Below are 144,179 nucleotides of genomic sequence, written 5' to 3'. Positions count from 1 at the left end.
GACCATGAAACACCTTTTAGGCGTCCCAGTCTTATCGACTGATTGCATCATGCGCCGTCGATTTCCATAGGGGATTCAATCGGTTGTACTTTTCTAGAACGTAACTGTAACCCAAATTAAAAGCATGAAAAAATGTTATACAGCTCATCATATATTTGAAAACTGAATAATACTTGCACACATGTGCTAATACTGGGCCTTCTCCTGCAGCCGAACAACACGCAGGCACAATGAATGGCTCTCCGCTATTGCTGATGCCTTTGTGCTACTGCAGATGTGCAGCATTTGACAGGTATTTTGACATAAAGCATCTTTTTATTTAAGTTAGGATGATGAAAACTTTGGTGATCACGTATTTACATTTGTACAAACAGAATATGAACTCAAGTTTTTATGTACCCCTTACCACTAATTGTTTAATTAATCATTAATAAAATTTTATTTAATCACCTTTTTAATAAACTGGCTACTCGGATACCGCTGAATTAAATATCATTGCAATCTACAGCTATCAAAGAGACAAAAAGCAAACTTCATGGTTCTAGCTTTCCTACAGCAAAAGTTATGAAGCTTCAAAGTTCACCATTCGGTTACTGAGAAAAGATATTATTCTTATTTTATTTTTTGTATCAATTTACACTTTCCTGCACTCACTATGCATCCAGTTTTCAGCAATACAAAAATGATCAATATCAAGTGCACCAAAGCTCAGAAACGCTTTTCAGAAGGATGAAACGAGACCAAAATATTGAAACTGAGAAAATAACAAAAACAAAACAGTATATTCAAGGAGTGCTACAGAAATAAAAGTGGTTTACCTGGCAAGGAAATGCCTTAGATGGCACCAGGAAAGTAGTCTACCCCATTGTTCAATCGAAGCGGCCCCACTGCATGCCCGGCACTTAGTCCTTTCAAGCAGTTTGTTGTTCGCGGAGAAGTCGACGATCCCGTGGGTGGTCGCCGACGGCCGACGGGTAGAGTCCTCGCGCGCAGTTGCGAGTGTCCGCAGCTCGCGCTTGCTTAGCCTCGCTAGTGGAAGTTGCCGATTAAAGCTGGAGATCTTCAGTCTGTTTCTGCTGTTGCGCACGATCGGCGCTAGTTATCCGGCGCTGCGTCGATCGTTGTGCCACAGTGCCTATCACCGACGCCGTCCGAGGCGGCCGCCCAAACAGGTGGAATTCGGCATTTCGACCGATGAATCCCATTCCGCTGCCACGCCGTCCTGCGCTGGGTGCGCTTCTGCTACACCCGAGCGTTCAACGCGCTTTGCCCTAGTTTTTAAATGCGAAGCATTTTAGCGAACCGCAGGCATTTTGGCCGCTTATATCTATCTATCTATCTATCTATCTATCTATCTATCTATCTATCTATCTATCTATCTATCTATCTATCTATCTATCTATCTATCTATCTATCTATCTATCTATCTATCTATCTATCTATCTATCTATCTATCTATCTATCTATCTATCTATCTATCTATCTATCTATCTATCTATCTATCTATCTATCTATCTATCTATCTATCTATCTATCTATCTATCTATCTATCTATCTATCTATCTATCTATCTATCTATCTATCTATCTATCTATCTATCTATCTATCTATCTATCTATCTATCTATCTATCTATCTATCTATCTATCTATCTATCTATCTATCTATCTATCTATCTATCTATCTATCTATCTATCTATCTATCTATCTATCTATCTATCTATCTATCTATCTATCTATCTATCTATCTATCTATCTATCTATCTATCTATCTATCTATCTATCTATCTATCTATCTATCTATCTATCTATCTATCTATCTATCTATCTATCTATCTATCTATCTATCTATCTATCTATCTATCTATCTATCTATCTATCTATCTATCTATCTATCTATCTATCTATCTATCTATCTAATTGGCCGCCTACGTCTGGGCGCTCTCCTGGCCCTAAAATGTTTAGGCATGTGCTTCAGTGGAAATTTCGCGCGCCTTTTTTTTTCTCACCCGAAGGAGCTGGTATAAGCAACACGTGCGTTCCTCCGAAAAAAAAAGTGGTGAGATGGGGCCTTGCGGTTTTGGCTTCGGACATGCATCACATCCCTCTCCCAGAAAGAATGACAAGACCTGAGAGGAGGAACGGAATGTGCCGGCCTCCGTCGTGTTAAGAGGAAGGCGGGGCGTGCAGCGGGGCGCCGGACCCAGCACCTCGCGTTTTCTTTTTTTTTCTTTGTCACAGCGCTGGGGAGGGGAGCAAGCTCCATGCGTAAGTTCCCGCCAAATTGTAGCTCTTTCGAGCGAGGACGCGCTGAAACACTGCACAGCAGTGCACAGAGACGGGCAAGCATTCAGAGGCATTTCGTTTGCCTTGATCCTGGAGGCGGCCGTCTCCCATTGCCGAGGATTTGAAGTGAACTCATAAGTGGCATTTTATTTCCTCGGTGTATCGCATGGTGAGCTTTGTCTAGCGACAAAATCAAATTTTATTTGCACAACTGATGCGTCAATCTGGTCGTCTCTTCTAGCTGGCAGATCAGAAATGTTCAGGCGAACGGCGGTTATATTTGTCCGTGGACCCAAGACTTCGTTGACGGGCAAATATGCCAGATTTTCTTGTTTTTTATTTGTGGCATGTTATTGTAAGACCATGACATATTTTGCCGTTTTCTCTAGGGAACACTGCAACAAGGACTGGTGTGGATAGCGTGCTGCGCTGGTCTCGCCAACTGAAAAGAATTCTGGTAAGATGCAGGCTTGGTTACAAAAGTCTCACGCAATCGCTTTTCACATTGAATTTGGTCGCAGGTGTGCTTGCTGTAAATGCCGACTGCACAATATGTGACTGGCCCGCGGCCGCTTTGAAGGTAAGTTTGTGTTCTCATTAACATATTTATTGTACCATTTGTTTACCAGTGACATTACGAGCCAACAATGAAAACCTCGGTCCATCTGTCTCCACATATTATCTAGTTTGTGCGCTGTGGAGCTTGAAGCACTTCTCGGAATTTCAGCACACTCGCATTTATTGTAAGTGCAGTGTTTTTCTTATTTGTGCAGCGACAAAATTATTTTGTTTAGTTGTGTGAATAGAGTTTCTAGACGCGATATGTCTGTGCAACTGGTCAAGTAGATAATCTACCTTTCTCACAGTATTATTCATTGTTTCTTTCAGTTTTTCCCGACAGAAGAGCAATGCAAGTCTCACATCTCGACGGTAAAACGTCGCACCTGCGCACAGGGCCAAGAGCACGAGAACTGGCCGAAAGAAGGGAGCCGATCCAACAGGAACGCCGTCCGTCTTTATATTTATATAGGTCAGCGTTATCATGCCGCGATCACATGGACTGTACGGTTGCGTTGAACAAGGGCTGATACAAACGCTCCGTGCGAACAATATTGCATGGAAAATTAGTGCATCTATACAATTGCAATATAAAGATCTAAAGAGAGAAAACTTATATTGACGTCTTTCTTTTATTGTGTGTTACGTATTAACACGTTAACAAGCGCAGACCGTTAGAGGCGTTTAATTCCGTCTTACATGTGCACTCTGCCCGTAATTCAGATAGAGTTAAACGCCTCTATAAACTGCCCGTTTACATGAAATACGACACGCACCAACGCACCAGAAAAACAATTGGTGCGTTTTGTTACAACACGCACAAAAAATAAGAAAAAAAAGCAGAGCAATACTGGCGAGAAACGTCCGCAACCGACCTACGGCCGTCGGTAAATCGACGCTTATGTAAGGTCGGGCATTAGTCAATCCGCGAGCGGCATGCACTCGGCCTCGTCGGCCACGGTGGACGGGCCTACATAAGGTGCCGACGCAGGCCCACATGAGGCCAATGTCAATCCCCGAGACCGGCCCTACATCGGGTTCCAAGGTTGGGCCAACGACAGTGCAGTTGGCCAGCGACGTCGGGCCGACATTCTGCCAAGGATGAAATGTTGCTTGGGGAACCCCACACATCTACCTACAAATGACTTTGCATGTAGAAGTTCCCAATGTAAAATAGAAGAACAACGAATTTTGCCCTATGTGTTTCAATTTCAAGCCTGAATTAAAGAACAGCTTCAAGATGCTTTCAAGCACAGGTAAAGGAGCCAATGATAAAAGCTCTGAATTCCATGATCCTGTAACAGTTCTAGAACAGAGATAAGTACAGAAAAAGCAGTAGGACAAGTGCAACACATCTCGTACTTTTCTGAAGATGGCTAAATTTAGGCGTGTTCAGATAGGAAAATGAATTTTTAAAATACTCGTAGTATTTCTGGATCTTGTAAATTTATGTCACACTATAATTTAGACAATATACAGTTCATGCAAATAGAAGTTTGAATTCTTTATTTTACTGCACATTTGCCATGCATAAAGGGCACGCATATATATAATTAGGAAACATTCACCTCACTGGAACTGTTAATACAAAGCTTAAAAGTAATCATTTTCTTTCTCTGTTGTTGCCTCAGCCTAACTGAAATTTTGATTTCCTGAAACACAATATGTTTACTAGCACACACAACTTGCCTAATTCTCATCTACTAGTGCAGAATTCAGGGCTGTATTTGCTTGCTCGGATGCTTTTGCGATTACTGCAGGGGCACCTTTTGAACAATGCACTGTGTAGTGGACCTGATTTTAGCATTATACTATTGGTGCAGTTAATTACTCTTTGCTCTTAAATCTACATGCAGCGTGCAAGTAAGAAAATTAACTTTTAGGAAACGAAAAGTTCAGTTCAGCACAGGAAACAATGCACCAGAAAAATGATGGCACTGAATATGGCGTGCATAAACACGAAACAACAAAGAAGGAATGAAACAGAGGTGAAAAAAATACAAATTTTAATACACGCAATGCAGACAACTTGCAACAAATAACTGACCTTCAGGATTATCTTATTAGTTGAAAAAAAAAGAAAAACTATTTTTGTTGCGCGGCAAGCCGCTCAGCAGCATGACGGAACCAGGTCATCGCGGCCTTCTCCACATCCTTCAAGGTCGCATTCGGGTTTCGGATGTCATTAGTCAACACGCCTGCATGCATAGAAGCAAAATTATCGTTCCTATAAGTTTTGCACACCACGCAAAACTTGGGCCGGTATGACACTCTTCTAGAAATTAAGGCAGCTTCGCATGTGTGGTGCCAAGCCTGAAGGAAGTGCGGAGCTGGGCAGCCTTCTTTGTTTCTCTTCAGTTTTCTCTTTCTTTCCGCCTCTCTTTTTTTACTCCTTTTCCGTCTTGCTGTCTTTTCTTCTCTTCTTATTTTTATTTATTCCTTCCTCTCTCTTTATCTATTTCTTTCTCTTTCTAATTTTCTTTCTACCTTTTCCTGTTCTTTCTCTATTTCTCGCTTGCTTCCTTTTTTTGTATTTTTTTACATGGTTCTGCCTGCATAATGCCAAGCAACGGCAGCATATGACAGCCTGGGCCCCTAATGTGCTCCACACTTAATATCATCATCTAGGCGCTCCAAGAACAAGACGAAGACCTCCTTGGTGCGAGCACGCGCTCATTACGCTACAGATGGCTATGCTATACGTGGTTTTGCCTGCATTATGCCAAGCGATGACAGCATACGGCAGCCCGGGCCCCAAAGGTACTACACCCTTAAAAACCCCTTAAAAGTAAATACCAGGACTAATTGCAGCAAGGTATAAATAGACAATCTAGATATATTGAGTATACTGCTTGACAGAAGATCTAACAAAAAACCAAGTTATATCAAGCTTGCTACACCTGAATCACCGCACATCAGCTTGCAGAGGTGCAGTTCACAGAATTTTTTTCTGTTGGTGCCAAACCGACTGAAGCCCACTGCAGCATTCCAGCTGAGGAGGGACTGCAGTACACATGTTCTTTTCTGTTTCGTCGAATATCCCCCATGTACAGCCATGTGCTTTTTCTGTTAAAAGGAAACAAAAAGATATACAGCCAGATATATACATTGGGATCCAGTTTACTTTGAATCTTTTGCAACCTAAATAATCTTATGGTAATAAAGAAATACAAGCTGGCTTCTAGCTTTAATTAAATTCTTTAGAACTATCATACGCAGCCAGCTATGTAAAAATTCAACAGTACGTCATTCATCAGACTGTCGTAAGTAATATTCACATGAATTTATAAATGCCTTGTCACTTCAGCATGCTGTAGTTACAAGACAGGCAACATTATATATACTGAGCTTAGGCCATGAAGCAGAGAAATTACCGTTTGATCATGAGCTTGGCTGTCTGTCTCGAACTTCTCCTCATACACAAGGACATCCGCCACATTCGAGAAAGGCAGGTCTGGGAGGTCATGAGGATGCGGAGCTGCACTGTGGGCATTACTTAGCAGCTCGTTGAAATATTGCGAATGGGCTTGCTGGGCGTGCTTCATGCTATTTAACACTTGTAATATTCTTTCCATGAAGGCTGAAAAAGAAGTGATGGCATCAGTGTTATGAAAGTTTTCAGTTCAGCACTATGTCTAAGATCAAAAACTACCGCAATGATTCGAACATAGCCAGGCTTAAGGTAACTATAGGTATGTAATGTTCAAAGTGCCTTGCTTTTCCAGGTAGCTATAGGTCAGCTTATACCTTTAAAACCTTTCATTGAATTATATGGCAACACATCGAAAAATACGGTCATGAACATTGCTGAGAGTTACTCGTAGGAGTGCTAACAGAAAAGCATGAGTCTTCTTTGCAATAACAATTGTTAGGGTTTTACGTTACAAACCACGACATGATTATCGTAGCCAAAAATTTTGACCACCTGGAGTTCTTTAACATGCACTGAAATCTACGTACAGCCTTTGCAGTTTTTGCGACACTGGCTTGGTGATAACAGTGTAAGTGAGGATCTACGATTTGATCGATGCTGCAGCAGCACCACGAGCACATATGTTTTATAAGTCACCGCTTGCACACTAGCAACCATTGTTGCTCAAATGATGAAGCATGCTCTCCCCCCCCCCCCCCTAAAGAAGAACGAAGGGATATAATGCGCCACTGACTTATGGTTAGCATGACAGAAAGCTGAGCTAGTTTGTAGGTACTCATATTAAAGAGACAGGGCGTGCGAACACTGACACAAGAGAGAAGCCAAGATGTCAAGGCGTTTGTGGTGTCTTGAGTTCCCTCTTGTGTTCATGTTTGCACGCCTGTCTATTCAACATGACTCATGGTAGTGTGTCACTGTGTCACAACGACAATGGGAAAGTATGTTATGCCAGCACCAACACACAATTTTTTTTTTCGTTTGTGCATAGGGAAGGGTAAAGAATCCTCACAATAATACTATTATCATGAAACCAGAGCAAGGTGAGGCACACTGTGCAGAAGCTATGCAGTTTGTGTTTCTATTTATGCTGGTACATAGCATATATGAAGAAAATAGGACACTGCCCAGATACACGAGCTCAAGAGATGGAGGTGGAGCAATACAGCAGGCTGTTACATTGCTTGAACACAAACCGTATTACTGGTGACAGTCATTGTAAGATGTGTTGTGTTGGTGACAGTCATTGTAAGATCATGAAGCCAGCAACCCAACTAAACTCTAAGCTGACTTAGTGCTAAGAATATCACCTTCCGTTAAGTTACAATAAAGAACAATACTCGTGGAATTAATTTCACTCTTCTGGGCATGCATTATCACATATGTGAATAGTACATATACAGTACAAAGGAAACATTTGCATCAAGTAAACATGAAGCAAGAAAACACATAAACAAGACTGGAATTTTTCCTTTAGTATTAATAGGACCCAAGGACACTGAACAGTATGGACTGTAACCATTAAAGAAGGTGAATGACATACCGAGCACTTGTGGGTCTGTTTGTGACCTTGTAGCCTCGGTCAGATATGGGGTCCTGGACTGTACGGTGAATCTGAACATAATTGACACCACAAGTTAACATCTAGAGTTACACAGACAGGCAGACAGAAATAAAATAGATACAGAGACAGACAGACAGGCTCAAAACACCTGAGGTGGGCAAATAATTCTCAATTTAACGAGTAAATGTAAATAAACTACAGCAACATGCAATAAGACGTTAGAATGATATACCAAGCATGCTCGGTTCCATGTGTGGCCATGCAGCCGCAGCAAGAGTTGAGGATACTGGTATGTGCGATGAGCCTGAACATAAAACAGATTACAGGAATTTGGCCATAGCACAATGAGTGTACAACAAAACAAGGTAAAAACTGGAAACATTGCATAACAGCAACATTATGATGTGTACCGCATAAATGACATACCATGGGATTGCAGTTCCGTAAAATAGTTGGCAGCTTCCAACATGTGCAAAGCACCTAAAACATAGAAACCATAGTTTGCACTCCACCTTGCCGCACAATGCAAAAGCAAACAACCAACCTCAGCAAGATAAAACATTGCTATGTGAAACTGTAGAATGACATACCAAGCATGCGTGGTTCCGTGTGTGGCCTTGAAGCCGCAGCAAGAGTTGAGGATACTGGTATGTGCGATGAGCCTGAACATAAAACAGACCATAGGCATTGGGCACATGGTAAACATGTCTGAGAGCAGATTGAAGCCCTTCACGCAAACCAAAATGACAATAATGTCCAAAATCCAGCACTAGTGTGACATTTGCCACTCTTTGTGTGGACATAAGCGCCCTGGTGCTACTTGGTAGCTCACGCATGCAAGAATACGAGCGAAGAACCTTTAACAGATTTGTGACGGCATCGTGAGGCACACTTGACTCTAAGCTCCATTCTCACAGGTCTTCTCTCAATGATGCGATATCCAGTTCTTTCAATATGCTTGAGTTAGAATACGTTGCAGTGTCCTGCTGTGTAGGGCATTTGGGGTAGCCGTCGGGCACGTTAACGGGTTCCACGGGAACGCTGTGCATGTTGTCACCAGTATGGTGCTCCTAGTCGCAAGATTCCAGCATGCCGCCATAAATGCCGGCACTCGCAACTTGACCGAGCGAACGGTTCAAAGGTGGTTCGGGAACTTCAGGCTGATTGGAGGTGAAAGCGACACGTGAAAGATTCTCGTCCGCGTTAAAACATTCGCCAGCAGCTACCAATATTGCGCGCACATCGGCCTGCACGGCGTGGCTGATCAGCAGTCGATCTCGACATGGAAGCCATGTTTAGGCGACTATAAGCGTGGTAAACCACTTGGTGAACCACGTGGTAACCGGTAAACTCACTTGTGCCGTGCTGTTTAAGCGGGTGACGTCTAAAGTATAGCATCGCACTGCACATTACAAAAGGCAGATGAACACAACAAACGTGGAATAAAGATAAATGCAACGATAACTTACTCTCGTATTCGCTTTCCATGGCGCGCGCTTCCTGCCAAGCGTATGCAAGCTCTAAAGATAAAAAAGCAAGGCCAACACACGTGTATCTTCACGTTTGGCAGATCAAAAAACACTAGGAAAACAACACTTACCTTCGACTACAACGAGCTCCGCGAAACCAAATTTAAGGGTGCGCGCGAATCGTAACTGTTGTAACCGCACGCACCGCATGCAAAGAACACGCTTCAAATGCGGAACTATAGAAACAAACTGCAGCCACAGCCGCGTTGTCGTAATGCCGTAATGCTGTCGTACATAATGTCACCTGATACTGTAACGGGAACCTGTAACTAGCAGTACAGCAGGACGTCAGGCTGGTCCGATCACTGGCACAACGACCTCATCGTCTTTTTCACGAGCTCGTCCTCATCATCTTTTCGACAGCGGCACATACAAGCCTGCCAAGAACAGTGCTAGGCGATCTTTACTCGTGGCATTGCCCCCCCTTTCGGAGAGCATCGTCCCGATGCCACATCAAGATTACGAGAAACAAAAAACACACACACACACAATCACCAGGACACACGACGTAACGGTAGCGAAGTGCTCACAAGGTTACACAAGAGAGTTTGACGAATAGTCAACTTTGATAAAATGGTTTCATCCTTGAAACATGGACGATGTCTGTCTGCTTGGAACGACGGGATCGATGAGCTGTCTCTTCAAGAACAACTTCGTAGTTCACTTCGCTGATGCGACGGAGAACTCTATAGGGGCCAAAGTAGCGGTGCAATAACTTTTCCGACCGGCCCCGTTGGCGAATGGGGATCCACAGCCATACTTGATCACCCGGTTGGTAAATAACTTCGCGATGACGAGCATTGTACCGCTGGGAGTCGATGCGTTGCTGGTTATTGATCCGCTCAAATGCGAGCTTGCGAGCTGCGTCCGCGAGTCGGATGAATTCGTTCGTATCGACACTAATGTCGTACCTGTCGGGTAGGAGCATGGCATCGAGCATTGTTGTGGCCTCCCTGCCGTGAAGCAACCGGAACGGTGTGAACCCAGTAGTTTCTTGAACAGCGGTGTTGTAAGCAAACGTGATGTAGGGCAGGACATCATCCCAGTTTTTGTGGTCTCGGTCAACGTACATGGATAGCATGTCCGCGATCGTTTTGTTGAGTCTCTCTGTAAGGCCGTTGCTTTGTGGGTGGTATGCGGTAGTTTTCCGATGAGTTGTTCCACTAAGCTGCAGGACGTCTTGCATCATCTGTGCGGTGAAAGCTGTTCCACGATCGGTTATTACTACTGCTGGTGCTCCATGGCGGAGAACGATGTTCTTCATAAAGAAGTGAGCATGCTCACTGGCAGTGCCTCGTTGTAATGCTTTAGTTTCGCAGCATCGCGTCATGTAATCAGTGGCGACTACAATCCAGCGGTTTGCCTCGTGAGACTTGGGGAAAGGTCCAAGCAGGTCCATGCCAATTTGATGGAACGGTTGTGTTGGAGGAGCAACAGGCTTGAGAAAACCGGCTGGGCGCAGAGGTGGTGCTTTACGGCGCTGACATTCGCGACACGTTTTTACATAATGCTTCACGTCCTGCGTGAGCTTAGGCCAGTAGTAGTGTTGGCGAATCCGAGCCAAGGTACGCGTGAATCCCAAGTGGCCGGACGAAGGCTCATCGTGGCAAGCAGATAAGACGTCCGCTCGTAGCGCTGATGGAACGACGAGCAGGTGTTGAGTCGCGTAAGGGTTGAAGTTCTTTTTATAAAGGATATTGCTGCGAACACAAAACGACGATTGCGAACGCGCAAATGCTAGTGGAGGGTGCGGACTGCGGCCTTCGAGATATTCGATTAGTTGTCGAAGCTCGGAATCGTTCTTCTGCTGTTGAGCCAAGTCAGATGCACTGATAGCGCAAAGAAAACGACCGTCGATGTCGTCATCACTTGACGTCGTTGTAAGGGGAGCGCGTGAAAGGCAATCCGCGTCGGTGTGCTTCCGTCCAGACTTGTAAACGATTGTCAAGTCGAATTCTTGAAGGCGTAAGCTCCACCTGGCCAGACGTCCTGACGGGTCTTTGAGATTGGCCAGCCAGCAGAGGGCATGGTGATCTGTAACAACTCTGAACGGGCGGCCATACAGGTACGGTCGGAACTTTGCTATTGCCCAGACAACAGCTAGACATTCCTTTTCCGTGGTTGAGTAATTCGCCTCCGCTGATGATAAAATCCTGCTAGCATAAGCAATAGCACGTTCAACGCCGTCTTGCCACTGCACGAGGACTGCACCAAGGCCGATGTTACTGGCATCTGTGTGCAGTTCAGTGTCGGCATCTTCATCGAAGTGTCCGAGTAAGGGCTGAGTCTGAAGGCGCTGCTGAAGTTCGGCGAAGGCGCGTGTTTGCTCAGGGCCCCACACAAAGGGAACATCTTCTTTTGTCAGACGGGTCAGAGGTTCGGCTATGTTTGAAAAATTTTGCACAAAACGTCGGTAGTATGCGCAGAGGCCTAAAAATCGACGCACGTCACGTTTGTTGGCAGGTGGTGGGAATGCAGCGACAGCCAATGTCTTTTCTGGGTCCGGCCGAATACCATCGTGACTAACAAGGTGGCCGAGGAACTTTAGTTCGTCGTAACCAAAATGGCATTTCTCTGGTTTCAGTGATAGGCCTGCCGTACGAATTGCGACAAAGACAGATCGGAGCCGCTGCAAGTGCTGCTCAAACGTTTGTGAAAAGATAACGACGTCGTCTAAGTAAACAAGGCATGATTCCCACTTAAGACCTGACAATACTGTATCCATCATTCTTTGGAATGTAGCGGGAGCAGAACACAGGCCGAATGGCAGCACTTTAAATTCGTACAGACCATCAGGAGTTATGAAGGCTGTCTTTTCGCGGTCGCGTTCATCGACTTCGATCTGCCAGTAGCCGCTTCGTAAATCCATGGAGGAGAAATATCGTGCATGTCGAAGGCGATCCAGTGAGTCGTCGATGCGTGGAAGAGGGTAAACGTCTTTCTTCGTCACTTTGTTGAGCTTCCGGTAATCGACGCAAAATCGAAGAGTGCCGTCCTTTTTCTTTACCAGTACGACCGGGGACGCCCATGGACTGGTCGAGGGTTGGATTACGTCGTCGTCGAGCATCTGCTTCACCTGAGAACGTATAACCTCTTGTTCCTTTTGTGACACTCGGTAGGCGTGCTGGCGTACTGGTCGTTCAGCAGGGTCCGTTATAATGCGGTGCTTCACAGTCGGGGTTTGCTTTAATTTGGATGTAGATGCGAAACAGTCACTAAACATGTGTAGCATACAGCGGATTTGCTCCTTCTGCGCGCATGACAGCTTCGGATTGACATCGACTGTATTGGCCACCGAGGTGTCACCTTTGACGGCTGCGGAAATCGGAGCAATCGTTGAACATGCTTCATCGTCAATTGCTTCGAAGTGAGCGACGGCCGTCCGCTTGGCCAAATGTTGGTATTCGCCGCTGAAATTCGTAAGCAAGAGCTCAGTCATCCCACGTTGGATTTGGATTATGCCGCGGGCAACGCAGATTTGCCGAGCCAAGAGCACCGACAGGTTTGCTTCGGCGATACCGCTACTGCCATGATCTGTGTCGCTCTGTACAGTCACGAACATACTGGTTCGCGGCGGAAGTGTGACGGCGTCGTCGACAATGCGAAGCGCTGTCCTCTGCACATTGGTATCCCTTGGTTTCGGGACATGGCCGTCCGCAAACGTTATGAGTAAGTCTCGAAGATCAATAACAGCTCCGTGCTCGCGGAGAAAATCCATGCCAAGGATAACTTTCCGGGAACATTCGCGCAACACGATGAAAGAAGCCATTAATGTCGACTCACGGATTTGCAGCCTGGCGGTGCATCTCCCGATCGGTGTCAAGAGGTGACCTCCTGATGTCCGGAGGTTTGGTCCATGCCCCCAAGGAGTCGTAACCTTCCTTAGTTCAGCAACGAGTTCAGCGCTGATAACAGAATAATCGGCGCCAGTGTCGACCAGAGCAGTTACCGGATGGTTGTCGACAAGAATGGAAATGTCAGCAGAAACGCGTTTGTCGTCGATGGGGGGTGTCGGCGAGAAGGTATCGTCGGATGTCGGCGGACGAGTCGGAGGAGGATGTTTTAACGATCGTGCAGCAGCGGTCCCACCCCCGCAGGCCGCTGCTCCTAGTTTCCCCGGCGTGGGCTAGGGGACCTAGGCGATCGTCCCGCAACAACGTCGGCGAAGGTGGAGTGTTGACCCGGGGATGTAGAACGTCGAGGAGACGGAGAGCGGGATTGGCGTCGCTGAAGACCTGACGACTGAAGGCTTGCCAAGTACTCGGCAATAGCGCGGGGCCGTTCACCATCACGGGGTCGACGAGCATCTGGCCGAAAGCCAGGGAGGCCCATGTGTCGGTACGAACACTCACGGTACAAGTGTCCTGGCTCACCACAATGGTAGCAAAGGGGCCGATTGTCGGGGGCGCGCCACACACTAGATTTCCGCACATTAGGTCGCGGGTTCTGGTCATGCGGCGGGCCCGAGAAGTACTGCGGCGTCTGCAAGGTAGACGGTCGGGGGGAATAACTGACAGCCGGCGTAGGAGTGCGCAAAGCTTCCGCGTACGTTAGGAGTGGAGCTTCGGCTGGAGGCGCCACCAACGGTTGCACCAGCTGCCGTACCTCTTCGCGGACTACGTCCGTTAGAGCAGCCACTTGGGGCTGGGGAGACACTGTGCGAAACTTTTGCAGCTCCTCGCGTACGATGCTGCGCACTAGCTCCGCGAGGTCCCTGATGGTCGCGACGTCCGGTGTTGCCAAAGCCGATGACAGACATGAAAGGTTGTTCGGCCGCTCATACTGCGAAGACCGCTGTCTTAGCATTCGCTCCATCGTTGTGGCTTCACGGAGGAATTCCGCCACAGTAGCTGGTGGGTTGCGCACAAGTCCTGCAAACAGCTGCTCTTTTACGCCCCGCATCAGGAAGCGTACCTTCTTGTCTTCCGCCATTGCGGGATCAGCTCGCCGGAACAGCCGAGACATCTCCTCAATGAACATGGCAACACTTTCGTTTGGTCTTTGATTCCTGGAATTGAGGAGACGTTCTGCTTGGTCTTTCCGGTCGGGACTTCCATACGTGTTCCGCAGCTGAGTACAAAACTCCGGCCAGGTTGTCAAAGCAGCTTCATGGTTCTCAAACCAAATGCGCGCCGAATCCTCCAGATAGAAGTAAACATACCGGAGCTTCCGATGCTCGTCCCATTCGTTGGCGACGGCGACTCGATCGTATTGGTCCAGCCAGTCTTCAACGTCTTCGTATGCGTCCCCATGGAAGGGTTTTGGGGTTCGCAGAGCGTTGAAAGGCCATGGAGCAGACGGACCCGTGGTCTGTTCCGTCTGGCTTGCCGTTGTCGCGCTTGCCATGTTTCTAGAGCGTTCTGGAAGAGGGCCGAATTGGGGTGGTAGGCCTAATTGCCGCCGACTACGCCGAAGGTCAGCTGGTTCTTCCAAGGCGTCGCTGTTGGAGTCGGGATCTTCCTGGTGGTCGCAGTGCATAGACTGCTACCCCGCACCTCCACCAGTAATGTCACGTGATACTGTAACGGGAACCTGTAACTAGCAGTACAGCAGGACGTCAGGCTGGTCCGATCCCTGGCACAACGACCTCATCGTCTTTTTCACGAGCTCGTCCTCATCATCTTTTCGACAGCGGCACATACAAGCCTGCCAAGAACAGTGCTAGGCGATCTTTACTCGTGGCAATATAATGAGCATAAATTAAAGAAAAAGTTAAGAAACTACAGCGCACTTCAAATACGAATTACAAATCTTTTGTTTTCATAATTTTTCGCCTACCCACTTAAGAGCAGTGTACATGTAAAACGATACATTCAAAGAACTGAAACGGAAACTGATCACCGCTTCTTGAACGGAGCACACAGGAAGGTTAGTTTAACATAGGACGGTTTCAATCCCCATTAATGTTTAACTATAATGGACTTTTTCGTGTACCATCGGAGCTAAGTACTTTGGAACAGTTTAGTGAGCAAGGTTGATCGCATGCATAAATGTGGTTCCGAATAAACGAGCAACGCGCAGCACATCAGCACATCACGCAATATATGTCGTTGCTCAAAGCGGACATGCTTTAATTAATTAAGACCTCCACGAAAGAATAATTAGTCTGCAAAGCTCCAGCAAACAAGAGCCCTTATGTGTTCTCGCCTGTTTAATTAATACATGTTAATTATATGTGAAGGGTTGCGCAAGTTCCATATATGTATTGGTGCGATTTTAAACAATGATCGCTGGAAATGTACATAATTAATTCACGAAGACAACATGAATATATTTGTGCTAATATGTGTAAGTAGATTAAAAACGCGTGTGTTGATATGAGGCATGCAAGCATCCACCCATTCATGTCCTCTTCTGGGATGTTTAATGGGATCCGTTCGCTGGAGTCTACGGGACACCCATGTGACTTCCTTTATTGGATGTGGGACTTGGGTACTTGTTTGGGGCATCCTTAGGACTTTTCGTGTTGTCTGGGAACTGGCACAATATCATAACGCATATATACAAACATCTAAGATGCAGCTTGCACATCCGTAGCTGACTTATGTTGCGTGAGCACACCACCTTGGCACATCTATCTGGGTGACAGAATCTATTCTTAAATCCCATACTCTGCTGTCATGCACCAGAAGCAATCGTAACACATCATACACGTCATGGTTTGGACACAACCTTGTGTACATAAATGGTGTATGAGTGTATGAATACTATATAGCTCATCATTGCTATTGCACTGATGAGCCATTTGAGCTGTAAAATGAAAAATGTATAAATGCTATCACAAATAGTTTTTGCCAAGCTATTCATGTTTAATTAGGTGGTAATGAACTGCACCATGGTTCACATTGTGGCATATTTCATTAGGAATGTACCGTCGATAGGATTCAGCAGCTGAATAATTTGTGAATGCATTTTTAATGTAATTAACTTCTCAGTGCCTAATGGACTGTTGAATGATAATAAAGGGATGAAGGAAAGAAGATAGCTTTTAAAGGCTCGTTTTTCTTTGTTAGACACAACTTTAAAGAGAACTAACAGACAATAATGCCAAGGAAAGTATAGGAGATGTTATTTGTGATAATTGGGATGTAAATGTGAAGAAAGTAAAGTGGATGAAAAGATAACTTGCCGCCGGCAGGGACCGAACCTGCAACCTTCGAATAACACGTTCGATGCTCTACCACTGAGCTATGGCGGCGGTCATACGCCCGTCCGCTTTATAGAGTATATATGTGCGTTTAAACCTAAGAGTGTTAGTCAGCGCCGATCGCAACCATGGCGGCGAGTGTGGAAAACTCTTTTTCTGCCTTTTTGGTGTCACGTAGCGCGTGAACATTTTTACGAGCCGGCAGCTGACCAATAATCCCTCGCATACTGCCTGAAGGCATCAAGTGTGCCAGAACGAGACCAAAGGGACGAATAATATAAATTTTCATAAGCTGTGTTTGTACATGGAGCTTAGCATGTAATAGAAGATATACAAAATAGCCAGCGCCATCTAGTGGCTACAAGAACTACTGCTGTCGCCATCTTGCGCTTGGCGTGCGTGTTTGACGGCGCGTACCAAGCAGCACGCGCGGCCGGTCTAACCTAGGCGTGTTTCAAGCGTGGCGTACGCGCCGGCCTAGTAGGTTACACACCTCGCTGCCGCTAAGATGCCAGTGCACTGCTGCGTCCCACTGTGCAATCAACGTGGAGTTACTGACAGCGATGGAAACAAGGTAAGCGTGCGTTGCTGATACATCGTAGTAAAATAGCACCGCTAGCTGCATAGGGCCCGCGTCACTCAGTCACACTGCTTTGAGCAGAATTGCTTGCGATTTAGTGTGATTACACTGGTTTATAATATTTGCCAACGTTACACCTTGATTCGGCGCGAGTGCTTTAAGCGCTTCTTATTGATTTTCATGTTTTGCTTAGTCGCCGTGGTAGTGGCTTTGCAGTCGCGTTGCCTGGTTTGAATCCCAGTTGCGGCGATCGCATTTCAACGGGGGTAAGATGCACGGACTTCAGTGTACCGTGAATTTCGTGCACACACGTCAGCGGACCCCATCTGGTTGAAGTTAATCCAGGGCTTCCCTCTGCGGTATGCTTCACGACGATGTCATCTTGGAACTTAACAACCCAGAATTTATTTTAAGTTGTACTGTGACAATATGCGACTTCGCAGTATCAAAGGTGGCGGTTGTCAATATATTTTCGTTAATTCATCTGTTTTTCGTGCGCGGTATCATGCTCGCGAACCTGTGACCTGCTGGCGTGGTGTCTTATCGTTTGAGGCAGAACGACGCGTCGTCCAGTAAAAGCGATTGCCCAGTCGAGTAACATTTCGGGATTCTGTACCTGTTGCGTCTCAGTAGGACACAGCTATTCTGGAGGTTTTCCCACCGAGGACTGCACCCCAGTTATACATACAGAATGGCTAAAAACGTGAATAAAAAAAATGCTTGTACTACATTTTACTGTTGCATTTACAGACCAGTTTACTTTAGGTATGTACAAGTCAGCATTACATATCAGGTTTTATGTTTTTATGTGGCTAACTTTAACAAATAATTATTTGCATAGTTACATGGTCAGTCCGCAAATATGTCAAGTGAACTATGACTGATACAATGCCAGATAGCCATGCAAAGCCCAAGGCAAGGCAGATAAGCATATAACTTCACAAACAGTCCCCGCATACTTACCGTTTTTTTTAGGTGTCCTTCCATCGCTTTCCACGTGATCCTGCAACCTACAAGAAGTTGATTATTGCCATGAAGAGGGACGAAGGCACTCACTTTCAAGTTACCAAGTCAACGAAAGTCTGCTCCAAGCATTTTAAGGAATGTGACTATATCCCTGGTGTAGCAAGTGCATACAGGCTTCTGAGAGACACAGCAGTGCCATCGGTATTCAGTTTCGCTAAAGAGATAAAAGTGCGAAAGCCTCCGAAACAACGTGCACAACAGATGACGAACACAGCTGCAAAGAGACCACGTCAGGCACCGTCTTCACAGGGACCAGACAGCAGCAACGAGGATACTGCGCTGGAAGAGGCAGCCGTGCGCAGTGACAGCAGAACGGAGGCAGAACAAGCATCAGTAGTGCCAAACCGTGAAATTGTGGTCACTGGAGGGGAGGTTAAGCGTCTGTTGGGAATCATTTCAGGGCAAAGGGCTGAACTTTCAAAGCTAAGAGATGAGTGTCCTTATCTCAAGGAGCAGTTGGAGAATGCAAGAGCAACTATTCGAAAACTCCATGTAGAAAATCAGAATCTCATCGATGAGCTTGAAGCAGAAAAAGAGAGGACGTCTGCCTTTTGTATTGACAGATTCAAGGGATCAGATGAGGCTGTGCTATTTTATACAGGCTTGCCTGGGTATGAACATTTTTTGGCTTTGATGAACTTTCTCAATCCAGGACACAATGGATGCAATTTTTTGCGCACAGAGAATGATTCTGGAAGATCGGCGAAAGGCCGAAGGAGAAAACTTTCCATGCAGAATGAACTCTTTTTAGTTTTGGTGAGATTGCGCCAGGGTTTGCTAGAGGAAGATTTGGCGCACAGGTTCAATATTGCACAATCAACGGTGTCTAGAATCTTTACATCTTGGATTAATTTCATGCATTCAAAATTAGCCCGCATGACTATTTGGCCACCGAGAGAAGTTGTTAATGCGACTATGCCACCAGATTTTGCAGAAAAGTACGGAACCACAAGAGTAATCTTGGATGCAACCGAAATCGGGTGTGAAGTACCGTCTTTCTTGTCGCTGCAATCGAGTACGAACTCCACATATAAGTCGTGCAATACTTTGAAAGGACTTGTGGGTGTTTTACCATGTGGGCTTGTAGCCTTTGTGTCAGACCTGTACACAGGATCGATATCCGACAGGGAGTGTGTCATTCAAAGTGAATTCCTCAACTTGAATTTTCAAGATGGTGATTATGTGATGGCAGACAAGGGATTCCCTATCGAGGATATTTTAGAAAAGAAAGGTGTGAAATTAAACATGCCGCCATTTCTCCGAGGCAGTACATTTACGAGCGACCAGGTGCAGGAAACGCGCGAGATTGCTTCTCTGAGAATTCATGTGGAGCGAAGGATCCAGAGAATCAAGGCGTTTCACATATATGATCGACCGATACCTCTCACACTGTACCCCATAATTAGTCAAATCTGGAGTGTAACCACAATACTTACAAATTTTCAAACACCTTTGATTCGCAAGAATGTGCAGGGCCTTGGACCATAGGAATGGTTTGGTTTTCAGTGCACAGTTTTGCCTCTGCAACCAAGTGTAGACGTGTCAAACCCTTGAACATTTAGTTGTTTTAATGAAGTGCATTGCCATGTATTACTTGTTGAATGAAAAAGGCTCTACAACAGAGGAGCACCAACTATCAGCTGGTTTTTCTTTGCTACCCGCCTGCCTTTCCTGTTTAAAGGGACTCTAAAGAGAAACAATGAATCAGTTTAGATAGATAAATTGTGCTCTGAGAACTCTGTCGTTAATTTTGCCATCATAGGTTTATTAATAGAGGAGGAAATCAAGTTCAAAGTTTCATTTTTAAATTTCGCGCCGAAATCTTCCCGCGTGACGCCACAAATTTCAAAGTGTATCGTATTTTGGCGCCATTGGCTCAACAAAATTGCCTCAAACTTGGTATGTTAAGTCTATGACCCCCTCAGAGGATACTGTACTTCATTTTTACCGATTAGGAGCAACGTAGTCCCTAGTAGGCGCCGTGAAAACATGTGACGTCACGGCGAATGGTATGGAAACTTCAAGGTTGCGTCGCCACTTACATTTTGTTTTTGCGCGTTTTGTCGCTTACTAAGAGTCTTCTCTCAGCAAGCGTGGTGTTTTTGGTATCGTGAAAGATTACTTCACTAATATAAGAAGAATCGTTTTGCTCTTTAGTGTCCTTTTAAAAGGAGGGTGCATGTTATCACCTATTGGCATAGGATTTCGCACTATCTGTAGAAAGTTGCGCAAAGACATAATGTGAATCTTGTCTTCAGTGCCCCGTGTAAACTGTCCATGATTTGTCCACTGATGCACAAAAGTAAAATGGGATCCCTGCACCAAGAAACACGTGGTTCAGTACACTCAATGCAAAAAAGAAGTCATCTACGAGGTTCCCCTAAGTTGCAACAAGGTGTACATTGGACAAACGACAAGCTGCTACAACGAGAGGGCGCGAGAGCACAACTGGACAGTTACTGTATTTACTCGAATCTAAGCCGATGTTTTTTTCAAAAAAAATGATGTGCGAAAGCGGGGGGGGGGATTAAGTTTTTTTTTCTGGCCTTGCGATTTTCGGGAGTCAGCTTATTTATTTATTTATTTATTTATTTTACCCTCAGGGTACATAGTACATTTCAGAGGGGAACGGCAATGCACAACAATAAAAAAAAAACAAGGAACACAAAGCAAATGGCATAAAATACAGTCACTAATTGGGGTACAAAGATGATTACTCCTAACAACTTACATCATAAAAAGCAAATGAGGAGCAGTAATTTTATTTTTATTACATGGTGAAGGCAAAAAGCAATATAAATCAACTGATGAACAAAACATAAAGGGGGTAATTAGGTAATCATTGTTTTAAGTACATTCCTAAATTGAGTGGAGTCATTGATGCTTGTTATTGAAGCAGGCAGGGAATTCCATTCATTACAAGTTCTTGGGAGATATGACTGGGCATACGTTACTGTGTTGCAATGGGGGACTGAGACTTTTTGTTGGTGATTACGACGAAGAGAAATGAAGGGAGCAGGTTGGATTAATCGGGAACGAAGTTTCGGATTGTGATAAAATATTTTATGAAACAGGCAAATGCGAGTGAGCTTTCGGCGGGTAACTAGTGGGATGAGGTTTAGAGATGCCTTCATTTGGGTGACACTGGCTGAACGATGGTAGTTAGCCAAAATGAAACGAGCTCCACAATTTTGAACGGATTCCAACATGTGTGATAGTGTTACCTGGCCGGAGTCCCAAACAGATGAAGCGTATTCCATTTGAGGACGGACGTATGTGGTATATAGTAGTAACTTTAGAGACGATGGAGCAAGAAAGAAGTTTCTTCGAAGGTAACCCAGTGTTTTATTGGCTTTGGACGTTATATGTTCTGTATGTAATTTCCAGGACAAAGTGTTAGTTATGTGGACGCCGAGGTACCGGTAAGATGTTACAGTTTCAAGGGGGTGACTGTGAAGAAAGTAAGTTGGACAAGTTGTATTCGAGCGAGAAATCCTCATAGACTTGCACTTTTTAATGTTTAGTTCCATTTTCCAAATATGACACCAGTGAAGAATGTTATTGAGATCAGCCTGCAGAGAATGAATATCATTGTCATTAGATATTTTACGGTAAATCACACAGTCGTCAGCGAACAAACAAATTCTGGAAGTAACAGTAGTAGGTAAGTCATTTATATAGATTAGGAATAGAAGGGGGCCAAGTACTGATCCTTGCGGAACCCCAGAATCAACCGGTGCAGTGGAAGAATTAACATCATTAGTGCACACAAATTGAACACGAGAAGAAAGAAATGCACGAATCCAGTTAAGAACTGCAGGGTCAATTTTTAGAACACTTAGTTTATATAAGAGCAGTGAATGGTTCACTTTGTCAAACGCTTTAGCAAAGTCAAGGAAGATACAGTCAGTTAAAGAAGCAGAGTCCAAATATAAATGCAAATCGTTAGTAAAAGAAATTAGTTGAGTATCACACGAAAATATCTTTCGAAAGCCATGCTGAGTTGAAGAGAAGAAGCTATTATCCTCAAGAAAATTAACAAGATGAGAAAATATTATATGTTCCATTATTTTGCATGGTACACATGTGAGAGATATAGGACGATAGTTAGATGGACTATGTTTATCACCGCCTTTATGTATTGGAATAATCGCAGCAGTTCTCCAGTCTTCAGGTAGTACACCATCATGATACGATTGTGAAAATATGCATTTCAGGATGATAGAACTGTATTCTTTGGTATTCTTTAAAAATTTACTATTAATTCCATCACTACCGTGAGACGACGTTAGTTTCAAGTTATCGATAATCGTGACGATGCCATGCGGGTCAAACGTGATGGGATCCATCGCAAAATGATTGTACGATTGAAGCTCAGGACTTTGGGTATCATTAGATGATGAAAACGACTTAATGAATGTATCGTTTAGCACAGTAGAACAAAGATGGTCGGGAACAGGATCGCCGGTGGGTGTACGTAATGACACTTTACTGGTGTTAACTGGTTTCATTATACTCCAGAAACGTTTAGGGTTAGTCTTCAGGATGTTCGGCAGGGTTACGTTGAAGAACGAGGATTTAGTAGCCTTTAGCGCTCGCGAATATGCTAAAGAGGCTGTCTTGTACGTTGCCCAGTGGGCCGGTTTAGGTGAAAACTTAGCGATTCTAAAAAGTCTTTTTTTCCTGTTAGAAAGTCGGTTTAAATATCTGTTATACCATGGAGCTTGGTTATTGGAGTACACCCGGCGAAGAGGGATATGGAGATGAATCAGTTCAGAGACTTTATTTCGGAACAAACTCCAATTAGTTTCTACTGAGCGCCCGAGATAACCTGGTAAGAAAATGTCTAAAAAGGAGCTCAGTTCATTATTAATGGCTAGATAGTTACCCTTATTGTAGTCTCTGATGTTCTTGGACCGTTTTGCTGATGGTGCATGCGACAAATCGAACGTGAAATGCAAAATATTATGGTCGCTCAGGCCAGGCATGTGCAGTACGGGTGACGTGACAGTTTCTGATGACGTTAGTACTAGATCTATAAGGGAAGAAGAAGTTTGAGTAACACGGGTGGGTGAGGTGACAATTTGTGTTAAACCAAAATCCATGCAGGTGGTGATAAACAGGTTGGCCTCAGTTGTCGATGGGTTGGAAAGTGGGCATGCGTGCAACCAATCAATATTCGGGTAGTTGAAGTCCCCTATTAGTATGAGTTGTGAATTGGGATAACGAACCGTGACTTGATTTAAGCAGTCGTGCAAGCTATCACAAAATGACGCATCGCTTGATGGGGAGCGATAGCAGACGCCAACAATAACTTTCTTGAAATTTACATTCAAGCAGCACCACACAGATTCAATATTCGAAATAATTGGTATGCAGTAGCAATCAAAACGCTCGTCCACGGCCAGCAAAACTCCACCCCCCACTCTGTCAGAGCGGTCACTGCGGTAGACTACATACCTTTTATCACAATGAAACAATTCGGTGTTAGATATCTTGCTGCTAAGCCATGTTTCAGTTAGTGCGATGAGATCGGCTTTCATATCGTTAATTACGGTACATAACTCATCCTTCTTGCGGTGGATACTACGAATGTTAGTATATAAAATAGAAAATTCTAATCTCGGGCGAGTAGCACCGTTTCCCCTCCCGTGTCCCTAGCGATCTTTATGCTGCAGAAGGCGGCCAGAGCGGAGTGCTCGAGGGGATGTACCATGCGAATTCGATGCAACTTTTGGGATACCGATCTCAACAATGGTGTCATCTATGTCATTATAGCCGAAGGATTTACCGCCAACATGCAGTTTTTTGTACCCAAGTTTATATGGCGTACGCAGGCTTTTGGCATACTCTCTTAACTTTTTTTGAATTTCGCGCGTGGCGGGGCAGAAGTCCTCACTGAGAGCAAAGCCACTATTTTTAAGCAAGGAACACTTAGCAAGCACAGCTTCTTTTTGCTTGTAGGCAGCAAATTTGACAATGATCGGCCGTGTTTTCATTTTCATAAACCGACCGAGCCTGTGAGCACGTATAATGCTATCACTGTTAAGGCTCAGATTCAGTTTATCATTAATGATGCTCAAAACTTTGGCTTCAGAATCAGTATACGCCTCGTTTTCAACATCTGTTATGCCATAAAAAACTAGATTATCTCGTCTAGAACGGTCCTCTGCGTCGTCTAGCCGATGGCGCAGCGCGCAGGCTTCCGACTCAAGTCGATTAACTTTATCATGTAGCCCACTGAAATCGGCCCGACATTGCTGAAGTAATGTAGTCTGGCCTTCAACAGCCTCTAACCGTGCCTTTATATCAGATATGGCTTGAAAAGCGTTTTTCTGCTGGTCTTTTAGCTCAGACACCGTTTCGGCAACCGATTTTTGTACTGTTTCCATTCTGATTGATCGCTCATTTAAATCTTTGACAGTTTTAAGAACTTCCGCAAGAGCAGCCGATGATTCATTTGGACCCGGGTTGCACTCAACATCCCCACACAAAAGCAATAGCAGCGAGCAAAAAGGTTCAAACAAGGCTTCAGGGCATGGAAGCACGACTAGAAACGGATCATCCGATTTAAAACAATAGCAAGTTAGTTGGGACTGGTAACTAACCTGCAGAATGAAGAACAGCGTAGGTGAGCCTCCCATCGCTATGATGCTTCCATGCCCATTGAGCGGCGACTGCGCAGCACTCGGTTTTAAACGGGGCGTAGGTGGGGCTGTCGATGTTCCTGCAGCTGCCACGTGTTGAGGTAGAGCAAGATAAGGCAGGAAACCTTGAAGCTGGTCGTGCCGGCAGGAATGCAGCCACTCTAATCCAGTTGAAGTGGCATCGCTGGACGCTTCCGAGGCTGTAGGTCCAGTGGCGAATGCACCGGCTAATGGCACTTGCGAACAGTTTCCGCAGCCAGCAGCACCAAAGATGAACTGCAGAATGAAGAACAGCGTAGGTGAGCCTCCCATCGCTATGATGCTTCCATGCCCATTGAGCGGCGACTGCGCAGCACTCGGTTTTAAACGGGGCGTAGGTGGGGCTGTCGATGTTCCTGCAGCTGCCACGTGTTGAGGTAGAGCAAGATAAGGCAGGAAACCTTGAAGCTGGTCGTGCCGGCAGGAATGCAGCCACTCTAATCCAGTTGAAGTGGCATCGCTGGACGCTTCCGAGGCTGTAGGTCCAGTGGCGAATGCACCGGCTAATGGCACTTGCGAACAGTTTCCGCAGCCAGCAGCACCAAAGATGAACTGCAGAATGAAGAACAGCGTAGGTGAGCCTCCCATCGCTATGATGCTTCCATGCCCATTGAGCGGCGACTGCGCAGCACTCGGTTTTAAACGGGGCGTAGGTGGGGCTGTCGATGTTCCTGCAGCTGCCACGTGTTGAGGTAGAGCAAGATAAGGCAGGAAACCTTGAAGCTGGTCGTGCCGGCAGGAATGCAGCCACTCTAATCCAGTTGAAGTGGCATCGCTGGACGCTTCCGAGGCTGTAGGTCCAGTGGCGAATGCACCGGCTAATGGCACTTGCGAACAGTTTCCGCAGCCAGCAGCACCAAAGATGAACTGCAGAATGAAGAACAGCGTAGGTGAGCCTCCCATCGCTATGATGCTTCCATGCCCATTCTTCCATGCCCAGCTTAGAGTCGGGGCCGGCCTAGATTCGAGTAAATACGGCAGGCGGGCATATGTCAGAGCACTGTAATCACTGCAACTGCCATCCAGTTCTTAATCAGACTAAGTTCTTGGCTCGATCCGGGGATAGATTAGAGAGGGAGATCCTCGAAGCCTATTACATTGTACGTGCAGGTGACAGATGCATTAGTTGCCTGTCAGTGGCACTTAATGAAAAAGAGACTGCCTTCATGTTGCGATAGAACCTGAACACATGATGGGGTTCACTTTGATTCTTATTTTTTCATGAATAAGTATTGATGTCTCGTCAAATAAACTTCAGTTGTTAATTTGCGCTCATCTGTTGTAAGTGTGCCTTGTAGTCCTTGTGCTTTTCGTGCAGCCTTTTTTCATCCACTATTTTACACCAACTCACCCGCATCACGCTCCTTGTAATACGTGTTTTTCAATAAATAAAATATATGTATGTCATTTTTACACATGGTTATCGTGTCGTTTGTATACCTATGTTGACCAGCAGCTTTTTCTAATATGAGACAATGAACATGAGCATGCCGCTGTAAGCATTTCCCATTAGTGGCTTTGTAGTGTGAAAATAGGCAAAATGAGACATTCGTGTGCTCAGCTGCTGACCCGGAGGTAGCAGGTTCAATCCGGGCAGTCGAATTTCGATGGAAGCAAAGTGCTAGAGGCCCGTGTACTGTGCGACGTCAGTGCATGTTAAAAAATACCAGATGGTCAAAATGTTTGAGGCCCGTGTACTTAGATTTAGGTGCACGTTAAAGAACCCCAGGCGGTCGAAATTTCTGGAGCCTTCCACTACGGCGTCTCTCACAATCATATCGTGGTTTTGAGATGTTAAACTCCAGATATAATTAGATTAAACCAGATGCTGTCATCATTACTGTACCTAAGGCACAGTTAGCCATGTGCCCCGAAATTTCTTAAATAGTGGTGTGTGGTATCTGAACATGCTGGTGAGCAGGAAATATGCCCATCTGTACCTAACCAGTAACATTTGTAAATTAAAACCACACTGACACTGAAATACGCTTATATCACTAATGAAAGTAGCACCTTCAAGATGAACTTCATGCTTTTGAGAGTAGAAAATTTTTTCATTACAACAAAGACACATGATTCAAAGAAGTTTTTGTCTTATGTGCAAAGTATCAAACCACTTTGAGAAAGTAAAATAAACATTTTTATTGTTTAACACATATTGCACTGACTGAACAAACTAGCAACAGTAACACAGTTCAGAATGCCTAGATTTTTTTCACTGCATTAGCACAGTGATGTATAATATCACATGGCTTTAGAAAACATGAACCGATTTGAGTATAATAATGAAACAAATGCACAGTGCACATCATAGCAAAAGCAACATAAGCCAAATGTATCTGCTACAGTCCTATTAGGCTCCTTTACTCTGAATGTAACAAATTATGTAAATTGCACATAATACACCAGCCAAAATGAGAAGCTTCAAGAGGTAGAAGTCAACTTTGTACTGTTCACCAGCCCAAATTGACATGACAAATACAAATTACACAACAAATGCGGTAATTCCTACAGACAAAGCTATAAAAATGATGTTTCCACAAGATTTTTTCATCTGAACCTCTCGCTCTGACATGCGCTACATAGAAACATTATCATTTCACGAAGAGAGCAAATGAGTGATATCTAGGCACACTCATGTCACAACGCATCACCAAAATTTTTTAAGGAAACTAAAATGGAAAAAAATTACACATAAGCATGAAGTACACACTTGTACAAGGTGGAGATCCAAAACTAATGCAGTAAAATAGCAAAAACAGCTTGCAATGATATCTTGCATTCACTGGTTAGGATGCATTAGTGTGCGATACACGTCACAAAGCCTCATTCAACCAAGAAAGTGAATGGCAAACAAAAAAATTGCCACACATAAGACAATAAAATCTAGCCCAAGAGAACTTCAGGCCAAGGTTTGTGCACTGTATGTTTATACCTTCAAAACTTTATTCATGTCCTACTAAGTTAAAGGCAAGGCCTTATGACAGAATGACAAACAAAGAAATGCCTTAATATAATCATTGCTACAGAAGGCTCCACATGTAAAGACCCACACAGGTCAATCAACTTGTGCACGTAAGTGTGTCTACCAACTCACTCTCTATGCAACTAAACGAAGCATGCCAGCACTGCTACAAATTCTGCTGCCATGCAATACGGTTGATTTCCTGCACACACAACCAGCAGCTACTCAGACTTGAAATCGGCCCCAGGTTACTATTAAAATTCTATCAAAGATTATTTTAAAAAACATGGTTGATCCCTCCGTCATAGGAATCTGAATAACACGAAAGTAATGCGTGCCCTTACAGAAGTAACTAAAAGTTTACTGTACAGTGATATAAGAAAGTTTGCACAATGTATATTGATGTCTGCCAGCTATAATACCGCTTAACGTGGATGCACCCACATGGATGATTGGTGGTGGTACATCTCCATCCCGAAGACTAACGTCCATGTTAAATGATTAAACAAACCCTTGGAGTAGCTGTAGTAGTTAACGGTGAAAGCGCAATCAGAGAACGAGGTGTGATAGCCAGAAAAGCGTCACATATTGGACGCGGAAATCGGTCGCCATCCTGCGGCATGTTAAAATGTGATTGAACACCATGGCCGGACTAGAGGGAAATGCAAAGCGCGTCCTGCCGCCCCGGTAGCCCAGCCGCGATTTTTCTCGGGGCCAGCGCGTGAGCGGGGAACGCGGTGTTACAGCCAGGTGAGGCAGGCGCGCGTCGCAGAGCTATTTTTGGTTCGGATTAGCGTGATGCTATGAGCGAGGCCGACGCTTTACGACGCTTGGGCTAAGGTCGTCACCTCGTGGTGTGTTAAGGCATTGACAAAATTGAACTATTGAAAACGCGCCGAATGTGACGGACGTGTAACGCGTTGCAGGTGCCAATCGCGGAGGCCACAGTAATAACGAATTATTTTACCGCTCCCAGAGGGCAACACCACCCTGCCGACTGGGAGAGTGGTAGATATAAAAGGCGCGTTTGTAAAGCCTCTAGAGTCTGTGACCGTGGCGCAGTGGATAGTGTACCCGGCATCTGCTGTTGCGGACCGAGCGGTCGTGGGTTCGATGCCCGTTGACGGAACTTTTTTTCGTTGCCATCTGATTGTGTAAATTTTTTCGACGTCATTTTTGTGACGGAAATACGATACTGAAATCTTGGTGGACCCCGGCATAAAACACTTTCGTTTAAAAAAAAACGGTGTCCTGAAGCATTCTGCACCTGACATGGTGTTGTACTTCCTCAAGGGTTAGTCTCAGTTCTCAGTGCTCAGTGCTGGCTGCTCATGTAAGGCAGCATGTGTTCGAAAAAAAATTTGTCAAGTTTTTTACGCATACTAAGCCACTCTATTTTATCAAAGCGAATACGCTCAATGGCTATCCGATTCTCCGAAGAGACCACGAAGTCCGCCCATAGGCAGCCTGTTATGCCCATTTGACCGAGCACCTGGGCATAATACTCGTGGTCACGGTCCAGTTGTGGCTCATCATTTTCTTCAAAAATCATACAGAACTTCTTGCTCCTGGCTTCTTCCGGTTGGCTATCCTTCAGGGAGTAAGGGCACTTGATCTCAAGGACACCATATGTCAGCTCCTCTGGGTCATATACAAATCTATCTGGGCTAGCTCCAAGCCATGGAGAGGCCGGGTTGACAGCCAATCCCGAATGGTGTAGTGTCACATCATGGCCATACGACTGCATTACATTTGCATAAAGATCTGCAACTACACTCTCCTTGGCGATTCCATGTTGCACAGCACGAACGCGAGACAAGTCCTTTGGCTCAATGAGGTTCCGCAGCCTTGTTTCTGTCCACTCATTTCTCTTAATTACACGAACAAAATGCGATGCAGTTAATCTATGTCGGCGTGTTCAAGTTCCTGTGCGTCTTGTGCAGACACATGAAGTTCCTAGAAAAATGAAGCAAGAACATGTATATAACCAAAAAACACGGTTGATCCCTCCGTCATAGGAATCGGAATAACACGAAAGTAAAGAGTGCCCTTACAGAAGTAACTGAATGCTTACTGTACATTGATATAAGAGAGTTTTCACAATGTATATTGATGTCTGGCAGCTAATGGCGCCGTTTAACGTGTGTGCACCCACTTTGATGATTGGTGGTACATCTCCATCGCGACGACTGACGCCCCTGCTAAATGATTAAAGAAACCTTTGTGGCAGCTGTAGTAGTTAACGGTGAAAGCGTAATCAGAGAACTAAGTAGATAGCCAGAAGAGCGTCGCATATTGGACGCAGAACTTGGTTGCCATCCCGCGGCATGTTAAAATGTGATTGAACACCATGGCCGGACTAGAGGGAAACGCAAAGCGCGTCGTGCCGCCCCGGTAGCCCGGCCGCGATTTTTCTCGGGGCGAGCGCGTGAGCATGGAACGCGGTGTTACAGCCAGGTGAGGAAGGCGCGCGTCGCAGAGCTATTTTTGGTTTGTATTAACGTGATGCTGAGCAAGGCCGACGCTTTTAGGACGCTTGGACAAAGGTCGCCCCCTCGCGGTGTGTTAAGGCATTGACAAAATTCAACTTCTATTGAAAACGCGCCGAATCGGACGGACGCGTAACGCGTTGCAGGTGCTAGTCGCGGAGGCCACAGCAATGACGAATTACTTTACCTTACCACTCCCAGAGGTCAACACCACCCAGCCGACCGGGAGAGTGGTAGATATAAAAGGCGCGTTCGTAAAGCCTCCTGAGTCTGTGACCGTGGCGCAGTGGTTAGCGTACCCGGCATCTGTTGTTGCGGACCGAGCGGTCGTGGGTTCGATGCCTGTTGACGGTACCTTTTTTTCTTTGCCATCTGATTGTGTATATTTTTTCGACGTCATTTCCTTGACGGAAATACGTCACTGATGTCTTGGTGGATCCCGGCATAAAACACTTACGTGTTAAAATGTGACACAGTTATGAAGTGCACTCTGGTGGGAGCTACTAAACAATTTGTCCAGCTGGACTTTGTTACTAAGTGCCTAATGTGAGGCAAATCAATACTTTTGCATTTAGCTTTTTCAAAATGCACCAGTGTTGTGACATGGGCTATTTGGTTCATGGTTGCAAAGGAAGGGTGCACAGTGCAAAACTTTTAACAGATCACCACACAAAGGTAGAATTACTATGGAACTAACATTTGATTTTGTTTTTTTTTATTTGGTGCATTTCTCAGCAGATCAAATGTTTCTATATATCTACCCATCGACCTATGTGTGGGCACTCTTGTGATTGTCTCCTACAGTTAAAATACCAAAATACACATGTGAGGACAATTTTCTGCTACTGATCTTTCAACTACTGTTTTCCTTTCTACTACTGATCTGCGGCGTAGATATTTTCCTCTCGTCGTTCAGAAGGCAGCCCTAGGCGGGTTCAAGACGAAACGCTTTATTTGGGCGAACCTGTGCCCGAAAAAGGAGAAGTCAAAGTGCAAGTGATACATGCTGTAAACTGATAGCGGGGACCAGAACACCGGCCTTCAATAATCTGACTTACAGTGAGGTGCGTCGACATTTATACATGCGGCATCAAACATTCGAGCATTATCACTGGTGCTCGTGCAAGCTATCGAATAATTTTGGCTATTCACGTCCTGCACGTAATCTCAACGGAATGATGTTAAACGATCGCGAAGCTTCTAAGGCATAGTGGTGTAGTCTGCGCTGAGCGTTGCTAACAGTCTTTGCGGGTGAAACCGGAACACATCAAATTAAGTCTATAAAGGAATGCGACGATATGCACTACACATTAAGGGAAGCAGGAGTACTTGAGGCACCTTTGTACTGCACAGCCATAATGAACACCTCGCTTTCTTGATTTTCCTTTCTTGAAAACTGCGCGCTCACCTCACCATTTTCCTGTTAAAAGTACTCTGTCATGCTGATGGCCACACACTGTTCATAGCCACCAAGTACCTGGTCAGCGGTTAGGACAAAGCATGCATGAAAATGACGATTATTGTTGTGTCAGAATGACACCCCCAAGTATGCTTTTTTGTCATAGTGCATTGCATGTTGTAAATTTATATAGTTTTTCAGACTCCTTACAGTACTCTAAATAAAAGAAAGATAAAATGTAGCATTATAATGACCAGCCTGCTTTGCGTAACCTGTCAGTGCACCCTGCTTATGCCTATTCTGCAACCATTTGCTTGTAGTGCATGAGAGCAAGGTAAAAAAAACAAACAAGATACTGTTGTCTGCACAGCAGTATCCATGCTGCTCCCACTAAATTTATATTGCAAGGTTCTTAAAAATATACTTGCATTCAATATCCTGAGCTCATCTGCAGTGTAAGTGCCACACAAGGTATGCGCCAACGCTTCTTCAAAAAGCAGGAGCTCTGGGACAGGAGTGATATCGCCCGTTCCTTTTGAGATGCTAGATGACATCCACGTCTTGAAGCCTCCTGGAACGATTGCCCTCTTGTAGGACAATGGTGAGCCAACAGGTGCCAGTCCAAGCTTTGTTTCGACAAATGGACCTTTGGCTGCCATCAGAACCATACCAAAGTCATCGTTGCCGAGCTCCTTAAAGGGATACTGAACAAAATTTTCGCCGCCGAGATAAATGACTCAATTGAAAGATTGGGTGCTGAAATCTGTTGAAACAACCTTCATTTCAGCCAGAGACTAGCAGAAAATAATGGATTTAATGCATTTTTCGCGAATTGGCGCGTCTAGCGGCCGCGCCGCGAACTAGAGAGGAAGTGACGCGAAACTCCGCGGATAGCGACTCGCCAACCGTGCTCGCAGCAAAATCGCTTACCAATCGACATCGCAAGCCGCCACCCGCTGCCGCGCGTCTCTCCCAAAACGTGTTTTACGGTCGGGAAGGTGTTCTCCGTGCGTGTTCTCAACCGGCAGCCAACGACGCCATTGCCGCGCTCTCGGCCGTATTACGGTCCCTAGAATAGACTGTTTTCTCAAGCGGAGCTTGCGCCCACGTCTACGAATTTGCCGTCTGTGCTGTGTGCTACTACGTAATGTGAACGGTGAAGCACCTGACACAACGCAGAATGCCTCAACGCTGTTCTGCGCTAGGGTGTGCCCTGTCATACATTTCCAACAGAGCCGAAGCTTCGAAGGATATGGATTCGCGCTGCGCGCCCATCGCAGCCAACGTGGGTGCCTTCAAAGCGTGACTTTTTGTGCTCCGAACACTTCGAGGATAGTGACTATGAGTTACAGTGTAAATTGCTGGTCCCGGCTGCCGACCCACGTTGGGCTACGGCGGCTCGTCTGGCTCGTCGTCCTTGCTGTCGCTTGACACAGCAGAACGGTCACATGCATATGGTTGTATTTGGCGCATCCGTTTTGGAGGCCTGTCGAACTCGGAGTCGCAATGACCGCTCGTGGAACCACTGTCACTCGCACCTTGCATCTTTGCGCTCTCGCGACACGCTCGGTAGTTGTAGCGGTTTTTGAGGAATAAGCGGCATTTTGTTTCCTACGTGGGGAAAAGAGGACAAGGCTCAGCGCCACACCAGCCACCCTCGGTTCTTGAGAGGAGAGGTGGAGAAAGGGAAGTGGCAGGGCAGGAGAGAGCGTGCCGGTTGCCCCCCTCTTGCTGGAGCACTCGACGTCACGTCCGCCGACAAGCGCAGTGGCATGCAGCCGCCGCGCTCTCACAATCCACTAAAAATACGGCCAACTGCTCGAAATTACGTGAAATAAACGCTGCGTACAGGAACAGTCGTGTCGTCCGAGTCGAATGTAAGTGTTTTCGTAGCTTTTTCAAATTTTTGTTCAGTATCCCTTTAAGGACTCTTCCGAGCTGATGGAGACTGTCCAGCTGTTCTTTCTCGTCATCCTTCACAGCTCTAGCATCAAACAACCGTGTGGGCGTCGGCTCTGGTACACCATTTTCACGTGGGCCCCCCAGTCCACTTCCTGCACACTCACAGGCCTTATGCCTTGTCGCCGAGGTAGCCGCCACTGTTGAGGCAGTTCTGTGCAGCTCAACTCGGGTGGAGCCTCTTTGTAGCCACGTTTTCTCATAAAGATGAGAAGTTGAAGTGCGACCAGGATATGGCTGCATGTCCCGCTTGCTCCGGCAGGACACTCACAGGTTGCATCTTCAACAGCACCACTTGATATCTTGAAAGTCAGGCGTACTTTGTACGGCCGGCCAGTCTTCTGGCTTCTATAGCAAGTGGCCCGTGCATAGACAAGGCCAAGCCTGCGGAAAAAGCCCAAAAGCAGAAATTGCCACATCAGCTAAATTTTTTTACTAAGCAATAACAGGTGCCCACATAAGTGGGAAATATGGTTAAGGTGAAGCTGTGGACAACATATAACGTGCAGGCAATAAACATGTCTATCGAGTACATACCGCCATTTGCAGTAAACGCAATCAATATACTGATACCATGAATGCGATATCGTTCAGTATCTGTGCTTATTCGAAAGGATAACATTGGCTACAGCACATTTACAACGGTCACAAGTTGAAAATAGCGGCGCATACTACTGTCTCATGATTATCGTTTGTTGAGGTACCCACCCTCAGGTGACACTACCATGTCCACCAGCGCAGAGCACTCGCGCACTGCCCTTCCGGAGCTTAGGCACGTATGTTGACACTGCCCGACCTGCAAGCGATATCTCGGCCGTCGCCGCCGTACACGCCGGATGTAACATACGCTCAGTTTTCGGCGCAAACAATAGTGCTGCCCGATTATGACAATATGCTTTTTTGAGGGGGAGGAAGGAGGGGGAGGGGGGAGGGCAGCTTTCTTGTGACAGTTCATACGATGTTGCAAAGCTGACAGCGAAGGAGTGTACAACACGAACATGAACGACGTCTCACACAAGCTGCTTGAATGCTGCTTTTAGCTGTAATAATAGCCTTTCCATGGAACGCATGAGATAGATATTTCACGTACCTTGAATCGCACGCGTTAGTTTCCACCGATGACGGCAACGTATAGGACTCGACGGCAAGGGCATAGGATCTTGCTCGCTGCCGAAACGATGGCGTAGACGCCTTCAGCAGGCTCTCTAATGAGCTACCGACGGCCTGTGGCAGATCCTCTAGGTTGTTCCGCCACATAACATGGTCCACGCTGGGAAAACGCTGTCCTAGCTGTTGCCATATTACTCCAAAATACTGCTCGATTTTTCTGGCCTCGCGTTAATACACTCTACCGATGCCGGCATGCGTGAAGCTGCGTCCGTCGCATCCTTGACAAGCACAAGATGGCGGAATTTCAGGGTTGCCAGACCACAGAGCAATTTTGCACATCTCCTATTGCAACTTGGTTAATAGTCTGTCATAGTTCATTAGGAATATGCTAGTAGGGACATTAGTTGCTGATAAATTGATTACTGGTTCTTGGTTAGCTACTAGGGGTGTGTGAATATTTGAAAACTTGGAATACCGAACTGAATAGTGTCCTTAAAGGAGCACTGACATCAAATTTACACATGTCAAGATTTTTGCATCTACGAGTACTTATCTACCCACTAGTAGCGATTCGCGACCGAAAATGCAACTGAGGGACGAATAGCTATCTGTTTTATTGATTTATATCACCGGTATCTAGCACGATTCAAAACGGCCTGCAAGCCCGCCATTTTTTAGCGCTGGCAGCGCTCCCTCGCGGTCAACTCCAGGCCGCGCCCACGTTTACCACTTGCCCACAGAAAGGAGTGACGTGAGGATCAGCTGCTCAGTTGACATTTCGTCTGCTACCCACGTGAAAAAGTTTTTTCTTCCAGCTGGATTATAGAACCGGAAATTTTGCCCGGCTGGACCTTTTTCTAGCTGGGAAAGGAGCTGGTAAAAAAATCCAGCTGGATTACATTTCCAGTTCCATAATCTAGCTGGAAAGCGGAAAGGCTGCAGCTGGGAAATAATCTAGCTGGAAAAATTTCCAGGTTCCATAACTCAGCTGGGAATGAAAATATTTCCAGCAAATATTTCCAGCAGCATATGGCAAAATTTCCAGTTGCAATTCTTCATTCCCAGCTGGAAATGGAAGAATTTCCAGATTTCACCTCGCTGCTATCACATGCGTCTTAGCATGGTTCCTACAGGACCTGTTCGTCCCATGAATTGCACAGTCAAAGAACATGGTGGTGCAATTTAACAGCATTTATTTAAACGCTTGTAGCAAGTGTTGGAACATATCTCGAGATGTGGAATGAGTCCTTGTACACCACCTGAAAAGAATATTTATACATAGTGAGGGGACATCAAAACCACAATGACTCATAAAACGCAATTCTAGCAAAAGTATAGTTTTACCAAATAACATGAACAGCATCAATACTGCTTTCAAAAACAGTACCTCAACACACAATCAATGCAATCTAAAAAGCAAAGGTGAACAAGATCTGATGAGCACTGCGGTTTATATTGTAGGTGCTATGCAACGATTATTTATATCAACCTTGAACTACTCAGGATAGACGTCCAATGAATTCACTCGAACATATGTAATTATTGGCGTTTTTTGCATAGACTCATGCGCACGATTAGGTACAAGCATTGCACAGCACAGGGCCATTGGAGAAAGACTGCTTACGCAAAGCGGCCTGTAGTGTACTTCGCGCATATATAAACATTACACGCAGCCAGGTAACATGACACCGTGATAACGAAGCCCACAAACATTCGGGACAAATGTTCACTTATACTTGAAATATATAAGTGCAACTTACCTCCAAATGGAACAACATAGCTGAGAAAATCGCTGTCCCTTGATCAACGCTGGTGTATCCAAGACATCGCACGCAGAACGGCAATAAAAACCGCTCGAACATGCTGGTCATCACTCGTAACACTTTCCAGAGATAAACCTGACCAAAAATAACTATTCCATGTAACTGTCACACAGATATTCATCAGGGAAACACCCTAGACTAGCGAACACCCAGCACACATACGTACAGATATCACCACGACTGGCCGCCATGTGCTGTTCGAAACGGTGGCTGACTGCGGCGGCATAAGAATTTATGCGGTCTATTGGACCGCTGTCTTTAATGGTATTAACTTTAAAAAAGGAATACAATTTTTGTATGCCCCATTTATAATACAGAGTAGGATATTATTTAGCATTAATGTCATAAGTCACCGAGAAATGATACGAGAATAGAGCTACTGAGATGTCAACAAACATCGCGGCAGTGCAGCGTTTTTCATGGCCGTGGCGTCGGACAGAGCAAGTTAGCAAAGTTCACTGCTATTCGATCGTGACAGTCCATGGCGAATGTTGTAAATAAGGCTCCTTTTCACAAGGAAGAACTACTATTGTTCAAACACTAGCTATTGGCGCAACGGCTCAATGAGCAACTGAACAAGCACCTGGTTGTAATGCCGTGTCGACCGGGCGCACGACTACTGAAAAGGTCAAATAAAAGTTCGTTTTACCCAAGCCATATATATTTTTAACACGAAAGTGTTTTATGCCGGGGTCCACCAAGTACATCCGTCACGGATATGACGTTGATAAAATGGGCGCCAACAGGTGAGAAAGAAAAAAACCAAAAAAAAGATACCCCGCTGGGAATCGAACCCACGACGTTGCGGCCGTAACGGCAAGCGCCCGACGCCCTACCGATTAAGCTAAGTCGAAAGATGCTACGCACGGCGCGAACGCGCCTTATATCTTTCACACATTCTCTTTCGCGGCGGGCGTAGCGGGGCGGTGCCGCCGTCGGTGAGAGGTGAAAAGAAATAATGCTTGACGATCGACACTTACTAGCGCTTACTCCGAGATTGCACGCGATATCGGAGGTCATGGTTAAAGCGTCTCGATACCAGAAGGTAGACTGGCCACGCTGGCGTCGCCGAGGCACCCTAGACGCAGTTACGTTCTTTGCCTTTGGCTTCGTGTTAGCGTGCGTCGGCTCATCGGAGTAGTGCAGCTTCCACGTGCACCTACGGGATTTCTCCGCCGCCGACTGCTTCAATTGCGAGAGCACCCAATAACAAAGCTGCTGCAATATGCGTTGCAGAAAAGACGCGATTTCGACGGGCGAATGTCGTGCCTTGGTGGAGCGAGAGCAGCGCCTGCGAGACAGAGGCCAGCGGGACGCACGCGTTTGCGGCTCAGGCTACGAACCTCTACCTCCCGTGTTGCTGAAGTGCAGTGTGTGTTATGTATGCATGAGCACATGTGTCGGCTACCCATTACTAGAAAGCGCACACCGTGCCGTTTCTCTCCTTAATTGACGACGCTTTGAAGAAGTGCATACGGGGTACCAGTGTTGATTATGAGCTTGTTGATATCATCCTTACGCGGGATTCACGATTCGCTGTGTCCAAATATATGCTCACACCGTAAGCTACCACAACGGTTTAATCATGATCATGGGCGTTAGTCGTCGCGATAGAGACATGCTGTCAACATGGGTGCATCCACGTCAAACGGTGCTATAGCTGCCAAACACGAATAGACATTGTACAAGCTCTCATATGTCATTACACAATAAGCACTACTTGTGTGAAGACACGTTTCACTTTCGTGTTATACCGATTCCTATGACGGAGGGATCAGCCATGTTTTTTTAATTAATTTGCAACCCAGCCGTACGGGGCGCGGAAGATCACGGTTGCAAAATGAGTCAGTGGGAGAGGGGGGGGGAAGGTTATACGCAATATGCAGCGTGTGAAATAGGTGCCTTTTATTTCTACGTGGCAAAGAATGTTTCAATAAGTTGTGTAGCCTGCAGCCACATTCAACCTCTTCATCGCGATGTTTGCTTTTCAAATATGCAAGCCTGGAAAAATCATGCTCGCGTATGTCCCAGAAAACTGCAACAGAAACTTTACAGCCACCTCATGAGGGAGAAACATAAGTCAGCTACGTCGCAATGCAAACATATTATGCGGTGAAGCATACCAAAAACCAGAAGGGGCCGCTGTTACGGGACATAGTGTGCCCTCAAAAAACTTTTTTTTGCAAGCTTGGGTTTGCAGACCCCCCATAATGACCTCGCGGACCCCCATTGGAGAACCACTGTTCTAAGTCATGTCTAAATGAAAGGGCTGCATTATACATTTAATCTGCTCTCACTTGTATGAAGATCAATATTTGGGCAGCTGGAATTTCTTTTGTCAACTATACCACTTCCTCGCTCAAACAGGAAAATTTCATGCTGAGCAAATTATTTCCCAACTGAGGCTGGAAAAATTTCCAGCTTGAAATATAACTTCCCAACTGGAACTGGAAACTTCAAGCTGGAAATGGCTTTCCAGTCGGGAATTATTTCCATATCCATGCTGGAAATACCATTTCCAGCCTGGAATGGGTTTCATTCGCTGCTGGAAATAGCATTTTCAGCTGTAAATGGAAAATTCCCAGCCTGATGAGCCGTTTCCAGCTGAAAACCAGGCTGGAAACCCGATTTCCAGCTGGGAATTCACATCCCAGTTTCATATGGGATTCAAGGTGTTTTTCGCGCACTATGTTATTAGTTGAAGTGGAACGACGTGCCGTCGGCAGTTTGCTTGAGGTCTCTTCGATTTGGCTGCACCGGCGGCACCAGTTCAACGGGGGGTGCAGCACCGTCCTCCTCGTTTTGCTGGTGCCGCGCGCGCCCGCTGCACCGGTTCCCTCGCTTTGTCAAGGTGCAAGCGTAGTTCTGCACGAGTTCTCTGCCGGCCTGCACTCGCTCAAGAGGAGGTGCAAAGAAGTGCAGCATGGCGTGCGCCTCGGCCTCCTCCGAAGCTTAGAGCAGACGACGCTGCGTGTTGTTGTTGAGGGCGTGCAAAAGCAAGTTAAACTGCTGACTCCGACGGGCAATCTTAGCCACGTGGGCGGATCTTTTTACATCTCTCGTGAGCAGAAAAATTCACCGTACTTGACGGCAATACGAATGGTACACAAAAAAATGTAATAAAGATGTGGCGCGACTCGCCAGCTGCGCTGTCAGTTCGCTTTCGCGAAATCGTGAAGCCTTCTAGAAAAACTTTTGAGTTTAAAAACGTATTCATCATGCGAGCGTGCGTATACATGTGTCTTAATGGTCTACAAGATTTTGCACATTCGTTCTCTAGTCTAGCGTGCAAAAAAGTGGTGACGTCAGCAAAATTCTTTGAGTACAAATTTGCGAGCGTACACTTTCCTGGATAACTAAACTGAACTTTCGCGTTAAGCGGTCTTAGCGTCGGTCAAAGGACCCCAGATATTTTTATTTTTTTCTTGTTGTATGGCCTCGCACGCACTTTCAAGAAGGTCGAAACCAGCGAAATTTTCCATTGAACCAGTCAAACGTCTCTCTAGATAGTCTGAACAGTCTCTTGAAATCACACTGATGGAACCTGCCGACGACGTTCTCGTATCCGGGAACAGGAGTTATATCTTCACGTACCAACATGCAGGCGACCAAAACACATACACCGTCAAAATCATCCTCGGAGTCGTTGTGAGGGTCGCCGTTGTCGGAATCGTCGTCGCTGCAGAGTCGAGCAGTTCCATACGGCAGCTACGAAGAGTGCCGCTGCGGCAGCGTTTTTTGGTAAACAGCACCAGCGATACACGCCCCGTCGGCCAGGGGCGTAGCCAGAAATTTTTTTCGGGGGGGGGGGGGGTTCAACCATACTTTATGTATGTTCGTGCGTGCGTTTGTATGTGTGCGTGCCATATACGCAAGCAAAATTGAAAAATTTCGGGGGGGTTTGAACCCCCCCCCCCTGGCTACGCCCCTGCCGTCGGCTGTTCGACCAACACGGCCTGCACCTGCATCTTCGTTTTGGTGGCAGCCGCCGCGTGGTAGTGTCAGTAGTGTCGCGGCTGCACCGGCACTTGCTGAACCGGTGCTGCGCGCTCACAGCACCGCTTCGCACCGCCACGGCACTTTCCAGAACTAGTGCAGGCAGTGCACGGCCGCGTGCGGTCTAGCCCGGCCGTGAGCAGTGCAAGCCAAATCGAAGAGACCTCGTTAGGACCTCGTGCACGGCCGGTGTGGAGGCGCGCGCTCGCTCACTTCCTTACGAGCGCAGCGCGTTTCCCTTGCCAGACAGGGCCCCTCTGCGCGCCGATGCCGCCAGGGGCGCTGCTGCAGAGGCCGGCGAGGGTTCTGCTAGAGGACGGGCGTGTTTTTCGTGGGCTCCGGAATGACAGCGTCAGATAAGTTTTTAAATGCGAAGCATTTCTTAGCGAACCTCTGGCACTTTGAGCGTTTCTGTCTCCGTATCTATCTAGCCGCCTACGTCTGGGTGCTCTCATGATCGCCTCCTTAAATTGGTGTAGACCAAAATTTGCATGGGAGGGTAAGAGGATTTGACGAATATGACTGCCGGGTCATGACATGAATAACGTTAAAATCTTGTCGCGTACGTCGTCAAACCCTTTCCACTAGACACGTGTGGCACATACCCGTTTACCACGGGCCGTGGTGTACGGGTATGCGCCACAGGTGATTGACTCTTTATATCTACCCAGGAACGGCGAGAACAGACATTGTTAATTTAAATGCAAGAGCGTTAAGGAAAACCAACATCGGCAGTGTTGATTCAACAAATGGAAAGAATGAAAATTAGGATCCCAGCAGGAATCGAACCCAAGCACTCTGCGTGGCAATCAGGTATTCTACCACTGAGCCACGCCAGGTCTATAAATTAGTTTGGAAAAACAGCCTGCGCAGGCGTAATATCGGTGCAACGTCAATTGTGGTTGTGGTGCTGGCTATCTAATTTTACAAGAAAGCAATAAACACTACATGATACTCCTACGATACGTACTCCTACGATACGTACTCCTACGATACAGGCGTCATATCCGATTAACGTCTGTGGTTCTAGTGCTGGGTCCGCTTTTATAGCAGTCTAATAAACATTACGTTTTTATTCCTATGATTCAGCAAGCTATATTGAAGCATTGCTCGACCCCGGGGGAATACATTAACGAAACTTACATATGATATCCACATCACCGCACCGTAAAGTGCACTTCGTCCGCCAGGACGACGCAGTGTCCTCTTCATTTCTTACGAGGCTGGGTGATGGCCTCATGCTGACTGAGGATGATGCCAGATTGATTGACAGCCGCTTCGTAGACTAGGCTACGTAGGCCACATACGCCCAGGTAGTTTACAAATACGACAAACACCATCCACTACCTAGCACTATCCAGGCCTACGGGGGACCGCAGGAGAAGAGGGGGAAGCGTAGGAGAGGAGAGGGCGATACATATCACCTACTGTCGCAGCGCATTGTCTTTAGGGAGCCTTCATGTGTGCACGCCCCCTCCGTTTTTAGGACTGGTTACACACTAGGACGGGACGAACGGGTGCCGCTATAAGGAGCTTCGCCCCTAAAAAGGTTACGCCAGTCACCTACCCGCCGCATGCTTCGCATAACATCGACTCCCACGGTACGTGGGATCTGCCGAATTTTTTTTCTTTTTTTTTTGCATGACTCGAGCTTGTTTTTTTAGTTATATGAGTACATAAGCCTAAAGTGCGTTGGCGGGCTAGTTGGTTGTTCATGCTTAGTTTCTACAGCGCGACTGGACGCGGACGGAGAGTTTCTACAGCGCTGCGTGTGTGTTTGCGTGTTCCTTCTCCGTCCGCGTCCAGTCGCGCTGTAGAAACTAAGCAGTACATAAGCCACTAGACTGAAGCTTAATAGGGCTTACAATTTTGTACTGTTTCCTGTGTGACAGTCACCTTGGTTTTTTTTATTTGTTTGTTTGGCCACCACGTGGCTGAAAGGCACACGTGCTTTGAAGTGTAGCATGCTTGCGGAGTTTTGTGATACCATTTCACTTTAAGTGTACCTAATCCGCCGCGTGAACGATCTAGCCATGGTCAAAAAGGCCGTAAAGTGTTCAGGGTGCGGAATGGGATGGAACATAGAGGTTTGTACAGATGAGAAGACAGAGGGAGCTGACGCCAAGTGTAAGCATTGCGAGTTAGAGGCGAAAATGGAAATTATGATGGCTGCCCAAAATGAGCTCATGGTAAGAATCGCCGAGCTGGAGAATGCGTTGGCGACAGAGCGGGAAAAAACCGGTGGCTATGGGGGAAAGGCTTAAAGGAGTACTGACATGAATTTTAAAATTTTTCGGGTTCTTGCCCTAAATGAAAGCACGGGTGTCGAGAACCCTAAAAAGAGTGTCGTGGTGCCTGGGGATGCATTGCATATATTTTTAATACCGCTTCTTTCAACCAGCAGTTTCGGTTTCGGTTTCGAGAGGGCGGCTTCATAGTGACGTGTCAAGTCTGCCCGTGATGTCACGGGCAGACTGCAACCCACGAAATGTGCACCTGATGTCCTTTGCTGTCAGTCGAACGCGGTTCATGATGAGTGAACTCGTCCAGTGCCTGCGACAGCGATTTCTGTGATTTAGGCTGCATGCATAACACAGACTTCGCAAACCAAGTGAGCTGACTTGAAACGTCATAGGGCTCTCCGTGCGGTGAAGCTGCCTTGCAGATGCTGGGAGATGAAAACTTTAAAATCAAACTTAAATATTTATACGTGTTTCCCGGATGCGGTGTGGGGAGAGCGTTAACACTACATGCCAAGGAAACCAAAAGCGTCCGTTTTGCTGCACTTCAAAATCGTGTCAGTACTCCTATAAGTCAGCCGAGGAGGGGTTAGCAAAGGTATTCATGGTGAACAAGGAAGCAAGCGACAGCGGGAATAGCGGGGCATCGACCCCCACAGTGGTAGACGCGAATGGGGAAACAGGTTTGGAAAAGACAGGTGCAAGGGTCACAGGATCCAGCTTCCGCGAAGTAGTTTTGGGAAGGGGAGGGGACAAAACAGCAGAGGCACGCGCTTGTAACCGAGGCAGTGGCCAGGTGCGGGACAGTCCAGCAGAAATGTCGGAGCACGTGATAATCGCCGGGAACTCGAATTTAGTTAGATGCGCAGAAGCAGTCAAGGAAAGGGCGAGAAACGACAAACGAGTTTTAATAGGGAAGTTCCCGGGACATGGGCTGGGATCAGTGATGAGACAAGCTAGCGCAAAACTCACAAGTAAGGCTAATGGACGTAACATCGTGATAATCGCGGGAGGTCTAAACGACGTCTTGAATGAAGAATCCGAACTAGCGACCACATTGGCGAAAGGGGTCGATCACATGTCAACCACGGGGAATCTTTGACAGGCAGTATAGCGAAAAACCAGAGAAAAGGTAAAAGAAGGGAGAAGGCGCATGTTGCAATTAGTTACATAAACATGCAGGGTGGCAGAAAAAAGGCAAAATGGTTAGAGATTGAGGAGCAGTTAAACAAGGAAGAGTTAGGTGTTTATGCGGTTACAGAAACACACCTTAGAGACTTGGAAGAGCCACCGCATATTGCCAATTATATTTGGGAAGGATGCAACAGGATCACATCAGAAAGGAGAGGTGGGGGGGTTGGAATGCTAATTCATAGCAGAACAAAATTGGATAGAGTGAAACAAACGTGTTCAGGGCACATGTCGGTTTCGGCCACAGTAGGTGGAAAGAAAACGTGGCTAGGTGTAGCTTACTTGTGGACGGGGAATAACTGCAGAGAAAAGAATCTGGAGATAGTGAAATCCATAAGCACCGATATAAAAGAATTTGGTCATGATGCCGAAATAATCCTTCTAGGGGACCTGAACGCTCACATTCATGACCTTGACGGATATTCAGACACCAATGGCAAGTTATTGCTAGATCTCTGCGAGCAACATAGTCTTGAGATAGTTGCAAGAGTCGAGGAAAAAGTAGACGAACTACCAGGCAAAGACTGGAAGTATAGTGAGCTGCTACATGTAGTCACGAAAGAAATGGAAAAAGAGAAGAAAACTATTTGTTGGAAAGGAAAGAGAAAGCCAAAAAGTTGGTGGAACAAAGAAATCCGGGATGCGATCGAGAAGCGACGTGAGGCATCACGGGAGCACAGACAAGCAAAAAAGGAAAAGCGGCCACAGGACGAAGTCAACCAAATATGGGAAATATATTTAGAGCAAAAATCCATTGTGCAGAAATTAGTCGAGGCAAAAATTAAAGGTGAAAGTGAACGCTGGATGACAGAGATTCGCGAAAAGAAGAAAGCCGCACCTAGGATATTTTGGAGCCACCTAAAAGCGCTGGGTAGGAAGTCGGTCACAATGCAACAACATATGGTAGATGAAGGAGGAAATCAATTGGAAGGGTATAAAGCGCTAGGTTACATCCGAAAGATAACAGCCGATTCGTTTAAAAAGGTCGCCCAGGGGATTCCCCCGGTGAGTAAAAGTACGCAAAGGAGTGCAACCGACGAAGATGTAGTACTAGAGAATTTCAATTGGAAGAAGGCCGAAGGAAAAATTCCTAAGCGCACTACTCCGGGCTTAGACGGGGTTCCCGTCAGCCTCATTAACGAACTCGGACATAACACTAAAGAAGCACTGCTGAAAGCCGAAGAAAAGTGCTTACAGGAGAGGGAAATACCAGACAGTTGGCGAAAAAGTAGAATGAACTTAATCTATAAAGGCAGAGGAGAAAAGGATAACATTCGCTCGTATAGACCGCTAACCATTACATCGGTGCTATACAGGTTGGCGATGCAGGCAGTAAAATTAAATATAGAAGCGTGAGTAGAACAAAATGATATTTTGGGAGAACTTCAGAATGCATTTCCAATCGACAGGCGGTTAGACGATAATCAGTTTGTTCTTACCCAGTGTATAGAAATATCGAAAATAGAAAACAGGCCCTTATACGTAGCTTATCTAGATATTACCGGGGCGTATGACAAGGTTAATCAGGAAATTTTGTGGGATATATTGAAAGAAGTGGGCATAGGTGACGACTGTATACAACTTTTGAGGGAAATATACCGAGAAATTACAGTTTGTATAGAATGGGAAGGAATAAGTAGCAAGGACAGCCTTGAAATTAGCAAGGGGCTGAGACAAGGATGTCCTTTGTCCCCGCTGTTATTCATGCTGTACATGGCGAGGATGGAAAAAGCGCTAGAAGGTAGCAACATTGGATTTAATTTGTCACACAAACAGGTCGGCGCGATGGTTGAGCAGAAGCTTCCAGGTCTATTTTATGCTGATGATATTGTCTTATTTGGGGACAGTCAAGATGATATACAGCGACTGGCAGATATATGCGGAAGGGAATGTGAGGCTCTAAGACTAGGATTTAGTGCAACAAAATGTGGATTGATGGTATTCAATGATCACGAAGACCATGCGGTCTTTATACAGGGCCAAAAAATACCGAGGGTAAGCGAGTACAAGTACCTCGGAGTATGGGTAAATGAGGGGGATAGATATATGGAGGTACAAGAGAAAGCATCGGTAGCAAAGGGAAAGAGGAATGCTGCAATTATGAAGCACGGAGCTTTATGGGGACACAATAGGTACGAGGTGCTTCGAGGGCTGTGGAAGGGTGTGATGGTCCCGGGGCTTACATTTGGGAACTCAGTGCTGTGTATGAAGTCAGACGTACAATCAGGAATGGATGTAAATCAAAGGACGGTGGGCCGCCTCGCGTTGGGCGCTCACGGGAAGACGACAAATGAGGCTGTAAAGGGTGATATGGGATGGACAGGCTTTGAGGTGAGGGAAGCTCAGAGCGAAATGAGATTCGAAGAGAGGCTGAGGAAAATGAAGAAGAGTAGATCGGCAGAGAAGGTTTTTAGGTATTTGTATAGAAAAAGCGTTGACACGCAGTGGAGAAAAAGAACTAGGAGGCTCACCAGTAAATATACGGCTAGCAGTGCGGGCGATTTGGCAACAAGGAGCATTACGCGGAAGGTCAGAGAGGCGGAGAGGACTTATTGGATGGCAGCGATGGAAAAGAAGCCGGCTCTGAGTAACTCCCGAAAGGGAAAAAACGAAATAAGGAGGGAAAGGTTTTATGATAATTCAAGGGAAAGCGCTTTACTGTTTGAAGCAAGGTCGGGCTGCCTTAGAACGCGTAGTTATAAAGCGAGATTCAGTAACGAAGAAGAACAATCTACATGCTGCGGGGGAACTAAGGAAACGATGGAACTTGTACGGATTGAATGTGGCGATATTCACCCAGGTATACGTGTGGGCACGAGTCTACATGAAGCCTTGGGTTTTAGGGACAACATTGAAAGCTGAACACGTCCGCGATAGAAATACGTAAGAGACGGTTAGAATATTGGTGGCAGAGAAGTAGAGATAAAGAACCAAAATAAATAATTGGGGAAAAATAAGGTCATGCTGCCTGAGGAGGCAGAGAGATGGACCATGAATTTATAATTTTTTTATTATAATAACATAATTTAATCAATGTACATAAGGTATTAGGCCAACATGAAACAAGGAATTTTTTTCTTCTTCGAGCCTGGTGGCAGACATGTCACCGCCCCGTTTTAAAGGCCAACTCCGGCGATTTTTCGAGTTCGATGGATCTCAATGAAATTCGCTGGGTACGTTCCTTTGCAAGTTTCTGTCATTTATGCCAAATTACAGGCTTGAGACATGCGCAGATTGTTTGCAAGTGAATTTTATAGATTGTCTGCCAACGCCCTCCTGGCTTCCCACAATTATTGGCAACATTGCATCTGTGACGTCAGCATTGGCAAGGCGGCGGAAATGACGCAACCGAGGGCACCGATAACTTCGGCGCTTCGGCCGCTACAGCGAGCGTCTGTTGTGCACAAGGCGACAGACAGCGTTGGTTTGGCCGGCGCTTCGCTGGTCGTCCCGGCTGTCACAGTTTTCATACTCCGCGCCGGCGTGACCGGCATCCTTGCACGACTTCCGGTTTGTTCGTAACAACGTCTACGTCATACGTAGACAGTACACTCGGTTGGGTTTCGGTTTCGGTGTTGCGCTTTTTTGCTTACTTAAAATTATTCTCCAATTTGCCGAGTATTTCTGCTATCGGGCCCGTAACAGGAGCGTCTCAGGAACATAAAAGCACCATTACTTTGACATGGCCAAAAAATCGCCGGAGTTGGCCTTTAAAGGGGACGCTCCTAGCATCCATCCATCCGGGTACAGCCGCCGCTGTCGCAGATTGCCCGTTGGAAGGCTACCACAAGGAAACGCGGCGTGATTTTTTCTTCTCACCTTTTACGCGTTCTTTACTGTACACGGGTCATGCATTAGTGAGCTGTGGTGATAATGCCCTATAAAACGAAGAGAACTGAATGCTGGTGCTTCGTTCCTGGCTCCTACAAGAACTCTGAAACCAAAGAACTGAACTGCGAAGAAATACAATGATAATGATTAACAAAATGTATTTTCGCCCTATCACGGTATAGGGCGTTGTTTTCTTGTTTTTTTTATCTGACAACGCAGCTTAAAAAATGAAACCTCTAATACAATTTAGAAAGGAATGATTTGCGCTTCTGCCTTGGACTTCTAATGTTCGTTGCGAACAACGTGTTAGATATGGAAGCGCGATTACCATGGTCTATAATTATATCAGAGATACCAACAGTTCAAACGTACATTTTTAAAGATATACAGTTCGCATCAGAGACAATCATAATATGTTTTCATATAAAACCTAGTTTATTCTTTGAAGCACATTGGTCGTGAGTGCACACCCCTCAGATTATAAAAGCATAAGCTCTTCTAGAACTACTCGATGTAAAAATATAACATATTGGCTCTTCAAGTAAGCTCAGTTCGATCCTTTGCACACAATGTCGTGATATTTTTTTTTCTCCTAATGCTAAACAAATGCCATATGGGAAGGGGACACGAGACTGGCGCGGGCTACAAATGTAGCCACCGCGTTCGAGATCGAACCCGTGCATTTTGTGGGGATCAGTGACTTGTGAGTCGTGGCAGTTCGCTGCACGGTTCGCCACGGAAGCGGCGTCAGCGGCGTGGCGTGGCCGCTCGCTGTCTCCCACGGAGCTGTCTCCCAGAAAGTGGGGGCGCTGCGACCGTTTTGCGCCCTGTTCACGTCATGCGTCGTCGGCTCGTCGTCTGTTCCGCGCACTGCCTCCGAAGGAAGGCGCGGCCTACTTGCAGATCTTCATATCTCAAGGACTCTGGTTAACGGATGCGTATTGAGAGCTTCCCTCTTTCAATCACTGCGTAGATGAAGGTGGCCACAGCTTGGAGCTCGGCACGAAGTCTGAATGCTTCGCTTTGCCGCGTGCTGATGGTGCTGACTAGCATTCCGCGAGTGTTGTGATGTGATGAGTTTGTGCTTGCCTGAAGAATTGTTGCCTCCCGAACATAGACTGAAAATTCCTGGAAAACTTTTTGAGATCGCATTGCATGTGCACTTCATACATTGAGTGTTTTCTATAAAAGCATCAGTAAAGTTGAAAGTTGGGCGAGTTGGCGATAGTTCATGTTTACGTGGGAAGCAGCGCACTTAGACAAGGCCCGACAAGGAACGAAGAAAGCAGCGGTCGTCCTGTCTTTCTTCGTTCCTCGTCGTGCATTGTCTAAGTGCGCTGCTTCCCACGTAAACATGAACTACAAAAGCATGCTCTTGTTTGAAAGCGACAGAAAGCGTTACATTTGAAACAGTCGCGAATGCTGAAAACTTGCACATGCTTTCATTTGATACGATGTCGCAGCATTTATTCTGCGGCACGTTAGCTGTGTGGCTTGTCAGGGAGAATAACGCGATGATGCATATCTCACGAGAGAACTCACCGTTTCTTTTTTTTTGTTCCCAGCACAGCAATATGTTGCAGAAGAAAAAGGTAGAGGTACAAACAAATTTTAACAGGATGTTTTGTAACAGTCAGCATGTATTTTTGTTAATGCATACCGTTTGTAAATACATATAGTTTGTAAATTCTGCAGATTCAACTATTTCTGATGTATTAAGTGCAAAGATTGTCTTTCACATTGGCAAACGTAATGAATGTGCACGACTAGGAACGCAGTATAGCAATTGTGCAGATATCCAAGCTCCTTCATCTCTTCGTCACCTCCTAGTGAAGGCAGGAATGCAATTATAAAGAACGGCGTCAGTTTAGCTTGACGTTCGAATACCTCAATTTAGAATTCTATATGGACACGTGTCGCCGGGCTCTGTTCTACTTGGAACTCCTGCTAGAGTACGTATTCGCTGTTGTGCCGATGTTCACGTGTCCACATTACAGCACCTAATTCACTGAGGTCTGTGCTCGTTGCTGCGCAACAGCTGTAAACAATGGCGCCAAATACGTTTAATTGTTCAAGATTCTTAGTTTTTTTACTTGATATTGCAGTTTCTTGCTGCATAGTCTAGAGAAGTTTGGCTTTCTTTTTTGCAGAAGACACCCTGCCAGAAGCACTCAGCTTCTTGCAAACATCTCTCGTAAAAAAGTGCATTCTCAAAACAACGTATGGGTGTACGATCTCCGATGTCAGGGTGTCCTTATGAACTCAACAACCAACGCTTGGGACATCGCAGTCCTTGATGACATCCAGCGCATCCCAAAACATGTCGGCGCATAGATGGTTTTCTTCTAGCACGAGAGATAGTTTTTATTCGACGCGTTTGAACATTTTGTAAAGTTCTGTAAAGGGTACTTGAGGCTTCCGCTCCTGAATTCTCTTGCCAACGTCAGTAGTGAAGCGGGGCACTGAGTGTTTGTTGAGTGAATGCTGCTTATGCAAGCAGCGCAGTTGACGTGTTTCATTAATCAATGCACAATGTAACCCAGAGGTATTATACGACGCACTCCTGTGCTGCTGGCAAAGCATATATCCGTGGTCCGGAAGCGGTTTCGGTCCCGAGAGGGATGCTGAACTTATTCCAGGCAAGCGAACCTCCTAAAACTTTGAGCTGTCTCCCGCAGCTTTTCATACGTTGCCAGCTGCTGCTTCTTTCCTTGCTTCATCGTCTCTTGCGCTGTGGCTAGAATTAAAGTTGGCTTCTCTTGAACGTTACCCACGATCGAAGTCTTGACAGGTGTGTACAGGCACAGCAACCTGTAGATATGGGAAAAGCTCAGGATCGTGGGATGGTCTTCTTCACCTCCAAAGCTCCTGGTAATTCTGAAGAACCTCTGAAATGGTAGTAGTAAAGCCGTACGTCAGTTCACCATATGTATCTCTTTCAAAATCCAAAGTATGCATGTAAAGCCAATGTATGCATGTCGTATGGAATGCACAAAGAGGACTTATAGAGTGCAAGTCGCAGGCGTGAACTGCACATCTCACATAAAGATATGATGACTGTTTAAAACCACGCTATGCTTCCTCATCGCTGCTTTGTTTATTTTTCATGCAATGAAGTAAGCGTGCAGTATATTTCTAGCTTTGTTTTTTGAAATTATGTTAATCTTACCTCCAAGAGGTCTTGATTAAAGGGGTACTGACACAAAATTTCGCGGCCGAGATAGTCTGCTGGATCGATTTCTGTGTGCGTGCGTGTACCATCTGCAAAATATCGACAGCGAATAAAGCTTGGAGGGTATTTTTACTTGAATTTTGAAGTTCGCGTGCGCGATTCAGCATTATAGGCCGCACCTGTTGCATTGACACCCTCGCAGGTGACTCGAGGTGACCCCCCTACTTCCCCTACGTAACCGTTGCAGCCGGTAAAACAAGTTATGATGACACTGTAGCCGCCATTTCTGTTTTGACGCGCACGACGCTGCGCTGTTGGTGTCTGCTCGGCGGCTGCTCGTGAGTGTGTGGCCGCGGCGCAAGCGTTGAAAGTTTTGTGTTTGGAGACACTACCGCTTTCCCGTTTCCTGCTCCCAATGACTTATGGATTTCCCTGTGCTGCCTGGGCTGCAGTGACAGGCCACAATGCCGAAATCCTTCTGCGCTGTTTCCTTGACGCGCAGAAATGCGTCACTGTTTTGTGTGCTCACGTGACCGAGCGTTTCACTCGCTAGGTGGTGATATAGTTGCAACCGGTGGCTTGTCGTTTTTGGAGCTCTGTCAAAAAACTGAGGATGCGTCGGTAATGAGGAGCTTGTAATTAATTATCTGTCGCGTGCTGCAGCAAACGATGTGCCGTGTTATGACTAACAGGCCCCCAGCAACACATTGCAGCAAAAAAAAGAAAAAAACGCGGGGCGAAAATTTTTGTGTCAAGACTCCTTTAAGCTTGCATGTGAGCACGTAGCGCGCACATTTAGCAAGGAAGTCTTCTGTTAAGTCCAGGATATATGTCAAAGTCGCCCTCAAGCACTCCATTGTTGCTTGAGATGCGAACATGGCTGTTCCGTTCTCAACGTGGTTTCTCTCTGTCAAGTCCAAGATATCGATGAAATCTTGGATGATTTAGAAAAGGGAAATGGTTATGTTAGACATCACTGTGTTATGTTGTGCAAGCTAGCTCTTACATGTAAACGTTGACGTTTATAAAAAATGGACCTTTGTAGAAAGGCATAGGGCTATTTTTAACCTGATTTTTTTTAAATGAAACATGTGTGTCCTCAAATGAAAGTGGAATATAAGCTCGTAATACTAGTAATAACGCCAGCGGCGTGTTGCCTTCTCATCAGCTTTTATTTACGTTATCTAGGACGGCGAAGTTCTAAGGTGTAAGACATTTCTTCATCGTCTTTCTTTCAATATCTTCCTTCATTTGCAAAAAAGTCTACTTAAAGGAGGCTTTTGTTAGTGTAAATGTTTGTCGGCGTTACATATTTTATTTTTATGCCCAGCACCTCAGTTCTTAATTAACATTACATATTGCGAACGTTCTTCAACAATAGCACGTACGTCTTATCTCACTTGCCTTAATTTCCTTGGATGCACTCCTTATACCGAAACAAGGACGTTCAGGGCGTCAAAAAGGTCACTTATCATGCGGGTAAACGCGGCTGTCCCCTCGCAGTCTTTCAGGCCAGCTAGCTTGAGTCGCCTGTACCCATCAAGGCCGATAGCCATACTTCGGCTGAGCAGCTAGGGCAAAGAAAACGTAGAGGACGATTTTATTGCATCGCAAAAAGACTAAGGGGAACACTTTGCGGTACTTGTTATGTTTGTGCTTCACATGTGAAGAATTTGCCTAAATAATCAGTTAAGCTATAAGTTTTTTCAAAAACAGTCTTTCGTAATCTTACCTGTACTGCAAGCTTCACACTACTTTTTCTCATGTTGTCGGGGCAGACGTGTTCAACGGTAAGCTTGGGAACAATGCGGAGTTGCCCTTTGCCGTCTACTTCCTGAAGAACATAGTAGTGGTCATAGTTTATGCGATGTTGACCAATCTGTGAGCAAGAAGAACAGAAAAGAAAATCCGTCAATCGTATGTTGTGCTGCGAATAATGGGAAGAAAATGTATTTGGATGGGCGCTGCAACACTATTTATTGCGATATCGTACTGTGGTACTCACCATGCCGTGTTTGTGTCGAAGAAGATGGTTTATAATGCATTTGGCAATGTGGGGTACATCCCAAAGAAAGTAGAGGCTTTGAATTGGTTTGTGGTTTGCTGAGTGAAGCTTGCCCGATATGCCAAAGTTGGACCACATGGCTTTGTTCGTGCTGGCGCCATCACTGATAACTGCGACGACAATGGCGTTGTGTTTGCGTAGCTGCACGATTGCATCAAGAACTATTTTGGCGAGCTCGTGTCCGGGGGCTGCATTTTTTGTTGCAAAGCTTGCAATCGGTTGACGACATGGGTGGAATAGAGGCACAAACATTGCAACTAATGCATGATCAGCAGTGGCTGCTGAAACTTACCCGTCTCCGTAATTTACGAACCCATCAATTTTGTATGTTTGACGGTTGAAAGCTACTGCTTGGTGTACCTTCATTTCGTCTATTACGAGTGTGCCGTAACGCTGGACTCCTACATGAAAGCTCCAATGCTGGCAAGGGAGAGCTTGTTGAAGCCAAACTCACAAGGCATTCCTCTTATTATTTGTCGGAGCCTACTCGAAGTTGGAAGAGGAAGGATTTTTATTCTTGACATCAAGAGTTACACACGTGGGCTTGAAATCCTCAAGAGAAGGCAACTCAGCAGCCACCCATAGTCATACCGCACACCTCTTGAAGATTTCGCTTTCATCGACTGCAGTGCTGTTCGAAATGCAAGTTGCTGCAATGGCAGAAGTTCAGCTAAAATCTTCTTCAACAGTGCATTGCTTGGATTTGATCATATCTTTCTTTTCAAGCTTAGCAGTTGCCTCTTGTATTTCTCCCGCAGCACTGTTGCTCTTGAGTGAGTGAGTGAGTGAGTGAGTGAGTGAGTGAGTGAGTGAGTGAGTGAGTGAGTGAGTGAGTGAGTGAGTGAGTGAGTGAGAACTTTATTGTGGTCCAAAAGTGGCAGAAGCTGAACGCGACTGGAGGTCCTGCTAGCTCAGCCAGGTGGCTCCACCCAGGAAGGTGCCCGTAACTGTTGCTCTTACAGTCTTCTTAAATTTCTCAACAGCGCAGATGTAATAGGCACGTACTTGCTCCTTTTGACGTCGTTTCTTCCTGCACTGCAACTTCTTTTTTGCTTTCTTGCACTGAACGCATATGGCTTTCGCCGACAGCACTGCACATTTTTTGCTTCTCCATATCCTCCCAGACTTGACAGCTATCTTCGAAGTTGATATTGAAGGACATGAACGAGAATCAAAACCAGTGCAGACACGCAGACTCCCATGAGATGAAGAAAGGGCGCTGCGTCGTTCAAGGTGGTAAAACTGAGTTTGGCACATTCATGAATGGTGTAAGAGGATTCCGGCACAAGTTTTCCGTTAGCAACCACGGCCGAGTTTTTAATTATAATGACTGCTCTTTCAATAGAAACCACACCACCAATTTCTTCAAGTTTGTAAAAAACAACACGCTCCTCCATGTGCTGCACACACCATGCTCCATGCATGGGTAAGTCTTCTATGCCACCAAACCAATGTTCACCTGTGGAGCTTTCTTTCATGGTGACTTCAATGCTTTCAGCATTTGAGGCGGCCCTGTTTCCATGTTCAAACATTTCCGCGCACGTCTCACTTTCGCTTCGAAAAACTGAGGTAATGCCATCTTGGGTCACTAGCGCGCTTGCTGCATTTGTGCCGACATTTTCTACACAAAGCTTCAAAGCATGCTCAGCGCAATTGACAAAGTGCCGCGGTACCGCACCTTTTTTGAACCACCACGGTCCTCGCGGAATCGAGACTGTTTGGCCATTCACAACATGCTGGGAGGAGGTGCAAATGTCCGCTGCATCAAAGTGAAGGTCACAGATAAATGTTTTTTGCGTAACTTTGAAATTTGTGCGTCCTGTCGCATTGCTCCACTCCCTCAGCACATTCGGGTCTTTCGGTGGTTTGAAAGAGTGTCGCTGTACGAAGGGCACTTCACTTGACGTTGCCTATGTGTATCCACTTCGACAGTCTGGCACAGCACACCTCGGCATGCTGACCGTTCTGCCGAAGAGAGCAAAAATGTACCGCGAACAATCGTTTGTTCGCAGCTACGGTCTGCTTTCTCTCCAGAAAGCAGAACAACGTAAACATTGTCATCTGCTCTGGCATGGTTGAAATTTAATGCACAAGGTCTGTTACGAAACAGCAAGCCGCACCTTTTATTAACCTTTTGAGGGTCGAATTTTTTCGCGAAATCCAGTCCAAAAATGTGTAATTTTTTTAATGCTGAAAGAAATTCTTCAGACAATTCTATTTAAGAAATAAATTGTTTAAAATTTTCTTCGTGACCGTAAAGTGAAAAAAAAAACATTTTTGTTCTTACATACACATGGTTTATTCGTAGTAAAATCAAGCAAAATCCTAAAAAAACTTTGACAGTCTTTTATAAATAAAAATATGCATTGTATTAAACATAGCTCACAGACATACAAAAATAAGCGCACCAGATTACTTTTCCGGTTAAAAATGTCCGTGCTCTAACACTAGAAACGTTTCAGCGTGTATAGTCTTTGAAGCATGGCTCACTGCGCACGCTTTTCAGATGTCGCTCCTTGATCGTCATCGGAGTCTGAACTCGTCAAAAAATCCTCGTCTGAAAAACTGAAATCCAATGAATCAGATTCTGATTCGGCACTTGGGGAATAGTCCGCATCGGAAGAATCGCTGCTCGACTCACCGGCAGCAGAGCAACCGGCGCGCGTTTCCATAGCGTAAGCGAACTGCGTCAGTGAGCGCACAGAAGAAAACTCTATGGTTGTGCGTCCGTCCGGAAAGCAAAACGAGTGAAAAAGCTATAGTAATCCTTCGTCTTATAGCCAACAATACGTAGTTAGTGTTGAAAATAAAGAAGTGGGGCATGGGCTCGGGGAGAGGCGCTAGAGACGGAACGGAGGGAAGAGAACGAAGTGGGATTTGGAGCTAGCCCTTACACAGTAAACACGTCTACGACCACGGGTCCTCGTTATTTATATTTGGTGCTGTGAAACCCGGGACTACGACTCCGGCTTGAACTGAGACCAAGACGGCGACTCAAGGATTGATGAGGCAGCGTCCGTCGCCTGGAGGTTCGCGAGGCGGGAGCCCCTTACGATGACTTCGGCTCTGGTCTGTCCTTGTCGTTCAAGACGACGGCCCGAGGTTCGCAAGGCTAGGATGTCCATGAAGAAAGAAGAGTTACATCCTGTAAACCCGGCCTTCGGAGCAGCTAACGGTATGTCTGGCCATCCATTAGATTTTTGCTTCGGCGAAAACTACGAGGCTTGCGAGGCCAGGACGATGAACTTTCGCTGCAATAACGCCCGTTCTGCGGCCCTCGAAGCTACCGAATGTTCCGTAGTTGATCCACAGTACTCATGTGAGGATAGTCATTTCAAGGGTTCCGAAGTCGGAATGATGACGCCTTTTAGTGAGAGTAGATGCGAAGGCCCTGCCCTTGGAGCGGCTAGCGCCACGCCATCATCGTCGATATTGACTGTGGAATCACGAACGCGAAGGAGACAGACACAACGATTGACGAGAAGATGAAGCGACTCCAAGATATTCGGAAATCATTGCGAACAGCCATTGAAGAAGTAATGAAAAAGAGTGACGTGGTACTTTCGTCTAGGTCATCGAGAATTTGTGAGCTCAAAAAATTGTACTTAAACCTCGAATTATTGAGACAGGACTTGAAGAAAATAGACCGCCAGATTCATGACACTATACCTCTTGAAGGCATCAGACCTATACCTCTTGAAGGCATCAGACCAGGCTGGCATCAGACCTTCAACTTCGATTAGCGGAATTTGAGAATAGACCGTTGTGCGCACTCGCACAGCAAGGACAAAGTTCAGTGACAAGGTCTAAGCCGAGTTTGACTTACTCGCAGGACGAGACAATGACCGTCAGCGACACTGGAGAAGAGACTGGCAGTTTAAGAAATTCTGGTACCAATACGCAAAATGGCCGAAGCTACGAAACTGTATTAGTGACGGGTTTCAAGGATGAAGCAATGACACCAGCTGCGTCTGAGCACAAAACGATTGAAACTATTCCCAGAAATTCTGCTGGAAGTACAGTTCTGGAATCTGGCACACTGTTGTCTGTCGGTTGTGGGAGTTCTGAAGACATTTCCAGTTACGACAGATTCGACTCCACTGCGACAAAAGCGTCAAACGTGTGTCACGAAGACCGAAGGACCAAGCGAAGGAAAGATCGAAGTTCACGAGCAAGCAAAAACGTAAATACTTTTAAAGATGACACATGGAAATCGGTACGAGCCACACGAATCACGATCTCGGCTATCAAGACGGCAAACCTGAAGGAGAGTGTGCACTTCCATGGTATGCGACTGAAGAGACGCAACCATAATGTTCAACGCGTACAGGACACAAGAAGCAAGCGAAACCATCTGGCAGCTCGGAACGACAGAATAACGGCACCGAAAGGAAATGAACTAAGGAGAAGAAAGAAAAGATGGTCTTCACACGTGAGCGCCAAAGAATGCCTGAAACCAAAGAGAGTAAGAGCACGCAGAGGCTTCGAGAGACGCCACTTCATACTAAGAACGCGCGAGTCACCGACTGACCTAACCACATGCAAGCAGCGATTTCATGCAGGAAGAGCGACTGTAATTCGAGATCACTGCAAACGCTTCAAACATCGATGGAAAAGAAAGGTTCTCGTTAACATCCAGAGAGCTCCGACTTGACTGCGCGACCACGGACTCGACTAGGACGTTTGCGAACTGCGTTTGATTGACTTCACTGAACTAAAGGATCGTAAACTGCGTGCGAGACAAATCTGCGAACGCGAAGTGGTGGTTAGTTCGCTATGCACGTTGAGTGAATCGCGCATCGACCTATCTGCAGCCAGCGAACGAAAATATGGCGCTACATGTTACAAGTGACGTGACTTCGAACTATCGCCCAGCCAGTGCGGTGGCTCAGGCAGTGTTTTGTTGTGTTGTGCCATTCTTTCCTTTTCGCTTCTGTGCCGTCATTTTTTTTCACTTCTTTGTCGCGGGCGGGAAGGTGTTGAGAATGGAAGACGATGACGGTCTCTCACCACGCGCCTACAATCATCAGTACAGTTAGGGTGGAATTAAAGGGGGAAGAAGAAGGCAGCCATGCCGTCGGTCTCTGTTCTTTATAGTTAGTTTTTCCGAGACCCCAAAACAGGAAGCGCAATCGCGGCGGCGTCGTTTGTGTAATTTAGCGCCGCACGGAAACAGATGTAATCGCGCCCCGGGGAGCAATAAACGAGAGAGTAACAAGCGGTCACCCATGTGAGAGATTAGAAACCAAACAGCCATCAGCTTTGTGGGCGCAAAAAGCGAAAACCATCCGAAGGAATAAACCGAAACCTGCCGGACCACGTGTGCGCGTTCTGATGCGCAATTGAAAGCCGCCGCGCTGCTTTGGAAAGCAAAAAAAAAATGCAGTGGCTTAGCGCGGCTATGCCAGGATATACGTAGCGTTAGCAAAGGTTCAGCTGATTATTCTTAGCTTTCCAGATTGTCTAGGATTATTAGCCTTCTTCTGTTCATTCTTCGTACGCTGAACCGCTGATTGCCAGGCAACTACTTCGGGATCCGATGAGATAAGCTTCTCGGCTCTTCTGCGCCGTTGAGCAGCACTTGCGCTCTCCTTCTCCATGGCGTTACCCACCTGCAAACGCCAGTCAGAGGCGCTATCAAGCGGCTCCAGCACAGTGTCAGACGGCGACTGCACAGCGGATGCGAATAGCTGCGCGCGCGCTGGCGCCAATACGTCTGCCAAGGCTACGACGTCACTCTGGAAAGCGCAGACCGGCGGCGGTGAGTCGCGCGTGGTGGTGGCGCAGTCTGCGTGCGCGCCGGAGCCAGTTTGTCTGCCGCGGCTACGACGCCACTCCTCCTGAACGCGTAGACAAGCAGCGGCGAGCCGCGCGCGGCGGTGTCAGAGAGCGCGTGAGATGCCAGCTCAGCCAGCTCCGGTGACCCAGCTGTGTGACGTCACTGATCCTCGCGCATGCGCAGCGCGGCTCATGACGTTCCACGCGAAATCGGCTCCGGCTAGGCAAGTGTAGCTAACGCGACAAAAAAAAAAGACGGTGAAACATCGGCGCACGGAGGTGCATCGGCGCATTAACAAAATTCCACGCATTCCCGAAGCGTGGCAGGACATTCCAAGCAAGAGAAATGATCGAAGAAGGCGCGCGTTTGAAACCAAGCACTCAGCGGGCTCGCTCGGTTGCGCAAGCGATAGCCGGCGCGCCGTTTTGCGAAGCATAAAAAAGGCAACAACGGAGAGACATCGGCGCATGAAAAAATTCCACGTATTCTAGAAGCGCGGCAGCACATGCTAAGCAAGAGAAATGATCGAAAAAGGCGCGCACTTTAAACCAGCTGCACTGCGAACGCGCTCGTATGGGCAAGCGATAGCCGGCGCGCCGTTTTGGGAAGCAAAAAAAAAATAATAATAATACAACGGCGAGGCATCGGTGTATGAAAAAAATTCCACGTATTCCCGAAGTGTGGCAGCACAGGCCAAGCAAGAGAAATGATCGAAAAAGGCGCGCGTTTTAAAAATAAACGCTATGCCGCATGTACGACGAAAACCCTTTGGTACAAAGAAGCTTCTGCCGTACATATACGGCGAAAAACCTCAAGGGGTAATATTTAGGTTACTTAACGATGATCATTCATCTTTCTTAGCAGCAGAAAAAAAATACACCATCTCCCACTAATAGAACCATGAGGGGATGCGAAGCAGCATTGGGGGTGAACACCAAGTTTCCGTTTACGTTCACTTGGCGTTTCCGTTAGTGTGTGCTGTTTGTATTTAGTGTTTGTGTTATCATTACGTAGCGAGCCCTGCGCTGCTGCTGCTCCGCGACGATCTCGATCTCGGCAGAGGTTGGAGTGCTGCTGCAACTGGCGCCGACGTTGACGTTACAACTCATCTGAACGCGAGCGAAGCGAGAATGACGCCGACGTTGACATTACGACTCATCTGAACGGGAGCGAAGGGAGAATGACGGAAGTAGAACGAGCGCACGCACTTATATACACATGAATGGGGGAGGGAAAGGAGAGAGTGGGTTACAGGCTGTATTAGGCCATTAGGCTGCGGCGCGGCTGCATCACGTGGAAGGAGAGGCTGCACCGCGCATAGTTTCCTAAAATAACTAGAGGAGACTCCGGCGCTCCGATCGTTCAGCCACCATGGGAATGATGGGTATTACACGGATTTGCCTAGTCTTCGTACTTGCGGGCTTCGAGCGCACTTGTGGCTTTGTTTATTGCTGTGTTTTGGTTTTCTTTCGGATAAAAGAATGGATCGTTGTGATTTAGTGACCAGATTTAGGTTGGTGAGCCTAGAAAGGTTGAAGTGGTGAAGTGGAACTGCAGACTTTTTGCTGAACTTTGTTGCGACTAAGGGAATGCAGGCGACCCGGAGCCAAACGGAGCCGAAAGGACGAAGTTTAGACAAATCTGTGTACTACCCATCATTCTCACTATGGTGGCTAGAGGGGGAAGTGTGACGGGCGCTGGATCCCCGCCGTGGGAGAGGGACGCGTGGAACGCAATGAAAGTTCTGGCCGCCGCAAGGGGCGCTTGTGTAGTAGTAGGTGCTAGCTGCGCTTGCTTTGGCTCGTTCGTTCTCTCCGTGCTGTGCCGTCACCTTGTTCGGATGCCTCGCCTTCACTGTCGTCGTTTGTTTACCCACGTGTTCTGCGAACCACGCCGTCAAATCGCGGAAATACATGCTTTGTCCCTGGCTGTAAAGGCGGATGTAGATCGTGCTCGGAGAAGCTTTCGGTCTTTAAAGAGCAATGAGCTCGAAATAGTAAGCGGGCTGACAAAGAGCTGACGAGGGACAGCGTTGTTTGCGAGCGGCACTTCGACGTGAGTTTCATCGCAAGGACATACCAGCACATTATAAACGGTGAGATTGTTGAGATACGCCGCGTTTGTCACAAGATGCCGCACCGAAGTACTTTACAAAAAACAAAACAAAACAGACAGCAGTGTCCAAAGTGAGGGCCAAAATCACTTGAAGTTGAGGAGGGTCGAGTAATTTGACCTCTTAACGTGATGGGAAAATATGTGATAACAAATGTTTACATAAGTACTGGATGACAAATGTGTAATGAATAAACACGTTTTACCATTTCCCTTGCGTGCATTTAGTATGGGTCTAAAGCCGTAAGTTAAAAGAAATCGTTGTTATATATGCATTACATACACAATGTTTATTAATTTACGGTTAGATGCACTATATACATTTTGATGAAGTATATATATATATATATATATATATATATATATATATATATATATATATATATATATTTGGATGAACTATAAACATTATATACACACAAGAGATGTTGTTTTACCAAGTTCAAACACATTCCTCTACCATCATGTATAGACGTGACAACGTTGTTATATATGCATTACATACACAATGTTTATTAATTTACGGTTGGATGCACTATATACATTTTGATGAAGTATATATACATTTGGATGAACTATAAACATTATATACACACAAGAGATGTTGTTTTACCAAGTTCAAACACATTCCTCTACCATCATATATAGACGTGAGAACGTTGTTATATATTCATTACATACACAATGTTTATTAATTTACGGTTGGATGCACTATATACATTTTGATGAAGTATATACATATTTGGATGAAATATAAGCATTATATACACACGAGAGATGTTCTACCAAGTTCAAACATATTCCTCTACCACCATATATATACGTGACAACGTTGTTATACATGCATTACATATACAATGTTTATTAATTTACGGTTGGATGCACTATATACATTTTGGTGAAGTATATATACATTTGGATGAATTCTAAACGTTATATATACACAAGAGATGTTGTTTTACAAAGTACAAGAAGGGCGTCCCTCGAAGAGCTTGGGGACTCGTTTCCCTTTAGAGATGATTGCTTTATGATCAGTAAAGTGTGTTGCCAAGGGATGATCGATGATGGGACGCAATGAAAAGTTCGAGAAGACAACATCGATACAGGTGTCCCTGATGGTGGTGGGACGTTTGTATTCGTACGATGCGCATCGGAGAGCGTAACGTGACATCATGTGTTGACTGGTTATCGGCAACGCGAGATCTTCCCGAGCTGCTGGTGCGTTGCGAGCCCATCGTGCTGCTGCTGTTCATGCTGCGGAGCGGCAACGAAGAGTGTTCACTTAGTGAGTTCCCGGCGAAGAGAAAAGAAGCGAGCCAAACGAGAGGCGCGGCCCTCGAGTAGTCACCTAACTAGCGCTTGCGCTGAGCGTGGTGTGTGCCGCCTTGAGCGGCGGTGCGCCATCTAGTGACCATTCTTGAAATCACCGGAGAGCGCAGCTGCGCTCCTGGCGGGACCAATGAGAAGTAGTGCACATGCCGTATACGCCGGCGGACACGCCGGGCATGGACAAGGCGCGAGCATAAGAAGCTCGGCGAGAAAGCTCCTAAAATACGGCGCTTCTGAAGGCTAGAAGCATATATCTCATCAGAAATTCAATCTCCTCCAATTGTCTCAAAACACTACTAAACGTCGTGAAATCGCAGAATACGGCGTCTAGGCTAGATGCTTATATCTGATAAGAAATTCCGCCACCTGCAGTCTTCTTCAAACACTATAAAACGTCGTCAAATCGAAAAAAATTCGGCAGATCCCACGTGTTCTGGGATTTGGTTTTATGCGATGCATTCAGCGAGTACTTCTATGCTGTATTTTATGGCTTTGAGCCAATGGTTACGTGGTCGATCGACGTGATTTTGTAAGTGTAGTAGCTGTCTGTACATCGCGGGCTTACCAGGCACGTCGGCAACACTGGCGTTTAAAGGGTAACTTACGGCGCGACGTAACGTCAGCCCTCACGTTAGAGTACATATGTCAGTATTTTCGAAACTAAGTGCACTTCATGGTGCAATCATGGGAATATCATACGTACGAGGGGTGTTCAATAAAGATTTCCCCTGACTGACTTCCATTTACTGCAGGATGCTGAAACTGCGCATGTGTAATGACATAAGTCACTGTAGGTCACGTGCCAATTTGCAACTCTAAAGTAATAACGGTCTTTCTTTTAGAGGTGCTGAAGTGGTGTGAGGTGTGATAATGGATGCAGTGGAAGACGGAGCAGCCGTCAAGTTCCCGTACTTGAAAGGCCGCACTCCAAGGGAGACGTTCGATGAGATAAAAGAGGTTTATGGGTAGGATTCCCTATCATATGATGTAGTGAATAACTGGCATCGCCAATTCAAATACGGTCTGATTTCCGTGGAAGCGGCTCCGATTGCAGGGCGACCCCACTCCGCTGTCGATGAACACACCATCCAGCAAGTGGAGGTCGCCATTTTGGAAAATCGCCGCGTTAGCGTTCGAGACCTAGCCCAACATGTCAAGATTAGTGTGGGGTCCATGGAAAAAATCATTCAGGACCATCTTCATATGCGTAAGGTATCCGATCGCTGGGTTCACCGGCTGCTCACACCTTTCCAAAAGCAGGAATGAGTCGAATGCTCCCAGGCTCTTTTGACCATGTGCCATGGAAACCAGCAGGACTTTTTCAACAGACTGATTACACAGGATGAATGCTGGGTCCATCACTATGATCCGGAGACTAAAGTCCAGTCGATGCAATTGAAGCACTTGGACTCACCGCCTCCAAAGGAGGCACGCACCCAGCCCTCGGCGGGCAAGGTCATGCTCACAGTCTTTTGGGGCGAGCACGGAGTGGTCTTGATGGATTTCCTAGCAAAGGGTGCCACGATTACTGGGGCATACTATGCTTCACTGCTGCGGAAATTGCGAGAGACCATCAAAAACAAAAGACGTGGCATGCTCACCAAAGGCGTCCGCCTTCTGCGAGACAATACCCCAGTTCACAACTCACATGTTGCCCAGACGGAAGCACGCTCCTGCGGCTTTGAAATTCTACCGCATTCCCTTTATTCACCCGACCTCGCACCAGCGGACTTCCACCTCGTTCCAACATTGAAGTCATATTTGAAGAGTAAGCATTTTACAGATCATGAGACTCTGATTTCTGAAGTTACAACATAGATTTTGCAGCAACCTGTCGACTTCTACAAGCGAGGTGTTTACAGTTGCATAAAAAGATGGGAGAAGTGTGTGTCCCGGGGTGTCACCTATGTAGAGAAGGACTAATAAATCTGCAAAGTTTCGTTGCTCTCCGTCCACAGGAAGTAGGTCAGGGGAAATCTTTATTGAACGCCCCTCGTACCTTTCGTTAATGTATTCCTCCAGCGTCGAGCAATGCTTCAATATAGCTTGCTGAATCATAGGAATACAAATGTAATGTTTATTAGACTGCTATGAAGAGGAGCCAACATTGGAACCACGTTAATCTGATATGACGCCTGTATTGTAGGAGCACATATGTAGTGTTTATTGCTTTCTTGTAAAATTATATAGCCAGCACCACAACCACAATTGACGTTGCACCGCCATTACGCCTGCATAGGCTGTTTTTCCAAACCAGTTTATAGACCTGGCGTGGCCCTGTGGTAGAATACCTGAATGCCACGCAGAATGCTTGGGTCCTAATTTTCATTCTTTCCATTCGTCGGGTCAACGCGCCGATGTCGGTTTTTCTTAACGCTCTCTCATTTAAGTTACCAACGTCTGTGCTCGCCGTTCCTGGGTAGATAAAAATCACACCGTCTACCGCTAAAGGGGTCCATGAGGCGATGCGAAGCAGTGTTTCGGCATGTAGAGCCCGTGTTTCAGAGGTGGAGTGGTGAGGGGGAAAGGGGAGAGGGGAAGTGGAGAGGGGAGGGGAAAGGGAAAGTGAATGGGATAGGTGATGTGTAGAGGGGGAGGGGAGAGGGGGAAAGGGGAGGGGAGGAGAGAGGGGAGGGGAGAGATGTGGAAAGGCGGGAAGGAGAGGGAGAAAGGGAAGGGGCGAGGTGATGTGGAGAGGGGGAAGGGGGAGGGGGGAGGGGAGGAGAGAGGGGAGTGGAGAGGGGAAGTGGAGAGGGATTGCGCATGCGCAGTAACGGTGGTCAAAGTGCCGAAGTTTCGCTAAGAAATCCTCTACATTTAAAAGTGGTATATATATGTCCCACTGATTCATGAGAGTGTTTTCAAAACGTGGGAAAACATTGTCCCACTCACTCATGAAGGCACCATCTCGCGATTGTATCAACAGGTATTTGGGATAAAACGGCCGAAGCAAGTGGCACAGAGTGTCACTTCTCAAGTTGTGCTGAGGAAAGTTGCGCGGACCTCATTTCCAGCAGCACAACACCACCTGCATCTGCGCCTCTTCTGAGCTTTCATAGAGCTGTGTCTGTTCCTGTAAAGCTTACTTCACCGCATGCGCCAACCACTTTTTCTTCATTTGCCTGCCTTTGCTTTGGCTGTCGAAATTGGCGAGTACGGCAGTTGTCCCTGAATATGTGCGTACTTTTCAAGAGGTATATGCTATAAAGAAGCATATTTCAATGCACTAATATACGCAGTTACGCTGAAGGGTGAGCATGACAATTTCGCAGGAGATAGTGTTTCAATGCATTTATCGGTCAAGTCATTGTGCAAATGATGACTGGAGCTGGACACATGATGACTGGAAGCTGAAATGGCCTCTCTGAAAAATCAGAAAAAGAGAAAATTATCCGCCATTTTTGATTGGTAATTTCTTTCAATTTGAAGATGAGGAAAATTCAGAAGTTATCATAGAAAAAATTGATGGAAATTCAACGCTATTGTTACATAACTTCCGCTCTTCGAGAGCGTGGTAAAAGAATTTTCCTGGACAATACTAAAACTTAGGTGAGACATGAGTGACTTAGCGTTGCGTTAATTGCAACGGGTCATGTGGGAGAAAATTTTTGCTGCAGACGAAAAAGTGGGACGTATGTGTCCCGCTGTCGCACAAAGTGTTTTAAGTACACCTGACACCAAAACGGAAACCTCGAGATGTTCGTGTTGTTTGTCCTGTATACGGGGGCATTTCTGACCGAATATTAGTGCCAGACGTTAGCTTTAAGATATTTTAATTTGGTTCTAATGTAAGCGTGAGTGCTGATCTAAGTTGGCAGCACCTCGCGACATAGCCCCTGGTATGACGTAGACCGAGGCCCCGTGTGACGTTCCACTAGTAAAGCGAGTATTGTCGACGTCAGAGATTTGCGGGGTGCGACTGGCACCCGGCGAGGACTATTGTTCGTCACCGCTCTCGCTCTGTTGTCGGGCTGCTCTCACCATAATTCTGCCTTCATCGGAAAAGGAATGCTTTTTCTTTTCCTGAGGAGAGTGTGGGGGCACGCGCTTAGCGTACCGAAGCACCCGCATCGTTTCAGTCTTTACCGCGAGCGCGGCGCCGATTTGAAAAATGCGCTTTCAACGTCACCAAAGCTTGAGTGCACTTGATATTGGGCTTTCCCCCGCTGTGGGGCGCTGGTTTCTTATGGTATTTAGGCGGGCGTTTTGGAGTGATGCAATGTTTTTGTCCATTAACGACGGTAGAATTGATTACACGATGCGGTAGAGCATTTACGATCCAATTTCGGCATTACCAGAGACAAAGCTACAGGTTACAGTAAAAAAGTCGCAAACATAACTTTCGCTGTCAGGGGTCTTTTAAAGAGCAACCTAAATAAGTGTAAGAGTTGCATACACAAGCTTAGAATAACAGAGAGATGAGCTAGTTGGTACGTATCCATGTAAAAATACTGGGTGTGCAAATACGGATACAAGAAGTCAAGACATCACAAGCGGCGTTTGTGGTGTCTTGACTGCTCTCTTGTGCCCGTGTTTGCACGCGCATCCTTTTAACATGAGTGCATATACAAACTCCACAAAACTCGCTCGGTGCAGTACTATTAGGACAACGCCATATCGAGGAACCATGAATTGATTGCCGGATAAAAATCAATTGTCCCGCAATATAATTCATGTTGATCAATGTTAATCGATCTCATTCAAATATACTTGCTAAAATTTCTACTTAGCAGGCAGTCGCAGGAACTGCCAGGAAATGCAATTGAATAACACGACCTTGACAACTTTACAGCAATGTGGATTGGAGTGTGGGCGGGGCGACCTCAACTGCTGCACAGCTGCCTGACGCAGCAGTCGGCGTGACGTGGCAACGATACCATGGTTACTGAATTGCCGCGTTGACTGATTCAAAACTATGGGATAGGGCTGACAACAAAAGGTTTTCAGCAACGCCACGGAAGCTCAGTGAGCCAGTGGGGAAGCTTAGTGGGCTGGTAGACTTTGCATCGTGATGCAATAGCAGCGCGAAGTTCAAGCGAATAGGCTGAGTCGGCATCCACACCGACGACTGATACAAGTCCGCCACTGGGGACCGAAGAGCTGCTCACGGCGACCGATGACCGCGAGGTGCTCTTCGTGAAACCTGAGATCGCTTCTGTTTATCTCTGCTTCGTTGCGAGCACTACCACGGCCACGTGAACTAACCTTCAGCGTATTGCCACAGGTATTCCGACATCGTGCTCCTGCGCCGCTGATAGGCTCAGCAGCGGACTCCAGTCGCGGACTATTTGCGGCCGTCGCTTTGTATGGCTCATTCAGACCGGCTAACTTGAAGAGTTCGCGCAACCAAGGCAGTCGCGTATGTTCTTGCACAATGAAGTCGCAAATTGACGCTGCTTTTTTGGCCGGTAAACAACCGCGTTCGCTCGCTTCTAGATTTCGCAGTCGCTCGCAACATCCACCAGTAATCCATCCAAAACAGCCACTTTTTCGATCAGCAACGTCGCTTCTGCAACTTTATAACACAAACATTCGCCTTCATTCGGTCTCTGTCCTAATGACCGAGTTGCCTAAGAGTTGTGTTTTCTACTTTCGGGGAAAACAGCGTTGCCCTTTGCCCCCACCCTGTCTCAGTCCGTTGGTCTGCAGTGGACACACGTGCCGTTCCTGTTGCTGCTGCTGCTGCTGCAGCCACCACTACATGTCCTCGCTTGTCAATTCGCTGTCTAAACTATGACAGCACCTGTGCAATTTCACGAATGGCCGTCATTCACGGCCTCGAGCGCAACGATGTAGTCCTCAATTGTGATCCAGCCGTATCGTACGCCCGTCGACCAAGCACTGATAGATTCGCAGTTGCTGTATATCAAGTGAGGGTTTAAATAGCCTTGATCGCGCCGGATTTAGGACGCGTCCATTTGACCCCGTCTGTGCTTGGCGGTCTATTTGGAGAAGTGCAGTTCTGTTAAGGCACTCACCTCTCGTCCATATCGCTGTGTAGAAAAAATGTCTTCTTTGTTTCACAGTGAGACCAAATCGTAATATATATCAACCAATGAGAACGTTGATTGAAAATCTCAGCCCACAAAACAACACACGAGAAATAAAATTTCTAATGCCTTTTTCGAGAGAGAAAGAAAGGGACACAAATGAGTGAAAGGCGAGGAGGTTAACGCGAATTGAAACATCAGGCTTGGTGCCACACATTAGGGGGTATAGGTAGAAGGCAGATGGAAAGATCAGTCGAGTGACAAAGCAGGTGTGCAAGACAATCAATAAACGTTGCTACATTTTTCAATGGTGTACAAGAGCTGCAAAAACAGGACGACACGAGTTAAGAGTGTCAGGAATGTAGCCCTCATTCTGCCATTTTTCTCTTTTACTCATTACCCGTCGCTGTTCGCGCTATCGGAGATATAGCAACAACCCTCCTTGGCAACAACTTATTCCGGTATTTAAGTGCCTTCAGTCGCATCTGTTCTCTTTTGTGTTGCAAGGAATCTCTGCCAGGATGCGGAGTACGTACGCGATTGCCTTTGTTGTGGCCCTTTGCGGTACAAACGTAGTTGTGTTTGCCAAACTCGGCTCACCGGGCGGGCCTAGGAAGTTGGCGTATGACGTGCCGGATGTCTTCGAGGTACTGTCTATTTCCAATAATATTTTTTTCAACGACTGCTTTTGTGTTTGTGTGTTCACTTTCGTCTTGTGTGCGATCAAATTGAAGATCATTGTCAAAAACAGGTACAGCTCCATGTTTTCGGTGTTTATTTTGCCTCAAAATTGGCGGATGTTTATCGGAGTTTATATTTTTGGCGGAAATTCGGCGTTTATTGGAGTTTATTTCTCGTAAATCCCCAATTCTCCAATATTCGGAGTTTTGCCTAATTCTCAAAAACCCGATATCTTAGATCAATAGACCTTTTTCAAGTTATCCCAGAACCACCCGTGGGCGCGCGAAGCACTAAGGGAAAAGTGTGTACCGCGAGCCCGCCGATTGTTTCGTCGCTTGCTTCTCGTTGGCGCCATGGGATCACCAAACGAAAAAAACACGTCGCCGCTGGTTGACTACAAATAAATCCTAAATAATACACTTGTCTGAACGCACCTGCATGTATCTCTTCGCGTGAAATGCGAAAGGAATGATGAAGGCAGTGTATGTATTACCGAGCGGATGTATACCGGATGTAGCAGTTAAGCGGCATGCGAGTTATCACGCGCCGATACATGCAGTCAAAACGTGCTATCGTGAGCAATGTGAGCTGGAACACCGAATTCGTATGTTATTCAATGATTACTTGTTCACAAGCCGCTATGGCATTTAATGCCATAGCGACTCGTGATCGGGTTTAACCAAACTGTATAGAGGTATTACAGTGTTTAGTTATACAGATGATTATTTGATTTTAATTGACGAGTCACGCCTTGCTCTGATAATTTGCAGTTTCTTGATACATGCTTTTAAGTTTCACTGCGGAGCATGTTTGCAGGCAGTAAGCCAGCGTTCAGCGAAATCGGTGTTTAATTTTGCGTCGGCGCATTCGAATGTTGTTAAACGAGGAATTGTCATGATTACCCTCGGCATTGGAAAAAAAAAGCTGGCGCACATCAGATGAGCGGTAGTTTCCAGCTGCAAAGTGATCAAAGAGGCGGGTTATCCCGCGCATCGTTGTATCGGTTTGCGAAAATCTGTTCGCACGGCAAAGAAAGATTAACACGGACGTCCTCCATCCGTAAATAATGAAGAAACTAGAAATATTGCAGTTATTCCACATATGTATAAGAAGTCGCATGGCCTGAAGAACGTAGAGAAGCGATGCGCGGGTGAAGGTTGTCTTTGCCGCCTCAAATAAGCTCAGTCGCATTAAGGTCACAGGGGTCTGCGGTGGGCAAAGAAAAATGCGGTCAGAGGCATGCCAATTGTTTTGTAAATTGTGTAGGTGTTAACCGCGAATTTCTCTTTCTTGTGTCCACATGTACATCGGCCAGACTGGTCGATGTATTAATACGCGCCTCAGCGAGCATTGAAATTCATTGAATGGAGCCGTCTCATCTCGCATCGCTATGTCAGTCATGAAAAAATGTAATCCCATCTTCGAAAGCACAGTAATTTTGTACCATCAACCTAATCAGACAACACGAGAAATTTCGGAGGCATATCATGTCACAAATAACGACACACTTTGTGTCAGTCAACCTTCTCAGTCGTTACAAGACTAGGAATTCAACTTTAATAATCGACTGCAAGCACGCGCCTTGGTTGTTTGACTTTTCGTGCCTCTATATGACACGCGCGACGCACTCCCATTTTTGTATATATGTTTTCTTCACGTGTGCAATAAACTTTCAGTTGTGTGAGCGCTGGTTTGTGCATTTCCTTCCTTGTACTGCTCCTTTCTTTTTTCGCTCTAAGTATTATTCCAACCTGTAGTTATAACACCAACGAAGTAGGCACTTATCGTTCTATATATATGGTGCGAGCGACGCAATGAATGTATCTCATTTCCCCAAATGCCGACTATACTTTCTATATAGTGTACTCTTTAAATATCAGAACCTCGCACTGTACTCGCCGACAGTGTCTATGGACGTTGATTCCAAATGCATCCGCGAATCATAGAACACTCCTTCACTTAATAGGCAACCGAGTTGCATTGTTTTTGTTTTTTTTTCATTTATGCCGTAAGGCGCACAGGCGCAAAAAATAGAGATAATAAGGGGTGGTCCAACAGTGGGACAGATGGAAATCGTCGAGAGGCCGTCGCAGCTAAACACTGAAGTTCGTGATTGAATTGCGCAGTAATATGTTGCACCTTGCCAAATTCACTGTGTTTAAGAAGTCCTGGCACGGCACAAGCGGAAAGCTACAGCGCGAGGCCCGCGCACTCGTCGCGGCGGCTGCTGCGGCGTACACACATTTCCCATGAGCGCTTGCGCGCCCGTTGGTGGCGCTCGTGTGCTTGAAAAAGGTATATTCATATCTGAATACTATAACATCAAAACACACGAAACACCACTATTTTTTCTAGAAGGTTTGAATACAGAAAATATATACGCACACGCGAAATACTTGAACAGAAAACACCTGCAGTCGTTAAGCGGTCATTCTCATCAGGAGGTCCAACAGACTTGGGACATCTGATGCGAAGACCTCGCTTGGATCACGCCATTCACTGATGAGTGCGTGCAAACGAACGCCCAGTATAGGATAAACTTGGGGTACCAGGGTACTCTCTGCCTCAAGTTCCTTTATGATTGAGAGCACGGCGCACGAATTCGTCTTCAGAAAGCTCATCGTAACGGGCAAGTCGTGTATAGCTTCAGGCGATGAAATAAGACTCCTGCGCTTCTCACACTTCGTTTCCTTGGCTTCGTCACTTCTCAAGAAAGACAAAAGGGCGCGCCAGGTGTCCAAAATATCTTCTAGAGCTTCATAAAAAGAGAACCACCTCGACGGGCACACGGTCTTCAGCGACTTGATGGTCATGCCCGTGGCCAAGCACACAAGACCAAACTTACGGCGCAGCTCCCGCGGCGACTTCAACGGGGCAGGAATGTGCACAACAAAATCGTGAACGACGTTAAACGAGCTCGTACTGATTGCATCCTCCAGAGCTTTGTTGAGTAGGTGGCAAGGATCATTGAAGTGAAGCTCCTTGAATTTGGGATTGGAGAGTTGCAAGTGCTTGTGAAGCTTCTGCATGTAGGAAGCTGAATCGGAGGCAATACAGCTACGTCGCCTAATACAGCTACGCGCGGTAAACTGTAAATTGGTCAAACCAGAAAATGTATCGCGAAATGGTGGAGGCTCGTGTATTTGGATTTAGGTGCACAATAAAGAACACCAGATTGTCCAAATTTCCGGCGCTCTCCACTACGGCGTCTCTCATAATCATCGAGGTTTTGGGACGTAAAACCCCAGATAAGGGTAACTTACGGCGCTACGTAACGTCAGCCCTCACGTTAGAGTACATATGTCAGTATTTTCGAAACTAAGTCCACTTCATGGTGCAATAATGGGGCTATCATACGAACTATCGCACTCAGTATGAGCTACATCACGCGAGCGCGTGACCGAGCGCTCTGCAAGGTTGTACAGCGGCGCCGTTCACAGCGCACATTCGAGTTATCGGGAGAGAGTTTGGCTGCTCTTGCGAGCGCGCATCGCCCCCACTTGCTTTGTTTCACCCTCGAACTTATCATTTTCGAAGCTCATATCACTTCAGGGAAAACGAGGACGAGGGTGAAAGCAAGTGGAGGGAATGCGCGCTCGCAGGGACAGCCATACTCTCTCCCGATAACTCGAAAATATGCCATAATCGGCGCCACCGTACAACCTTGCAGAGCACTCGGCCTCGCGCTCGTGTGATGTAGCTCATACTGAGCGCGATAGTACCTTTCGTGTATGTATTCCTCCAGAGAGAGAGAGAAGAGGGAGAAAGGAAAGACAGAGAGGTTAACCAGAAGCAGTCTCCGGTTTGCTACCCTGCACGTGGGAAGGGGAAAGGGGATGCAAAAGAATGAAAGAGAAGAAGAAGAGTTTGTGACGACAGCACGCGACAAAATACAACAACAACAAAACAAAACAAAACAAAACGAAGTGATAACCGCAGTCCAAGTACTACACAGCACCATTTTCTTCCAGCAGTCACAGTTTGACATTGAGTCCGGTTGCGTGGAGAAACCGCAACAATGCCCTCAGAGCAGCTCGTGCTGAAGACCGGGTAGGCCAGGGCCCTAGGATTTTGTTCTCTGTGAGAGGGCGGTTGTCCAGCTGGCCTAATGCGGCTGAGAGGGCCGTTCTTTCGGAGTTGAAGCGGGTGCACTCACAGAGAAGGTGCGCGACTGTTTCGCTGCACCCGCAGACTTCACACGACGGGCTCTCAGCCATTCCAATAATATACGAATAGGCATTTGAGAAGCCACTCCAAGCCATAGACGGACCAGCAGGGTAGAGTCACGTCGTGATAAGCTGGACGGTTGTCCAGCTGGCCTAATGCGGCTGAGAGGGCCGTTCTTTCGGAGTTGAAGCGGGTGCACTAACAGAGAAGGTGCGCGAATGTTTCGCTGCACCCGCAGACTTCACACGACGGGCTCTCAGCCATTCCAATAATATACGAATAGGCATTTGAGAAGCCACTCCAAGCCATCGACGGACCAGCAGGGTAGAGTCACGTCGTGATAAGCTGGACGGTTGTCCAGCTGGCCTAATGTGGCTGAGAGGGCCGTTCTTTCGGAGTTGAAGCGGGTGCACTCACAGAGAAGGTGCGCGAATGTTTCGCTGCACCCGCAGACTTCACACGACGGGCTCTCAGCCATTCCAATAATGTACGAATAGGCATTTGAGAAGCCACTCCAAGCCATAGACGGACCAGCAGGGTAGAGTCACGTCGTGATAAGCTGGACGGTTGTCCAGCTGGCCTAATGCGGCTGAGAGGGCCGTTCTTTCGGAGTTGAAGCGGGTGCACTCACAGAGAAGGTGCGCGACTGTTTCGCTGCACCCGCAGACTTCACACGACGGGCTCTCAGTCATTCCAATAATGTACGAATAGGCATTTGAGAAGCCACTCCAAGCCATAGATGGACCAGCAGGGTAGAGTCACGTCGTGATAAGCTGGATGGTTGTCCAGCTGGCCTAATGCGGCTGAGAGGGCCGTTCTTTCGGAGTTGAAGCGGGTGTACTCACAGAGAAGGTGCGCGACTGTTTCGCTGCACCCGCAGACTTCACACGACGGGCTCTCAGCCATTCCAATAATGTACGAATAGGCATTTGAGAAGCCACTCCAAGCCATAGACGGACCAGCAGGGTAGAGTCACGTCGTGATAAGCTGGACGGTTGTCCAGCTGGCATAATGCGGCTGAGAGGGCCGTTCTTTCGGAGTTGAAGCGGGTGCACTCACAGAGAAGGTGCGCGACTGTTTCGCTGCACCCGCAGACTTCACACGACGGGCTCTCAGCCATTACAATAATATACGAATAGGCATTTGAGAAGCCACTCCAAGCCATAGACGGACCAGCAGGGTAGAGTCACGTCGTGATAAGTTGGACGGTTGTCCAGCTGGCCTAATGCGGCTGAGAGGGCCGTTCTTTCGGAGTTGAAGCGGGTGCACTCACAGAGAAGGTGCACGACTGTTTCGCTGCACCCGCAGACTTCACACGACGGGCTCTCAGCCATTCCAATAATATACGAATAGGCATTTGAGAAGCCACTCCAAGCCATAGACGGACCAGCAGGTTAGAGTCACGTCGTGATAAGCTGGACGGTTGTCCAGCTGGCCTAATGCGGCTGAGAGGGCCGTTCTTTCGGAGTTGAAGCGGGTGCACTCACAGAGAAGGTGCGCGACTGTTTCGCTGCACCCGCAGACTTCACACGACGGGCTCTCAGCCATTCCAATAATATACGAATAGGCATTTGAGAAGCCACTCCAAGCCATAGACGGACCAGCAGGGTAGAGTCACGTCGTGATAAGCTGGACGGTTGTCCAGCTGGCCTAATGCGGCTGAGAGGGCCGTTCTTTCGGAGTTGAAGCGGGTGCACACACAGAGAAGGTGCGCGACTGTTTCACTACACCCGCAGACTTCACACGACGGGCTCTCAGCCATTCCAATAATATACGAATAGGCATTTGAGAAGCCACTCCAAGCCATAGACGGACCAGCAGGGTGCACTGTGCGATCTCGGTACACGTTAAAGGATACCCGATGGTAAAAATTTCCTCAGCCCTTCGGTACGGTGTCTCTCATTATCCTATTGTGGTTCTGGGGTATAAAACGCCGACACTTATTATTATTATCACTTTCCTTGCGTGTAAGTGTGTGTTCACGGTTACTGTGTTGGCTGAGACTGTGTGTCACCTGTGGCACATACCCGCATGCATGGGCGTCCGGAAGGGGGTGCAAGGGGGGGGGGCGGCTGCCCCCCCTTGGAATTTCGGTTAATATTTTTCTATGCAGTTGCGATAAGCTACACAGCTTTAGCAAACTCAGGTCCTGGCCTTCAGGTTTGCCATTCAATTTCGCGCGTTACAAACTACTGACTAATCTTGCCTGTCATGTCACGGCAGTGAAAGAAAGGCTGCCAGTGCTGAATGCCCCCCCCTTGCGTATGCACCCCCCTGCAAAAAGTTCTGCGGACGCCCTTGCCCGCATAACATTGAACTCTGGTATACGGGTATGTGCCACACGTGACTGAGAGAAAGGGTTTCATCACATACGCGACAGGTATTTTGCGTTATTCATGTCCCGACCAGATCATCGTGTTCGTCATACACTGATCCCCTGCTATGCCAGTTTTGGTATATTGCAAGTTATGGAGACGACCAGGAGAGCGCCCAGACGTAGGCGGCCAGATAGATAGATAGATCGATACGTAGATAGAAACTGCCAAAATGCCTGCGGTTCGCTAAGAAATGCTTCGCATTTAAAATTGATTGAAATTCAACGCTATTGTTACATAACTTCCGCCTTTTGAGAGCGTGGTAAAAGAATTTTCCTGGAGATTACGAAGACTTAGGTGAGACATGAGTGACTTAGCTTTGCGCTAATTGCAACGGGTGAATTGGGAGAAAATTTTTACTGTAGACAAAAAAGTGGGACGTATGTGTCACGCTGTGTCGCAAAAAGGGTTTTAAGGACCCTTGGCACCGAAACGGAAATCTCGAGGTGTTCGTGTTGTTTGATTGTCCTGTATACGGGTGCATTTCTGACCGATTATTAGTGCCAGACGTTAGCTTTAAGATATTTTAATTTGGTTCTAAAGTAAGCGTGAGTGCTGATCTAAGTTGGCAGCACCTCGCGACATAGCCCCTGGTATGACGTAGATCGAGGCCCCGTGTGACGTTCCACTAGTAAAGCGAGTATTGTCGACGTCAGAGATTTGCGGGGTGCGACTGGCACCCGGCGAGGACTGTTGTTCGTCACCGCTCTCGCTCTGTTGTCGGGCTGCTCTCACTGTACTTCTGGCTTCATCGGAAAAGGAATGCTTTTCTTTTCCTGAGGAGGGTGGGGGGCACGCGCTTAGCATACCGAAGCACCCGCATCGTTTCAGTCTTTACCGCGAGCGCGGCGCCGATTTGAAAGATGCGCTTTCAACGTCACCAAAGCTTGAGTGCACGTGATATTGGGCTCTCCCCCGCTGTGGGGCGCTGGTTTCTTATGGTAATTAGGCGGGCGTTTTGGAGTGATGCAATGTTCTTCTCCATTAACGACGCTAGTATTAATTACACGTTGCGATAGAACATTTACGATTCAATTTCGGGATTACCAGAGACAAAGCTACAAGTTACAGTAAAAAAGTCGCAAACAAAACTTTCGCTGTCAGGGGTCCTTTAAAGAGCAACCTAAATAAGTGTAAGAGTTGCATACACAAGCTTAGAATAACAGAGAGATGAGCTAGTTGGTACGTATCCATGAAAAATACTGGGTGTGCAAATACGGATACAAGAAAGAAGTCAAGACATCACAAGCGGCGTTTGTGGTGTCTTGACTGCTCTCTTGTGCCCGTGTCTGCACGCCCAGCCTTTTAACATCATTGCATATACAAACTCCACATAGCGTGCTCGGTGCAGTACTATTAGGACTACGCCATATCGAGGAACTATGAATTGATTGCCCGATAAAAATCAATTGTCCCGCAATATAATTAATGTTGATCAATGTTAATCGATCTCATTCAAATATACTTGCTAAAATTACTACTTAGCAGGCAGTCGCAGGAACTGCCAGGAAATGCAATTGAATAGCGCAACCTTGACAGCTTTACAGCAACATGCATTGGAGTGTGGGCGGGGCGAGCTCAACTGCTGCACAGCTGCCTGACACAGCAGTCGGCGTGACGTGGCAACGATACCATGGTCACTGAATTGCCGCGTCGACCGATTCAAAACTATGGGATAGGGCTGACAACAAAAGGTTTAGCAACGCCACGGAAGCTCAGTGAGCTAGTGGGGAAGCTTATAGTGGTCTGGGAGACTTTGCATCGTGATGCAATAGCAGCGCGAAGTTCAAGCGAATAGGCTAAGTCGTCATTCACACCGACGACTGACACAAGTCCGCCACTGGCGACCGAAGAGCTGCTCACGGCGACCGATGACCACGACGTGCTCTTAGTGAAACCTGAGATCGCTTCTGTTTAGCTCTGCTTCGTTGCTAGCACTACCACGGCCACGTGAACTAACCTTCAGCGTATTGCCACAGGTATTCCGACATCGGGCTCCTGTGCCCCTGATAGGCTCAGCAGCGGACTCCAGTCGCGGACTATTTGCGACCTTGGCTTTGTATGGCTCATTCAGACCGGCTAACTTGAAGAGTTCGCGCAACCAAGGCAGTCGCGTATGTTCTTGCAGAATTAAGTCGCAAATTGTCGCTGCTTTTTTGGCCGGTAAACAACCGCGTTCGCTGGCTTCTAGATTTCGCAGTCGCTCGCAACATCCACCAGTAATCTATCCAAAACAGCCACTTTTTCGATCAGCAACGTCGCTTTTGCACCTTTATGTTGGCTATTCGCTGTTTTAACACAAACATTCGCCTTAATTCGGTCTCAGTCATAATGACCGAGTTGCCTAACAGTTTTGTTTTCTACTTTCGGGGAAAACAGCGTTGCCCTTTGCCCCCGCCCTGTCTCAGTCCGTCGTTCTGCAGTGGACACACGTGCTGTTTCTGTTGCTGCTGCTGCTGCAGCCACCACTACATGCCCTCGCTTGTCAATTCGCTGTCTAAACTATGACAGCACCTGTGCAATTTCACGAATGGCCGTCATTCACGGCCTCGAGCGCAACGATGTAGTCCTAAATTGTAACCCAGCCGTATCGTACGCCCGTCGACCAAGCACTGATAGATTCGCAGCTGCTGTCTTCCAAGTGAGCGTTTCAAGGGGCCAATGGGAGCCAATTGCAAATTGGCTCCCATTGAAAAGTTAATTGAAAATGCCAGGCCACAAAACAACACACGAGAAATAAAATTTCGAATGCGTTTTTCGAGAGAGAAAGAAAGGGACACAAGTGAGTGAAAGGAGGGGAGGTTAACGCGAATTGAAACACCAGGCTTGCTACCACATATTAGGGGGTATAGGTAGAAAAAAGATGGAAATATCAGTCGAGTGATAAAGCAGGTGTGCAAGACAACCAATAACTGTTGCTATATTTTTTTAATGGTGTACAATAGCTGCAAAGAGTGTCAGGAATGTAGGCCTCATTCTGCCATTTTTCTCTTTTGCTCATTACCCGTCGCCGTTCGCGCTATCGGAGATATAGCGGCAACTTATTCCGATATTTAAGTGCCTTCAGTCGCATCTGTTCCCTTTTGTGTTGTAAGGAATCTCTGGCAGGATGCGGAGTACGTACGCGATTGCCTTTGTTGTGGCCCTTTGCGGTACAAACGCAGTTGTGTTGGCCAAGCTCGGCTCACCGGGCGGGCCTAGGAAGATGGCGTATGACGTGCCGGATGTCTTCGAGGCACTGTGTATTTCCAATAATATTTTTTCAACGACTGCTTTTGTGTTTTTGTGTTCACTTTCGTCTTGTGTGCTATCAAATTGAAGATCAATGTCAAAAACAGGCTATATATTTAGAAAAGTGTCGCGGTCGTTTGCACATGTCGCACTGACGAGCACATTTCGCAAGCCAGGTTAATAGTAAACCTCGAGTAAAAAAGTTACTATACACGAGCGTAAAGAACAAAACAACAAAGATATTTTCTAATCTCAAAAAGATAAATGATAGTAATAATTATGCGATATATTTATGAGAGTATAGACCCAAATATGGCTTTAGTATATGAAGATATATAAATAAAAATAATGTTAGAGTGAACACATTGAACTAAAGAAAGTAGATGTCAAGAAAGCAAAAAGTGCAAGAAAGTAGGAAGAATAGTAACAATCGGGATATATGCGTAGTAAACAAAATACTCCCCAGGTGAAAAAATTATAACTGGCTCTGGCTGCTTCCAGCTAGAACCAGTTTGACTGTGTTATGGAGCGATTCCCAGCTGGAACCTGTTGCAACCTGGTCCTAGCTTGAATAAGTTGCCACTTCGTCCCAGCTGGAACCAGTTGGCTACTGGTTCCCGCTGAAACCAATTACCAGCTCGTCCGAACCAGACATTGTTGGTCCCGACTCGCACCAGCGACAAAAAATACCAATGTCACAAGTACCAATGGCACAGGGCACACACTGCATAAGCATGAGTCAAATATTTTTGAAAGCATACATATGAATTTGTCGGTTTGAGGACACATACAATGAATTTGTGGAGGCATTGATATCAGAACTGAAAATTTTGACCTAAAACCATACCCATTGCAACAAGCAAGTATTGTTTATGACAGTGTTCCAATTTTTAACCACATGACAAAGAACCTTTCGGGAAAGAAATATGGACTGACGGTAAGCCTTAAATTTCATTTCCTCTCGTCGTGTGTAACATAGCTGGTGTCAGAATACATGACCGACTTGCGCACTCAGAGACCACCTGTAAGGGCTGACTTCTTGTAGTTGAGCCGCATCAATTGCGCACTTAGTCCTGGGTGCAATTCGCCTGGGGTGCAGCTGGTCCTGCACAAACAAAAAGGTTCGTGCTAGATCAGCAGTACGTACGTTCTGGCTCCCGGCCACTTGGTTTAATCCATTTCCAGACCAACTGGTTCTAGCTGGTTTCAGACCGAATGGTTCAACTGTTCCATCAAACTAGTTGCAGTTAGTTGCATTTCTAAACGAACTGGTTCCAGCTGGTTTCATTTCCAGACAGGGGTGGGACCAACCGGAACCAGTTGTAACCCATTGGCTTCCAGCTGGCTCTACCTGGATCCAGCTGGGTTATAGTTAAAACAGTTGAATATTTTCCCCTGGGTAGCTGACATTATTGATCGACTTCCTCGTGAAAAATGTTTCAAAAATATACATGTCATATGCTTTAAATACAGTTAAAACTCGAACTAACGAAACCCAATTTTACGATGTTGCTGATCTAACGAAGAAATTTCCTTTCTTCAGCAAATGCCCATAGTGTTCAGTGCTGCCATCAACCCAAATTAACGAACCAATTTTTTCCAGCAAACCTGATTTAACGAAGTTTTTCCTGAAGTAACTGAGGGAAAAAGCGGTCTCCTTCTAATTGTTACCGAGGCGGGTTTTTCTTCGAGCGTGCGCTTCAACGCTATCGCGTTAAAAAGTATAGGTTTCATAGTTACTGCCCTAGCTTTGCTTTGACGAGGCTGCAGGCCGTGCCAATGCATGAAGCAACAGACTCGGCAGCCAGTAGTGTTCTCACGTACCGGGTGGTGCTACAGGCGGCGGTGGCTGCTTTGGTTATTTTGTGGTTTATGCAACAGATAGCACTGATCATGCCTCCCATTTTTCTCTCTCGGCCTGCTCACGCAGTCACTGCATTTGTTCTCCGCGTCATTCGCGCGTTCGCTCTTCAAGGCACTCTCGCGCGCGTTGGCGTGTATGTTGGCGTGAGTGCGCACATCAGTTCCTTCGATTTTTCTCCTGCTGCCGTCGTCTCCACGCCACGCTCGAACGGGTCACTCCGCTTCCAAGCTTCTTCTTTTATATAGCTTTTTCATGCCACCCGTGCGTGCTTTTATTTTTCTTCTTGACCAGGCGCCTAGCGTGGAGCCCTCATTAGGGATCCAAGATGAATGGAGGCCCCTAACCCGTCCCCCTTAATTCACCGCCTTCCATGATAGCACATGCTGTGGTGCCCTTCCAGCCTCTGTGATGGAGGCCAATCTTCCCCTGGGCTTTCGCCCGCGCTACACCTTGAGCGGCAACACCAGCCATTCCAGGGCCTACGCCTTTCTTGTGAAGAAGGCAGCAGGCCTCGTGCGACAAGAGGAGGCACAACGGGCCAGCCCGCCTCGCCTCTCAGCCACCACCACCACCGCGAAATGTCGCACGAGGAAACTGAGAGGCGCCACCAGCCTCCTGCGCAAGGAAGAGGCCCCGAGCACTCCCATGCGTACTGGAAGGGCGACAAAACCTAAACTTTTCCGCGGCGCACACCACGGGCGAAAACAGGCAAGGCAGAGGACAGCACGACCCTCTCTGCTGCCATCGACATTCCCCCTGCGACACAGCAGACGGCCGCCGGCGTCACTCACAGGTGAATTGCGCGCGCTCTACCACCTGGAGCGCCTCTACCGTGCACCGGATGGAACAGCCATCCTATCTCAGTTGCGCGCACTGCCCGACTCCCGTGTTGGCTTGCTACTCAGCACATTCGACGCCATCGCCCCGGACAGCGCCCCATAGATTGCCCCGGGGCCTCCCCTCATCGGCGAGTGCCTCTGTCCATCCGTTGCGAGCTGCCGGGGGTCCGTTCCAAGCGGAGCGCACCCTCCTGTACCATTGCACAAGAAGCCGCTGGAAGAATGCAACAAGACCTGACAGGAAGAGTGCAGATTTTCACTGACGGCTCCGTGCTCCAGGATATAGTGAACTAGAATATTCTAGTTCACTATACTCGAGGACCATTCTGCGGCCGCCACCTGCACGGCACCGCAGCTGGCATTGAAGCGCCAATGCCGGCTTGCCTACCTTGCGTCCTCCACCACGGCTTAGCTGGTAGGAATTCACCTCGCCGCTGACCTCATCCGTGAATCGGCGCACATCGCTTGTGCCGCGATCTTAACGGACTCGCGGTCGGTACTTCGCCAGCTCGCCAAAGAGGAGCGCGCCCCTCCCACTCGCACAGCGTGTAACTGCGCCTTGAAACTGCACGCACTGCGAGAACACGGTTGCGACGTGGCTCTCTAATGGATACGGTCACACGTTGCAATCGTGGAACGAAGCTGCTGACGACCTGGTGAGGACTGCACACGACCCTGCGGTTCCACTGACAACGTACGCGGACTCCGTAGATTCAGCACGCAAGAACATCCGACGAGAGCTCGCTCGCAACCAGCCTGATGCGTGCGTAACCGCCGGCTGGCCCCCGCGTTATGTTAACTACCGGAGAGAATGCTAAACCGAAAGGAGCTCTCCCTCCTCCCACTGTGGACCGTTTCTGTCTGGCCCGCCTGAGCGCTGGCACTGCTGGCACCGCCTTCGCGGTGCTCCCTCACCCCTCTGCGGCGACTTCGGTGAGGAACAAACACTGCAGCATATCCTCATCTCCTGTACCGCCCTAGCTCCGCAACGGGAGCACCTCGCGCGCACCTCCAGGAGCACATCATTCATGGTCGCACCCTGCGCGACCATGAATGATGTGCTGCACTCGGTTGGAACCATGGACCGTGTTCGTGGTGTCCTACGCGCGGTGATCGAGTACATCGATAGCGCGCAACTCGCAGACCTCCTGTAGGCCGTGCTCAAAGCCTGATCAGCGATGACAACGAGGCATCTCCCCCTTCCTTTGCCCCCATCCCTCAACCTGTTGCGACCTTCCCTTCCCTCCTACCGTCTATTTCCTCCTTCCGTTTTACCCCCCTTCCCCTAAAGTGGCGCGGTTGTGGTGTGCTCCACTGAGAGACAGTTACTGCGTCACTCCCTCACCTTTCTATTTTCCATAAAGGACCTCTTCTCTCAGCGTCATTGTATATCAGTTGGTGGTCACAGCTTCACGTGACCACCTACCTGGCCTCCATCGTTCGGACATGGTGTACTGTATGTCTGGGCTACACTCGGCCCACCCGCGCGGACTTTTCAGACGCGCAGGCATGGGTTGCCGACAGAACAATGCCGTGGTAGCTTCTGGGTGCCACTACGTTACAATTTTAGATTTAGAAGGACCGAAAAATTCCTTCGTCAATTTTACGAAATTTCCGATCTAACGAAATAATTCGAGCGTCCCCATCACTTCGTTAAATTGAGTTTCAGCGGTACTACTACTGCTGTTTGGGCAAATAAAGGATAGCAGCGACGGGGTAATACGTTATAGCCGCAGTAAAGGGTATACAGGTTCAAATGTTTTAGCTGATCCCGAGGCTTTATCCGCGTGTGGGTTCTATCCATCCATACACACTGCACTTGACTCCCGTTGATCCCACTCTAGCGGGGCGACTGCAACATGCAACATTTAGTCGAGTAATCCGAAAGGTCGAATGAACGAACATTTGGCAAAACATAGAAATCTATATGTTCTTTTCCTATTAATTCGAAGGCATAATCATATCGCCTCATATAAACATCATGGGTTGGCACGTAAAACACTATAGTGAAACGTAAACACCATGAACGACTGTGTTTCCATTACGTTTGTTGAGGGCGCCGGTACAAATTCAATTAACCGATGTTAAGACATATGTTTAAGGCTACGAACCAGGGCGTTGGAACGAAATGTTTTTCGTTTCGGTTTTAGTTTCGTTCCACCGCAAAAAAGTTCCACTCCGTTTCTTCTCCCGAACGAAAAAAAAAAAGTTCCGTAACGGTTTGTAACGCGGTTTTCTTTTTGTATGCAAAAATTTGAAGTTAAGGTAATCATAAAAAACATTGGATTTGTGATGTAGTTACTTGCCCTCCACCTAAGAAGGTGGGACAGGGGTAAAACCCGTTCTTCCCACGTTCTTCACAGGAGCGAAAGTAACTGTACCACGAATTCCTACCAACTAGCACAAGCCACTATACCCTTCAATGTCATAGACTTGTTTTCTCAAATGTCAATTACAATTTTTTAACGGGCTCAGTACTTTGTGTCAAGGGAGCGAGCACGATATCAGAGGCAGAGCGTCATTGAGTGTACTCTATGATGTGCCAGACCGCTGTTCTGATAAAAAAATTCGGCAGATCCCACGTACCGTGGGAATCGATGATATGCCAAGCATGCGCGGGATGCTGACTGTGACGTAATTTTTCACATTAAGCGAAACATTGCGGAATTACGCTAGAAAAATGTGGAAGTGGTATACCCACACTCATAGGTTGAAGAGTCGCATACGCAGGCACGTAGGCAAGGGGGCCCCCCCCCCGAAATTCGTCCAGCCTTTATATTCCCGGGCAACTTTTTTTCTTTTTAGCATGAAAAGACTTTCTTTCGAATAATTAGGCCTTGCCCCCCCCCCCCCCCCCCCGAAAAAAAATCCTGGCTACGTGCCTGCGCATACGTTTTATGTAACCAGTTGTTTACAGTTGCGTAACGATGCCAACAGCGACATGGGTGTTACCAACACCAGACGTGGTAAGCTGATATGCTGTGCTTATATTCTTGAATACTGAATTGCCCGAATCCGAACAGGACAGAGAAGCAACACAGATGCACAAATCAGGCGTTACTCACAACTAAGCTTTATTCAGGAAAGTTTCGCTAAATACATACACAGCCGAGTGACACACGCAGGTGCGCTGCACGTACGTTACAGTCACAGTTGCAGTTACAGTTGTTATGCTTGCACTTGTCTGTTATGACGGAGAACTCACGCACGTTTCACGAACCCGTGTGCCTGTGTGGAAGGGGTTCTTCACAGTTATTGAACAAGGTCATCATCACCGTGATCAGTGAGCACCAGCAGCTGGACCTTACTTGTTAATGGGATCCGTCCGTGATCACGGTTACGAGGGGTCTAAGTGTAGTGAAGTGCGAGGTATTACAGCTGGTGGAAATCCTGGATGCCTCTTACGATGAAATGATCTATGATGCCCTCTGTCCTGGACGTGGCAGCGAGGAATATTGATGCCCTGTCCACATCAAAGCCACGGTCTTTCATGCTGTATAAGGTCCAGACGTTGTTGGGTCTTTCTAAATCAATGTTGAAGTCACCGGTAATGATGAGAGGCCTGGTAGTCTCGGCAGATTTATTGTAAAAAACATTGGCCCTGGTTTCTGCGTAATCCACGTGGTCCACGTTGCGGACCTTGTGGACGGGTGGATAGTCGTTGAGCGTCTTCCAGGGATGTCCTGTCTTCAGCTTCCTCACTTTCTATGCGTCGGCCGCGGTGGTGTAGCGGTTACGGTGCTCAGCTGCTGACTCGAAGGTCGAGGTTTCGATCCCGGCCGCGGCGGTCGAATATCGGTAGAGGCAAAATGCTAGATGCCCGTGTACTGCGCGATCTCGGAACACGTTAAAGAATACCAGACGGTCAAAATTTCAGGAGCCCTTCGCTACGGCGTCTTACATAATCACATCGTGGTTTTGGGACCTAAAACCCCAACGATTATTATTCTTATTATCACTTTCCTTCCGGGTCAATGTGTGTGTGTGTTCGCGATTACTGTGTTGGTTGAGACTCTGTATCACCTGTGGCAATACCCGCATAACATGAACTAGGTATGCGGGTATGTGCCACACGTGACTGAGCGAAAGAGTTTCATGACGTACGTGACCCGTATTTTGCGTTATTCAAGTCATGACCAGTGAATCGTGTTTGTCATACACTGATCCGCTGCTATGCCAATTTTGGTATATTAAAAGTTATGGAGACGACCAGGAGAGCGCCCAGACGTAGGCGGCTAGATAGATAGATAGATAGATAGATAGATAGATAGATAGATAGATAGATAGATAGATAGATAGATAGATAGATAGATAGATAGATAGATAGATAGATAGATAGATAGATAGATAGATAGAAACGGTCAAAGTGCGTGAGGTTCGCTAAGAAATGCTTCGCACTTAAAAAATCGCCAGGCCTGCGCAGAATACACAGCACAGTCACCGCGAAAGCTGGAAGAGCGGCCCTTCTAGAGCCCATTGTAGACTCGCTTTGGGCAACTAATAATAGGCAAGGTTCCCACTACGCCATCAATCACCGTTAATTTTCTTGCGAAGCACCCACTATGCCATTTTTCATCATTCTTCGGAGAATCGTGGTACCCGCTACGCATCTGTAAGGCATTATGTGCACTTTCTGATGTGGCTGATGACGATTGAGCCATTTGTTACGGGTTGCAAGCATTCAACGACCGACGCGTTGTGAAATTCGCATTGTGTGACGCCAGGTTGTTATTTTACTCTTCTGCCACGCTATATTACATACGTTAACACGATTCCTTGGCCGACATGACGCCTGTATAGAGTATTTTTGCGAAGGAGTTACAAGCACCAGCGTGACACTTTGGTGGAATACTCGACTGCCACGCAGAGGGCGCGGGTTAAAATCCCATCCGATCCTAGAAATTCGTGTTAGATGCGAAAGCATCTTACGCTCGGGGCAGTGTCCGTTCTGCGGCTTCCGCACCCATACTGCGCATGCGCCAACTCTTCCCCCCTCCTCGCGTGAGGTGGGAGGAGGTGGCGTGAGCGCTGCCTCCGTTTCGTTTCTCCTCTCCCGTTTCTCTCTCTCCGCCACAGCTCTGCGCTCGTAATATTGCAGCGCGCGCTCCCTCCCGTTGCAGTCTCCTTCGTAATCGGCGCTATGGACGCTCGCGAAGCTGAACGTAAACGGCAACGCCGGCAAGCGCTGCACTCTCCTTCGCAACGGCGCTATGGACGCTCGCGGAGCTGAACGTAAACGACAACGCCAGCAAGCGAATCTCGAAGCTGCGAAAGCGCGCGGTCGCTGTGCTTCCGTCATTCTCTCTCTGTGCAACGGTGTGCGAAACGCCATGAACAACGTCAACGTCGGCGCTAGTTGCAGCGGCAGCGCCACCGCCGCGTAGCAGAGGAAGGCTCGGAAAGCCGAACGTAAACGTCAGCGTGGGCAAGCGGTAATTGAAACGGCTCGACAACCACCGTCTCATAAGTCACATAGGAGAAACGGAAACTCGATTCACACCCCCCGCGATGCTTTGGCATCCCACTATGGTTGCCCGTAGGGGGAGATGATGTGTAATTTTTTTCATTTCATTTTAAATGCGGAGCATTTCTTAGCGAACCTATGGAAGTTTGAGCGTTTCTATGTATCTATCTGTCTAGCCGCCTACGTCTGGCTGCTCTCGATCGTGATTGCCTCCTTAGCTTGCTGTTCACCAAAATTTACATGGGAGGGTAAGAGGGTTTGGCAAATATGACTGGTCATGACATGAATAACGTGAAAATCTGTCGCGTACGTCGTCAAACCCTTTCCTTCAGACACGTGTGGCACATACCCATATTGCGACCTGCAGAGCAAGATTGTATGGGTTCTCCCTGCAGTCGTAGGAGCGGCCGCAAGTCAAGGGCTTCTGACGTGCGCCACTACTCGAGCTGCGTCCGCGAATACCGCAGAAGCTTCAGCCATCGCGCTAGCTATTAAAACTAAGGATATCCTGGGACAATCATCACTTATTCTTACCGATTCCAAGGTCGCATGTAGACTTTTTCTCACCGGGAGACTACCACACAGCACCAGTCGCCTATTAGGACCCCACCTAACGCAGGACCATGCGATCATCTGGTGCCCGGGTCACGCAGGACTCGATGGCAATGAGAAAGCGGACGGCGCAGCTCGTGCTTTTATCAACCGAGCGGCCGACCACTCCGACGAAAGCCCTTTCTTACCGCGAGACATCCTTGAGCACCAACGGCCTGAGCGACGACAGTACAGTCGTCGATCTATCCGGGCGGGACTCTTACGACTGGCGCCGTATACAAACACATACATATCCGAACCTTTCTTTGAAACATGCCATTCACCCCACAATGTACAGCGATAGCTGTCCGTGGTGCGGAGGCAGGCCCACTCTCGCCCACATAACGTGGGATTGCCAGAACAGGCCACCCGAAATTAACTCGCCGCAAATAGCCGGCAAAATTTCCGGAAGGGAGCAGTGGGAGACTTTGCTCGCCAGTGAGGATCGGGTGGTGCAACTAGCACTCCTCGACCAGGCGCGGCGGGCCGCTCAAGCCAGTGGAGCCCTGGAATAGGGGCCCCACCCACCCGCTCCCTAAACACTTTTAAATGCGAAGCATTTCTTAGCGAACCTCTGGCACTTTGAGCGTTTCTATCTACGTATCTATCTATCTATCTATCTATCTATCTATCTATCTAGCCACCTACGTCTGGGTGCTCTCATGATCGCCTCCTTAAGTTGGTGTAGACCAAAATTTGCATGGGAGGGTAAGAGGATTTGACGAATATGATTGCCGGGTCATGACATGAATAACGTTAAAATCCTGTCGCGTACGTCGTCAAACCCTTTCCACTAGACACGTGTGGCACATACCCGTTTACCACGGGCCGCGGTGTACGGGTATGCGCCACAGGTGATTGACAGTTTATATCTAGCAAGGAACGGCGAGAACATTGGTAACTTAAATGCTAGAGCGTTAAGGAAAACCAACATCGGCAGCGTTGACTCAGCGAATGGAAATAATAAAAATTAGGATCGCAGCAGGATTCGAACCCAAGCATCCTGCGCGGCAATCAGGTATTCTACCACTGAGCCACGCCAGGTCTATAAACTGGCTTGGAAAAACAGCCTACGCAGGCGTACTATCGGTGCAACGTCAATTGTGGTTGTGGTGCTGGCTATCTAATTTTACAAGACAGCAATAAACACTACATGATACTCCTACGATGTGTACTCCTACGATACAGGCCTCATATCAGATGAACGTCTGTAGTTCCAGTGTTGGCTCCGCTTTTATAGCAGTCTAATAAACATTACATTTGTATTCCTATGATTCAGGAAGCTATATTGGAGCATTGCTCGACCCCGGAGGAATACATTAACGAATGTTACATATGATATCCACATCACAGCATCATAAAGTGCACTTCGTCCACCAGAACGACGAAGTGTCCTCTTCATTTCTTACGAGGCTGGGCGATGGCCTCATGCTGACCGAGGATGATGCCAGATTAATTGAGAGCCGCTTTGTACACTAGGCTACGTAGGCCACATACGCCCAGGTAGTCTACGAATACCTCAAACACATCCACTGATGTTGGTCTACGTAGCACTATCCAGGCCTACCAGCCTCGACGGCCTATACCTCACCAACACGAAGAGTGGCTTCAGGTTCGGACATGTCGCTGGCTCTGTCGACAGATAATTTGTCGACGAAATGACCGAGGCATCCACGAATTCCAGCAGCTCTACTATACCACATACTTCACTACACATGGACCCCTCGGCACCACGATCACGACCGAATCCTATAACAAGTCATGACCAGCTGTTGGTGCTCACTGATTATGGTGATGATGCCCTTGTTTAAGAACTGTCAAGAACTTCTTGCACACATGCACACGGGTTCGTGAAACGTGCGTGCGTTTTCGGGACACGTATAAGCACTACATATCAGCTTACCGCTTCTGGTTTTGGTAATACGCACGTTGCCATCGGCTGCGTTACCCAACCGTAAAGAGCTGGTTATATAACACATATGCGGCTCTTCAACATTTATATGTGTGCGTGTAAAATATATACAAATCTTTAGCGTCATTTTGTAAGGTGTCGCTCAGTAAAAAAAGTTACGCCACAGTCACCTACCCGCCACATGCTTCGCATAGCATCGACTCCCACGGTACGTGGGATCTGCCGAATTTTTTTCCTTTCTTTTTTCCCTCAATATCCCTGCGTAAAGGGCTTGTACCGGCAGATGTGAGTGCCTTATTCGGTCCCGTGTCACCGTCCTGGGCCCACGTCAAGAGACTGCGAATTACTCCGTTCGGAACTTTGGCGGCAAGTTCGTCTATTCCAGGACTGGCTTTAGGTTATTTGCCATTCAGCTGATCCTGAGTGGCTGGCTCTGAAGAAGTACCGCTCCTTTGTTCGACTTGCGGCTCAACTCACGGAAGCTAGGTGGAACTGTATGGTGAGACTTTTGTGCCGCTCTGGTAGAAACTGTGCTCCTGTGGAGAAGAAAAGTGTAAAGGTACTTGGCGATGTTAGCCTGCCTAATGACGTAGAGCAATTGCTAGCGAAAGGCCCTAAGTTTTGTGTCCCTTCTAGTGTCTCGGCGCATGATCTGATCGCATTAAATAGAAATATTGCATCTAAGGCGAGAGAGGAAGCCCGCGGTCAAGGCCTTCTTGAAAGTGTGGTGTGTTTGGACAAATCGGTGCCACAAGGCCCGCCGCGTCGTTCAGATGTTAGTGTCCGACGTACTTTGTCTTTTTTGAGAGCAAATGACCTGTGCCTTATGCCGGCTGATAAGGAGGGGGGCTTTGTTGTGGTGAAAAGAGGCATCTCTAACGAGAAAGCGCTGGAGGCAGTGTCGAAAAACTTTGTTCCTGTTGGGAAACGGGAGGTCAGGTTGAAAACAAAGTTTATAGAATTCAGTAAAAAAATGGAATTGACATCGCTAGAAAAAGGCGTAGAAAGTAGTAGAGGCAAGTTTTTGACAGTATTTTTCACGGCAAAGACCCACAAGCCAGAAGTACCTTTTAGGACCATTATTCGTGAGTCTGGTTGTTGGCAGCACAACGTTAGCCTGTTTTTGCAGAAGAAATTGAAGTCCCTAGGGTACAACGACCCTTTTCGAATAAAAAATTCGGATGACGTGGTGCAGTTTTATGCGAACGTGGGATATGGTTTTAACGTTGATATAGAAGACTTGTTTTATTCCGTACCGATTTTTTGTCTGCGGTGCAAGCATGCATCGAGAGCAACGGTGCTATATCTTTCCAGAATTTTGTCGGTGTTTGAGTAATTTTTTAAGTCTTTTAGAGTATTATGTTAAGATTACTTTTATTGTTTTTAATGACCAGCCATATCTGCAGCGCAATGGCATATGTATCGGGTCCTGTCTTGCTCCTCGCCTGGTTGATATTTTTTTGTCGAGTGTGGACTGTGCTTTAAACAATGTTTTTAGTGCGAGGAAGGTTTTAAAAGTTTTTAGGTATATAGACGATTTTTTGGTTTTATTATCGCTGGACTTTTCCTACCAGAACTGAGTCACTAGGACTTTAGACGATTTCAATCAACTCGGACAAGGTCTTGTTTTTACTTTTGAGCTTCCCCGGGAAGGCTTGTTGCAGGTTTTAGAACTTAAGCTTGAATTCTGTGAACGACATGTGTGTTGGGCTTATCAGCCACGAGCTAAAAAAGGGTCTTTTGCCTTTTAAGTAAGCGCACTCAAAAATTGTAAAGAGAGAAATTGCGATGTCTGCCATGGATTCGGCTCTTAGAAAATCGTTCTCACACAAGATGCAGGAAAGTTTCACTAATCAGATAAGCCGACTTTTGGCAGCAGGTTACCCTGGGTCGCTTCTGACTGCAGTCGCTGAGTGTTTGATTCAGAAAAGGAAAACCACTCAGAGGGCGGCTGCCGTACGGGAGAAGTGGAGGCCAGTGGTGGTCCCTTATCTGCAAGGGGTCACCATCAGCTCAAGAAGGTGGCTGGCAGACATGGTGTCCCTGTGGCGTTGTCTGCGCCGAACAAGCTTTCGAAGCTATGCTCCCGCACCTGCGGTGTGAGCAGAGGTGGATGCCAAATCCGACACGGTGTTTCTTACGTACCATGTGCCGTCGGCGTGGTTTATGCCATCCCACTCCCATGTGGTAAGACCTACGTTGGTCGAACGGGGAGATGCGTCAACGAGCGGCTCAGGGAACATGCATAAAAAGTTAACAAGAACACTGATAAAGGAGCCCATCTTGTTGCTCATAATAATTCTTGCAGCAAATGTGAAGCGCGATTTGAAGGGACGTCGATCCTAGGCAGAAGCGAGAATGAGCATGCGCGGCTAGCTTTAGAAGCTTACCACACCAGGAAAAGAGCTCAGCTGTCAGCGATACATCCATGTCCCTCCATTCATCTGAGAACGAATTCCTGTCTGCGCGTATCTAATACACCGACTTCATCTTTGTAACACGTCTGTTTTCAATTACTGTTGTGCGCATGTGCTGTAAGGCTGCCTTGGCCGTATATATGTATTTGACTTCCAAAGAAAGCAGTTTGTAGTCAGCGCTTGTGTGTCTGTTTCTTTTCTATGTGAGGCGTCTTGTGTGTTTGCGCTGTTTCTTTTACCTCAATAATATGTACCAACTAGGCCCAAATGAAGTATTATTGACATACCCGTATACCACGGGCAAAGGTAAGTGGGTATGCGTCACAGGTAATTGACAGCTTGTATCTTCCCAGGAACGGTGAGAATAGAAATTGGTAATTTAAGTGTGATAGCGTAAAGAAAAACCGACATCGGCAGCGTTGACCCGACGAACGAAAAGAACAAAAATCAGGATCCCAGCAGGAATCGAACCCAAGGATTCTGAGTGGCAGTCAGGCATTTTACCGCACAGCCACGTCACGTCTTGAAACAGCTTTGCAAAAAGACCCTATGCAGGCGTAATGTCGGAGCAGCGTGAATTCTGATTGCAGTGCTGGCTATCTAATTTTATGAAAAAACAATAAACATTACATATGTACTCCTGGGATACGGGCGTAATGACGGGTTAACGTCAATAGTGGTTACATTGTTGGCTCCGCTTTCATGGAAGTCTAATAAACATTACATTTGCATTTTTATGATTCAGCCAGCTATATTCAAGCGTTGCTCGACCCCGGAGGAATACGCTAACGAAAGTTACGTATGATATTCGCATCATCGCTCCGTAAAGTGCACTTCGTCTCGATAATACTCACGTATGTGCTCCGTAAGTTACCCTTTATACGCCAGTGTGGTCGGCGTGCCTGGTAAGGCCAAGATGTGCGCACAACTACTGCGCTTCGATCCACCTCGTAACTCTTGGATCAAGTTGAGAGTATGACGGAAACCCGTCTGGCCGGGATGAAACATACTAGTTAAAGGGATCCGGACACCGACCAAATGATTTAAAAACGAATGTATTGACGTTTCGGCTCCCCCACGGGAACCATGTTCACAATAAAAAATCGGCACAGCAGCTGTGCCGATGCTGCTGTGCCGCTGCTGTGCCGATCTTTTATTGTGAACATGGTTCCCGTGGGGGAGCCGAAACGTCAATACATTCGTTTTTAAATCATTTGAACTCTTGGATCAAAGCCAAAAATGCAGCCTAGACAACTACTCGCTGATTGCTTCGGTTTGCTTCGCTTGAAACCGATTCCCACAAGGCGTGGCATCTGCCGAATATTTTTATTATTACATGGAAACTTTCGGCTGGTTTTTGCCGTCGGCGTCATGTCCCGGATACGTATATGTATGTATACATAAATAGAAGCCACAAAAAAAAATAAATCAGAAGAAAAAATTTTCGAAGCGTGCCACCGAGATTCGAACCTTCGACCCCTCGCTTCAGCGCGCTGCTTTAAACAACTCGGTTACGCGCCACCGGCTGCTCAGCGTAACAACGGCGAGCTATTCATGTACACCATTTAACGCTAACGGCACGCAGAGCTGCCGGCACGCAGATCGCCGCGAGACTGCCCGAAGGGCGCGCTTTAAAGCAACGCTCCTACATTTTCCTTCAGACGCGCACTAAAGAGTGGCCCATTTCTGCACCCACGTCGATGTGGAACGCCGAGTAAACGATGCGTCGAACGCCATCGCGCGGCAGGAGAAGCGGAGGGGGCACTCCACGCGCAGCAGTTTTATAGGGGCCATGACACGGTCGCCCAAAGACTTGTGGTTTTCAGCGAAAACTAAAAGTAGATTGTCTGCTGTGCCTATACAGATTTCAAAAATGGGCCGTAATAGAATATTTCAGTGAAAACAAGCCCTAGAAGTCGCCGGCTGTAAACCGCGCCTACCGCCGGCGAGTGACGTCATGTGCTGCACCGAACCAAGCCGTCGTCTCCTACCAATGTTACAGCCGCTGCAAATCGTTCAATTTCAGTGCCAAGTGGAAGAAAGCTAAAATATCTCGATATCACGTGCAGCTGACCACGGAACAATATCATTCGCCGCAATGCAGACGCTTGCACAACTAGCTATTTGTTACGTCACGGCTCGCGAGTGCATCAGTGTTGCCTGACTCTCTGGCCGTTCGCGTGTTTATAAAAATATTCGATTATAAATTAAGTGCTCGACCAAATGTGCTAAAATTTCGCCAGCTTATTTGTGAATGCACAAAGATTAATCCACATAACACAGATTATGATCGAAAATTGGGTGTCATGGCCCCTTAAAAGAAAAACGAGTCTAAGAGCCTTGAGTTGTAGCGCGCTGCTCAAACACGAAGTAACAGCCGTAACAGTTAGTTCGCGCTCGTCCTGCGTGTACCTGTGCGTTCTTTTCGAGTGCCCTTCCTCGTGTTTGAGCAGTGCGCTGCAAGTGTCGAGCTGTGACCGTTGTTAGTTCTCGGTCGTCCTGTGTGTGTTCTTTTCGCCAGTCCTTTGCGCTCGAGCGGCGCGTTGCAAGTATCGAGCTGCTTGCCGTTCTTGGTGTGACATTCTAATTTGTTGCTATCGCATTCACTGCTTCGTCGTTGCGGCGAAACTGTGACTTTTTGTAGCGTTAGCTACACTTATCTAGCCGGAGCCGATTTCGTGTGGAGGGTCATAAGCCGTGCTGCGCATGCGCGAGGATCAGTGATGTCACATTGCTGGGTCACCGGAGCTGGCATCCCGCGCGCTCTCCGACACCGCCGCGCACGGCTCGCCGCTACTGGTCTGCGCGTTCGGGAGGAGTGGCGTCGTAGGCGCGGCAGACACGCTGGCGCCGGCGCGCGTGCAGACTCCCCGACCGCCGCGCGCGGCTCGCCGCTGCTGGTCTGCGCCCAGGGCTGGGCAAAGATACTTTGAAATTGTATCGCGATACAATACAAGATACTCACGCAGAAAGTATTTGCGATACAGATACAAGATACTACCGCAATAATTGCATCCGATACGATACTTGCCAATTGTATCTTAAGATACTTTGATACATTCGCAAATTTGTTATTATAGATCCATATAATGCAGCAGAATGCACAAAAATGTCTGCCTGAAATTTATTAACTGTGACCAACCTTGTTTCATTTGAATGAAATGTCTGTTAGTATCTTAATAATTTTGTCCTTCTTGGTCAAAGTATACTAGCTCAATTCCGAAATAACTTACTGGGGTTTGTTTAAGCTGCTTAACACCTCTTTATAAACTTCCCCGACAGCGGTTCTTGCTTGTTTTTTTTGTAATTAATGGGAGTCGCTGCTGAGCTTGCCGACCAGCTAGCGGGTTGCCATCTAATCACAAGAACTTCAATAAGAAGCCTTGTCACGATGGTGCAAATACCGGCATGGACATTTACCTTGTCCGTAAACCACCGCTACGCAATACTGGATACCCGGACAGGTGTACAGCAGTAACACAGCTGGTAGCGACATTTTTTATGACGCATACTGTACACGTAGAGGACGTAAAACAGAAATGGCTGTTCATATTCTACGTATCTTCTAGTGTAAAGCGTTTGTTATCAATGTACTCACTAACGTGCAATTTTCGAACAATTTTTCTTCAACGAAAGAACATGTGCATGCCAGGAAACGTCTCAGACGTATTGTATTGTCACATGGTATATTGTCAAATATGGAGGTGGCAGTCAAATTGTAGAAACGAAACTATTTACTGAGCTAACTTGTGCCAAGAAAACTAAGTAACTGAAAGTACAAGCAAAGCACGCTACACGGCGATAGCGGCAATCACATTCGTCGGTCGTCGGTAATCTGATCATCGGCGGAATGCGTCGTCTCTCATACATCAGGGATCAAAGCTTCCAGCGTTTTCACTGGAGCTCGCGCAAGCTCCCGATTAAACTAGACTACTCGCGTCCTGCGGGTAATTTTAACAGAACAACTGGAAAAAATTGCGAAGCTTCCGAAACATTGCGGCGCCGCTTGCGCTGAGTGGTGCTAACAGTTTTCTTGTAGTTTAAACCCAATCACACTAAAATTAATAAATAAATACTGCCGTGACGCAGCATGAATCGGTGTAGCAGGAAGGAGGCAACATCCCGCGCTGTAGCGGCTGGGAGTGCGGCGGTTTCGGCGTATCGCGTGAGATGGTCAACAGCGACCATGGCCCAGCAGTTACCAGATGACGCCAGAGGAAGTGGTCCATACAAATAGATGCCCACGCGCCTAAACGGACGGTTAGGGCAAGGTATATGGTTGCAGACCGACAGGTGACACGTGCGTTGAAGGTTTTCGGCGTTGGCAATCGAGGCAGGAGTGGACGAATTTCTGCACGTAGTGGTACATCCCTCGCCAGAAGTATCGTTGTCGAATGCGGTGGTAAGTTTTGGATACCCCCGAGTGCGCGCATTGCGGATCAGAGCGGAAGGACTCCTGTATTTCAGAACGCAGACTGCGGGGTATGAGTAGTAGCCACTGGCGGCCGTCGGCGTTGTAATTGCGTCGGTGCAGTAGGTCGTCACGGATGGTGAAATGGCGGGTTGGACGACGCAACGCGCGAGTAGTTGGTGTTGCCGACGGATCAGTGATCAAGTCTATCAGCGAGGCGATCCATTTATCCTTGCGCTGTTCGGTAGCGATGGTGTGAACGTCGATGGAAGAAAAAGAAATGTGAGATACTGAGCAGGAGGCATTGTCGTGAGGCAAGGGGGGGGGCGCGAGAGGACGTCGGAATCAGCATGTTGGCGTCCGTTGCGGTACAGCACGCGTATGTCGTAGTCTTGCAGGCGAAGTGCCCAGCGGGCGAGAGGGCCCGAGGGATCCTTTAATGACGACAGCCAGCATAGCGCATGATGATCGGTGGCGACATCAAATGGGCGACCATACAAATAAGGTCGGAATTTTGTAAAGGCCTAGATGATCGCCAGGCACTCTTTTTTTGTGACGGTGTAATTGGTCTCGGCCTTATAGTAAGTGTACGACTTGCATATGCTACGACATATTCGGGAAAACCCTGGTTTGCGCTGCGCAAGAACAGCGCCGAGGCCTACACCGCTGGCGTCCGTGTGCACCTCCGTTGGGGCCGTAGGGTCGTAGTGGCGTAGTATGGGAGGAGACGTCAAGAAACGACGGAGCTTTGCGAAATGCGTCGTCGCACTCAGACGACCACAAATGTAGGGGCCGTTACTTCCAAGGAGCTTCGTCAGCGGCGACATGATAGTGGCAAAGTTGCGTACGAAGCGTCGAAAATATTAGCACAGTCCTAGGAAACTGCGCAGTTCTTTGACGGACGTAGGTTTGGGAAATTTGGCCACGACCCGAAGCTTGGCCGGATCGGGAAGGATTCCGTCCTTGGACACGACGTAGCCTAGGATTCAGCTGCCGTGCTGCAAATCGGCACTTCTTCAGATTCAGTTGGAGGCCGGCGTTGCCCAAACGCGTCAAAACATGCCGCAGACGTTGAAGACGCGTGGAGAAGTCCGAAGCGAAAACGACGACGTCGTCCAGGTAACACAAGCACGTGTGCCATTTCAAGTTGCACAGAACGGTGTCCATTAACGGTGTACTGTTTAACGGTAGCAAGGCTTCGCCACACTAACAATCAATCTATCATTTCAAAAACTCTTTGATAAAAAGATACGGTACACCGATTTGCTGGGTAAAGGCTTGTTCTAATAGATCGAGCATCGGTGTCGGTGGTGCTATAGTTCTTAGAACATTATCTGCATATAAGCCAATGTCATCGTATGTAAGGCAAACTTACATCCCCGAAGTCCTTCAAGTCGCTGGTGTGTGAAAGCCATGAGACGCGAAGCAACTCCGTTCTTGTATTCTTCAGATTTCGTAACGAAGCACCACGCAAGAGAATCTTAATAACGACACGAAAGCGGCATAAGAATTTCCGTGACAGACGCTGCGCTCATTGGAGTGCAAGGCGCAGGACCGTGGCTAAGAGAAAGCGCCATGGAAATGACACAAATAAAAAAGGGAAAAATTCGAGAAAGAACTACGTGGGCTGGGTGTAGACGTTTGCGCGCGTGTTTCTGCAGAGACTGCGCGAGCGCTGCCACTTGACTCTGTTCCCAGACCTCATCACCTGCCCTCACTAGAGGACTTTGGTAGAAAGATAAATTTATGTCGCTGCCCTTAGTTTTATTCAGGTGGCTTAGTGGCGCCAGTACCAGCTTCAGAAGCGGAGTTCAGCCAGCGATAATTGTTTCGCACGGTGGTGTTGCGATAGCAGTATCTTGTATCTTAAGATACACGATACATTATTTAATGTACCGGAAATACAGATACAGATACTCGTTTTGCGAGACGTATCGCGATACAGATACAAGATACCGAAAGAGTATCTAAGATAGTATCTAAGGTACATGTATCTTCGATACTGCCCAGCACTGCTGCGCCGCATGCGAGAGGAGTGACGTCGTAGCCATAGACACAATGGCGCTGGCGCGCGTGCAGCTATTCGCCTTCGCTGTGCAGTCGCCGCCTGACACTGCGCTGGGGCCGCTTGATACCGCCTCTGACTAGCGTTTGCAGGTGGGTAACGCCATAGAGAAGGACAGCGCAAATGCTGCTCGACGGCGCAGAAGAGCCGAGAAGCTTATCTCATCGGATCCCGAAGTAGTTCCCTGGCAATTAGCGGTTGAGCGTACGAAGAATGAACAGAGGAAAGCTAATAATCCTAGACAATCTGGAAAGCTAAGAATAATCAGCTGAACCTTTGCTAACGCTACGTATATCCTGGCATAGCCGAGCTAAGCCACTGCAATTTTTTTTATTTCACGCGATAGCGGTTACAGACACCCGTGACGGTGGACAACTATGGCGCCAAAATTGGCTGTTGTGATCTCATAACAGCTTTCACTGTAACAAACTTCAGCGCCGACAATGGCCTCTCCACGCTGGCCTGCGTAAGGGGCGCGAAAAAGTCCACTTGCGTTAATATGAACATCTCTGGTTGGCACTGTTTTCGTTTTTCGCACAATTTCAACATGTCTTTGCTTTGGAATCCTTGCCTGAGGTACGCGCTAATACTGTACCCTGAGATATGCATAATTGCTCACGTTGCATGACATCAGTTCCAGATTGCCAAGTTCTCTCGTGAAACGAAATTTTAAAAAATTTCGGTTTCACTCCGGAATGAAATAATAGATAACGTTTCGGTTACGTTTTCGTTCCGGTCAAAAATATTGTTTTTTTTCGTTTTTCGTTTTCGGTTTTGGTTCCGTTCCGACACTCTGCTACGAACTGCTGCTGCTGCTTCCACAGCAGTGACTGCTTTTTCGCCGGGACTTTTGAGTGCGCTCAGATTAGGGAAAATATCGCATCAATAGACATTGAATTAACAGTTGCCGACTGTTGTCAACCGCGCCTGTTGTGTGTGTGTGTGTGTGTGTGTGTGTGTGTGTGTGTGTGTGTGTGTGTGTGTGTGTGTGTGTGTGTGTGTGTGTGTGTGTGTGTGTGTGTGTGTGTGGTGTGTGTGTGTGCGTGCGTGCGTGTGTGTGTGCGTGCGTGCGTGTGCGTGTGCAGAGAGAGAGAGAGAGTATTGAGCTAGTAGAGCTGGAAAGTACTGAGCTCGTGTCGAGGTATAGCGACGGGCATAGGCGTGCGCACGGGGGTGGGGGGGGTCGCCCCCCTAGTCACCTAACAGTGGGGGAGGGGGCGCAAAGTCTCATACTTTGACTTAATAATGAGGGGGGGTGCTGCGATTAACCTTCGCCCCCCTGATGAGGAACCCTGCGCCTGCCTAAGCCGATGGGTGCAGATTCCTTTAGGTTGGCGCAGATTTTAAACGCATGACGCCTGGGTAGTCTTCCAACTACAGACTGCCTACTGGTCGAGCATTGGCCATGGCAGGTTTAGGCAGACGAGATGGGCCATCAGGCACCAACGCCGGCAATGTTGCCGCGCGTGCTTATTTCTTGATTTTTGATGTGATCGGGTTTCACCCACAAGAACTGCTGCCACCGCTCGTCGCAGGCTGCGACGCAATGTTTGGAAACGTCGCGAATATTTTAGACTGTCGTGTTAAGATTACGTGCATGACACGAGTAACTGAGTTTATTCTAGAACTGAGGCGAGCACCAGCGATAACGCTGGAAGGTTCGATAAGGCATGTATAAAAGATGACGCATTTCACAGACGAGCAGATTAGTCGACGCCCCACGTCCGTGCTCACCGTTGTCATCGTTCAGTGGTCAACTCTCATGTCTAGAACGACGGAGCGTCGCGCTCGGTACAGCACGAGGAACATCTACAGACAGATCGAAACGGGCCACATCTGAGCATGCGCGGCGCCAATGACATGCCTGTCTTGCAGTTTTTCTTTATCGCCGCGGTCGCGTAAACTGCTTTGGCCGTCAGAATCGCTGTCATCTGTATAGCGCCGAAAGCACAGAAAACTTTATTCAGCTGATAAGTAGGGGCAAATCTCCTGTTGGGAAAATGAGACCGTGACCGGAGAATAAACATGCAGCACAGCTTGCGTTTCCGGTTTGCTTGGTGTTTTTTTGTATTTTCTTGCTTTTTTTTTTCTTTCTGCGATAAACAGTTGAGAACGCTTTCGGCGGCCAATGTGGTTGTTGCACCTGCGGTGATAAACAAGAATTACAATATGCAAGAGAGACGCGTCACCGGCGCCGCGCATGCTCATATTTGGCTTATGTCCGACTGCATATGTCGCTCGTGCAGTTCCGAGCGCGATGTTCCGTCATTCTGGACATGAGTGTTGACCACTGTACAGCGAGTATTGCATGTACAGGGTCGTCCACATTTAATGTGAACACCTCATTAGTATTCAAGACCTCACTGATGTTTATGTTTAATACATAATTCGGAAAATTATCATTGTGCTTATGGGCACCATGATTACGCGTCATATAACGGACATTTTCCTCGTGAGGTAGAATAAACCTTTAGTTTTACCGGCTTGCATACTAATGAGGTGTTCATCTTAGATGTGGTCGACCCTGTACTTTGAGTCTTTCCTTTACTGGGCACAGGTTCGCCCAATGAAACGTTTCATCCTTTACCGACAGGGTCGCGCTTTCTTCACCGTCACAACCACGTGACAATGCACATCGGTGCTACCACGCTCCCTGCTGTCATGAGGCAGGCAGTTCATCCCACCAACGCAGTTAATCCTCCCTAATGAGACACTGACGTCATGGAACAGGCACTTCATCTCACCTAAAGGGACACTAACGTCATGGGACAGACGGACATCCTCTTGCGAGCTCTGGAATGGTTCTTTGCCTGGATCCTTCTGTAGCAACCGTAGCGGAATGTGCGAACCTCACCCAAGTAATACATCTCTGGGGAGCCGGGATTCTGACTGTGTAAGTGCTTGTGCCCGCCTTTATACATCAGGGGTCTCAAACACGCGGCCCGCAAGCCGCATGTGGCCCGCGGACATCTCGCTTGCGGCCCGGCCCGCGCATGACTGTCTTCGTCTCATGTATATATTTATTTTCTACATAATTATGTTCATGAGCTACACAGACGTGAGTGATCTCACGCATTTTTTAGGCTCCCCATGTGGTCATCATGTGTTAAAACGTAACCGTGTAGCAAAAACTATATATCGGAATCTGCGTCCAGATTTCGGTCATTCTTGAGATTAGTATCAATATGGTTCTCAATACCTGACGTCAAATCCCTCTCTGAAATGAACCGCATATGAAATATGGGAAAGCCTTTCTTTCTTTCTTTCTTTCAATGGCAACGATAGGTGGTATTTCGTTCAACACCCAACCACTTCCCCCAAACCCGCCCCGATCTTCGTCAGTTTCCCGGCCCTCGGGGGAGACAATTTCCTGATAGTGGCCTGATAGGTGAGGCATGTTTGAGACCACTGCTATTCATGCATAGAGACGGATATAAGCTGGGAGGCGCGTTCGACAGAGGAGATCGAACGGCAGCCCATCTTGGCCTCCTAAACGTTTTGCTACGATGGCGTCGTCGGCTGGCTTTTGTGCGTGTGTGTGTGTGTGTGTGTGTGTGTGTGTGTGTGTGTGTGTGTGTGTGTGCGCGCGCGCGCGCGTTAATTAACGGGATCGCCCTTGCTCAGTGCAGGTTTTCTCCAGCTTTCCGTACTCAGTGGCCATATCGGACTCGGACAACGACACCATATTCGAGTGCGTGGTCGCCAACAGGACGCAGATTGATCCGGAATCACAGACAGCCACGTTTGTCTGGCACTTCAAGGAGACTGACCATTCACCTGAGTAGTAACAGTCCTCTGCTTTCTGTGCCATGATATAAGTTGGCTGATTGATTGATTTTTTGGTGATTGACGCCTCTGGTGCTGATGACGCATTAAAAAGACAAGGCACAGACAGTTTCTCAATCCTTGCCAAGTAATGGAGATTGTTTCAGATACGAGACGGTACTTGCAGTGTCGCTGTCTACGAAATAGAAATAATAACAAGCGCGCGATGTATCGGTGCCTGTGGTGACACATCGTGCGCTTGTTACAGTTTCTATTTTGTGTGCAGCTCTTTTTTTTGCACTTACCTCCTATTTCTCTGTTTCTTTTCACAGCTGAGCTGTATATGGGGAGGGTACCATAGAATTTACCTCTCCGAAAAAAAACGCCAGGCCTGCGCTAAAACCGCAGCACAGTCACAGCGAAAGCTGGAAGAGCGGCGTTTCTAGAGCCCGTTAAGCTCTCTTGGGGCTACAATACAAGTACACTAGAAAGGTACCCACTACGCCATAAATCACAATTTTTGTGAAGTTTGGAAGCACCTACTAAGCCATTATTCGTCATTCTGCGGAGAAGCGAGGCACCAGCTACACGTCTGTAAGGCATTATGTGCACTTTGTTCACGCGACAACTGATGACGATGAAGAATTATGGCTCAGCCCTTTGTAATGGGTTGGAATCTTTAAACGGCCCACCAGTTATGTAATTTGCATTGGGTGACGCCCGGTCGCTATTTCCCTCTCCCGTCATGCTGTATAACATACATTGACGTGGGAAAGAGACGGGGGGGAGCGAATAACTTTACTGAGACCCCGAGGAAATGGATCATACGCTTATGGGCTTCCTTGCAACCAATACAAGTGCCCTTGCGAGGAACCCACTACGCTATAAATGATTGTAATTTTTGAGAAGTAGGCCAGCAGGCACTCGATATAGAAGTAGAAGGTGTCGCCGTACGTGCACTTGTCGACACAGGCGCTGTCGTTTCTGTAATTAGTGAAAAACTGTGCCGCAATTTGAGAAAAGTCACAACGCCTCTTACCAATCTTGCCCTGCGTACGGCGACCTCGCATTACATATCACCGACGGCTCAGTGCACAGCTCGCGTTGTTATTCAAGATGTTTGGTATGCCGTCAAGTTTGTCGTTCTTCCTCGCTCATCCTACGACGTCATACTAGGATGGGATTTCCTTTCTGCCCATCAGGCCCTCGTCGACTGCGCTCGTGCTGAACTGACATTGACGACTCCGTGCCCCGACCTCGACGACCGCAGTGCGCCTAAAGTATTTGCCGCAGCCGACGTCCACATCGCGCCTTTGTCCGCCGTTCTAGTGCCTGTGTTTTCGCCTGCTGCCACTAATTCGACCCTACTGTTTCAACCGTCTATAGCTAGTGCGCGCCGTCGAACCTTCCTCCTCCCATTTGCCGTCATCGACTTTTCCAATGGTTCCGCGGCCCTTTACGCGTGCAACGTCTCTGCTTGCCCGTATATCCTACTACGTGGCGAGTGTCTGGGGACCCTCGAGACCTTGGATTGCATTTTCGAAGACCCAATGCTTCCAGACAAGCCATCGCTACCGACTTGTGCCATTACACCTGCAACTGACACCGAAGTTCCTATGGACGTGTTTCGCAAATCTATCGACTCCCACCTCACGCCTGGGCAGCAGGAACAGCTGGTCAAGCTCCTCCAGCGTTTTAGAGCCTCCTTCGACCACGACCAGCCTTCCTTAGGTCGAGCGTCAGCTGTTGTTCACCGTATTGATACCGGTCAACAGGCACCATTGCGGCAGCGTCCATACCGCGTGTCAACTGCCGAACGCCGTGTCATCAGTGACCAGGTCGATGACATGCTCAAACGTGGCATAGTCCAACCATCCAGCAGTCCCTGGGCCTCTCCAGTTGTGCTGGTGAAGAAGAAGGACGGATCCATCAGATTCTGCGTGGATTACCGGCGTCTCAACCGAATCACCCGCAAGGATGTCTATCCTCTGCCGCGCATCGACGACGCCTTAGACTGCCTACAGGGAGCAGAATTCTTCTCTTCGTTAGATCTGCGCTCTGGATACTGGCAGGTACCCATGGCGGAGGCCGATCGCGAAAAAACAGCTTTCGTCACGCCTGACGGGCTCTACGAATTCACAGTCATGCCCTTCGGCCTTTGCAACGCGCCAGCTACATTCGAGCGAATGATGGACACGATCCTTCGAGGCCTCAAGTGGAATATTTGCCTCTGTTACTTAAACGACATTGTCGTCTTTTCCACCGATTTTTCGACCCATTTAGCCCGCCTTGAGCAAGTTCTCGCTTGCCTCTCCGCCGCGGGACTGCAACTGAACTTGAAGAAGTGCCACTTCGCCGCTCGAAAGCTTACGATTCTAGGCCACGTGGTTTCGAAGGACGGCATTCTCCCTGACCCAGCCAAACTTACAGCCGTTTCAGCGTTTCCAAAACCGACTACCATCAAACAGCTCCGAAGCTTCATTGGTCTTTGTTCTTATTTCCGGCGCTTCGTTCGCAATTTCGCGACCATCATCGCTCCTTTGACCAAGCTCCTCGCCGGCTCTAGTGATCTTTCGGCGTGGTCTCCCCCTTGTGACGATGCTTTCAACGAACTGCGCCGCCTCCTTACGTCGCCGCCTATTTTGCGACACTATGACCCATCTGCACCCACAGAAATCCACACAGACGCTAGCGGTGTCGGGCTGGGCGCTGTTCTTGCGCAGCGGAAAGACGGCTTTCAAGAGTACGTCGTTGCCTACGCAAGCCGAACTCTTAGTAAAGCCGAAAGCAACTATTCTGTCACCGAAAAGGAGTGCCTGGCTATTATTTGGGCGATAGAGAAATTTCGGCCTTACGTGTATGGACGCCCTTTTGACATCGTGACTGACCACCACGCCCTTTGCTGGTTGTCGTCACTAAAGGATCCAAGTGGTCGCCTCGCCCGATGGGCGTTACGCCTACAAGAGTACGATATCCGCGTGGTGTATCGCTCGGGCCGCAAACATTCGGACGCCGACGCCCTCTCCCGTTCGCCCCTTTCTTCTGACCCTGCCTGCTGCACAAGTCCTCTCTGTGATACCACTGCCCTCACCATCGCCGACATGCCATCTGAGCAGCGCAAGGACCCGTGGCTTGCATCCATTCTGGACATACTTGCTGGTCGGACCGCTCCTCCCTCTACTCGCACGTTGCGTCGTCAAGTCGAGCACTTCACCACTCGCGATGACGTGCTTTACCGACGAAACTACACACCCGGTGGCCGTCAGTGGCTACTCGTCATTCCACGTCACCTGCGGTCCGAAATTTGTTCCACATTCCATGATGACCCCCAATGTGGCCACGCAGGTTTTCTCAAGACGTATTCTCGGATCAGGCTCCGATATTACTGGCGTGGTATGTACCGTTTTATTCAACGGTACGTTCGGGCTTGTTCCACATGCCAGAGACGTAAGACTCCTCCTCAACACGCCGGCGGGCCCTTATTACCTTTGCCATGCCCCTCCCGGCCGTTCGACCGCGTCGGCATCGACATCTACGGTCCCCTTCCGAGCACTGCAGACGGTAACCGTTGGATCATCGTTGCCGTCGACCACCTCACGCGGTACGCCGAAACTTCACCTCTTCCTTCATCTACAGCAAAAGACGTTGCCAGTTTCATTCTGCACAATCTCGTCCTTCGTCATGGAGCACCTCGAGAGTTGCTAAGTGATCGTGGCCGCGTGTTCCTCTCAGAGGTCATCACAGCATTGCTGCGTGAGTGCCGCGTCGTCCACCGTACCACAAGCGCCTATCACCCCCAAACCAATGGAATGACAGAACGCTTCAACCGCACCCTTGGTGACATGCTGTCTATGTACATCTCGTCAGACCACTCAAATTGGGACCGAGTACTACCGTTTATTACGTTCGCCTATAACACCGCCATTCAAAGCACTACTGGGCTTTCCCCTTTTTTTCTCCTTTACGGACGCGAACCTTCCTGCACTATGGACACCATTCTTTTGTACAGACCTGACGCCTCCGAGTCCACGACTCTATCCCAAGCCGCTACATACGCTGAAGAATGCCGCCAACTGGCACGGTCATTCACAACACAAGACCAAGGGCGCCAGAAGCACCACCACGACGCATCCACTGACGCTCCATCCTACGATCCAGGCTCGCTCGTCTGGCTGCGTGTCCCTTCTGCTACTCCTGGCCTTTCCACCAAGTTGGTCCCCAAGTACCACGGCCCATATCGTATACTCCAAAAAACATCACCGGTGAACTACCTCATCGAGCCCATGGAACCATCTCCTGACCATCGTCGCCGTGGCCAGGAAATTGTCCACGTGTCTAGAATCAAGCAGTGCTACGACCCTCCCGTGTTTACTGGTCCCTAGGTCGCCAGGATGGCTCCTTATTTCGCGGGGAATAATTGTACTGAATATGAATGACAGACGCTCCGCTGTTACTGAAGACGACGACGACGATCGATGGCCGTGGTTGTCGCTCGCGCACGCGCTCGCCAGTAGCCAGACCTGCCTGATAAAGAGCCTTTCGCAAAGCAACGTCTGACCTTTTCTTGACGTACAACACCCCTATTTCAATATATATATATATATATATATATATATATATGTATATATTGTTACGGGGAGAAAAAGGCGTTGAAGGTTATATTTACAAGGTATATACAGAGGACAAAGCCAGGCACACAAGATGGAGCCAACTCCGCGCGGAATCAGGGAACGTCGTCCTCTTTCATCACGTCTCCCTCTTCATCTTCGGTAGCGCTTCGTAGCATCACCCCCGGCGGCGAAGGCACCGACCCGGTGCTTGATTGGTCCGAGTGATACCGCTTGAGTCGAGTGACGTGAACAATTTCAGGGGGTCGCGCTATGGTAGTGTCCAGAGGTTTGACTTCGTACGTGACGTCGGTGACTTGGCGCAGGACACGGTACGGACCAGAGTACGGAGAAGTCAACTTCTCGCACAGGCCAACTCGCCGTGACGGCGTCCAAAGAAGGACCATGTCACCAGGATTGAAGTGGATATCGCGGTGGCGGGCGTCGTAGATGCGTCGTTATTTTTCCTGCGAAGTGCTAAGACGAAGGCGGGCAACCTCGCGTGCCTCTGCAGCTCTAGCGATGGCATCACGAGCGTACTCTGATGTCGTATCAAGAACGGGAGGAAGGAGCGTGTCGAAGGGCAGCGTGGGTTCTGGTCCGTAGAGGAGAAAAAACGGAGAGAAACCTGCGGAATCATGCCGAGACGTGTTGTAGGCAAAGGTTACGAACGCCAGAGCTTCGTCCCAGTCACAATGATCTGGAGAAATATACATGGCGAGCATGTCTGTTATAGTTCTGTTCAGCCGCTCAGTTAGGCCGTTGGTCTGAGGGTGATACGCAGTGGTGAACTTGTGTTTTGTAGCGCAAGAGTGCAAAATGTCTTGGACTACCTTGGATAGAAAGTATCGGCCCCGGTCTGTAATGAGCTGTCGAGGAGCGCCGTGACGAAGAATGACGTCTTCGAGGAGAAAGTCAGCGACGTCGGTTGCGCAACTGGTAGGGATAGCCCGTGTGATCGCATACCGAGTGCTGTAATCTGTGGCAACAGCTATCCACTTGTTTCCACTGATGGATAGAGGAAAAGGGCCGAGAAGGTCAAGACCAACCCTGTAAAATGGTTCGGTTGGTATCTCGATGGGTTGAAGGCGCCCTGCTGGAAGGGTGGCTGGTGTTTTGCGGTGCTGACAAGGCTTGCACGAAGCGACGTAATGGCGAACGGAGCGGTAAATACCGGGCCAAAAGAAGCGACGTCGAACACGGTCATAGGTCCTTGAGACGCCCAGATGACCAGCGGTTGGAATGTCATGCAACTGTGCGAGTACAGTCTGACGCATATGTGTGGGTATAACCAGCAGGTCAGGTCCGTCAGGATGCATGTTGTGACGATATAAGATGCCATCTTGGAGCACAAACAGACGGAGAGATGGAGGAATTGTGGGACCACTCAGCCGGTTAATGATGTCTCTCAAGTGAGGATCACGTCGTTGCTCGTCTCCGATGTTGGCGAACGCTGAAAGTGCCAACACGAATGTAGACTCGCTGCTCTCAGGAGGATCTGGTGGGTCTACTGGATGACGCGACAAGCAATCTGCGTCCTCATGTTGGCGGCCCGTCTTATAGACAACGGTGAATGAATATTCTTGCAGCCGTAAGGCCCACCGACCCAGCCGTCCAGTAGGATCCTTTAACGATGAGAGCCAGCATAAGGAGTGGTGGTCGGTGACAACGGTGAACGGCCGTCCATACAAATATGGGCGAAATTTGCCCACCGCCCAGACGAGCGCAAGGCATTCGCATTCGGTGATAGAATAATTGTGCTCCGCGGGTGACAAAAGACGGCTAGCGTATGCAATGACACGGTCACTACCATGCTGTTGTTGAGCCAGAACAGCACCAATGCCATGGCCGCTGGCGTCGGTACGCACTTCTGTTGGAGCGGACATATCAAAGTGGCCGAGAATCGGTGGCGACGTGAGGCGCATGGTCAGTTCTGTGAAGGCACTGGCTTGTTCAGGACCCCACGCAAAAGCCACATCCTTCTTGAGTAGGTCCGTGCCAGAAAATGTGCCTGGGTCACGCGGTTTTGTCAGGACGACGGTGCGGTTAGTAGCGGCGGGTTGCCGCGCTGTTGGTTGCGGCGTGGCTGATCGAGGCACGGTCGTTGAGGTTTCCGACTCATCCTCATTCTCGTCGTGAGCAGGCATCGCAGAGGCAGCCAAGGAGCGTCCGCTGCGGAGAAGCGTCGTAAATGCTGAAGCTGGGAGAACCCGCACTCTCCACCAAAATGTTACGGGGAGAAAAAGGCGTTGAAGGTTATATTTACAAGGTATATACAGAGGACAAAGCCAGGCACACAAGATGGAGCCATGTCCGCGCGGAATCAGGGAACGTCGTCCTCTTTCATCACGTCTCCCTCTTCATCTTCGGTAGCGCTTCGTAGCAATATATATATATATATATATATATATATATATATATATATATATATATATATATATATATATATATATATATATATATATATATATATATATATATATAGTGTCCTCAACACTCGCAGGCCACAAAATTAAGTTGTTTGCTATGATCACAGTGGAGTGACCCAACTGTCTCTAGAATTCAACAAATGTTTGAATATGTTACACAAATAAATATACCATTCAGAATGTATTTCTAATATTTGCTCAATGTGCCGATCCAATCAAGCACTAAAAAATGGGCATTTTTGGAAGTAATTTTTCAGAAATAGCTTGAGATGAAAAGGGATAAAGATATGCGAACTTAAAGCAAATAAGTCTAGCTGCAACACAGAACGTTACCTTAAAGCTGAACATTAAAGCTGCAACACAGAACATTAGCTTAAAGCTGAACATTAAAGCTGAACATTAGCTGACTCACTGCCCGGAGAACCACAGGCACGACAATGCTATATTTTATTTGCACACCTACTTGCCTAAAAAAGTAGGCAAAGTACATGCGTCTTTGGCAATGCGACCGACTCATAATGCACAACTAAACGAATGAAAATTGACTGTTAGCTTAAAGATACTAAGCAGAACATTCACTGATTCACGAGCAAGTAGCCTCACGCACGGGTGCCTCGTGAAAAAGTGTGCTGTCCCAAGAAGCTTAGTCGAACATGGTGGTGACCCATGGTGTGCAATGTCTTGGGGGATTGCATTCAGAGCAGTACGATAACACCTGTCTATTTGTTTTGTTTGTTTTTAACACGAAAGTGTTTTATGCCGGAGTCCACCGAGACTTCAGTGACGTATTTCCGTCACGGAAATGACGTCAAAAAATGCGCTGATCAGATGGCAAAGAAAAACTTGGAAGAAAAGAAGTTCCATCAACGGGAGTCGAACCCATGACAACAGATGCCGGGCACGCTATCTACTACGCCACGGTCACATACTCTGGAGGCTTTGCAAACGCGCCTTTTATGTCTCACACTTTCCTTTCACAGTGCTATTGGTCAGCCGGGTGGTGTCGCTGTCTGGGAGCGGTAAAGCAGAGTAACGCTTCATGACCGTGGCCTCCGCGATTACCTCCTGCAACGCGTCGTTGCTACGCGTCCATCCCATTCGGCGTGTTTCGAATAGGAGAACTGCAATTTTTTCAACGCCTTAACACACCGCGAGATGGCTTCCTTAGCCCAAGCCTCGGCTTCGCTCATAGCAACCATCCATATTAACAATAGATGTGCCTCTGCGACGCGCGCCAGCCTCGCCTGGCTCACGCTGTAAGATATATTGTCACGTGCTACAGAAGGACTTAAACTAGGAAATACTACACCGGCGGAGAAACGCACACAAAACTGGGAAGATGGCGGCCAAAACAACAACAACTCCGAGCGAGAGCACACACTGTCCCAGAACATCTTCTTCCATTCTTGTGGATTGCTGGCTCGCTCTCGCCGTACCTGGTGAGCAGGTGACAATATAGTATATACCTTACACCGTGGCCTGGCTGTAACACCGCGTTCCCCGCTTAAGGTCTCCCCGAGAAAAATTGCGGCCGGGCTATATGCTAGACAAGACGCGCGTTGCGTTTCCCTCTAGTCCCGCCGCGGTGTTCAATAACTCTAACACGCGGCAGGATGGCGACTTTAGCCCAAGTTCCCCGTCTAATCAGTGATGCTCTTCTCGCTGTCACGCCGCTTTCTTTGATTATGCTCTACTACAGCTACCACAAATGTTTGTTTATTCATTGATCATAAACGTTATTCGCCGGGATGGAGATGTGGCAGCAAGCGTCAACGTGGGTGCATCCACGTTAAACGCTGCTGTAGCTTCCAAACACCAACAGACATCGTATATCAATGTACAGTAAACATTCAACTACTTCTCTCAAGACACGTTTTACTTTCGTGTTATACCGATTGCTATCACGGAGGAATCAACCATATTTTTTATCAACTAAAACTTTTCGTTGGCCTAGTTGGTTCATTTGAGCAGTGAATAAAAGGCGTCAACGAAACAAAAAGAAGAGACAAGGCGTACGTCCTTGTCTCTTCTTCGTCTTCGTTTCCTTGACGCCTTTTATTCACTGGTGATGTTTTGTATTTATTTATTTTTTGCTGAGGCCCCATAAATCGAATATTTGCGATTAGATCATTATTTTTAAAAAATGGAGAGCTATAATGCCTCTGCACAAAGCACTACTGCCAAAGAAAATCTACTCCAGCGCTTTTCAAATGGGTGCCGCAGTGCTACATTTGACCTGCCAAGGGGGGCCAGCCCTTCCTTAAAAATTGGAGGGGGGGGGCCGGGCCTTTCCTGACTTTCAGTCCTGATTCATCACGGTACACCACCAGTGACAGTGAACGTACGGAAGCGTTTCTGCGATCGCTCTAGTCATGGTGCTCTGCCCTGTATTTGGATGCAAGAACCGCAGCCAAACCATGAAGAGACGGCAATCTGCGAACATAAACCTTTTCCACCTACCATAGGTAGTTCACAATGAGTGCGACCACACGAAGACGCTAAGCGCGAAGCGGTGCTGTTTGCGGCTGGAACGTGTCAGGCGCACCGTTTCACCGACCGTGCCGACATCAGAGTGTGCGGCGCCTACTTCGTATCAGATAAGCTCGAAGTGCTGGGGCATTTCTCACACTACGAAATAAGAAAACAAATTGGATTCATAGGCAGGCCGTCCAAGCTGTGGGACGAGACGAATCCCGATTGGGCGACGACGGTTGTGCACGGATACAGCGCGCGCCACGAAGGCTTTCAGCTCTTTGAGCACACGAAAAGATGGCGCATGCAGAAAGATGACACTGATGCGATGGTGGCGGCAGCAGTTGAGGAGTCGATCGACGCCACAAGCGGCGACGCAGTGGAAGACCAGCCCCCACCAGAAGACGAAAGCCACAAGGAAAAAATTACACCATTTCCTGCTAAAGGGGACCATGAGGCGATGCGAAGCTGGAGCACTTGCACGATCGCGTTCCACTGGCGTTCGTTGGGCATGCTACCGACCTCGCGTCATGGAACGCGAAGAGGAACGCTGCGCGCGTCTTATCTTCCCTCTAGCCTGGCCGTTAATTCTCACAGGGCGAGCGGGGAACGCGGTCGACAGGCGCGCGAGAGGGCGGCAGCGTAGGAGAGGAGAGAGAGGGGGAGGGGGCGCGCATGCGCTGGTGCTCATCGCGGCGTTGCGCAGAATTTCGGCATGTCTAGCCTGCGTTTCAGAGGAAGATTGGGTAGGGGAGAGGGGAAGTGGAGAGGGGAAGGGGAGAGGGTGAATGGGGAGGGTGAGTGGAGAGAAGGTTTGTGGAGAGGGTATGCGCATGCGCAGTAAGGGTGGTCACGCCGCACACCACCACCGGTTTGAACTCCGCTATAAGATGCTTCGCATCTAAAATGAGCTTGGTTTGTGTTTTTCTCAAGCGACTTCAGCGCTTTCATCTCTTGCAGGGTCACGAAGCTCAAGGACGAGGTAGTTGACGATGTCCTCGTTCGTGACTTCAAGTAGGAAATTGGCATCCGTTGATGTATCGGCGCCCGATCACAGCGTGTGCGGGTCGACAGTGTCGCACATTCGCATCTTTTCCTAGCATCGAGCGCGCACTGATCCGATTAACTAAGCGTAATATACTACGCTAAGGAGCTCTCCGCTGGGAGCGGGTGACATTACGCCTAGAACGCCACGAAAACTCCACGAAAACTTCCAGTCAAGTAATCTGTGAATGGCGCTGCATAGAACGAGGCAACATCTGATCCACCGATATGGCCGTCACGTCGACTGAGCTACGGTCGTGATGTCGCGTGGAAGTGACAGAACGTGCATGCAACCTCGCAGGATGACGTTACTGCGTGTGGAGACTTGTGTAGACGGAGGACGGGATCGTGATTTCTGCCTTGTATGTATCGCCGAATGCATCACACTGCGTTGTTGAAAGGTTCATGGCTACCGTTTTGTCGGCGTTAGTTGCGATGACACTACCCCAGTGGTCGTTGTTGGGGATTTCAATGCAGATGCGTCGGGACCGAAGAGCGAGTGGTTTACGCGCTTAGTGTTGGAGACATTTCACATGCGAAGCCACACCGATCCGGCCCAACCGACCACCCAGCGGCGTTATCGGTTTGACATTGTCGAAGTATTTGTCTGCAGTTGTAGGTGTGCCGATGAGTGTATATCGTAGCGATCACAGAGACATGGTGACCGTGTTTGCTAAGTTATAACGAGTGATGCAATGAAGTCTTCACTACGCGCTTTCTTACCATGATGTTTACAGCTCCGTTGGTCATCCATCTTCGCATGGCGTTATGAACCCGATTTTGTGTTTCGTTCTGTTCTGATTATTTCCCCAAATGAGGGAATTGAGGCTGTAGGGAAGTTGGTTAGAATAATACGCGCCGAGTCACTCTGTCTGCACTAAAGGAGCAAACTTCACAACTCGTCATCCGACTTGTGCAGGCAGGAAATTCCATTCCATGGACGGCCTGGATCGAGTCCGGGAAAGATGGAGGTTACTGTCGGTGATGGTAAGTTATAAACGCTAGCTGTAATTACGGGAACTAAGCTAGCAGAATCCTTGAAAGAGTTGTTTCAGAACGAAGCTGTCTTGGTCTACCCTGTGCCATCGTCGTCGTCGTAGTGGTAGTGGTAGTAGTAGTAGTAGCAGTAGTAGTAGGCGTCACGAAGTTCACGTGACCAGCGGGGAAGTGAATAAAAATAAATTAACTTAGATTATGATGATGATGACTTTTTTCAAATAAGTAACGTGGAAAGATGATGATGACTTTCGTACAAAGTACTGGAAAAGCAATTCGCACTTTCAAAAATTACGCTAGTTAAATCAATACAGTAATTATAGTAAACCAAGGCAAGGTACCTGGCGCGTAAGAGTGTCATGTAGATAACAGGGGGCGCGCACTTGACACGCGTATTTACGTTACCAAGGAATCTAGCTGACTAATCACATACAATCGCGCGCTTATAGCTTCACTGTCCGACGGTTTTCAGGGCGTGGAACACTGTGGCTGAAATTTTTTTGATTGATTGATCGATCGATCGACTAATTAATTGATTGATTGGTTGGCTGATCTTCATCAAGAAGGAGGAAAGGAAGGAAATGTAGGAAGGCCAACCAAACGCGCGTGCGGTTTGCTATCCTACGCTAGGGCAGGTGATTAAAGGATTAAAGGATGGAAAGATAGAAGTGATTATGCGTAAAAACCGCGGGGAGGTAAAAAACGTTCCTGCTTTGCGTCGAAACGCAAAGCATGCACGTCGAAAGAAAAATTGGTTCGTATCTTGCACGTTCGATAGGACTTTCTACGCTGCGTTCGCAAAGTACAATTATAAAGAAATCTTATTTGGTATTGTATACTAAGAAAAATTTGATGCGGGACGTCAAACATATCGCATTCCACCGTAAAAATTAACGCACGTCTGACCACATTACTAAATCACAATATTAGATGAGCCATTCTGTCTACACAAGATTCCAGTACTTGTGGCGCATACTGAGTTGTTTTGAGCTTGCCGATGAATATGTGAAGTATGTTTAACAGTGATTGAAGGACCACGAGCATTGATTTGTCTTCTTCACATAGCTTGTCAGTCGAACGTTCAGAGTTCAATGTTGCCATTGCACACTGTGAACCTACCTGGCTGTGACTTCGGCAACGTAGGCCAAGCTGCGTCTGTGGTATTCATGCTTTCCTTGGTGGTCTGGTTTGTACCGGCTGCCGTCGGTACGCGTGGCCATTGCTTTGGCAATGTAGTTCAAGCTGGATTTGCAACAACCGTGCATTTTATATGGCACTCTCCACTGTAGCGGCCGCCAACGGCCAGGCTGATCAGGGAGTTTCTGAAGCGAAGCACAGGAGGTGCCTTGCAGACGCAGAGGCATTGGCTTTCTATTGGTGAATCCCATTGGCGGATTCGGAGTGGCTGATGAACTCTGCGCCGGAGCCAATGGAACATAAGTGCCCTCGCCAGAGCAAATGGTAGGGGGCGCTAGCGTACATCTGTTTCGCAAGCGCCGAGCATTCCTCGCGTTTCGTGTCGTTTTTGCCTTCACGGGTGCGAGCGGAGAGAACGGGCGCGATCGGACAGCGCATTACATCACGCACGCGGTACGCCACGCTCTGCGCACGCGCGGGGAGCCCGCGATTTCCTATCGGATCCGCCGCTGTTCGCGGGGTAGAGAGAGCTGCTCCGTGGAGTGAATCATCTGGCGGCGGAGCTGCTCCAGATCTGCCAATGAAACATACAGGGAGCACTCTCAATCCGCCAATGGAACAGAATTGCTCCGAATGGAGCAGAAAAACTGCTACAGTATGTGCTCCGAATCTGCCAATGGAATTCACCATATGACGAATTTCGCTGACGATAATGACGTTTTCTGATGATGTTGGAACGGCCCCTCGCCATTTGTTTCAGTGCAGCTATTTCCATTTTGATGTTTTGGCACTCCTATAACAAAGCTTTGTGGGATTAATTAATATTCGAACAATTGAGAACAGTGGCTTCGTGCGGCGAGAAGACACTGCCATATTTTCGCATACGTTTTTTCACGAGACCCAGCTTCGTGGAGTCGTAACATAGTAGTGGCTTCGGCGCAAAAGGTCGGACAGGATGGCAAAAATCATTGGTGGTGCCGCTGCTTTAATAAAAATAATATTAATACCTTAAGTTTTACGTGCGAAAACCACGATATGGTATGAAGCACGCCGTAGTGGAGGGCTTCGAAAATTTTGACCACCTGGTGTTCTTTAACGAGCACTAACATCGCACAGTACACGGGAACCTAGCATTTCCCTCCATCGCAAATGCGACCGCCGCAGCCGGGATCGAACCTGCGAAATTCGGGTTCGATCCGGACACCGAAACCGCTACGCCACCGTGGCGGACGATGACGCTGCTTTCGTTGGCCGATTTGAAAAGAACATCCAAATAGGAGCAAGCAATGGCATCACAGCACACTTAGACATGAACATGACAACAGCAAGGTAAGCTATAAAACGACGAAGAATTTGGCACCCATCAAATAAGCTCTTTAAAAGCAGCATTAGGCAGCAACGATGTAATTTCGTTCAGTGGAGCGAAAATCAGTGTTACCCAAAGTGGGAGGTTTGAGGAAACGGGGCCGCCTATGCACCATGTGCTTAGATGGCATTCTGGGGGCCACAGGTAAACGTCCACGTGAGCTTAAAGAACATGTAACTGATTGCTATCACAGAAGGTCACATATTCACAGTGTCACTAGGAATAATCAGCGACTCAACGGTACTTAGCAACAGCATGTATATTGTCATTCTGCCAAGGGAAGTCTTTATTTGCCGATAATTATATTTTACGGACTTATGACCTCACTCGTTTTCGTCGAAATATGTGCACTTTCTGCACTGGAAACACATGAACACAGCGGCACATACGCCATGAAGCTCATGGATGCACATACGCCAAACACGGGTGGTTAATTAAGAAACTATCCAGAGGACAGGACAGGACATGACAGGACAGGACGTCCTGTCCTCTCCCTTGGTCCCTGTGTTTTGAGCTCTAAGGCTTCGTTCAATATGCAGAGAAACGTGGCGTGCGACCGGCTATAGTGTTTACACAGCCTTGCGGACTGATAGGATATTTCAATCGTTCCTGTGGTACCATTAAGGGCAGAAGTTTTACGTAAAGAGCATGCGTGCTGCTAATCCAGTGACGAGAGCGAAAAGTCTCGTTGGTGAAATAACGTTTCTCCGACACATTTAGTGCTGCTGGCAAACTGGCCACTGTTTCTGTATTGGCTCTTATATCAGTCAATTCAGGTTATCCTACAGATAAAGCTAAGTACTAAATGTGTACCGTTACTTCGGCATCACAGTCTTTATTGACACGATAAAGTCCGTAGCATAGGGAATAAAATACGCATCTCGAAAATATTTTATGCGTAGACTATACCCACTCTTTACTTGGCCTATTACTCCATCCTTGTCCAGTGAAGGGTAGCCAGTCGTACTCGGTCCTGAATAGTGTCCCTGCTTTTCATTTATCCTTCCTCTCTTCTCCTTAATATGGCCATATATCGCAATTCATGATAAGGCAAAGTGTTTTTTAAGAGGTATGTAGACAACCTTGCATACTGCACAGGTTTCTTTCTAAAAAAAAGAGCTTTATTGCAACTGTTCTCGTTTCGAGACACCGGCCGCCAACTCTCCTTTCAGACCCAACAGTCATAGAGGGAGTCTTCTACTACTTCAGCAAGGACTGTAACGTGATGGACCTCGACTACCATGGGCACCGTAAGTGGCAGTGTTGTATATTCCCATGCAGGTGGTTTTACCATGGCAGCTTTTTATTTAATGGCGCGTCACAAGTCAAAACAGTGCGAGGAAGGTTAACACAGACAAGCGCTCATCCCCAACATGAGAAACATGTCTCATAAAGAGGAAAATCCGGCGTCCGCCTGAACACTAAAGTAACCAAAAGTCAGCACAAAGAAATAACAGGAAAAAGTTCAGCTCGCCACCCCCCAAGCTCGATATCGGCAGGCTAGGGACTGGCGCCTGTCACAAACTAACAGGCACCCCAATGTATTAATCCTCATTAACATCCACCCAACGTAGTGCCTGGACACATGTCTGTGGTGTCGGGAGCGACCATCCCTCCCCCGCATAGCGTGCACGTATAGACTCAGGCCACCTGAAATGAATAAACTCATATAAGAGGTAGTGGGACGTCTGGCTTGCGAGCAAGGATCAGGAGAGCCAAGTATCTCTGCTCAGTCAGACCCAGCGCCCCGCACTGCCAGTGTGGTCCTGGACTAGAGGACCCACTCACCTTCATCCTAATACCCTACACTCTAAGAAAAAGAGTATAGGTGACTCTTTTCGGAGAGTTCTGACTTGCCACGTACACGACCCTCTTTAAAGAGTCATGGTGACTTTCTTGGTGTGTTTCTTGAGCGTTTCGGCGCGCTCTAGGAGAGTACCGTGACCCTCCAGAAAGAGTGCAAGAACTCTTATCTGAAAGATCACATTGCCACTTATGAGTGAGTCAGACGACTCTTGCCGGTAACACTCCTACGGGTGTCAAACGACACACACCGAAGCGTCAAGCGACTCCACAGCTATCTTAAGTTACTCAATTGACCCATTCTCTACTTTTGCGTGACTACTGTTGGAAATAGTGAAGTATTAATTTTACACAAGTCCAATGATTCTTGCCATTGTGCCCAGCGACTGCAAAAAAGAAATAATAGTTCAATTTTAGCATTATTTTAATAAAACTCTTCAAAACAACACACCTTTTCCAGCAGAGTAATCTAGAAAGCGCGAAAAGATGGTCTGTGATTTCTAATTAAGCCGTTGAGATATTCCTTATTTACGCGCTTGTGTGAGTATGGCCAACAAATGCGTGACAGTGATGTGCATAGTAAAATATGGTGCAAAATAAACTGCAGAAATCGGCATCATGTTTCCATATTTATTCCTTATGATTATGAATAAATCAAAAAGTGGTGACGGCTGGAGGCATCAGACTTGTGTAGTCGCTGCGAGGGTGCTATGCAGGATGGCCCGCGCTTCTCGGGCACACGAGTTTACTCCGAGCTCGCATTACGGGCTCGGAGCTTACCGAGGTCGCAGACATTGAATAGTCCTGTCTTGATTGTAAAGGTTTTAATTATCACGACGTTAATCACTCAGGTTTAATTCGCAAGGTCCTGAATAGTACAGAGGTAATTAGCATAATCCTAATTTCCACTATCCTAATTAGCATGATCTCGGTGAGTTAGGTCTTGATTATCTTGGTTTTAATTACACGCCCCTAATTAGCGTCGTGTTAATTAGCATGGTCTTAATTAGTTTGCTCTTAGCGTTACACGGCTCCATTAGCGTGGTCTTAGTAAGACGTGGCTTAATTAGCTCGGTCTTAGCATGATTCGGCTTGATCAGCTTCGCCATAGCATGTCCTGACTTAGCTAGGTATGCCGCCCAGCCAATTAGCTAATGAGCCGGCCACACCTACTCGGGGAGCGAGCAGACGATTAATTAGAGGACGAAGAGGGCGCGCGCCGGCCGAGCAACGCGCTAGAATGTAGAGGCCGACCATGGTGATCATACACGTGGCCTCGGCGATTAGCTCTAGTCGCGGTATTGTAAGGCGCTCGGTAGGAACTAATCTCAGATGTCATGGGGCTGATTATTCTAAAGGATACTTAGTGCAGACATTAAACGCTTGAAAATGGATTCAAACGGCCCGCGAACACATAAAAAATATAGTTAGTAGAACTTTCTGCCACTTTTCTTGCATGGTGCACTTCTACATTCAGTGGAACGACAAACAAATGAAAGAAGTTGCCTCTAGTTTGAAGGCACCACCCAACCTTCTCGACCGCGCTCGACGTGACGCCGAGTTCCATCGTAGCCAATGGAACGGAGCGCGCGCTCAGGGATGTATTTCACCTCCTCGTACTGTTAGCTCGTTCAAAAGGGGTGTTGCCAGAGCTCGGAAAGATCCCGAGTTTCGCCAAACATCCTGCATAGCATCCCTGCTCAGCGTGCGCCGCCGTGAAAGACGGTATCTCAAAAGCAGAACGTGATACCATGATGAGAAAATGGAATTGCAGTAAGAGTTTGCGAACCCTACACAATAAATGATTTGCACAGACATAATGAAGGCGCACAACAAAACAACAAATGCAAACAGGCATGGTAAGGAACCAAGCTTTATGCCGTTATCGTGTAAAATAAAACTTGCAAATAGCTTTTGCAACACGTCACTTGGCGACAAACTTGCAGCACAAGATGACGTAACAACAACAAACGAAATTGGTTTAGGTTCCTTTGCGTGGGTGCCAATCACTTCTTCTCCTAAGTGGTGTTGTCCAACCAAAGGAAATCTAGGACCTGCTGCCTCGTTGACAGGGCAAACGCCGCTGTTGATTTTCCCATCAAGAGTGGTGAGGCGCCAGGCCATAGCGACACCCTCGTTTCCCCGAGTGTGGCTGTCAACTGGAGTGAAAAGGCGAGAGAAGCGATCCGGGACTCTGGGAACAACCAACACACACACACTGATTACTTGTATTTAAACCACCCTTTGTTCAACACACCGTTACTGCACACACATCTGACACGTGTGTTTCGTTTTAAATATTTTCGCCACGAAAACAAATTTTCACGTAAAAGAAGGCGGGAACTTCGTTTCGCAATAGGCACTGGCTATGCAGGAATGAAAGCACTTCTTTTCTGAGAAATCGCTTCAAAATTTGCCCTCAGTATAAGCTCGGCTTTGCGCCGGCATATTCCAAACCCAAGCGCATCCTCCGGCAGTCGGGGGCACGTTGTGAGCGGTTACTAGACGGATTTAGTTGGGCGTCCGCAGCACCTCTGTGGACGCAGCCTGCCAGCCATTTCCTATGGCAGGCTGCGTGCGTAAAGCTGTTGCGGACGCTCAACTAAATCTGTCCACTGACCACCTGTTTTACAAACATAACGCATCCTTAGATACTCAAACACATGCAAGTACGGGCGTCTGAACGACAACCAGCGCGCGCGGACGCCGTCTACGTCGAGATCAGACATGTCATATGCTTGAATTATCACACATAGCTCCCACAGTGACATACACTCACCCGATTCTGTTATAACGTCAAACGTCATCGCAGATGTAGGCAAACCACAAAAACAGCAAACAGAAACGACGAAAAAGAGTGCACGGCGGCGGCTGCAACAACGCACGCCGTCGAAAGTCTCCAGCTTTTCACCTTACCGGCAAGGCGTGTCCAACTTAAGTGTCTACCGCGGACGCGCTGGAAACATCGTACTATATCTGCATCTTAAACTACCGTCTTTAAGATAACAAAAACCTTTATATATACGCGCCTAAGTGTTCTGTGCACAGATTTTCTTAAATGCGAAGCATTTCCTAGCGAACCCTTGGTACTTTCAGCGTTTCTATCTATCTATCTATCTATCTATCTATCTATCTATCTATCTATCTATCTATCTATCTATCTATCTATCTATCTATCTATCTATCTATCTATCTAGCCGCCTACGTCTGGGTGCTCTCATGATCGCCTCCTTAACTTGGTGTAGACCAAAATTGGCATGGGAGGGTATGATGATTTGACGAATATGACTGTCGGGTCATGACATGAATAACGTGAAAATCCTGTTGCGTACGTCGTCAAACCCTTTCATCCAGACACGTGTGGCACATACCCGCTTACCACGGGCCGCGGTGTACGGAAGCAAAACCGCCATTTGGGCTAGTTGGTATCGATTCATCTTGAAGGTAAAGAAGGGGAGGCGCAAAACAAAATAGGGACACACATGCTGCACAGGTGATTGACTGCTTATGTCTACCCAGAAGCGGCGAGAACAGACATTGGTAGTTTAAATGCGAGAGCGTTAAGAAAATTCGACATCGGCAGCGTTGACCCGACGAATGGAAAGAATAAAAGTTAGGATCCCAGCAGGAATCGAACCCAAGCATTCTGCGTGGCAATCAGCTATTGTACCACAGAGCCACGCCAGGTCTCTAAGCTGATTTGGAAAAACAGCATATGCAGGCTTAATGTCGGTGCAACGTCAGTTGTGGTTGTGTGCTGGCTATCTAATTTTACAAGAAAGGAATAAACACTACATATGTACTCCTACGATAAAGGCTTCATACCAGATTAACGTCTTGTACAGCAACGTGCATAACGGTGTCAATTCGTTAACTGACATGATTCGAAGTAGTAGGCGCAATACGTGTGCAGTACCAACAATCATGCAACAGTCATGCAATACCAACACGTCCGGTTGCTCTCTCTCACATCGTTAACTGACAGCTTTATTTGGGCATCCGCAACAGCCCCGCGAACGTAGGTTGCTGTTGGAAATGGCTGGCAGTTTACTTTCGCAAAGCTTCTGCACACGCCCAGCGAAAGCTGTAGAATTAGTACCTACGAAAGCAGTATACTCACCGTTAGCAGGCGCACGTCGTCACTTCGAGCACAGAGCCTAGCGTCACCGCCACCCAAGATGCGCATGTTCACTCGAACACAATATTACAAGACAGGCAAGTGACGCAACCCGCGCAACCAACGCAACGCATTCCAAAAGACCGAGGCGACTGAGAGAGGAGGTGGAGGCGCCGCGCCAGGCGGCTCCGGAGCAGCAAACGCGCTATATGTACGGCGTATACGGCGACGTCTTCACCCCGGAAGCCACTCGAAACACACTTCACGGGAGTCTAGTGACTCTTTCAGAATAGCGAACTCTCTAATTCTGCTTCTACCTTCCAAAAGGGGTCAAATGGACACCCGATGAGAGTCACGGTGCCATGACTCTCTTTTGACTCTTTCTGTTGCTTAGAGTATACAGTAAAATGAAGTTTCTACTACTACTCACGTGAGGATGAAGATGCGGTCACTGACTAGGTCAAGGTGAAAACCCAGAGTCGTTTCGGAACCCGTACGGGTTCCTTGATCACACTAAGCAGGCAAGAGCCGTAAGTCTTGCGGCTCTTTGCGTAACAGCCGTAAGAGCCGTAAGCCTGGCGGCTCGTGCCTGCTTATAGTCGGATACAACTTAAGAATACAGGAGAGGCCCCGCCCAGACGACCGAAGCGCAGCAGCCGATCGCCTCCGTGACTTTTCTTTATTGTGAGGTATGAAAAAGAAAGAAAAAAATATATATAATAAAAATAAAACCTCGGCCTGCGCCATAATAATACTAAAGAAATAGTCCCGCTCGTGCACGCGCCGATGTTCTCCGAAGGCGGAGACACCGGCCGTTCCGCTCATGACGTCAGTCCCAAGTGCGCGCCCATTGGTGCAGGCTTGTGTTCATCCGCCTTTGAGAAGGAAATGCCGCTGCCTTCTAAGTTGTATCCGACTGTAGTGTGATCAAGGAACCGCTACGGGTCCCGAAACGTCTGTGTGTTTTCACCTTGACTTCGTCAGCGACCGCATCTTGATCCTCATCATGATACCTGACCAGACGAACTTTCGTCGAACTCTTGACTACTGCTCACGCGACCAAGGAATGACGGCGTCATTGTCGCCATCGGATGGCATTGTCGCTTCTTGAAACGTGAACCGATCCCGAAAGTAGTGCAGCAGAGGTGAGCTGCAGAAAGCTTCACACGGTGGGTGGGGGGGGGGGGGGCGAAAATGCAATTGACTGAGAAAATCAAATTATTGACAGCAAAGCTGTTAAGGCTAGCCGTAATTTGTGCTGCCTACGGGTATGTGCCGTGTGGCCTACGCGAAAATTATCATCACGGAGATTGGGTAAATCGCACTGGTCCACGAAAATGAGGACGAAAACTATCGTCATCAAACGGGTACGCTGGCATCATGATAATCTTCATAAACGGGCATGTGCCTCAGAAATTGGGTAAATCCCACTCACCACTGGTCCACAAAAAATGAAGAAGAACACTATCGTAATTTAACGGGTATGCGGAAAGGAGCCAAGCCAAAGAGTTAACTCGACAAGCTGCCGGCCCACTCTACCGACAACCTAGCTACAACCAGCCTAGCTAGAACTAGAATAAGCAGTCCGTAGATCTATGAGAGGTGCGAACGTTGGGTTTCAGCGCGAGGTTCTGTCTCTGGAGTTTGGACATCCGTGTCGTGTCTGTGACTGTCCCCTGGTTTAACTCGAAGCTCTATTCGCTGAGAATCAACGCAGAAACAACCTGCATCACCTAGCTAAGGCATAGAAACAACCTAGAAGCAATCAGATCAGTCTTCAGATTTCGTCCGTTTGGCTGTTTCCAGCATTGCACGGCTTTGTGCAAACTTCGCCCATTTTTTCTGTCAAGGAGCCAGCAAGATAACTAAAAGAACAAAGCTAATTTATTGCTAAATATATCACGTTCTCTCTCCAATATCTTACAACAAAGAACAACGCTAGTGGAATAACTTTCACTCTTCTGGGCATACGTTATCACTTGGCATAGAAAACTGAGCTAGTTGGCCTGGATTCACACTGTGCAGCGCTCACAAAAAAGACGAAAGAAGTTCACACGTCATGCACCGACTCTCAATGCAAGTTTCATGCAGAAAACTCGAAAAAAAACATGGTTGATCCCTCCGTCATAGGAATTGGTATAACACGAAAGTGAAACGTTTCCTCGCAGAAGTAGTTGAATGTTTATTATACAAAGATATACGAGCCTGTCTATTGGTGTTCGGCAGCTATAGCACCGCTTGATGTGCACGCACCCACGTTGACGCCCGATGGCACATGTTCATCGAGGACTAACATCCATGAACATGACTAAACCGTTCTGGTAGCTGTAGTAGTTAACATACACCTGGACACAGCATATGGCGAATCCCGCACGAACATGCACATAATAAACACTAACGCGACATGCACAGATACCAATGCAGGCATACGTTCGCATTTGCTCTATATACTTAGCGTTAGCTAAGGAGGTTGTCAACTTTTTTTCCGACAGAACACGTATCAAGATAAGAGAGTACATGCGCGATTTCGCTCTGAAGCCTTAACGCAGGTTCCAAGCGACGAGGATTCGCTGACCAGAAAATTCGCTGGAGCCAACATTCAGACCAGATGAATTTCGTTGTCATGAAGGTTACAAAGACAAATCCCCTAGGCGAAACGATGGCTCCAGTGAAGTTTCCTATTCGACGATTACTCATCACATACTCGCCACGTACACTGTCATTTGTTTTGGGACTTATTCGTTGTTCATTGTGTATCTGTGTCTCACAGAATGCCTTCTCTGGACGAAGTGGATATTCAAGGATTCCGTGCCGCAGCACTGCATCGATCACTTCGTGGACACGTGCGGCGTCGTGCCTCCAGCGCACAGCAGAGACCTCTGCCCTGACGGAGAAGGGGACTACTAGGTCTACGGGGGCGATATCAGGCATCCGAGATAATAAAAGGGTTCTGGGAACCTTGGAGGCCGTCATGACACGTTGCACTGAGTGAGTGAGTGAGTGAGTGAGTGAGTGAGTGAGTGAGTGAGTGAGTGAGTGAGTGAGTGAGTGAGTGAGTGAGTGAGTGAGTGAGTGAGTGAGTGAGTGAGTGAGGGAGTGAGGGAGGGAGGGAGGGAGGGAGGGAGTGAAGTCAACTTCAACAAATCTAGAGCTTCACGTTCAGTGGCAGGAACGTGCCAGGGATTTTTATCGGGGGGGGGGGGCACTTGCTGAAAACTTTGACTGTTTGAGAAAAACACCTATTTTTATTCTTTATTTTTGGTAAAAACACCTACTTCACCAAAATGTTCGGGGGGAGGGGGCCGGGTCCACAGGGCGCCGCCCCCCCCCCGCCCCCCCTGGCTACGGGAGTGTTCAGTAGTAACAGGCCACAGCATCTTTGGTCCACGTGCAGGTAAAAAAATAACGTTGATATCTTCAATAAATTGCTGACAACAAGGTCGCTTTGACTAGCAGCCTTGCAAAAGAGAAAAATGTGTGTGAAAGAGTGTTCTTTTTCCGTCGTGGTGCAGTAAGCGAAGCCCAACGCACGTCGACCTAAGCTAACATGAAAAACATACCGCCTGTTTCTCCGACGACCACCGCAGGTCGTTACATATAAGATGGACAACATAGTTTTTAAAACATCAGGCACGTGTCATTATTCCAAACTTTAAATACGAATTGAAAGTTCTTGTTAGGCGATTCGTATTCGACTCATTGGTTCACTGTTGAGAGCTTTCAGATGATCTGATTTTGCGAATATCTGCTTGAAACTGAAGGGTATAATCGCTTCCAAGTGGGTTCTTACTTGAGATTTTTAGTTCTGCGTGCGTAGTAATAACATTCGCTTTTGCCGACAGGAATGTCACAAACGTGGAAAGTGTTTTTCTGTACGTAAGCTAACTGCTACGGTTAATTAAGGGGATAAAGCGCAAACCGTGCCGCTTCTCCCCTTAATTGACGACGTTTTGAAAAAGTGAATATCGGGTACCAGTGTTGATTATGAGCTTGTTGATGTCATCTTTACGCGGGATTCTCGATTCGCTGTGTCCAAATATATGTTGACAACTTCAGCTTCCACAACGCTTTAATCATGATCAGGGGCGTAAGTCGTCCCTGTGGAGACGTGCCACTAGGCCTCAACATGGATGCATCCACGTCAAACGGTGCTATAGCCGCCACACAAAACTAGACATTGTACAAGCTCTCATATATAACTACACGATAAGCAAAGAAGGAAAGAACATGAATTTTAAGGGCTCGTTTTCTTTGTTATACACAATATTCATTACAACTTAATTAATTAGTTCTGATTAATGTTGTGTCTACACAATAAGCACTATACTACTGTGAAGACACGTTTCACTTTCGTGTTATATCGATTGCTATGACGAAGGGATTCAGCCACGTCTTTTTCTTCCTTTCTTTCTGCCTCCTACTCCATGTACACACACACACGCACACACACACACACATTGTGAACGCTGACTGTGTAGTTCATCTTCATCTGAATAGAAACAACTGTAATCATCATCTTCGTTTGTCACGCGGGCTGCGCCACGTTGGCCTCACGCCGCGTCTACATTGAAATATAACCTTTCGATTACCGTACCGGACGTCGCCGCATATATATATACATATATATATATATATCTATATAGATATATATATATATATATATATATATATATATATATATATATATATATATATCTATATATATATATATATATATATATAGGCAGGCATCGTGGTGGAGTGGCCGTAGCGTTGCAAGTAGTCAAGTAGATCCTCCGTGAAGAGTCACAACGTTGTTTATTTCGACGTTTCAGCCAGAGTCTGGCCTTCATCAGGAATGAGGGTACAGTTTGTTGGTGCTCAGCTTTATACAATCTTAGAGGAGTGAGGGTACGCGGAATAATAATAATAATAATAATAATAATAATAATAAAAGAGAAAAAAAAAAGAAAAAAAAGTGAGAACATGATGTAGACCCCCCCCCCCTTTCTCCGCCGCCCCCTTCCACCCCTCCGACGATCACTTTTAAGATGTCCGCGGCCTGCATATCCTTCCCTCCATTACGTATTGTTCCCGACCAGGCAGCGCCTCGTGGCTCCGGCGGTGCGGTGTGGGGTAAAAAGGACCTTTTTTACGAAGTTAAGCCTTTAACTACTCAGTGCCCCGTGGACGTCTCGTCCCCGGTGCGGTGTGGGGAAAAAAAGGAGCTTTTTTAAGAAGTTAAGCCTTTAACTACTCAGTGCCACGTTGACGTCTCGTCCCCGTAAGGGGGGCCCACCGCGTATTGCCGGAAAGGCTAGCAAGCGGGCGCAATGTCAATTTTTGCCCGCTCCTGGATTCCGCAGTCGGTGGCTCCTGATTGTGCACAAGGGTGCTGTCAGACGTCCATGCTTGACACAATTGATTGGTTAGTAAGATAGAAACAGCAACAGATGACAGCTGTACTTAGAAATTAGTTACACTTGGAAGTATTTTCAGCTGTCCAGTGACCGCCGCAGCTGCAGTGCCGTGAACTCTTCAGTTATTATTGTCATTATTGCCGTTATTGTTTTCTAATGCTTTAATTGCTGCAAGTGTACCCGGATTCTCATTTATTCCTCTTTCGAGGGTGTTAAATAGGTGGATGAGGTATGACTCTCGTTGTTCACGTTCTCGGTTTGATTTAAATCCCGTTTCTAAGAGTGTTACTGATAGTTTGTCGAATGCATGGTCGGGAAGGTTGAGATGTTTTGATAGAGGTAGACTTGGGGCTGATTTCGCATGGGCTCTGTGATTATTGAAACGAATCCTAAATGGTGTTTCTGTTTGTCAGATGTACTGCATACTGCACACGTTGCATTCGAGTAGGTATACCACATTAGAGGAATCGCATGTTAGGTTTCCTCGTATGTTAAGCGAAAACTTGGAGTGTGTGCTGGTTGCCTTGTCTGTTTCTCGCATCGCTTTACATACAAGACATCGTGACTTTAAACAACGTCGGCATGAATTATTAGGGGGTGAAGTATTGATCTGAGAGTGCACAAGTGTGTCTTTGAGGTTGCGTGGTCGTCGGTAAACGACGCCAGGGGTGGATGGAAATGCGCGTTTCAGACGTTCACTTTGTTCCAGAATGTTGTAATGTCGTTTAAGGATTTTGTTTACATTGGGAAAGTTCGTGCTGTAAGTTAAGCAGAGGTTTGTCCGTTGCGGGTCTTGTTGCGGTGGCCGCTTCATAAGTAAGTCATCACGCTTCAGTTTTCTGGTTTTTTGAACGGCGTCCTCAATTAGATGTGAGGGGTATTTTTGTTTATCGAGCATAAGTTTTAGCCTCTGTGAGTTCGTGTCAAAATCAGCGTCTTTTGAGCAGATTCGCTTAAACCGGTGAGCCTGGCTGTATGGAATACTGTTTTTACAGTGGCGCGGGTGATCGCTCTGGTAATAGAGGTATTGTTGTCGATCCGTTGGTTTGCGGTATAGGGTTGTAGAAAGTTTGTCTTGTTCTATCGTTAAGGTAACGTCAAGAAAATTTACGGTTTCTTGCGAGTAGGTGTGTGTGAAGTGTATGTTTGGATGTACAGCGTTGTAAGTGTCGATAAAATTGGGAAGTGCATCCTCGCTGTGGGTCCAAATAAGAAAGATGTCGTCTATGTATCTTCTGTATAACAGTGGTTTCAAGGAACTTTGTGCAAGAAATTCGGATTCTAGCTTTCCCATAAATATGTTGGCATAATTGGGTGCCATTTTGGTGCCCATAGCGGTCCCGCTAATTTGTCGAAAATACTCTTGGTTAAATTCAAATGAATTTAATTCTAGGACCATCCTCGTCAAAGTTGCGATTGCAGAGAAATCTGGGGTGTCAGGTTGTCTATGGTCTGTGTACATGTTTTGTAATGCAGCTATGCCGTCATCGTGAGGAATATTTGTATACAATGAGGACACATCAAGAGTAACCAAGTACGAGTTTTTTGGCACACACAGACCTGCAATGTCTCGAAGAAAATGTGTGGTGTCCTTTACGTACGACGCGAGAGTGCATGGAATGTGGCTTATTAATTTGTCCACGTACCCTGATATGGGTTCAGTTATTGTACCTATGCCTGATATGATTGGTCGACCTGGGTTACCGGGCTTATGAATTTTTGGGAGGATGTAGAAGCGACCTGGACGAGGGTATGACGCTCGCATTAGTTTGTGGTCAGTGTTGGTTATCATTTCTGCGTCCAACAGTTTCTTTAGTTCTGTTGATACAATACGTTTGTATTCGTCTGTCGGATCCCCTGGGAGGCGTTCGTAAAATTTTGAGTCGTCTAGTTGGCGGTATGCTTCTTGTAAGTAGTCGGTTGTATTAAGGACTACAATTGCTCCTCCTTTGTCAGCGGGTTTTATTGTTATGTCTGTCCTAGATGCCAGATTTCTCATACTCATTTCTTCAGATTTTGTCAAGTTTTCTCGCTTTCCTTTCTGTCTGTGGTATTCATGTACTATATCTTTCTGTACTGCGGTGATACAAAGGTCCAGACACTTGTCTCGGTTACTGTTCGGTGTCCAATCATTTGTTCTACGACGGTGAATGTTTTCGTGGTTAGAAGGCCTGTCCAAGAAATATTCGCGCAACCTCAAACTTCTAGCGAAGTTGTCGAGGCCTCGGAGCAAGTGAAATTCGTCAAAACGTTTCGTGGTTGGGCAGAAGCTTAGTCCTTTGGATAGCAGTTTTTCTTCGTCAGGTGACAAATTCGTATCCGATAGGTTTACAATCACAGTGTCACAGGGTGTGTTCATAGATGGGTGCTCGTTTGTACCGTTAGTGGTTTCCTGGGTGGTGGTGTTGTAGTGGTATGGGATTATCTCAGGAAACGCAGGGTTGGGGACATGGTCTCTTTTGAGTTTATGAATTTTAGTGGTCATGATGGCTTGGTATTTCTTCTGTTCGAATTCTGTTAACAGGGTGAGTTCATCGTTCGATAAAGTGTTATTATGGCGGAGAATGGTGTTGGTCATAGCGACCAGTTTCTTTATCTGCTTATCACTGTGATTGAGAGCGATTACTGTTAATTTAAGAGATGCCTCAAGGAGGACGTTTTTCCATGTTATTTGGTCGTGTTCATCGAGGTTTGTAGCGGCTGGTATGAGGGAGAGTGTCATACCCTTGGGGGCTATTCTAGCACCAAGGTACACTTGCAGTGTTGATTTATGCAATTCATGTCTAATTCGTTTGTCCGCGAGTTTTCGTACTTTAAAAAAGGTGGCACTGCAACTGAGAAGCGATGAACTGGACTTACATTTTGGAGGTCAGTCTTCTTTTGGGTGCGGGGATGGCACTGATGAAGTCCGCAGATTGTAGTTATGTCCGGCAGGCCTTCGTCGTTGTAGGGAGGATTCCGGCGTTGGGCTCCCGGCGATCGTTGAGTGCCGGATGTCTCTGTTCGTTGGGAGTTCCGGTCCCGGGGTCCGCAATAGAGGGACGCGGCTTCGTAGTTCGGCAGGTTTCCCTTTGAGGAGTGGCGTAGTGGTGCTGTCGTGTAGTTCTTCTGGTCTCGCTGTCCGCAATAGAGGAGCGCGTCTTGGCTATCCAGCAGACAGCCCCCCTAGTAGTGGTGCGCTGTTGATAATGGTGAGGGGGTGCTTGGGGCGTGCGGGTGTCACAGTTTCGCCGATCGTCGGGAACTCGGCTGTGATGTTGGGTGGGTGCGGGGCTCCGGGAACATGTTGATATGTAGGGTTCGTGTCATGGGTGTTTTGTTGTGATGAACGAATATTGACGGGAGCGGTAGGTTGAGTCGACCACCCCGTGGTAGCTTCGAGGTCTCCGCGACCGAGTGCGCTCTTCAGGGTTTCGGCAATCAACGCGACACCCATAAAACTCGGATGAAGCCCATCCGCAGCAAGAAAACGTCTTGGTGGTAACTGCTCGAATTGATAGTCGACGTATGACACCTTGCTGGGTCTTCGGCAGTAGGCCTTGACTGTCTCGTTGAATTGACGAGCCTCCCGGTTGAAGCGGTGCACGAATTGTTCGTTCGATCTTTCCAGGCGTTGGTTGGGATAACGTGGCAGTACGCATGAAACGACGAGTCTTTCAAGTTCCTGGCGTGTTCGTAGCGTGTTGTTTACCAGGCGACGAAGGCGGCGTAGCGATTCGTCTAGTCCGTACGACGCCAGCTCGCTGGTACCGACGTGGAAGACGAGCGTGGTCACAGATCGTGGTATACCGGCCACCTCCTTCTCGATGTCGAATGTGGAGGCTCCGGGGATTGTAATGATCGCAGGTGTTGCTCTGTCATGCGGGTTGAAATGCCGGTGCAAATACCTTGTTTGTGAGTTTCCGATGATGGCTGTGGTGGGTGGATGTTTAGGAAACTTTCGTGAGAGCTGCTCAACTGGAGGTGCGCCTGTGGCCGGTCTTGAGTAGGCAGGCATCGTGGTGGAGTGGCCGTAGCGTTGCAAGTAGTCAAGTAGATCCTCCGTGAAGAGTCACAACGTTGTTTATTTCGACGTTTCAGCCAGAGTCTGGCCTTCATCAGGAATGAGGGTACAGTTTGTTGGTGCTCAGCTTTATACAATCTTAGAGGAGTGAGGGTACGCGGAATAATAATAATAATAATAATAATAATAATAATAATAATAATAATATTAATAATAATAAAAGAGAAAAAAAAGAAAGAAAAAGTGAGAACATGATGTAGACGCCCCCCCCCCTTTCTCCGGCCGCCCCCTTCCACCCCTCCGACGATCACTTTTAAGATGTCCGCGGCCTGCATATCGTTCCCTCCATTAACGTTACAGAAGTTATACAGAACTGTTATACAGAAGATACATAGACGACATCTTTCTTATTTGGACCCACAGCGAGGATGAAGTTCTCAATTTTATCGACACTTACAACGCTCTACATCCAAACATACACTTCACACACACCTACTCGCAAGAAACCGTAAATTTTCTTGACGTTACCGTAACAATAGAACAAGACAAACTTTCTACAACCCTATACCGCAAACCAACGGATCGACAACAATACCTCTATTACCAGAGCGATCACCCGCGCCACTGTAAAAACAGTATTACATACAGCCAGGCTCACCGGTTTAAGCGAATCTGCTCAAAAGACGCTGATTTTGACACGAACTCACAGAGGCTAAAACTTACGCTCGATAAACAAAAATACCCCTCACATGTAATTGAGGACGCCGTTCAAAAAGCCAGAAAACTGAAGCGTGATGACTTACTTATGAAGCGGCCACCGCAACAAGACCCGCAACGGACAAACCTCTGCTTAACTTACAGCACGAACTTTCCCAATGTAAACAAAATCCTTAAACGACGTTACAACATTCTGGAACAAAGTGAACGTCTGAAACGCGCATTTCCATCCGCCCCTGGCGTCGTTTACCGACGACCACGCAACCTCAAAGACACACTTGTGCACTCTAGCAATACTTCACCCCCTAATAATTCATGCCGACCTTGTTTAAAGTCACGATGTCTTGTATGTAAAGCGATGCGAGAAACAGACAAGGCAACCAGCACACACTCCAAGTTTTCGATTAACATACGAGGAAACCTAACATGCGATTCCTCTAATGTGGTATACCTACTCGAATGCAACGTGTGCAGTATGCAGTACATCGGACAAACAGAAACACCATTTAGGATTCGTTTCAATAATCACAGAGCCCATGCGAAATCAGCCCCAAGTCTACCTCTATCAAAACATCTCAACCTTCCCGACCATGCATTCGACAAACTATCAGTAACACTCTTAGAAACGGGATTTAAATCAAACCGAGAACGTGAACAACGAGAGTCATACCTCATCCACCGATTTAACACCCTCGAAAGAGGAATAAATGAGAATCCGGGTACACTTGCAGCAGGTTCGTAGGCAGAAATTTTTTTCGGGGGGGGGGGGGGGGAGGGCACCTCCTTGATCTGTAGTGGGGACGAGCAGGCAGATTTGGTCGAGTGTCATTTTCTGCTCTGTATGCTATGGCAAAAAAAATTTCGGGGGGGGGGGGGCACGGGCCCGGGTGTGCCCTAACGTGGCTACGCCCCTGACTTGCAGCAATTAAAGTATTAGAAAACAATAACGGCAATAATGACAATAATACCTGAAGAGTTCACGGCACTGCAGCTGCGACGAACACTGGACAGCTGAAAATACTTCCAAGTGTAACTAATTTCTAAGTACAGCTGTCATCTGTTGCTGTTTCTATCTTACTAACCAATCAATTGTGTCAAGCATGACATGTCTGACAGCACCCTTGTGCACAATCAGGAGCCCCCGACTGCGGAATCCAGGAGCGGGCAAAAATTGACATTGCGCCCGCTTGCTAGCCTTTCCGGCAATACGCGGTGGCCCCCCTTACGGGGACGAGACGTCAACGTGGCACTGAGTAGTTAAAGGCTTAACTTCTTAAAAAAGCTCCTTTTTTTCCCCACACCGCACCGGGGACGAGACGTCCACGGGGCACTGAGTAGTTAAAGGCTTAACTTCGTAAAAAAGGTCCTTTTTACCCCACACCGCACCGCCGGAGCCACGAGGCGCTGCCTGGTCGGGAACAATACGTTAATGGAGGGAAGGATATGCAGGCCGCGGACATCTTAAAAGTGATCGTCGGAGGGGTGGAAGGGGGCGGCCGGAGAAAGGGGGGGGGGGGGGTCTACATCATGTTCTCACTTTTTTTTCTTTTTTTTCTCGTTTATTATTATTATTATTATTATTCCGCGTACCCTCACTCCTCTAAGATTGTATAAAGCTGAGCACCAACAAACTGTACCCTCATTCCTGATGAAGGCCAGACTCTGGCTGAAACGTCGAAAGAAACAACGTTGTGACTCTTCACGGAGGATCTACTTGACTATATATATATATATATATATATATATATATATATATATATATATATATATATATATATATATATATATATCGCTTCCTCTTCCTTTCTTTCTCCACTTCTCTCTCTCTCTCTGCATTTGTTCTCTCGCCCATCAGAGTTATTGCATCCCACGCCGGCCAAATCGGCGCACGTGTTCTGGGAACGAAGCAGAATAAGAAGAGAGCGCGTGCCAGTTCATGATGATGATAGTTTTCTGGTGTCGCCACACAGCAGAACGAAAAGCTTAAGAGCTCCGCTGTAAAGCCGGGACGTAAAGCGTCGTGTGGTCGCTTGCCATAACGATGCTGCATTCAACATTTTCACGTCATTGACGATATTCGCAAACTATTTCACGGGCGCTTTTACTCACGTGTGACGATTCATCAGACTCTGTCACATTATTACCCATATACTCGGGCACTAGCGACCACTAACATAAGAAAACTGATGCCACGCAAGCTTCCATCCCGCTTTGCATCTACTAAAGTGCTGCTTTCTTGTTTCATCGCTGGGTCGCTGTCGCGATGCAACAAATAGCGATCGCGTCATATTTGTTCCTCATTATAATATTAAGCAATGCCTGTAGACTGTACAGAACGATTTTCTACAGCTAATGATCATAAAACAGTTTGCAGCTTCAAGCGTAGGATGAAATTCCTACTTTAAAAAGAGCTTCTCTATGAATTATTGGCGTTATACTAGCACTCTTCTTTTTCTCAAACACCTGCAATAAATGATCGCCGATATTTGATTATGTGACCAAATGTCACTTGGCTGTTCCAAGTGATATGAAATTGTTTTTGTGTTTCCTGCCTGTAAAATTATTTAATGTTATGTTTTTTTATTGTAACATGTGTTTCTCATGTGTTTGGATATGTTAGTAACTGTACAGTATATTGGGAGCCACTGTCACGAATTGCGATTGAAAGACCTAATCGCGATAACAGTTTCTCCTCTAGTCTTGGCTCTAGGGCAAATACGGTCGTATTGCCAGAAGCAATTAACTTCACTTTAGCCAGAATATCTAGTTATTGATCTTATCATATCCATCGAACGGCGCGTATTTTTCACGTCACTCACTTCCAGTCTTCAACTTAAGAATCGCGTAATGACAAGCATGCAAGCATATTTCTTCTCGCTTACTATATGGGCCTGACTCGGTTCTGATTAAGTTTCTTGTTGTGTGTTGTAGACGTAATAATATTTGTTGGGTTTTACGCTCCAGAACTACGATGCGATTGTGAAAGACGCCGTAGTTGAGAGCTCCGAAAATTTCGACCGCCTGGGGTTGTAAGTACGCGCGCCTCTAGCATTTCGCCTGCAGAGAAATGCGGCCGCCAAGGCCGGGATTCGATCCCTCGACCTATCCAGCGTGTGTCCTAGACGTAGCGAATGAGTAAGTCCACGAGCGATAAGGTGGAGATACTCAACCAGATGCCCGCGTAGACTCTGCGATGAGTAAGTCCGAGTAACTCCGAGATAGTCGAACAAATGCACATTGGAGGAGTGAGACGGCGTGCTACCGTGTTCACGGAACGAAACGCGATATCAATACTCTAACAATCATGACTGGTGCTCAGATTGTGAAACCACGTGACGACGAGTAGCCACTTGCCTCGTTTTTTTCTTGTCAGGTGTCACTGCATCTATTGCACTCTAGCATTCTTTCTCTTCTCGATTTCTTTTTTTCTCAAGAAGTTTAACCATCGATTTCTACAATGTACAGTTACTCAACCCGTTTGTGACAAGTCCGGCTTGGTCGAGCTCTTCGCCACATTTTTACAGCTGAGCTGTGAAGCTTTTAGTCATGCCGCGTGGCGAGACCAGAAAACTATCATCATCATGAACAGGCACGCGCTCTCTTCTTCGTGTTCTGCTTCGCTCCCAGAACACGTGCGCCGATCTGTCCGGCGTGGGATGCAATAACTCTGAGGGGCGAGAAAACGAGTACAGAGAGAGAGAGAGAGAGATCAAGAAAGACAGAGGATGGGAGCAACAGACAGAGGGAAAGGGAAGAAAGAGAGAAAAGCCTAGAAATAGAGAGAAAGAAATAGACAGAGGGAGAAAGAGATAGAAAGAAACAAACACAAAAAAAAGAAAGCCAGCTAGACAGAAACGGAAAGAGAGAAAGAAATAGAGAGAGAGAGTGAGAGATAGAAGAAAGGGGGAACGAGAAATAAAGAGAGAGAGAAATATACAAAGACCGTGAAAGAGAAAGAAATGGATAAAGAGATCAATAAAGAAATAGACATAAACTCAGGCAAAAAAGACCTACAAAAACAGAGATAGAAAAAAAGATAAAGAAAAACAGAGAAAGAAATAGATGAAGAAAGAAAGAGAAAAATAAAGAAAGAAGGCAGGCCGCTCAGCTCCGCACTTCTTTCAGGCTTGACACCACTAGTGCGAAGCTGGGACTATAGATGGGTGGCGAGGGGTCTCCCCTGCATCTTCTCTAGACCTAAATAAAGTTCACTCAGCCTTAACTTTTTTAAACCAATTTTCGAAATGTCGTTTGCTTATAACTGTCACCAACGAGTTTTGCACTTCCATCCACTTTGAATTTCAGCATTTCTGAGAAGTGGATGGCTTGTATTTGTCTTGCTACATCAACATCTTAAAATTCCATCACAAATGAATGAAGGAAAGAAGGTGACTTTTAAGGGTTCGTTTTCCTTTGTTAGACACAATATTAATGAGAAGGATGATTCCACGTAAGATCGAACAATCGATGGCTGGTCGACCTCTCAAATTTATTTCAAAATTTTATATAAATATTGCCTGATGAGTGGAAAGAAGAGATCCGCAATTTGTTTTGCCGCCAAAAATTTTTTCGAAGCATAGGAAATCAATAATGACGAAGAGGTGGAGTGGAGCACTCATCCGCTCTGCTGTTTTGGCCAATTTTCGTTATGAATTGCACAAAATATATTGAAGTTAGGTAGCTGAAATTTCTTTAACTAAATATATGCATGTTTTTGCTTCTGCTCAGGTATTTTTAGTTTTTATGTGTAGTGTAGATGTTTTTATAAAAAAAACTCAAAATTGGCCCAGGAAACGTTATTTTCTTTAGATTGAAGGTCTTTATCTCGAAAAATCCTTGTAGCAGAGTGACAAAAATTGCGCATTGTGTTCTTCGCATGCTTATCTACGACACTGCCGAATCTTATATTCATATAACTTTTCAGTAAAGAGATATGATCGGGCTAATTAAAGAAAACACCGGACAATGAAAACTTCTGATAATTAGAAAAAAAAAACATATTTTCATATTTCTTAAACTTTGTCGACATATTTTCCTCCACATCAGCTTTCATAATCATTGAAAACATGTTGCATAATGTCGTTGCACTAATAGTTACGACCCCTCCAATGAGACCCTTAGGCAAGGATTGGCAATTCCGACTTCTTGCCCAGCAAGTGTATGAAATGCAGGCAGGATTGAATTGCTTTTTATTAAAAGGCCAGCAGGTGCCGAAAAAGGTGTCGCCGGCACTGAAGACGTTAATTTTGAAATTATTTCGTCGCTGCAGCAGCCATACGGCCTTTTGTAATGGCTGGCTGGCTTTAAACAACCCAGTCGTTATGATATTCACATAATGTGACGCCCGATGGACTGTATGATTTAGATGAAGTGGATGCGCTTGAAAGACGAGGACGAAGAAGAGACGGGACACACAGTGCGCAACTTACAACTTGTTTATTGGAAAAAGGGGGTAGCGTCACTTATATACACTTAAGCACGTGACACAGGGCTTGCGCGTTACACGTTACTGAGCACTCAAAAATGCTATCTCTTTCTTAGATAATGTCAATGAAGCTATGCTGACACACGATCCTGCGCATTCTAAAATATATTTTGCTTCAACTACGAGCCTCGCCGATTGATTACGGTTGCGAGATAGGACTGTGCACTGCTCAAATTTAGGGGTGCAGGAGCACTTTTGACAGTGAGTTGCGAGATGACCGTTGTTACCGTTCCTGACATTATTGCTGTGTTCTCTTAGACGTTCGTTTAGGCAGCGCCCAGTTTGTCCTATATATACCTTTCCACATGAAAGTGGAATGTTGTACACAACACCCATCTGGCACTGAACGAATTTAACCCTGTGTTTAACGTCGCAGATGAGAGGCGCACTGGAACAGGGCTCTGTCAATCTGCACAGTCTTGATAATTTCTGCGGAGCGGAAAATGCTACCTCAACACCCGCCTTCTGAGCAGCTTTCTTGAGATTGTGTGATATGCGATGAATGTATGGGATGACCGCTACTTTTTTGTTCCTGTTAGACTTACCACTATTCTGTTCACAACCAGATTGCTTAACTAATCTTTTCACTAGCACCTCGGATACCGACACTAACACGTGGTCAGGGTAGCTTGACGCCTTTAGACGATTTACTTGTTCTAACAAAGATTGCTGCACACGATGAGGGCATGATTTCTTAAGTGCATTATTTAGACACATGTTGGCGATGCTTCGTTTCACGAGTTTAGAATGAGCCGATCCATAGGGTAAAATTGGTTTGTTACTTCTTGGCTGATAACCCCAGCATGCATGGTTACTGCGAAAGGTGATGTGCAGGTCTAAAAACTTAATGGACCCGTTTAACGGAAGTTCATTCGTCACTTGCAAAGGCGCTAACGTCTGCCTAAAGGCGGTCAAGGTTCCTTCTACATCAAAGTGAGCCCCAGTAGAACTCTTGTCAAAAATTACTAAAAAATCATCTACAAACCTAAAGATTTTACATACATTGGAATGTGCGAACTTATTGTTCAGATGCTCGTCTATCTGACCTAAGAATAGTTCACTTAAAACGGGTGCCAAACTAGACCCTATGCAAATGCCACTTCGCTGCAGGTAAAGGCTTCCCTCCCAGCGAACGTACGTAGAGCACAGGTAAAAAGTTACCAGTTCCAAAAAACTTGCGACAGGTATTCCTACTCTATTCTGGAAGCCAATTGCACCATACCTGTCAATGCTTGCCTCAATGCACCTGAGCAGGGCATCTTGAGGTATCGAATAGTACAGGTCTTTTACGTCTACTGACAGAGCATCAAGGTCCATGCCTTCATGGTTGGCAAAGAATTCAACTACTTCCATAGAATTTTTTACCCTGAAGGGATCTTCGCCCACAAGAAGGTTCAGTTTGTCTTGCAGGAACATAGCTATTTCCTTTTGCCAAGTGTTTTTCTCAGATACAATAACCCTGAGGGGGCACTCTGGCTTGTGGGTTTTTGCGCTATAGAATACCTCTAATGCATCATTTTTACAACCGCTAATGCTCTTGACAAGTTTCGAGAGGTGACAGCTTTCACATAGCTTTTTCGCCTTCTTTTTTAATTCCCTCAATGAAACACCATCATAGCTGTCAAAAACGGACTTCAGAGCTTCCCTGGCTTTTTCTTTATACAGGTTAACCGGCAGAACGGCAAAGCCACCCTCTTTGTCAGAGTTTAACACGCACAGTGAGTTCGCTTTCAAATAGGACGCAACCCAAGGTATGGGCTGACGAACAGAATCAATTTTACACTTGGTTACGACATCAACACCACTGCTGATGAAATGTTCGGTTTCACTTGAAGCGGTGAGGTTCGAAATGTCTCTCACCATGGAAAGGAGGTCCGGTCTACTCTGCGTTGGCTGGACGGCGTACTTCGGTCCTAAGCGGAGGATCCTGGAAACTTCTTCAGAGACTTGAGCACCTTCAAGAGTTATAAGACGTTGAAGAAGTTTCCAGGATCCTCCGCTTAGGACCGAGTACGCCGTCCAGCCAACGCAGAGTAGACCGGACCTCCTTTCCATGGTGAGAGACATTTCGAACCTCACCGCTTCAAGTGAAACCGAACATTTCATCAGCAGTGGTGTTGATGTCGTAACCAAGTGTAAAATTGATTCTGTTCGTCAGCCCATACCTTGGGTTGCGTCCTATTTGAAAGCGAACTCACTGTGCGTGTTTAAACTCTGACAAAGAGGGTGGCTTTGCCGTTCTGCCGGTTAACCTGTATAAAGAAAAAGCCAGGGAAGCTCTGAAGTCCGTTTTTGACAGCTATGATGGTGTTTCATTGAGGGAATTAAAAAGGAAGGCAAAAAAGCTATGTGAAAGCTGTCACCTCTCGAAACTTGTCAAGAGCATTAGCGGTTGTAAAAATGATGCATTAGAGGTATTCTATAGCGCAAAAACCCACAAGCCAGAGTGCCCCCTCAGGGTTATTGTATCTGAGGAAAAACACTTGGCAAAAGGAAATAGCAATGTTCCTGCAAGACAAACTGAACCTTCTTGTGGGCGAAGATCCCTTCAGGGTAAAAATTCTATGGAAGTAGTTGAATTCTTTGCCAACCATGAAGGCATGGACCTTGATGCTCTGTCAGTAGACGTAAAGACCTGTACTATTCGATACCTCAAGATGCCCTGCTCAGGTGCATTGAGGCAAGCATTGACAGGTATGGTGCAATTGGCTTCCAGAATAGAGTAGGAATACCTGTCGCAAGTTTTTTGGAACTGGTAACTTTTTACCTGTGCTCTACGTACGTTCGCTGGGAGGGAAGCCTTTACCTGCAGCGAAGTGGCATTTGCATAGGGTCTAGTTTGGCACCCGTTTTAAGTGAACTATTCTTAGGTCAGATAGACGAGCATCTGAACAATAAGTTCGCACATTCCAATGTATGTAAAATCTTTAGGTTTGTAGATGATTTTTAGTAATTTTTGACAAGAGCTCTACTGGGGCTCACTTTGATGTAGAAGGAACCTTGACCGCCTTTAGGCAGACGTTAGCGCCTTTGCAAGTGACGAATGAACTTCCGTTAAACGGGTCCATTAAGTTTTTAGACCTGCACATCACCTTTCGCAGTAACCATGCATGCTGGGGTTATCAGCCAAGAAGTAACAAACCAATTTTACCCTATGGATCGGCTCATTCTAAACTCGTGAAACGAAGCATCGCCAACATGTGTCTAAATAATGCACTTAAGAAATCATGCCCTCATCGTGTGCAGCAATCTTTGTTAGAACAAGTAAATCGTCTAAAGGCGTCAAGCTACCCTGACCACGTGTTAGTGTCGGTATCCGAGGTGCTAGTGAAAAGATTAGTTAAGCAATCTGGTTGTGAACAGAATAGTGGTAAGTCTAACAGGAACAAAAAAGTAGCGGTCATCCCATACATTCATCGCATATCACACAATCTCAAGAAAGCTGCTCAGAAGGCGGGTGTTGAGGTAGCATTTTCCGCTCCGCAGAAATTATCAAGACTGTGCAGATTGACAGAGCCCTGTTCCAGTGCGCCTCTCATCTGCGACGTTAAACACAGGGTTAAATTCGTTCAGTGCCAGATGGGTGTTGTGTACAACATTCCACTTTCATGTGGAAAGGTATATATAGGACAAACTGGGCGCTGCCTAAACGAACGTCTAAGAGAACACAGCAATAATGTCAGGAACGGTAACAACGGTCATCTCGCAACTCACTGTCAAAAGTGCTCCTGCACCCCTAAATTTGAGCAGTGCACAGTCCTATCTCGCAACCGTAATCAATCGGCGAGGCTCGTAGTTGAAGCAAAATATATTTTAGAATGCGCAGGATCGTGTGTCAGCATAGCTTCATTGACATTATCTAAGAAAGAGATAGCATTTTTGAGTGCTCAGTAACGTGTAACGCGCAAGCCCTGTGTCACGTGCTTAAGTGTATATAAGTGACGCTACCCCCTTTTTCCAATAAACAAGTTGTAAGTTGCGCACTGTGTGTCCCGTCTCTTCTTCGTCCTCGTCTTTCAAGCGCATCCACTTCATCGACATGCAGAACCAACTGGCCCAACTAAGTGCACTGACTGTATGATTGTACCGCGCAATATTACTGCGATATTACATCTCGAACCGTGACACCTGTATACAGGACGCGTATGTTTTAAATGCGAAGCATTTCTTAGCGAACCTCAGGCACTTTGGGCGTTCCTATCTACGTATCTATCTAGCCGCCTACGCCTGGGCGCTCCTGGTCGTCTCCATAACTTGTTATATACCAAAATTGGCAGAGCAGGGGATCAGTGTATGACGAACACGTTTCACTGGTCATGACATGAATAACGCAAAATATCTGTCGCGTACGTCATGAAACCCTTTCTCTCAGTCACCGTGTGGCACATACCCGCACTCTGGTATGCGGGTATGTGCCACAGGTGATAACAAAGTCTCAACCAACACAGTAACCGCGAACACACACATTGACACGCAAGGAGAGTGATAATATTTGTTGGAGTTCTGCGTCCCAAAACATGATTAAGAGAGACGCCGTAGCAAAGAGCTCCGGAAATTTTGACCATCTGGTATTCTATAACGTGCACCGAGATCGCACACACGGTCATCTAGCATTTTGCCTGCATCGAATTGCGACCCTCGCAGCCGGAATCGAACCCACGACCCTCGGGTTAGCAGCCGAGCACCGTAACCGCTAAACCACCGCGGCGGACGCAAGAAAGCGAGGAAGCTGAAGACATAATGCCCCTGGAAGACGCTTAGCTACCATGCACTCGTTCACGTAGTCCACAACGTGGACCACTTTGATTACGCAAAAACCGGGGTCATTGCTTCCTACAATAAGTCTGCCGAGAGAACCAGGCCTCTCATCATTACCGGTGACTTCAACACTGATTTATCAAGACCCAACAACGCCTAGTCTTTATACTGCGTGAAAGACGGCTTGAATGTGGACAGGGCATCAAGAAACCTCGCTGCCACGTCCAGGACAAGAGGCATGGATCATTTCACCGTAAGAGGCATCCAGGATTTCCACCAGCTGTGCTATACCTCGCACTTGCCTACACTCGGACCCCTCGTAGCCGCGATCAAGAACGGATCCGTTTAACAAGTCCAGTCCAGCTGCTGGCGCTCATTGATCACGATGATGATGACATTGTTCAAGAACTGTCAAAAACCCCTTCTACACATACACACGGGTTCGTAAAACGTGCGCGCGTTCGGACAAGTAGAACAACTGTAACGCAACTGTAACAACTGCAAGTGTAACGTACGTGCAGTGCGCCTGCGCGTGCCACTCGGCTGTGTGTATTTCCAGGGAAACTTTCCTGAATTAAGGTTCGTTGCGAGTAACGCCTCTCCTGTGCATATGTGTTTCTTCTTTGTGCTGTTCGGATTCGCGCTATTTAGTATTGAAGAGTATAAGCACTACATAGCAGCTTACCGAGTCCGGTGTTGGTAACACCCATGTTGTTGTTGGCATCGTTTCGCAACTGTAAACAACTGGTTATATAATGCATATGCGACTCAACATATGAGTGTGTGTATACCACTTCCACATTTATCTAGCGTCATTCCGTAACGTTTCGCTCGATGTGAAAAATTACGCCACGGTTCGCGCATGCTTCCCATAACACCGATTCCCACGGTACGTGGGATCTGCCGAATTTTTTTGAAGCATGAAAGTTACTATTCGTGCAGTTCCGAGCAGAGGCGTGGCTGTGTGGTATACACATGCTTGCCACGCAGACGGCCTAGTTTCATATCTCACTCGGACCCAAAATTTTTATTATGTTATTTTATTTGCAGCTTTCTTGACTTTTCGGTCACGGACAAGACGATGATTTTTGCCTAACAACCAACGACGCCGACACCGGAATTTCTGCGAAACGAGCTCTTTAACGCTATCGCGTTAAAAAACTTTCTGGCTGCGTTACTGGTACATACATTACAGCATAATCGCTGGTGGCCTTGTATGTTTCAAAATGTACAGTGTTCGTGTCGTACCCGTGGTCGGACATGAACAATAAGAACAATCGAGAATGTTCCCATAAATTCAGGCGTGAGCTGTGTCGAGGTAGAGCACATGACAGTATTGCTTGGTACAAGTCGGTCACATTGAAAAACGATGGTTGATCCCTCCGTCATAGGAATCGGAATAACACGAAAGTAAAGCGTGCCTTTACAGAAGCAACTGAATGTTTACTGTACATTGATATAAGAGAGTGTGTACAATGTATATTGATGTCTAGCAGCTATAACACCGTTCAACGTGGATGCACCCACTTTGATGATTGATGGTACATCTCCATCCCGACAACTAACGTCCATGTTAAATGATTAAACAAACCCTTGTGGTAGCTGTAGTAGTTAACGGTGAAAGCGTAATCAGACAACGAGGTGTGACAGCCAGAAGAGCGTCGCATATTGTACGCAGAACTTGATCGCCATCCCGCGGCATGTTAAAATGTGATTGAACACTACGGCCGGACTAGAGGGAAACGTAAAGCGCGTCGTGCCTCCCCGGTAGCCTCCCCGGTAGTTTCTCAAAGATAATTTATCATAAGA

General features: G+C 47.2%; 4 protein-coding genes, 1 long non-coding RNA gene, 1 other non-coding gene and 1 pseudogene across 6 annotated transcripts; 2 read left to right on the top strand and 5 right to left on the bottom strand.

Annotated features, from left to right (window-relative positions):
• Positions 1–16,492: 16,492 nt before the first annotated feature.
• Positions 16,493–16,564, bottom strand: Trnat-ugu (transfer RNA threonine (anticodon UGU)). The gene has a single exon. It is a non-coding gene; the product is annotated as a tRNA-Thr (tRNA).
• A 6,325-nt stretch (positions 16,565–22,889) lies between these two features.
• On the bottom strand, positions 22,890–25,730 carry LOC125758945 (uncharacterized). The gene is made up of 2 exons (XM_049416732.1): positions 24,728–25,730; positions 22,890–23,154 (listed from the first exon to the last, which is right to left on the bottom strand). The coding sequence occupies exons 1-2, from the start codon at positions 25,706–25,708 to the stop codon at positions 23,149–23,151; spliced, it is 987 nt and encodes a 328-aa protein (XP_049272689.1). The 5' UTR covers positions 25,709–25,730; the 3' UTR covers positions 22,890–23,148.
• LOC125758946 (uncharacterized) lies at positions 24,630–25,135 on the top strand. Its single transcript, XR_007416489.1, has 2 exons — positions 24,630–24,750; positions 24,829–25,135. It is a non-coding gene; the product is annotated as an uncharacterized LOC125758946 (long non-coding RNA).
• Positions 25,731–29,085: 3,355 nt separating the features above from the next.
• LOC119397177 (uncharacterized) lies at positions 29,086–34,874 on the bottom strand (annotated as a pseudogene).
• A 19,196-nt stretch (positions 34,875–54,070) lies between these two features.
• On the bottom strand, positions 54,071–57,330 carry LOC119397176 (uncharacterized). Its single transcript, XM_037664614.2, has 2 exons — positions 57,307–57,330; positions 54,071–54,955 (listed from the first exon to the last, which is right to left on the bottom strand). Exons 1-2 carry the CDS (start codon positions 57,328–57,330, stop codon positions 54,179–54,181), a joined length of 801 nt encoding a protein of 266 aa, XP_037520542.1. The 3' UTR covers positions 54,071–54,178.
• Positions 57,331–68,687: 11,357 nt separating this feature from the next.
• On the top strand, positions 68,688–124,975 carry LOC119395681 (uncharacterized). The gene is made up of 5 exons (XM_037662678.2): positions 68,688–68,902; positions 101,902–102,053; positions 113,509–113,576; positions 117,261–117,338; positions 124,779–124,975. Exons 1-5 carry the CDS (start codon positions 68,777–68,779, stop codon positions 124,913–124,915), a joined length of 561 nt encoding a protein of 186 aa, XP_037518606.1. The 5' UTR covers positions 68,688–68,776; the 3' UTR covers positions 124,916–124,975.
• A 12,868-nt stretch (positions 124,976–137,843) lies between these two features.
• Positions 137,844–139,679, bottom strand: LOC125758829 (uncharacterized; the record flags this gene model as incomplete). Its single annotated transcript, XM_049416476.1, has 2 exons — positions 138,615–139,679; positions 137,844–138,164 (listed from the first exon to the last, which is right to left on the bottom strand). Coding segments are annotated over exons 1-2 (1,386 nt in total), but the record flags the coding sequence as incomplete, so codon positions are not given.
• Between the last annotated feature and the right edge of the window lie 4,500 nt (positions 139,680–144,179).

This window comes from Rhipicephalus sanguineus, chromosome 6 (genome assembly GCF_013339695.2).
Source record: "Rhipicephalus sanguineus isolate Rsan-2018 chromosome 6, BIME_Rsan_1.4, whole genome shotgun sequence".
NCBI classification, from domain to species: domain Eukaryota; kingdom Metazoa; phylum Arthropoda; class Arachnida; order Ixodida; family Ixodidae; genus Rhipicephalus; species Rhipicephalus sanguineus.
Note: the sequence above shows the minus strand (reverse complement) of the source record. Positions and strands in the feature narration are given on the sequence as shown.

What these genes read in the sequence shown, in the direction of transcription:
- LOC125758945 (XM_049416732.1), bottom strand. Translation starts at nt 25,708, where the DNA reads ATGGGAGGCTCACCTACGCTGTTCTTCATTCTGCAGTTCATCTTTGGT.
- LOC119397176 (XM_037664614.2), bottom strand. Translation starts at nt 57,330, where the DNA reads ATGGAAGTGCACACTCTCCTTCAG. An exon ending in AAGTGCACACTCTCCTTCAG is followed by an intron (nt 54,956 to 57,306) that starts GTTTGCCGTCTT and finishes GGATACACATAG; the next exon opens with GCAACGTCAAGTGAAGTGCC.
- LOC119395681 (XM_037662678.2), top strand. Translation starts at nt 68,777, where the DNA reads ATGCGGAGTACGTACGCGATTGCCTTTGTTGTGGCCCTTTGCGGTACA. An exon ending in GAGACTGACCATTCACCTGA is followed by an intron (nt 102,054 to 113,508) that starts GTAGTAACAGTC and finishes CGACTTGTGCAG; the next exon opens with GCAGGAAATTCCATTCCATG. An exon ending in CCTCGACTACCATGGGCACC is followed by an intron (nt 117,339 to 124,778) that starts GTAAGTGGCAGT and finishes TGTGTCTCACAG; the next exon opens with AATGCCTTCTCTGGACGAAG.